Genomic DNA, 119,895 nt, shown 5'->3' with positions numbered 1-119,895 from the left:
AGCTTTACATACCCTCAAAACGGGAATAACACACTGCACCAAAGTTCAAAAAGTGATGAATATCGCAGTATAGTACACTTTGAACTGACTTTCCCAAATACCAGTTATTTTACATAACTGCAACCAAAAGATGTCCATCTTCAAGTATAGAAATCGTGGCAATGCCATAAAAACCTGCAACTAAGCGCCTTAGTTCCATTTATGACTATCTCATTTGTATCAAGATTCAAAATTTGCTATAAATATAACAAAATACGAATGAATTACCAATGTGCAAATCTATTTTTATTCTATTATATAAATCACAACTACAAAATCTTGACACCCTCTACCTGAAGTGTCAGATCCTTTACCCCATCATCCTCAACTACGTGCATAAACGTGCTTTTGTTGCAGCTTGATCAATTTTGTGATGAAATCCGGAGGTGTAAAGTGCTGATAACATCTGTGTTCGCCAAGCTCCAGACATGCAGGTTATGGATGCCTTAAACTCCTTTTATTTTCATAACATCAGTTATAGCAGCTTTAACATCATTTACGGTGCCTGAGTAATGAGTCTTCTCTGAGTTTACACTTTGATTCTGCATCATTCAAGCACGGAAAAACCTCAGACATTTTGAAATGGAAAACGAAATTCACATGATGAACAAAATAGTGGAAAATTAATCCCTTAAACTTCTATTATACGTGTAATTTACCCTCCCATCTATTGATTGTAACAAAGTGACTCAAAAACTTCAGAGAGATGTTGCATATAATGTGTACCTGCTGTTAATACCAAAATGCAAATACAGTACGGCTCAATTGATTTCTAGCAGAAAAAAGAAAATCACAGCAGCGCTAATTGTTTTATGAGCTACAAAAATGATGATGGAAAGAGACTCTAGAGAGGGGGCCCAGGGGGTGAATGCCTAAAAAGGGAAATAATTTCAACAATTCTAGAGAGACATAAATTTGAGTTGTATAAACACCAGCATTTCACAAATCACAACGATATTAAGTTCTTAACATACATGAATATCAATTGTCTAAGAAAATTCGGCATAAACTAAATAGATTGTCACTAATAAAAACTGCATCCCACTGGTATGATAGATGGTCCGAAAACAGATATGATGTTGGTTTCACCAAAGCCAAACCAATTCAATCTCAACATAATTGCAATACACCAAAGAATAACCAATTCCATGTGATATCAGTTCCCTTTCTATTCAAATTACGACCCCGAACACGAAAATGACAACCCCACTTCCAATCTTATATTGGTTCCCTTTCTACCGGAATCACACCAAAGCATAATCAATCCAAACTAAAAAATGTAAACAATTACAAAGAATACGAACCCAAAACCAATAGATTTATACACAAACTAATGCACCACCTAAAATTTAAAATATTGGACTTTTGAAAACTTTGTCATAGAAGCTAATTATTTTGTAATGTGAAAGTGGTGTTAAAAAATAACCCAGAAAGTACATGGACATAGTCACTTACACCGTCAGTTGCCAACACGATGAACTGGTCTTTGGTGGTAATATTCTTCTGTGTCACTTTAGGCACTGATATAAGGCCAAAATCCTTGATGCAGTAATCCCCAAAATCTCTAGACATTGCTAGGCCTGGCACCTCCTAATCAGGTAGCCACACCCTATGCACTCCTGGCTCATCGTCTAAGCAGAATACTCGCCATTACATTGCATTATTCACTCAGCTTCCTCTGTTTGAAACAAACAATAAATAAGTAGTGAAACACCGTCACCATCTAAAAATTACCAAGTGCCTTTCTTATTGAAACTACCAATTGTTACTTGAAAAAACAATCACTCTACTTTTTCTAACTGCAAATGATCTTTCTCCAAGTCCAAATGAAATATCAGAGAAAACTGTAACTCCATAGATAATATGAAAACAAAGACTGATAGTTTTGGCATTGCAGTTGGATGATTACAAAATCACCCTCCACTGAACGGAAAGCTATTTAAATAGTTAAACTTGGCCGGATAACAATTTTGCGGTTTGGTTTGAGGGCTTAACCACATCAAACCGGACCCCGTGAACATCCTAAGATATATTGTTCATCAATAGCAAGCAACGGAAGAACCAGCAACATTACAATTCAAAATTAAATTTTCAAATAAACCCAATTCAATGTAAGTGGAAGATATTACAAAAAAATAACAAAAAAGGTCCGATAACAGAAAATCAAAAACCAATCCCAAGTTCTCTTTTAATCAAAAAATCCAAATCCCCAAAATTTTTGAACACCCATGTTCATAATTTTCAAAAGAAATATCCAGAAGAACTTCAAACCTCATAATTCTTTTGGACAAAATTGAAAGTTCCACCATATCTACATTCAAATCAAACAAATTAACCTCAACTTTTGGCATATTTTGTTTGAATATGTATGAAAATATCAAATTCAAAATTAAAAACTCTAGGAGAGATAAACAAACAATTCCATAAAATAAAACAAAAAAAATCAAAACAAAAATAAAAACCATATGAGAGGGAAAGGTACCTTGAGGAACATCATCGGTGTGCTAAGGAGCTCGATCTTATTCTTGAGGAGCTGATAGTACGTTTCACGAATTTGGCTAATGGATCCGTACTTTCCGAAAATGTCGTACATCTCTTCGCTGGTGATGTTGAAGGGCATATCAGAGGAAACATTAACCAAAATGCGTCAATTGAAATGGACCTAAAACCCTAAAAATAAGTTTAACCAAAGATCTAATAAAAATACCTTTTTGCAGCACCATCAGCGGAAAAAGGACGCTTCGATCTTTTTGCAGCACCAGCAGCGGTCGTTGACGCAGTGGTGAAGGAATTCGCTGCCGCCAATAAAGCTCTGCATTTCCCTGCGATTGACCTCAGAGCCGCCATTGATGAGGGACGACGGCGAGGAAGTGTTACCTAGGAAGTCTAACCCTAGAAACGAAGGTGATAGGAGAGAGGAAAGTGAGAGGGGGAGAGAGGCTCAACTCTCCTCAGACCGAGCACCGAGAAATGAAGGTGAGAGGAGAGAGAAAAGTGAGAGGGGGAGAGAGGCGGGAGGGAGGCAAGTGAGAGGAGAGAGATGGGGTAAATGAAATCTAACCCTAGAAACGAAGAACCAGCAAAGCTCCGATAAACCACAAAATAAGGGTATTTTCGTCTTTTTACTTGGGGACACGAAAAGTTGAGTTACCAAAACGCTCTCAGCTGTTCCTTTGTATAATATATATATATATATATATATATATATATATATATAATATATATATATATATTATATATATATACTCAAATGAGAAGGAGACTTAAAATGAGAAGAATGAGAAGCAATCTCGTGTGTTCAATATAATCATCGTTTCTAAATGAGAAAATATTTTTGCTCATTTTTAAAATTTTAAAGTTCGAGTTTGTTAATATTCAAACTTTTGCTCATTATGTCTAAATGAGCAAATATTTTTAAATCTTAGCTTACTTAACATTCAAAACATTTGCTCATTTTTTATAGTTTACACAAATGAGTAAATATTTTTGCTCACTTTTTATAGTTTACATAAATGAGCAAGTATGTTTGCTCATTTTTTATAGTTTACACAAATGAGCAAATATTTTTGCTCACTTTTTATAGTTTTACACAAATGAGCAAGTATGTTTGCTCATTTTTTATAGTTTACACAAATGAGCAAATATTTTTGCTCACTTCTTAAATATTAAAGTTCGAATTTGTTAATATTCAAAACTTTTGTTCATTTAGTCTAAATGAGCAAATATTTTAAAATCTCATCTTATTTAACATCTAAAAAATTTGCTTTTTTTTTATAATTTACATAAATGAGCAAATATTTTTGCTCATTTTTTATAGTTTACACAAATGAGCGAATATTTTTGCTCATTTTTTAAATTTTAAAGTTTGGATTTGTTAATACAAAGAGTTGCCTATGTAGGTTTCGAACCTACATCATTGTGCAATCGCACATAGTCTACCAATTGAGCTAATAGGCATAACTTGCATGTTGGTACCAACACAATTTCAGCATGAATATAGTTCATTTTCCAAATTAATTAAGTCCAAAATTAAACTTTCCCAGACAACCTTAGTCACACTGTTACTCTGCTACAACAAGTTTTTGAAACTATAAATTGAAAATAGTACCTGTTACTCTTCAATCTTATTGTTCCTTTCTGGGTCTGAACTCTGAAATGTATGTGCTCATGTATTGTTAACTATCATACGAATGACTGATTGTCTTGAATTTGGACATGATGCCAAATTGGAATCACAGTTGGCAAGCAGAGGCATATCTGGTTTTGAAGTCAGCTGAAGAATCTGATTATAACTTTGTTTCAAGTATATGCTCAATCAGAGAGTGTAATAAGAATCCTGGGGTACAATCATTCCAAAATTGCGAGGAGTACAACATAATGACTGGTTTGAGGTGTATTAAACAAAACGTTCTAAGATGATTCTAGCCATTGTGTACTTTCAGGCTGTTGAATTTAAGAGCTATGAAGTTCGCTTAATTGACTGGTTAATGTACTTACCTGCTTGGGTGGAGCAAATTGCAGCAGAGAAATAACAGTCATTGACAAATAACATAATGCCATTTCGAAGCTTGGTCCATATCGTTCCAAATGGGTGTGCCTCTTTGCTACATTGCTGGGGAAAACATACCAATAAAGAAAATAAATAATATCTCAGTATCAAATTCCATAGTATGGTTGCTATACATAGTAAGTGCCTGTATCCTCAGGTTTCCTCTGTATTGTGAGTTTTTAACTTTGAAGCTGAAAATGGTGTCATGAGATATTCTGTTGAAACCAAGAAGCCCATTGACTTCTGAAGGTATATTTTTTGGCTTAGTATGGTATAGTTTGACTTGTGTGCAATGAACGAGCTGCCTTGGTGTCAGTGTGATTAGAAGTCAGATCTAATCTGGATATTCTGGATTTTAGACTTGAAGCTGAGCAAAAATAAAGTTCTAGATTCAAGCAAAAATATTTTCTAGCAGTTTGTCCAATGCTTCATAATATCAAACCTGTAAAGGCCAAATGTGGTTTTTTACTAATTATTGACAGCTTATGGTATGTTTATTCGGTCTCTTCTCATACCTGGTCTTCAGTGCAAATATTGTGAGGGGCACTAAGTTTACTTAAAATAAGAGCCAACCACGTATGATCCTTGTCTTTGACCCACTAACATTGTTATTAAAATTGTTTACTTCTTCCAAAGTCCAATTTTATTGTTTTTAGATAGATGCACTGGAATATGACTGATAACCGTCTAGAGTGTTGCAACAAACATCTAGACTGAGTCTCTATTAACATGTCTTTGTACTGGTTTATTCTAGTGAAGTCAAATAGGAATTTATTCCCCTTTTCTAGTCTATTTCTGAGTCATGGTTTCTGTCTCATTTTTTATCAGTCCTATTCTATAGATTAGGTTTTGTTTAATACACCTCAGACCAGTCATTAGCCATGGATTTTAGACAATGCAGAGCCAGAGATCCCAACTCATTTATCTTGAACATTGAAGGGTAAGATTTCAGCTAATGAATTTTTATGTTTCAGGGAGAAATCGTGTTTCAAAAAGGAATTTCTACGGTAAGACATCTTCCTGGAGTTTCTAGATTTAGAAATAAACAGTCGTGAATAGCATTGCATTGATGCCTAAGATTAATGATTTAAAGGCAAAGTATTTCAGAAACAAATGACACTCTTTTAGTCTTCTTGGATGCTCTACCAGCTTATTTCTTCTATATATTTAAGAAACAAAGTGTACTTTGTTCTTAACACCCAGGCCAATTCTTAAATCTCTCAAATATTTTTGCTCATTTCTTATAGTTTACACAAATGAGCAAATATTTTTGTTCATTTTTTAAATTTTAAAGTTCGATGTTTGTTAAATTCAAAACTTTTGCTCATTGTGTCTAAATGAGCAAATATTTTGAAATCTCAAATTACTTAACATTCAAAAAATTTGCTCATTTTTTATAGTCTACTCAATCGAGCAAATATTTTTGCTCATTTCTTATAGTTCACACAAATGAGCAAATATTTTTGCTCATTTTTAAAATTTTAAAGTTCGAGTTTGTTATATTCTAAACTTTTTCTCATTTGGACTGAATGAGCAAATATTTTAAAATCTCAGATTACTTAACATTCAAAATATTTGCTCATTTTTTATTGTTTATTCAAATGAGCAAATATTTTTGCTCATTTCTTATAGTTCACACAAATGAGCAAATATTTTTGCTCATTTTTAAAATTTTAAAGTTCGAATTTGTTAAATTCAAAACTTTTGCTCATTGTGTATAAATGAGCAAATATATTAAAATCCTCGATTACTTAACATTCAAAAAATTTGCTCATTTTTTTATAGTTAACACAAATTAGCAAATATTTTGCTCATTTTTTATAACTTACACAAATGAGCAAATATTTTGAATGTTAAGTAATCCGAGATTCGAGATACTATTTCATCCAAGACTCAACCAACAAATAAGTAAGAATATCATTCTAGATACAAACTATAAGATTCAAGATGTTATTCTTAAAAGACCAAACATTATACAACTGCCATAATCAACTTCAAAATACAACACCAAGATTATGATTACCAATATCTCGACTATGCAAACTGCAAAACACACATTCAACAGACTGAGAATAAACACACAGGAGCTGAACGCTTCAATTACAGTCTATGACCAAGTTAATCAATTGCATCAGACCTTCCCAATTGCCCACCTAACTACTAGGAAGGGTTTCTACTTTCTATTGGGAGAGCAATATCATATGCATAACCTATTAATCTATTATACCAACATACTCATCTATTCAAAATATGCTCATTAGAAGCAAATGTTTTGTTAGTTTCAGGAAAAAAACATCCATAGCATAGAAAGAGAAATTACCATGATCTATGAAAGCATTATCTAACCTGGTTAGTCGCAGAACAAGTTATGGTGCAAATGCCCTGGTAAATGCCTCAATAATTGACGAGTGATTGCGTCAAATTAGCCAGTGCGGCTCCTTACAGAAGGATTAAGAGAAATTAAAACAATACCCCAAAAATATGCTGAAATCAAACCCTAAAAAAACAAAATTTGGGGGAAAATTCGAATAATTTGTTATCAATATTCAACAAATTGAAATCAACTAACTCGAATAAAATGAACCAAGCTGATTGTAGAAACTAATCAAAAGCAAAACCTAATTCTAATTAGCAACGAAAATTGCAACAACTAAAAGAAAAACAATTAAAATCCCTAATTTAGCAATCGAAATCGTAAAAGAAGACAAAAATCGCAATTGAAAAGCCCTAATTTACAATCAAAATGGAAAATAATTGAATTAAAATCTAATAGAACGAAAACCAGAAATTACCTTTACTAAGAACTTAGGAGGATCAATTGATTTTGAGAGGTTTTTCCGGCTTTTCCACCATGGATGAGAGCTCAGCAAGCAAGGGAGGAAACGCGGGAAGAAGGAGAAAATGTCGTTTAATAATTCTTTCTTTTAATTGGGTTCATTTTTTTTATTTTTCACACTGCTACAAAAATAGGCAAAGAGACCTTTAATAAAAGACCCATTAGTTAACATGACGGGTCTCTTTAATATAAGAGATCCAACGTTATAGATAACAGATCGCTAAAGTGTTAAATGTCCCACCATGTTTCTGCAGAAAATAAAGTGAGAGAATTAAAAGATCCGTTATTAAGTTGACGGATCTCTTATATGTGTTCAATATGTGTTGGGCCCACAAGTATACAAGCGAAACGAAAGGAAGAGACCCCTCATGATAGTTACAGGGTCTCTTCTTTTTCTCCTTCAAACATTTTCATAAATAAAAACATAATACGAGCATTTTTCCTTTTGCCCTCTCTCTCTCTTCCTCCCCACTTTCCATTTGATTTCCTCTAATTTCTTTATGAAGAAATCAATCTCATGTTATTCTTGAAATTATAGAGTTTGCGTTTGTGAATCTATCCTCCTCTATTATCACCGAAACCCTAGCTTCCCCCGTCGGATACTTGACGGAGCCTAGGGTTTTATCGGTTGCAAAAATGCGTCCTCCGACGAGATTCCTTCAGCAACTGGAGCATGGCGGAATTTTAGGTGGTTGAGATTCAGGGAATAAATTCTCAAGGCGTTGTTACTGTAAGATCTCATATTTTTACTGTTTGATTCGGCCCTTTTTTTTTGATTAAGAAATTGAAATGTGGGTGTATTTTTAGGGTTACTGGTCCCGATCTTTACTTTTAGAGTTACTGATGCCGACTTGTTGATAAGTTGACTATTTCCCCATGATTTAGAGAAAAAAAAAGCTTCAATATAAATTGAAATGTCACAGTTATACTCATAAGCAAGGTAACAATCAATTAATGGATCTTTTAATTATGTCTCCTTCGTTCCATATCTTTTTGATTTAGGATTTTGATGGGTTTTATGGGTTATTGCTTATTATGATTTTTGGGTTGCTGGGTAATTAAATTGATGTGCTGTTGTAATTTTTTTTGAGTGTTTCTGATTTTGTTTGAGGATTTGACCGCAAATCTCTTGGTTTTGTTGATATTTATAATAAATGTCTGGATCCATTTTTTGTACTCCGTAATAAGTCTTATTATTTACGTCAATTCATTGGTATTGAGTTTTTCTACTAAGAATATGCTTAACTTGGTTTGCAATTAAGTTTTTAATTTTAGAGTTTAATTTTGAGCTTCAACTTTTGCATATAATCTGAATTTCATCTGCAAATTCTACATCTAACTAGCATTATACAGACTTGAAGTTTTCCTTACTAACTACGCCCTCGGTCCATCTTTGATTGCCCTTGGGGCAATTAAAAAGGGTCGAAGGGAGAAACTTTATTGTTGGAAAATCTTATTTTCTCCAGGCCTCGTGATGTACTCCGTATCATTCTCATGTAAATGTCTCCCGTTGTTACTTTGAGATATTTATTTATGATTTTTTCAATTGGCTTTTCATTATAATACATTGGTTTTCTCCTTGCAAGTAAGTTCTTGAAAATGTGTGAGATGGACCAGAAACATAAAGACTAGGTAGTTAAAAAAACTTGTGTTTCTTCTGAATTAAAACCTTTTTAGTCTTTGATGGTTTTGTTTATCGACAATGGATAAGGACTACTTTGCTAAACCAACTGAGACTAGGAGGCCTTTCCGTGCTCTTCTTCATGATGGCCTTATAAGGACACCTATCATAACCGAGTTTTTGATGCTCTCTAGGTATATTATGGTTTTATTACATTGAGTAGGAATGCGTTGCCTTAATGGTTGGTTTTCTGGAACACTCATTATTGTAATGTAAGTTCAAGTAGTGTTTGACCAGTGACCATTAAATCTCATATCTACAATTCCTAATTAGTTTTCATTATTGGGTCCACTGTATTCATGTCTTGAAAATCACACTAGTTACGGCCTGTGAGCATGGAGGTGTTACGGAGCAAAATTTTAATAGTTTGTCTCAACCAAAGCTGTGATTGATTCTAAATCCGTTAAGTGTATTTCCTGGACACAATTTTGTAATTATTGTGTTTTGATTTGATATAGTATTATACGAAGTATATATTAAGAGTGGTCATGAAAGACTGTAAACTATTAACATTAAATAAGAGCTTAAAAAAAGAGATTAATAATTAGATGATATTTAGTTCTGCCTAGCTATTGAATTTCGTAACTCAAATCGTGACATTCTTGATGTTATGTTCATTCTAAAGCTGGATAAAAAAAAAAGGAAGACTTGAGTGTGTTCGGAGAGTTATAATAAGACAATTGGATTGTTTCTTGTGCTAATTGTTGCTGTTAAGTCTTATGCCATGTTTGATGTTATTTGCTAAGCCTAAATTTTTAGACAACGTCTTGAACTCTGGGACCTCACTCTGTAAAGTATTTTCTTTATATGTCTTTAGACTGAATTGGTGCTTATCTTGTTGAAAAAGGACGAAGTTTATGTGCACTCTCTTGTCATTGCCGACTCCTGCATCTCCACATCCTAGAGGGCGATCAAACCTTGCCACTGAAGGAGCATTTTCCAGTTACGTGTTATGGAAACTGCTTCTAGTTGACTATGGTTATCCAGGGAGAAGTACCATTTAAGCAGGTTAGATATGTGCATGTATACTTGATTTTTTTTCTTTTTACAACAACTTTTTTTTTACTGCAGTAGTATTGAAAGAGACGAAGAAAGGATTAGATACAATTACAAATCAAGTTCAAGATATAACATTCAAGGCGAGCTCTTATTAGATCGTATCAAGGGTAGCCATTCCAAATCATCATTAGATAATGCGAGTTTGTTTAAGAATTATGCCTGATGTTTCATTCCGTATATTATCTTTTCAAGCATGGCACTAAACTCTATTATTCATTCAATCTAATTTTCTTATAAAGAGAGATATGAAATTAATTTGAAAATATTTAAGCCTGTGTTTGAAAACAGGGTTTGGCCTGCTGAATTGGGTGTTGGTCTAAGTCGGGCTGTTGGTGCCTACTCCTCAAAAGAGCAATTATGAACGAGATTAAGTCTATGCTCCTGGATTAGATATTATATGTTGTAGAGCTTATAGATGCGACTACAGAAAATGAAGAACGGTTGTATGAAATAGCTCAATGACATTATAAGTTTTGTGGGAAGTAATTGTATACAGAATAATGTAAAAGTTAATTATAAATGTATATGGGTTTAAAATTATTGGTGTAAACGAAGGTACATAATAAAATTATTATTGAAAATTTATTTTTGATGTCTATTATTATTAACCAGGTCTCTCGCTTTTGGTGTGAGTCAAATTACCAATATTGTTTCTTTTATTTAAATTATTAATGCTGTTTTTTTTTAATAAAAAATAGGTGATAAAGAGACCCGTTATCTGCAAAAGAAGGTCTCTCTCTTTTTGTAATAAAAAAATGTTAAAATTTCAAAGAGATCCCTTTTCTTCAGTAAGGTATCTGAATTTATATAACAAAGAGACCCCATTTCTTTAAGGGTGGGCCTCTTTTATTTAGTAAATTAGAGGCCCCATTTCTCTAACCAAGGGCCTTTTCCTCTATTAAATTATTTTTCGAATACTAGGATAACAGACCCCCTTTCTCTAATAAAGGGTCTCTTCTTTCTTAATAAGAGACCTTCTTTCTTAATAAGAGACCCCCTTTCTCTTTATCAAAGAGACCTCTGAGATGGAGACCTGTTCACAGAAGGTCTCTTAGGCATGTTTGGAAGGGTCTCTTTGCTTATTTTTGTAGTAGTGATCGATCACGCGCCATATTACCGCCTTTGAATTTAGTTTGTTTGGACGGTGAGGATCGCTTCTCATTCTTCTCATTATAACAATCTTCTCATTGAAGGGGGACCCTATATTACAAAAAGAGAGAAGCGGTGGTTTTAGTTTATTTTGCACAAAAGTGCGTTGTCATAAAACTTACTCGGTATTAAATATTTGTAGTGAGATAGAACTAGAGTAGTTAAGAGTAAAGCATATGGTTATGTGATGGAGTAGTTTATAGAAGATGTGAGCGACAATATAAAGGTTTCCAATAGTTGAATTCAAATAAAAAACATGTGCCCTTATTTGACAATACAAACTCTATCTTTGAGTTGTTAAACGAATTGTAAAGCTAGGATCCGCATTTGAAATAGTACAAGTCGGTCGCGGAACGTAATACAAATGAATACTTGAAATTAATTTTGGAGGAAACAAAAACAAAAACAAAAACATGCATTACAAGATAGACTAGTTATATTATTAGTAGTTAGAGTGCTGCTAATTGGCGAACGTTAATGGGGTGTGCATAAGTATTGGGCCTTGAGCTATATGCCTTGTTGGCGAGTATGACATTAGCAACCTCAGTTGGGTGAAAAGAATCCCAAAATAAATACTTGTCACGATTTTCACAAGGAGTTTGCAATGGTAGGCAAGTTATTTGGCCGTTGTTTTTCCCTACTCCACAACATCCTTGGTCTGTTACCTCAAGTCCTACACGTACAGATAGAGTAACAAATATTACAATTTATTTACAAATTAAGTTGAATAATTAAAATTTAAAATTTAAAATTTAAAATAAAAGAATTAGATGGATCCAATGCATACCATAAGCTTTACTATTTTTGTCCAAATCTTTGCTTCCTTGAAAAGAGTCCAAGTATACGAACTTAGCCCCCGGGAATTGACCATTGTTAATGGTATCAACCAATTGTTTTAGGCCTGAATTAAAGAGATTGATAATATTATTCTTCTGCTCGTTGCATGGATTTTGTGCTGTCCCTTTGTACCGAGCTAGCTCATAAGGTATGCACCCAATTGGTCCGATTCCTGGTACTATCACCTTCCTCGCTCCAAGTCGATACAAGTCCTATATATATTATATATATATATATGTTTTCATTTTAGTAAAACACCTACTACTACTACTACTACTATTATAGGTGTACGTAAATACGTACTGCCCTAATTGAAAGATATGATAAAGAAACTGACCGTGAGTTGGCGGGCGTAATCTTGAAGAAGGGTAGTAGCATAGGCTTCTGGGGTGAATTGGGAAGAAGTAGAGTAGTAGTCAGTCATGAAATAATTGTTGAGGTAGTCATTGCTACCCAATCCGGAATAAATGATGCACTTGCTTAAATAATTTTGAACGCCGTTTGGATCTCCCCTAAAAGATCTCGATCTCCTCATTAGTTGTACCACCCTACCAAAGTTGTTCACTTGTTCATTCATTGAAATGTGAGCCCCCTACATATACATATACATATACATATACATATACATATCTTTAATTATCGTGAGTTACGTTATACGTAAGCTTTAAAGATAGATAGATAGATAGATAGATAGATAGATAGAGATGGAAAAGATACGAAATTGATACCAAATTATTGCCGGTCTCGTCCCTAATACCAGAAGCTCCGGATGCAAAATTAACTCCCCGCATAAGAGAAGCGCGCGTAGCACTTGAAAATGGTGGAATATAGTCTGAAAACCCTAGAAGTTGAGCTGCGGCACAATGCATGTATATATATGTCATATTTTAAGAACCAAATTAAATAGTATGAAAATGAAAAGAAAACCACTCCGTAGTTACCCAAGACGTCGACAACAGTTCGACCATTGCAAAAACGGCCGGTAGCACCTTGAGCAAAATCGACACCATAAGGCTGGTAGTTAGCTCTAGCCAACGTAAGAATACCATTGTTGTTACCATTATCAACCAACGAATCCCCAAATATGAAGAAACAAGGAACTTGCACTTGTTTCGTAGCTGATGTTGAATTACGACATGCCGTTGCATTGTAACACAACAACATTGCAATTACAACAGATACAACTATTTTCTCACTAACCTTGACAATTTCCATCTTCAATTCCCTCTTTTTTTTTTCTTCTTCTTAATTTGGATTCAGATTATGTAAAATATATAAAAAACTATATATAGACAAGTAATTATATAGACAAGTAATTAAGTAATGGTGAATAACTTAAAATTTATACTCTACAATCATGGGAAACATGCACTTTTGCGGTTATATTAATTAAATTCATTATTGTTTTCAATTGAAATATTTACGAGACATGCGGTGAAGTGAAATTATTGATGCAGTACATCATGTCATGGGTAGCTAGTTTGTAGTTTGACTTAATTACAAGCTTGAGCGGTGATGACATTCCAGTATCCCGTGAGTTTATGCCGTTGAGCAACCATTTATCAACGTACGTCCGCTCACTCTTCACTACGGAGTACGGAGTAATCAATTACCGCCTCTATTGGAAACTTTTATATCCGTCATATATATATGGGGCAAATTAAAAAGATCCTACTACATGTACACCTAGTGTACAAGACATCTTGTACATCATGTTTTTCTATTGGTTGAAATAATATATTTATTCTCTTTCATTCTCTTTTATTAGTGAATTTAATGATGTGTCAACAAATTAATGGTGGTGTACAAGAGAATTTTGTACACTGGGGGTACATGTAGCATTTTCTAAATTAAAACGAGAGAAGATACTTTGATTTTGATTGCGCTCAATTCGAGTTTCAGTTTGAGGTTCAACATACCTAATTCCAAGTTGATAAAACAACCGTACCGATCGAGTTCTTATGTTACCTTTTCAATCAAATGTTTAAACTTTCTATTATTAGTGTGCTATAAGTTTTGGTCATCTTATGTGATTCATACGTAAGGAAAAAAATTGTAGTTATGTAGGATCTTGTTCGCTTCGTTTCGAACATATATTTTCAAACTATCAATTTTTTTTTATAACTTTTACTTATATATAATTCGAGATAATAATTCGAGATATCTATACTAATATATTAAAAGGCGTTTTGAATAACATATACGTGTCACGTAGATCTCTCCTTATTACGCCACGTCACCACTAATTAGCATCATGACATTTTATTACAACCAAAAAACATCTAACAAGGATCGAACACAAGACCTCTTTGTTAAAAGTTACACTTCTTACCATCTTAACCAACTACAACTTGTGTAATATCTTTATATACAAGCAAATATATTATTTTTACAATAAACAATACATTGAATAAAAGTGAATGCAAAAAAGGGAATGATTATTTAATTTATAAATGTACAATTATTACTTTGAAGAAAAAAATCCGGCTATGTTTAGATTTTTGGTTGTGAGTTTTAGATCTGGGAGGTTGTTGATCGGCCACTAATCTTATGTCACCATCATAATTTGATGTTGACACCATCTCTACGTGCACATAATTAAAAAAAAGACCCGAATAAAAGTCAAAACCCGGGGCAACGCCCGGGCTACACACTAGTTAAAAGTTAAAGCCATGTGTTAGAGAGCGTAAAATTAACCATGGTACACTATTTTCAACTTCTCTATAACCTATTGAAGTTTACGGATTACTGAAAAGTTCTTTAATTCACATGAACTCGATTTTTGTTTCTCTAGAATAAATTTGATTTACAACTTACTTATACATATGATCCACTATAATATATGGTAACAATTTTTTTTTTTTGGTTCTACTGCAAGGAGTTTTCACCGTCTTTGACGAGTGGACTAATCTTCCGATGGAGTTTGCATGGGTATCTCGATGGACAGCATCCCTCTCAATTGAGATTTTTTCAATATCTAAGGCTCGAACCCAATACCTTGGTTAAGGAACAAGATACCCTTAACCACTCATGTCAACCCCAGTTGGTAGGTCTATGGTAAATGTGAGGCAAAGAGGCAAGAGGAGTATCTATCATATTTTTGAAATGGTGGGGGTAAAGGAATTTTGCTATCTGGAAAAAAAAAATCATAAGAATAATTGGCATGAAGTATATTTGAAACCACACTTAGGGAGTATTTGGTTTTGGATCTTCGGGAAAGGGTAAGGGAAACAACATGCTTGATTTCAATTTTTTGTTATTTGGTATGTCATTCAATCATCCCATTTACCCCATGTTCTCCACTTTCATCAACCATCCATGATAAGTCTTATATGCACATGATACATGCGTAGAAAACAATTTTTTTTTTTTAAAAACATGTGTTCATAAAGTGGTTATAAATTACAATTAGATGGCACCTCGGTTGTTGGGACCGTTCTGTTGGTTGGTTCTTGAATTCTGTCTGATCGGGTCATAACCTGAACACTGTTTTATGCCTTAGTGTCAAGATACCAATCGGCGTTCACAATTTCTTGACATTCATCATCCTTAGAGATGTCCCCAATGGGAGGATTGTAGTAGATGTCTTCATTATCACTTGTCCATATCCTGCAAAAATCCCCTTGAGGGAGGCCCATAAGAAATCCTGATGTTGGGTCTTTGTTTGTCACAATGTAATTCATAGGATCATGAGGTGCCTCTGTATTATCAATGTGGTTCATAGGATTGAGGGGAACCTGTAGATTCTCAATACGGCTCCTAAGATCAAAGAGGGCTTCTGGACATGGAAATTTGACTTGGAAATCCGGCATTACGACGCCATGGATTGAACTCTTGAATTTGGCTTTTTTTCCGTGAGGCGTGTTTGGGGTTTTTTGAATCAAACGGAGTGGTACCCCTAAACGATGGCCCTAAATCGACGATTTAAAGCATGATGTTTGATGATACTCCTAAGATGTTTGGTTTTCCTAGTTTGGAGGGTAAGGTTTTGGCAAAACTAGAACTCGGAGGTTAGTCATTCACGCGTGCAAAAACGCCCGCACAAAATTCACATACAAGCACGTTGCCATACTAACATGAATATGAATGCGACATACAAAGTTCTCAACCTAAGGCCGGTCTAAGTTTTGGATCATGCAATGGTCAGTTTAGGGTGTCAAAAGGGTCCTTGACTAGGAGGGATGTAACACCCTAATAATTCCTTGCTTTTTATAAAATATCTTTCAACTTAAAACACAGGAATTACCAAGATATTACCGCCACCGTGATAACGGCTAAGGCTATTTACCAGAATTACGCAGCGGAATTAACTAACTTTCAAAACATATTAAATAAATAGTTAATGGTCATTAAAACAAGTTGGAACCACTGAGGCCCAAATTCAAAGTATTAAACCATTTGAAATCCATTTACTGATAATATGACTTTAAATAAAAATATAGAGTTTATAAAGTACGGAAGAATAAACTCTCAACAGGAATCCCACGATAACTTCTCCCGCAAGTTATCTCTACAAACCTGCTTTATTAAAAATCTATTCTCCAACAACGCAAATGCAATTGATGGATCATCATAGGGTCATTAAGGCAAAGGCCATGACCAGAAGACATGAAGCACGAAGTCAGCAAAAGCTGAGTACGAACAAGTTAGAATAACATTCTATCCTAACATGCTTCACTCGACAAATTAAATAATTCACATGCAAAGGCCATGTAATAAATAATTAAACATGGAGACAAGACTCGACACTTGACACGACTCTTGACTTACAGATTAATAAAAAGTAGCTTCGAATGGGTAAAGTAAAGTATCCTCAAAAGGAAAGAAAAGGGTGATGGGAGCTAACCATACACCAAAATAAGTCGGGCTACTACCGACAGTCGGGCCATACCGACAGGAATTCCAATGCACAACGGCATAAAAGAAGAATGAAACAACGTCTTGTATCATTCTAGGAGTACAAATTTTCCGGCAAGACTCCCCCCATTGTTCATACTCAAGGTATATACGTTCCAAGAGTTTTGAAGCTCTTTGGGTTACACTTTACGTTAATTAGTATATTATGTTCAAGGCGACTCAAGACTCTACTCAAGACACAACATACAAACAATTGATCAATTAAACAATTCAACAATGACTCTTCATTATTTTATTTCTTTAGGACTTGTGATCAAACATAGATTCAAGTGAAATTACTCCCATTGTTCCTTCTCAAAAACACTGTTTGAGATAACCCGACATTGCCTATTAACAAGCGGGGTGTGCCCTTAGCACGAATTTTCCTTAATTCAATTCACATAGACTCTCTAACATAGTCTACCCCTTGGTAGAATATATATTGCTCACTGGCAATATTCGACTGGCTCAATAATTATGCTAGACATCCTGCACTATAGCATAACAATAATAACAACTTGCATGCGCACTACTCATACATGCAAACCAACTTGAACAACATGCTTGACATAATTCAACAATTATAAAAGTCCATACATGATAGTTCAATAGAATCTATAAAGCATAATTCAATTCATAACATGCTCGTTCACATAGATTCAACAATAATAATAACATGCTCGTTCTCAATATCAAACATGAATTCACAATAGCATATTCATTCCCAAACATGAAACATGAATTTCCAACATATAAGTTCACATGATTCGCATTCAATACACTTCACAAAGTCCTCAAGGGATGGGTGGTCACCCTAGTCTTGTACGTACCTGGAATACCTAAGTACGGGGGCCACTGTGCGAATCACGACTCACTAGAAATCAACTCCTATAAACAAAATAAGAGAACTAAATTATTATCCATGTTTACTAAATTTCCAGCAACTATTTAAGGTTCTAAAACTCTTAGTTTAATTAGAAATCAATCATTAATCATTAATTTAATAGTCTCAAATAGTCAACTCAAGTCCTAACATAAAAACATTGACTTTTTAGCTTTAAAACCCCTTAAAAACCAACCTTTTAAAGCTTATAAACAATCTGAAAATTTAATTTGATTCCCATAATTTAAATTGTCAATAAATTATGTGAATCCATCGCTTAATCAACTTGCACTACAAAAAAAAGGTACATATTTACACGGATTAATTACGACGGTTTAATAAAGGGTCGCACAGATATTCAGAGCGAAAATATTACTTTGCAAATTGTGACGCTGTAAAGGGTCGCAACATAGTTCGACGTACTAAAGCGTCGCTATATACAAAAAAAAGTCACGTGAACCCACGTGTTTGTAAGCCCGCAAAATAAAATTCGCTAAAAAATTTAGCCAAATATTTCGCCGTACAGTATCCCGCCTAATTCTCCCACACCCTGCAGTCCTGCTCCACGATTATCTCCCTCAATCAACCCACTCAACCTACACTCCCAAAATCAACTGCTCACTGGAAACATTCCCAAAGAATAGCTCAAACTCTCGAATTCCCCTCAATCTCGTCTTCAATCTGTTACCTAAAGCAAATCCCCTAAAATTCGTGTAAAATCTGTAGCAATCCTCTCATTACTTTCAATATATAAGGATGGGAACCCCAGGTTAATTGGTCTTCATAATCGCAAGCTTCTATAAATTAGTATTTTTCTGGAGAAATTCGCTTTGAGTTGTGGGTTGTAGAGTTACATCTTCTTTGGTTTGTCAGATAGATTCGCCCAATTCACTCAATAAATTCCTGAAGGTTTGTTTGTTTTTTTTTTTTTTAAACTTTTGTTGCTGGAATTAATGTGTTTAAACTTTCTTTTCTACATACTCATAGTAATTTATGGTAATTTAACAGATTTGCACAAGAATTCAACATATTGTTATTATGTTTTAATTAAGGGTTAATATCTAGGTAGTTTCGTGGTTGTATTTTATTTACTTGAGATTTCTATTGGTTTTGTTTTAGTCAGTTATGTTGCATATCGATCTTAGGTGTTTTATGTTTCTGCTTACCATTTTGTTTATAGAGTAACAGAGATGTTGGATGTTGTTGTTTAATGGCTGTTTAAGTTTCAATGCTTGTACAAAATCATCAATAATAATTCATCTGCACAGTTGTAATTTGCGTTGGATGAGTTATTCATAGAATCGGAGCTTAAATTTGCACCTTTATTTATTTATTTATTAATGTATGCAAGTAATTATAGTGGAAATTAGCAAGTTGTCTGAACAATTGAGTGTTGATATCATTTCGTTGGCTGAATTCTCATTATTTTGAAGTCCCTCTTTCGTCCCATAGTACCTTATAATGGCCCTAAAATCGGTACAAGCGATATCCTGAAGTAGGTTTTTGTTTGTTTCCTGTATCGTGTTCATAGATCGATGGCAATACCATAGCATAGGGTGGTGGATTTGGAGGTGGATTCGCAGGGAGCGGATCCTGATTAGAAGTTATGGAAAGTGGACAGTAAATTATTGCCTGTGTACTAGAATATAAGCCATTATGTTGGCTGAGTAATGTCCTTATTTTCATTTTTTCCCCTTCACTTCTATCAGTTTCAACATAGTAGTATGCTCCTGACAAGAATTTGGGAATTGGTGCATTTTGTAAGAAAGCTTTAAGCTTTTATGGGAAATCTTGATGAATCATTTGATCGTTGGTTGTTGATTTAGTTTTGTCCTAATGCGTGGCTTTTAATACAAGTGTATAAGGTTAAAGCTTCTGCTACTATTCCCAATGCGTTTCCTGAAATATACGCAGATACAAGTAAGTCGTTGTGGACGAATATCCTAGTTGCAGTCTTAATTGCAATTCTTTTGCGCCACCTGAAAAATCATGTTGAGTTCTATCCAAAGGTTCCATCAACCAGAAAATTAGCATACCTCTATAATTTGGGGAAGCAACAACTGTCAGTGAATGATCCTCGACTGTCTGCAGTTCCTCTACCACAAAACTGGAGGGGGGAATTTGAATCACCTATTGTAGAGGCTGCAGTTAGGAATTCGCAGATAAAATTATAGAAGACTTTGTTACGGACTTGTGGTATTTTAACATAACACCTGACAAAGAAGCCCCTGATCTGATGCGTACCATAATTTTGGAAGCCCTAGGAGAAGTCACAGGAAGGGTAAAGGAAGTGAACCTTGTTGATTTACTAACAAGGTAAACAATTTATCTTTTAGTTATGCCTGCAGCTTATACAATAGCAGTTGTTTGAGTTCTTGCATCATGACTAACATAATTATGTTTAACGCTTTAGGGATATAGTTGACTTAATATGTGATCATCTGGAATTGTTTAGAAAAACACAAGGTTCTATTGGCGTAGATGTTATGGTTACTCTCTCTTCTGAAGAAAGGGATGAAAGATTAAAACACCATCTTATGGCTTCTAAGGAACTCATTCCAGCATTGATGTCTGCTGAGAATGAGTACATGGTGTGGAAGGAGTTTTATGAAGTTACACTATCTCCAACTTTTCACTCCTATATCTGTTGCTTGTGTATAATTTAATCCTCACAGGTTCTGCAGCGACTGGTGGCTGGATTACTAGGTTTGGTTCTGAGGCCAAAAGAGGTACAATGTCCTCTTGTTCGGTGCATCGCCCGAAAGTTTGTAACTTGCTTAGTACTGCAGCCTATTATGAAACGTGTGTGTCCAGAGTGAGTCCTATATATGTTTTCTTCCCCTCTTTCTAAGTTATTGTTAATGTTCAGAGTTCAGTGCTTCCTATTATATCTATGGAATATCTGATTTGAGTGCCTTTGCATGCTTATTGACATTAGAAGAGTATGGAGTATTTTTTTTTGCTAACATGACATGTCTAGATAGACAAGTTTAGGCTGTCAGGAATTCAGATCATTCTTTAACACATGTCTGGAAAGACAACTTGCAGGGAAGTCATGTTTTATATTTTACAAGAAGCATCAGAATAATTTTACTGCCACTTGTTTAGAGATGCAATAATAATACCAAGCAAATTTTGTTACTGGATTTATGAATTACTTTCACGGTGACAACTCATAAATGACAGGTCGTAGGAGCATTGTTTGAGAAAAGCAAAACGAAGTATATTGCTGTGTATTCTATAGCTGTCACTAATAACAAGTGGTTTGTAATAAGGAGGTGTGTACTATTTACTTTGCTCTTTTTCCTTGATGCCTTTGCTTTGTTCCTAAATACAGGTCTGTCATACACATGATTTGAATTGTAGTTGGCACTGTCTATTAATGTGTTACTTTCAGTCTACTTGAGTTTTCTGTGACATATTTGCTTATATTGTTTGCTAAATCTGTGACTGTTTGACTCGTTTTTTTTTTATATGTTAAGTAACTTTCAGTGATCCTTTATCCTTATTTGATCAGTGAGAGATTTCTTTTGATATTTTTGTAAGCAGATACAGGAACTTTCAGCGATTAAGGATATTCTTAATATAACATACAGGAACTTTGAGCGATTACGTCGTGTGAGGGGGTCGAAAAAGCACGAGGCTAATGCGTGACCTCGTCCCTCGTGGGTGTGACGATTCTTTTTATTCAATCAAGTGTAATTGGTTTCCTGTGAGTTTACACCCAATTGACTAGTAATATAGGAGTCGCCATTCAGTTTTTAACGACAATGAGAAAAACTGACAAAACCCGGTTATCGTGACATAAAGGGAGTGCAATTATGTTTGACCACGACGGCCGTAGGTTCCCTTGTGATCCCTGGTGGTGGGGATCTCTCAACATACACCCCCAGGGTAGAGATTGAGGGTTCGGGGGACTGTAACTACCGAGAGGAGTACTCGCTCGTCGATAACTCCAGAGGCAGGATATCCTTACTAGCTCAGCATAAATAATTGAAGGGACATGCGTTACTACTAAACTAATCTGAGTTGATTTTAGCAATATGCAACATATAATACTAGATCGATCGCGATTATCTGATTTAAATAGCACTAAGGGACCTAGCATGATAATCCAATTTCCAAAAAATATTATATTTGTTAAGCGTGGTAGAACGATCAGATTTAGTTAGTTTAACAGTTCATAAAAAGGGCTAGGAAAGCAATTAAATCATAGAAAAGGGACACATTACGACGCATCCTTGAGAGGTGCGTCACGGTTCTCAGAAAACTAACCACTTTGACTTTGCTATTTCTCCTTTTTATTTAACGAATCTCAAATTATGGGACAGGATACGTTCTGTTCGATTTATGGATCGATTGCGACAGAACGCGTGAACAATTTCGCAGCGTGAGGCTTAGGCTAGGGGTTGGAGTCAATACTCAGAATATGAATTGTGTGTTGTTGTTTCACGTCGAACTTGGGCTATATTTATAGAAAAGAGTTTGTGGAAAGATAGAATTGCAGAGCTCTAATCCACAAAGAATTAGGAAAAAACACGTACCCAGGTAATTCCAGCGCCCAGGCCTGGGCGCCGAAGATTTCGGCGCCCAGAGCCAGGCGTTGAAAATAAGGTCTGGGCTGTTTTCTTAGTCAGATTCGGATTTCTGAAATCCGTAGTGTTTGAGACTTAATCGAGTCTTTTAGTGCGTATCAATTTCATGACGGAATGCGTCTGGGCCCGTTATGAACTCTAGGCTCGTTAGGATTTTAATTAATACGTAACTCTAATTTACGAATCATATTAGGAATAAGATTCTCGCAGTTTTCTATCTCATTTAGGATTTATGTTGGAGTGCAACACCTAATTCTGACAGGTTTCTATCTTTTATGACTTGCAACTTTTAGAAGCTACCCTTTACGGCAGTTACTATTTTTAGCAGGTTTCCATAAATAGCAGGTTTCTATAAATAGCGGGTTTCGGGTGAAATGAAAAGGGGAATTGAGATTCGTTATTTTATAGGAGATGCGTTGTCAAGTGGAGATTTACGTTTTCATCATCGAACCTTTCCCTTTCGGGAATGGGGACAAAAGTAGGTGTCTACAGTTAGCCCCCACTTTGACTGAGTCTTGGAGTAAGACGATGGTCAAAGTATTAGACGGAGTGCGTCGCACAAGCCATGGTGACCTGTTTTTGCGAGGGTCTCACGAGCCCCCGAGTGATAACATTTGACTTAAGGGTCATCACTTGAAGTGTCGACATATCCCTTACGTGTCATTGGGATTTGTCAACTGATAGTATAGAAACTTCCTCACTTTGTCATTGGAAGGATCTAAAGGTGCGTAGAAGCTCCCTCACTTTGTCATTGGGAGTAGCTACAGATGTTTTCGAAATCAAAGCTAAATAGTGTAATTGGGCTGGCCAAGCCCAATCACGAGGTAAAAAATGTTTTTAAAGATTCTTATTTTCAGGGTTAGCTAAACGAGAAAACCCCCTTGTTTTTATGGGACGTAAAACGAAGACCCAGACCCCGCGGTTAGTGACGCAGACCCCGCCGGCTAAAGATGGCGAGCCTGTCCGCTAAGGGTGGACACCCCGTCCGATAGAAGTGGACGAATCTATTTTTGAAATTTTGAAAATAAGGACCTACGCGGCTTGTGACGTAGACTCCGCCGGCTAAAGATGGCGAACCTGTCCGCTAAGGGTGGACACCCCGTCCGATAGAAGTGGACGAATCTGTTTTGAAATTTGTTTTTGTTTTTTTGAAAATAAGGACCTACGTGGTTTGCGTCGTAGCCCCCGCCGGCTGAAGATGGCGAGCCTGTTTCATTTTGAATTTCGAAAATTTTATTTTTGGAAAACTGAGGACCTGCGCGGCTAGTGACGCAGACCCCGCCCGCTGGAGGTGGGCGAACCTTTTCCGCTAAGGGTGGACGCCCCGCCCGCTGGAGGTGAGCGAACCTGAATTCGTCTTTTCGATTTGGGACTCGCGTGGTTCGTAGCGCGATCTTGCCCGATTGAGACGGGCAGGTCCCTATTTCTTTTGTTCATCGTGATTTCTTTTGAGAATTTCTTTTTATTCATTCTTGTAAGAGCGAATTCTTTCGAGGGATGCTCGGATTTAGTTGCAACCTGAATGTGGGTTGACAACGTGCTTAGACGGACCATTGTCTTGTGGTCATCTTCTTTCATGGTTTTGAGCTAGTCTTTATGGCTCAATTTTGCCATTACCTGGGTCCTTGATTAGGGGACTATGTATAAGTATCAACGACGACCTTTGTCTGGAGGTCCTAATCCGGTTTTATTTTTTGAGATTATCCAAACACGGGACTTCGTACAGCGTAGTCTGGGAATATTGTTTTAACTTTGCATACTCTCTTTTGAAATATATATTTTCTTTTGAGCCCCCAAGGACTCGTGCTTGACGGTCATTTCTTGTCAAAGGGGTTCCTTGGGGATACACAATTTGTGATGTCCTTGATCATGTTTGGGATTGTACTCGTAAGTGCGAGCGATCTTTGTAGTGGTGTGCTACTCTTGACAAAGTCGTGAGGTGCAACTTTCAGTAAGAAAATCGGCAATTTTCGAGTCGAATGGATGCGGCAGGGCCCAATAGAAGTTAGGGCCTCTTTTTGAGCCTGGGTTCATTTTCGGCTCCCAGGCCTGGGCGTTGAAATAATTTACGCCCAAGTGGGGCGTTGAAAATGTTGTTTGGGCTGGTCTTTTGATGACACAGTTGGCCTCTTGTTCATTCGTTTATTTCACTTGGAAGTTCTATGTATTCTCTTTTCTTTTGTTTTTTCTTTGTTTTTAGAACGTGATGATTTTCTTGAGAAGCCGTAGCCGATTGGTGGACTACTGTGCTTGTCGCTTTGGGGCGATTATTTTAAGGAACTGTTGCTCTTAAGGCGTACAATTATTGCGATAGTTGGGCGAGTCTATATGGCCCGAGGAACATACCTTGAGGCGTAAGACTTTGACCGCTCTTGTTGTTGTATATTTTTCCTTTTGAACGCGTTCGTGAATGTTCGATACTTAGAATGATGATATGTATGTGCGAACGAGCGTTCATAGAATGGCCGTTGTGTGCGTTCCATTAATCAGTTTGCTTGAATCATTTTTTTTTTTTTGAGCAATGACTGATTTTGAATAGTTTGCTTAGAAGCTTGATAGTGTTCAGGCCCATTCATGAAATGGGCTCAAACATCGTACCCTTTTCGATTGTTCAAACATTTGCTTCGAGATTTTTTTATTTTGCTATGGTTGTTTCGTAGCTTGGAGCCCCCAAGTACGCATGTTGGGATGCTTCCTTTTGGCGTACGATTTTTGTAGGTTCTTTCGAGACAGATGCCCTGGGGTTCCGCTCGTATAGGTGCGAGCTATCCCTTCCGTGGCAGGTAATGTTTTGCTACTTTCAATCCTTAATGTAGAAGTCGTGTGGCTTACATTTTGAATTTGGGCGATAAGTAGTCTTTGCCTCTTTTACACATGTTCTTGGTTGTGCCCGCATTAACGCAATATGCCTTATTCTCTTTTTTTTAGACTTGTACTGTGGGATGTTTAAACTTATGGTGCGACATAGGCTTGTGTGGCCTAACGGCGTGTCTTAGAACATTCTTCCAGGCGTTGGGATATCATTATTTTTTTTTTTTGCATTGGAGTACTTCATCACGCCTCGTTCAGGTTTTTGAACAAGTGTAGCACCTTCCGCGTGGGTTTGCACGGCTTATTACTTCGTTCGATGCGAGGATTCATAGGTGTCTTTTCTTATTTTTATATCTGGGCAAAACTTGGCTAGCAGAAAGATTCAGCGCCCAGGCTGGGGCGTTAAAGATATCGGCGCCCAGCTCTGGGCGTTGAAAATGATTTCTGGGTATATTTTGACAGTTCTTTGAAGGAAATAATGCCCTTGGTCCAAGTATGCATTCTATGTTAAGTCTAATAAATGCGGTTCAGTATTAATTAACAAGTTAATAATTCAGTGAGATCAAGTGAGCTGAATGCCTAGCTAGAGGCCGCTTCAGTTCAAGTGGAATTAATGATATTAATCCACAGCTTACTCTTGACTGAACCCGTAGGGTCACACAAATAGTACGTAAACGGATCAAGTATTTAATGGCATTAAATACTCCATCTATGAATATTCGGAACCGACGGATCTTGGTTTCAGTGGGAGCTAAGATCGTCACAGGCAAGAAATGAATACTCCGGAAACGATGATATTGCCGGAAACGAAATATGGATCGTATCGGAAATATAAATATTATCCAAGTCGTAGATGTTGCCGGAAACGGAAACATGGTACGTATCGGAAAATATTATCGAAAATGGAAATATTGCCAGAATCGGAAATATTGCCGGAAACGGAAATATTGTCAGAATCGGAAATATTACCGGAATCGGAAAATAATTCCGGAAACGGAAATATTAAATATTTGTTCGAAACGGAAATTAATTCCGGAATCGGAAATATTAAATATTGTTCGTATCGGAAATGAATTCCGGAATCGGAAAATTTAATCGGAAGCGCATCGTACGAATAAGCATCGGACGAGGCCTGCCGGACGAGGCCCAGCACGAAGCCAGGCCATCGCCCAGCAAGCCAAGCGCGCCGCACAAACAGCCACGCCAGGCCCAGCGCAAGGCCAGGCCCAGCAGGCTGCGCAGCGCGCACAGCGCGCACAGCACGCGCAGCGCGCAGCGCGCGCGGGCGCTGCGTGGGCTGCTGCTCGCGCGCACGCATGGGGGCCCATCGTGGCTTCCGTGCGTGTGTGTGCAAGTGTTTGTGTTCGTGCACGTTTCCTAAAACATGCAGAGTTCGATTAATGATTAAATTCCTAATTCTATTTGATAAATTAATTAAATTAGAGTTCTTGTAGGATTCTAGGTTTAATTAATTTGTATCTGAATAGGATTTCGATTCCCTTTCCATACCCCTATAAATATGAGGCTAGGGCTCACAATTTATAACAAGTTTTCAAAGTATTCAAAGTGAGTTTTTGAGAGAAAAATTCAGTCACACATTTGCCTATAAAGTGCCGAAAATAATAGTACCTTAAGGGCGATTCTAGTTGGTCAATCTTAAGGCGGATCCGGACGTGCTGTGGACTATCTACGGAGGGACGACACTTGGAGTCCTAAAGACTTGTTCTTGTTCGGTTCGGGCGCAGCTAGGGAAGGCACGCAACAAAGAGTATGCATCTAAACTATGCTAAATGATTATGTGTAAATAATATATTTTCCTGGCTTTATGGTTTTTCCGCATGATTTATGAATTGTCATATGTATCATAACCTAACATTCTTATCCTTGATTTTTTTTCTTTCGCTTTTGCTTTGGAACGAGGTAGACTGTGTAACGGGCGCTTGTAGGGCGAGCGTTATGTGCAGTAGTTTGATCAGAGTTTTGGTGACTCGCGATTTTCAGTTACCCTTGTTAGTGGGGTGACTTTATATGTTCTAAGTAGCGCTTAGAATTTGGGAGGGGTTGTAGCCATTCTAAGGTTCGTTTTACACGATTAAAGCTTAGGATTGTGCCCCTATGATGTATGTATAGCATTAGCGTCGAGAATTTTCGATAAAATCGTCATTTCGAGCATTTTTAGAGTGTTTTTCTTAAGCCCCCAACTGTAGCTACGGGATTGGCTTGGTGCTATAATGCTTGGCATACGTTTTTATGCATTCATGGTGACACGGATCATGAATAGTTTGAACCAGACTCGTTTAGTGCGAGGTATGTTCGAGTAGTGATTTTGCTACTTCTCTTGTAGATGTCGTATTGTGCGACATTGCCTATGGTCAAAGTAGTCACATGTTGAAGTGTGCCTTGACCAAAAGTTAGGTGCCTTTCTTTACCCATAATCATATTTAAAAATCTTTTTGACTCACTTGCAACGTTGAGATAGACGCATACTAAGCTTAAACCAACGACACTTTATTATGTTCGAAGAAGTCTTTAAAAATCATTTGAAAAAATCCGAGTCCTACTGTGTACAATCCGAGGTGTCCTAAGTAGGTTGACTTATAGAAGGGTTCGTACAGGATTACATGAGTGAATCAAAATACTGTTACGATTTTTGGAATGCTGTCTAAGGATTTGCTGGAAGCCAGGGTGCAGGCGTCAAGATATTACTTGTGCCCGTTTGGCATATGCTTTAGGCTTTTAGGGCCATCTTTTCCAGAATTGCGGGAATATAAACCGTTGTCAAATTGACTTAGATTTACTTGGTGTATGTCCGTACAAAAGTTCAAGGTATACTTAGTTCTTTCCCTAGCTCTTTCATTTCAATTTTTAGCCCCCAGTTGCTATTATGTCTTCCCTTTAATGATGCTTTTTAGATTTCGATTTTAGATGCCCGTGCTACATGTCTGAGTAGGGTGAGCCTTGGTTAAGTGCCAAGTCCTATTGACAATGTCTGATTTTTTTTTCAAAGGGGATTTGCAAGCATTTGAATTACTATGAACGGGTGCCCTGAGTTCGAAGGAACGATGGGGCAATGCCGTAGAACAATTCTCTTTATTGCAAGCTTACTGCCTTTACTACTTGTTGGCGATCATGACTGTGTCTAGTGGTGAAAGAAGGTCTTTAAGCGAACGATCATGTCTAGTGGTGAAAGAAAGTCTTTAAGTGAGTTAGTTCGCTTTAGGGAGGGTCAAGTCGAGTAGTTTAGAGGTCATGGACACTTGCGCTAGCCCCCACTTAATTGAGGCAAAGTGATCTTTTGAGTCTTGGCTAGGTGCCTAGGAGTGTGAGTGCTCTTTCTGGCAAGGGTACGTGCCCTTATTATTTTTCGATGTGTGCTCATTAATTTTGGCATTTTGATGACTTGGATTCTTCCTTTGATTTAAATTTTTCTTTCGACTTGGATTGCAAGTAATTAAATTTCAATAAGGGACTCTATTTCTTATTCTTGTTATTCTATAGGCTTTAATATTTTTGCAAATTGGTTGGACCGAATCATGGATTGCCTACGTATCCGCCTTAAATAGATTTAATTTGGAGTCAGGTCTTGCGTAGTTCTTAGCCAGAAAATGGTTTCTTAGAATGCCAATTTTAAACAAGTACGTTCTGAGGTGGAAACATATTATTTGAAACGGTAGAATAAGTGAAGTTTATTATTATTTTAATCTGCTGCTTTGCCGTAAGCCAAAAATTTGTTTTATATATTTTTTGAGTACATGTATTTTCTGGTGGTACGTATGTCTGAATACGTGTTGTACCCCCCAAGTGTTCGTTATTGTTCCGTGTATGTGCGGATAAAATGACGAGCACTTCTGGACAAATTTTAGCAAGCAGAGAGATTCAGCGCCCCGGCTGGGGCGCTAAAGATTTCGGCGCCCAGCTGTGGGCGCTGAAAATGACTTCTGAGCGGATCTTTTTTGGTGCGCTAGATGCTTCTTTTCCTTTTTAAACTAACTTTAGAGGCGCTTTGCAAAGTTTGCTTTTGTATTATTTACATTTTTTGTACTTTTCATTTGTCTTTTTTTTTTATATATTCGTGACTCAAGACGGTTTGAAAGATGGGTTGAATGAGATAGGATAATTTGTATAGGTATTGGTCAAGCATGAGGATTATATTTGCTAGGGCTCACAATTTGCAGCCTCGAACTAGTGTCATGAGTTTACATCAACCAAGGGCAATGAGTAGCATGGGGACGGCTCAAGGGAATATCAACAGGATGCATTCAAACAAGTTATATGGTCATTATGCTAATGGTGGTGTAAGAGCAGGTTTTGAAAATAATGGGTATGACACACGTGTCAATGGCCGTATGTGGTTTGCGGTTGATAACAAGTTCAAAAACAAGAGTTGAGGTAATGTTTTCTTGGGTTATGGCAATGAGAACATGGATGGGTTAAATGAGCTGAACATGGACCTCAGAGCGAAGGCGTCTAAGAGCATAAGGATTGGAAAGGGTAGACATCGTAGAATTTTATGATTTGGATTGGTTGACTCAATTCTTTTCCTTCGTTTGCTTGGGTAAATTCCGCACTTTGGGAGGTACGGGCTAACTCAATTCTTTCCCTTTGTTTACTTGGGTTAATTTCGCACTTTGGGAGGTATGGGCTAAGTACTTCATGGCTCGCTCTTTTCGCTCTCCCCTTTTCTCTTTCTATTTTCTCTTTTTGCTTGGGATTTCTCCCCAACATAAATTTTTTTATTTGGGCTAAAAGGTAGATGGTTGTGGTTTTTGAGTCACGAGGCGAGACTGAGTGAGCCTCGTTTGGTAGGCCTATAGTGGACCTTTAACTTTAGTAGGCCTAGGGTGGCCCTTTAGCTTTAATAGGCCTAGGGTGGACCTTTTAATTGTCTTACTTTGCAAGCGTATTTAGTCGTTTCTTAAAATGTGCAAATAGGGTAGATTCAAAATGTTGTTTTTACCTTATTGAAATTTAACGAAAGAATTACATCGAAAATAATTTTTTTGCTTGTTGTTAGATTCCAGTTTCTGGGATTTAATTGGAAGTTGTGATTTAGACTCGAACTTTCATTAATCTTTCTGATTATAACCCGTGTATGAATACAAGGAGGTGGCCTAGACTCAAAATAATGACGTGGCATAAGCTTATAATACTTGACCAAGCGACTCTCAGACTTAGGCTAATTGGACCATAACTTTTGTTGGTTGACACTTTAGATTTTAACCCTTGGGTGTTCATTTGTCATGCGCCATTTTGCTTAATGTTGGCAAGGTAGTTAATTGGGAAGATCGATTTTTTTATTTTTGCAAGACTAGAATCATTAGTGCGGCTTCTCTCTTAGTGTGTATTTCTTTACCCCAATGGTAGCCTTATGGCATGCAGATTTGGGTATTTTCATGGTTGGTCATGTTGCATTCATGGAAAATCTTTTAGTCCGTACTTAGGAGTATTTAAAGGAGCGAGTGGCTCGAGAAGACTACGATGGTCGTGACCCAATGTGATCATAAGCCTTGAGGCCATTAATAATTTTTTGCCAATGGTATTGATACCTTAGGTTCACTTTGGGGGTTGTGCGACTATGGAGGAATGATTTTCAGAATGTGACTGTTTCCATTTTGCAAATACTATAATATATTCTTTTATTGGTGAGAGAGAGTATTGAGGCCGTGGATTCTTAGCAAGGGATGACAATTACATATGGGTGCTCATTGATTTAAATGTTAGGAAGGTAGACTCAATATGGTTTAACCTTTTAACTTGCAGAACGACACCAAGCATTAGGACCGATTCTATGGATAAGACAACTAAGACTTAGGATTTAGATTGTACTTTGGCATAGCCTAGTCTAGACTCGGATTTTTTTTTTTATTTGAACATTTATTTTTTCTTGAAAACTTTATTCGAACATTATTTTTTTGAATACTTTGCCCATGTGACATTCAAGGTTATTTAATTAGCATGCTCGGTTTTGGTGCCGAACATTGTCGTCACAGGAGGCCTAACAACGACACAAAGAGTTATTTATTTTTTATTTTTTTTAGTCGCTTTTAAAATCGAGTGCCTTTTCATACGCCCTTGCAGCAATTTTTACGAAAAGTTTTTTTTTGCTACGTATTTTCTTCATGCGTGGGCACCGAGGCTGCTGTGCCTGACCAAAAGGCCAGGCAGCAACTTCAGCGCCCAGCGTAGGGCGTGAGAAATATCGGCGCCCAGCCAGGGGCGTTGAAAATGCGTCCCTGGCTGGTTCTCGTTTTCTGCTTTCGTCTACTTTTGTTTTTGCGACTTTAATTTTGCGTGCTTGCCTTATAACGTCCTTTACGCGTTGTGCAGCGTTTGTGGGATTCGTTACAGGCCATCCCGAGCGTCGCTTATTTTTGTGGCGATCGTTCGGGCTTGCGGAACACGTATTTTGGTATAACTCTTTGGCCAATTGGTTCATGAATGTTTGGGCAATTTTTAGGGTCGTTGGTTTTCTAGCATTATTTGTCTAGCATCATTTGTACGCACAATCATAACATAGTCACATAGTTCGCTACATATAACTACATTACAAACATGGATTTGAAAATTAAATATGTCACGTAGTTTATGATAGGCTTCTACGGGTAGTATTTGCGCCTGGCTTGGTACCGCTTCTATCGTAGATCCAACACATGCCCCGGTCGAGGTAGCGTCTTCAGCAGCCGAATTTCGCTCAAGAGGCCAACCCGCAAGTGCAAGCCAAGGGGGCATGCAGGCGAGAGGGACCTAATGAGCGAGCGATTGGGTTCAGGATAGGTGTACTACCTGCACAAGTACCGAGTGGGCAACATGCGCGGCGTATGCACCCCCCTATTGGCGAAAAAAGGTATCCTTAGTCCCAACTCCCGAGGGAGCCGAGATTCGTTATGATGTTCTGCCCGTTCACATTAATATGCTAATTTTCAGGTCGTCCCAACTTGATGGGGAAATAAACGCGGGGTAGGATCGTTTCACCCTTCGGCTATTTTGATTACCTACAAGCACGAGTATTTCCTTCACTATCCCCAGTGGAGTCGCCACTGTGAGGGGGTCGAAAAAGCACGAGGCTAATGCGTGACCTCGTCCCTCGTGGGTGTGACGATTCTTTTTATTCAATCAAGTGTAATTGGATTTCCTGTGAGTTTACACCCAATTGACTAGTAATATAGGAGTCGCCATTCAGTTTTTAACGACAATGAGAAAAACTGACAAAACCCGGTTATCGTGACATAAAGGGAGTGCAATTATGTTTGACCACGACGGCCGTAGGTTCCCTTGTGATCCCTGGTGGTGGGGATCTCTCAACATACACCCGCAGGGTAGAGATTGAGGGTTCGGGGGACTGTAACTACCGAGAGGAGTACTCGCTCGTCGATAACTCCAGAGGCAGGATATCCTTACTAGCTCAGCATAAATAATTGAACGGACATGCGTTACTACTAAACTAATCTGAGTTGATTTTAGCAATATGCAACATATAATACTAGATCGATCGCGATTATCTGATTTAAATAGCACTAAGGGACCTAGCATGATAATCCAATTTCCCAAAAATATTATATTTGTTAAGCGTGGTAGAACGATCAGATTTAGTTAGTTTAACAGTTCATAAAAAGGGCGAGGAAAGCAATTAAATCATAGAAAAGGGACACATTACGACGCACCCTTGAGAGGTGCGTCACGGTTCTCAAAAACCTAACCACTTTGACTTTTCTATTTCTCCTTTTTATTTAACGAATCTCAAATTATGGGACAGGATACATTCTGTTCGATTTATGGATCGATTGCGACAGAACGCGTGAACAATTTCGCAGCGTGAGGCTTAGGCTAGGGGTTGGAGTCAATACTCAGAATATGAATTGTGTGTTGTTGTTTCACGTCGAACTTGGGCTATATTTATAGAAAAGAGTTTGTGGAAAGATAGAATTGCAGAGCTCTAATCCACAAAGAATTAGGAAAAAACACGTACCCAGGTAATTCCAGCGCCCAGGACTGGGCGCCGAAGATTTCGGCGCCCAGAACCAGGCGTTGAAAATAGGGTATGGGCTGTTTTCTTAGTCAGATTCGGATTCCTGAAATCCGTAGTGTTTGAGACTTAATCGAGTCTTTTAATGCGTATCAATTTCATGACGGAATGCGTCTGGGCCCGTTACGAACTCTAGGCTCGTTAGGATTTTAATTAATACGTAACTCTAATTTACGAATCATATTAGGAATAGGATTCTCGCAGTTTTCTATCTCATTTAGGATTTATGTTGGAGTGCAACACCTAATTCTGACAGGTTTCTATCTTTTATGACTTGCCACTTTTAGAAGCTACCCTTTACGACAGTTACTATTTTTAGCAGGTTTCCATAAATAGAAGGTTTCTATAAATAGCGGGTTTCGGGTGAAATGAAAAGGGGAATTGAGATTCGTTATTTTATAGGAGATGCGTTGTCAAGTGGAGATTTACGTTTTCATCATCGAACCTTTCCCTCTCGGGAATGGGGACAAAAGTAGGTGTCTACACGTCGACAGCTTAAGGATATTCTTAATATAACATACATTTGTCTCCAAAAAGGATATTCTCATCCAGCATTGAAGATTATTTTGTGCATCATCGTTGCATCCAACTTGACAAATATCTGCAAGTATGATATTTAATGTTCAACTTTTTGCAATTTGGAATTTTCTTTGGTACCTAAATCCGAAATTGTAATATTCAATTCATATAATCATCCTTTTGATATCTGAAACCTGAATCAGCATGTCTTAGGATCTTTATCCATAGCTAATGTTGCTGAACAACATGAGGTGTGGGACTTTCTTGGTGCTTCCTCAAAGGTGAGCTCGTCCTGTGATGTTTCACTTTATTTCTTAAAAGCGACGATTAAACTTAACTCTTGTATTGTGTTTTTTTAGAGTTACTCATTTGGAATGTCATCACCGGTGATGAAAACACTTGCAGTTATGATGATCTAGTTTTTAACACATCTCTAGTGTTGATGTAGAATCTAATTCAGATTTAGGATTCTCGAATGTTTTTTATGTGATTTTGTGCAACTAGAGTTCTAAGCTCACAATTTATGATGGTTCCAATTATTCCGTCCAGGTCTAGAGAGTAAAAAAGACTGTAAAAATGACTGTACGATGGCAATATTTTTCTGGAAGGAGGAACAATCTTGATAAGTGATATTCTTGGTATACTTATTTGGCTTAGTTTAGCATATTGTTGCAGACATGATATCTCCAGGTGCATAATATATGTTTTTTTTGTTGAAGAATAGCTTCTGTTATGTTCTACCTTCATGAACACTCCCCAAATACTGCTGAGGAAGTGAAAGCAGCTCTTTTCTCTATTCCTGGTATCAAAGCACCAGGTCCAGATGGCTTTGGCTCTTTTTTCTACAAGGATGCTTGGCATGTAGTTGGGAGTGAGGTGATTGAGGCTGTTTTGGATGTGTTGAGGAATGGTAAACTGCTGAAAGAGGTGAATCACACAGTTGTTACTTTGATTCCAAAAACTAAATGTCCTAAGAATGTTAGTGACTTTAGGCCTATCTCTTGCTGCAATACTATCTACAAGTGCATCACTAAAGTTCTTTGTGGTAGGTTGAGGCAAATTCTTCCTGATCTTATTCTGGAGAATCAAGGGGGTTTTGTTCATGGCAGGTACATTGTTCATAACATCATGGTGGTGCAGGACCTTGTGAGACACTATGGAAGGAAAGGTGTGAAACCTAGTTGCTTAATGAAGATTGATTTGCAAAAAGCTTATGACACAGTGGATTGGTCTTTCCTAAAAGAGATGATGGTTGCACTGGACTTTCCTGAGCAATTTGTGAATTTAGTAATGGAGTGTGTCACCACACCAATGTTTTCTCTCATGATCAATGGCTCCATGCATGGGTTTTTCAAATCTCAGATGGGTTTGAGGCAAGGGGGTCCTCTTTCTCCCTTACTTTTTGTTATTTGCATGGAGTATCTGTCAAGAATTTTGCATAAAATGAGTAGTTTGACTCAATTTCAGTATCATCCAAGATGTAAAGATACAAAGCTCACTCATTTGTGTTTTGCTGATGACCTGATTTTGTGCTGTAAAGGTGAATTTCCATCCATCTATCTTATCTTATAAGCCTTCAAATTGTTCTCTGATTCCTCTGGTTTGAAAGCTAATATTCAGAAATCTTCCATCTTCTGTCATGGCATGGTAGAAAGTGAAGTACAAAGAGTGGTAGAGACTTCTGGTTTCACCAGAAGTAGTTTACCCTTTAAATATCTTGGTGTTCCCATTTATTCTAAAAGAATCTCTACTGTTCGGTGTGGGGTGTTGGTTGACAAGATGACCAGCAGAATTAAGCTCTGGAGTTCCAGAAATCTATCCTATACAGCTAGAATGCAGCTGGTCAATTATGTGCTTCTTAGTCTTCACATGTATTGGGCTCAGATTTTTGTTCTTCCTAAGAGTGTGCTGCAGAATATTGTTAAAATTTGCAGAGCATTCCTTTGGAATGGTCAAGCTTTTAGCCATAAGTCTTGCAATATCTCTTGGGATAACATCTGTTGTGATAAGAAAGCTGGTGGATTAGGCTTCAGAGATGTGTTTCTGTGGAATGTTGCCAATTTAGGCAAATATGTTTGGGCTTTGGTTACTAAGCAGGATAATGTTTGGATTAAGTGGGTCACTTCAGTGTATTTAAAGAATGGGGAATGGTGGGATTACCAACCTAGCAGCTCTGCTAGTTGGTATTGGAAGCAGATTTGCAATACAAGGGAGAAATTGAAGTCAGTCTACTCTAAAGCGGAACTGGAAGCAATGCCTCATTATCCAGTGAAACAAGTATATCAAAAGTTAGTTGGAGATAGACCTAAGGTGTATTGGGATAAACTTGTGTGGAATAGGCTTAGTACTCCCAAACACAGATTTATTGCTTGGTTGGCAATTCAATCCAGATTACAAACTACAGCTAAGTTAGCTAGTATTGGCATCAGCACTTCCTCTAGCTGTCTCATTTGTGGCCAAGGTGATGAAACTCGTCATCATCTGTTTTTTGAGTGTTCTTATAGCAGGCAATGCCTGACAGAGTTGAAAATATGGCTGGATATTAGAATTGCAGCAACTGATCTCCATCTTCTATACAGATCCATCAGACATGGCAGAAGCTCTAAGTTTAGAAAGCAGGTATATCTTGCTGCTATTGTAGAAGTGGTTTATCTCATCTGGAAATGAAGGAACTCAGTGTTTTGGGATTGTTGTATCCCTACTGTCAAGAGTACTATAGGTGCTTTGAAGCAAGCAGTGAGAAGTAGAATTCAGGCAGTTATGCCTAAGTATGTGAATAGGAAAGATTGTAATTGGTTTGTGAATTTGTAATCTGTGTAAGCCTAGTTGTTTTGGTTTGCTTCTTGGTTGAGATGGTCCAACCTAGTTGGTTTGTCTCTCTTGAAGTGAACTTAGGTTGTACTTGACTGTTTTGAGCTATAATATTATTCTCACTTGCTTAGCAAAAAAAAATATAGCTTCAAGCTATAGAGCGTCATTGTTAGTGAATAAAACACACGTGTAACCCGGTCAGTTAAGCCCGCTAAACTAAAACTTTTCGCTTATAATTTTAGCCAAATTTTCCCTCTTAACCCCGCTTATTTCTCCCATACCTGCTCCCACAACATAGAAATCCCTCAACCGAGTCAACCCACACTCTCCAAAAACCAACTGCTCATTGGAAAATTTGAATACACTCCCAGAGAATCACTGGTCACATCTCGGAATCCCCTCAATTTCATTTACAACAGGTTAGCACAAACGAATCACCTTAATTTGTTTTGCAATCTACTAGTAATCTTTTCATTCCTCTCAATATATAATGATGGGAAACCTGGATTGATAGTTTTCACAATTCTCCAAACATAACTTTGGCATAAAATTTATGAACTTTTTTTCAACATTGGGATGACCTAGTTGATAAATTAAGCATTTTTAGGAGCACTGAATCGATTAGTAGTATAGTTTAGCTGAGTTGTGCACTTGTAACAAGGAGTGATGCTATGTTGCTGCTTGTTTCTTGATTTTTTTAGAGCCTTTTTTTCCTGGAGTTATCACATTTATTTGGTTGGAATATGTCCTTTATGGCTAGGTTTTATGGGTATTACATCGTCACGTCACATGTGCCTTCTTTGAGACCAAATTCAGCAATCCCGACTGGTCTTGTTTAAGGTACAAAGCGGAAAGACAACACTCATGATTGAGGTACAAGGGTCTTAACTCAAATTCTGTTGTTAGTTCCCGATGAATTGTTTAGATTTTCATACTTGATTGATGATTACAAAGATGTCTCCCTTTGTTTCTCTGTTGCATAACTTATATAGTTAGACATTTTTTAAGTGTCTGGTTAATGTTAGGCATGGATTCTGTTGATTATGGCCAGCTAGACAATTCTTTGCTTACTTTGTATAAACATGTCTCTCTTATCGAATTGTTCTCTTTTTATTGGGTCTCTTTTTTATTTGCAGGGAGAAGATTTGAAGGAGATTGATAGTTTGAAAGGCCAGATAACAAAACTCCAATTGAGACAAATGTATATTTCCTCAAAATTGTCATTGATTCAAGTTTTCTCTTTTATTCTAAACTCTGTCATAGGCAGGGTTAGTAACAACCATTGTCAATTACAGGAGGATGCTGGGTAAAGATTTATCAGGCTTGAGCATGAAAGAATTGCAGCAGCTGGAAAAGCAACTCAGTGAAAGCCTACTGTCTATAAGAGCTAAGAAGGTGGTTGTAGTTTGTAGTGTCGTCCCTTTGGTTATCGTGTCTTTTGTTTGAGGCTATTATTGTACGAGAAGCACCCAAATTAATATCGATTTATGTGAGTGCTTGCTAGTGCAGGACCAACTGCTGATGGAACAACTCGAGCATTCACGCATACAGGTACCTCACAGTATTTATATGACTACATAGTTATGAAACACAACACTTCCCCTTGGAAACTAAAGAACATTAAGCATCATACGATATATTGCTCTTCATAAGATATATTGCTCTTCATAAGATATATTCCCCTTGGAAACTAAGATTTGGCTACCTCTCCTCCAACTCTTTAAAATGGTTGGATTTATTCTCCTATTCTTTCAGTTCAGTGTTTACTTTCGAGCACTGCTTCTCTGTTTCTTCAGCTTCAAGCTTCCTTTCTTCTTCTTCAACCTTAAACCATCAAGCGGGGAGGGGAGTATTTAGTTGCAAAACCAACACTTAGGATTAAAAATAGAGTAAATTTGTGTGGCATTGCAAGTTTGGTAGAAGCATTTCAAAATCAACCATCGGTTGTACCCAATTTATAAAAACTAAAAATATCAAAACAATTGAAGCAATGTAGTTATAATCGCAAAATCTAGGAAATATACATAGTTACTATAATTTGGTCCTCCCCAAGAAATGTTTCCTGGAATCAAGCTTGTAAATGAGATTTGTCTGCATCAATGAAAACTATTGTCAAACTCACAAATAATCTAGAACCTCAAATTCCGTACATACCTTGTATCCATTCAGACTCTTCATGCTACTTTCTGGCAGTGACGACAGGAACCATTTCCCTTTAAGGTCCCCGATAAGTGGTCACATTACTCCCCACGATAAAACATTACCAAGAAGCAATGATAGGTTTACTAGATGGGAACAGATCATACCGGCTCCAATACAGGTCATACTAAAATCTAAGTAAAATCTGCAAAGTCGATTCATATAGTTACAGTGATGATGGATGAATCAATAGTTACAGTTATGTAATACAGGAAGCCAATAGCTAAATAGATAAAATCCTATAAACATCCAAGTACCCACAATAAAAAAAATTACACTTTACAAGAATCCTAAATATCGATCTCAAGTCTCAACAAGGCATATGATAGAATAAAATGGGATGTTATTGACTTATTGATAAAGTCCTTCATGCTTTCAATTTCCCTCATTGCTGGATTAGTTGGATATTGCAGTTTATTTCTATTGTTTCATACTCAATCCTGGTTAATGGTGAACTAGGGAAGTCTTTTAAATGAGCAAAATAAATAAATTAAATGAATAATTGTTTTCTGACATTATTCAAACAATATAAATCTTAAATAAACAATATTTGAAATAATAGAGAAAAAATCAACTAAACCAGTTGTTTGTTAACTAAATACAACATAAGTACAACTAAAACACTAAAATTCTTAACTAAAATGAAATTAAATCATTGATGCACTTGATTCATTCTCCCACCTCAAACTCACCATCGCCCTTATTTTTATCCTCGCCTTCATCCAAATCACTCAAAGGCAGGCTTACTAATGGCTAATGGGTTTAAACATATTTCTCCCGTATTAGGCAAACTGAGTTTTTCTTCTTTATCGGTGGATGCATTTTACCCCAAAAAACAATTTATGTACAGGTACTTCAAAAAAAATATCATTACATTTGCTAACCAATATCATTTTTAGGATGCTCAATATCCATCACATTATTGCAAAATTAAGGAATTGAAATGTATAGATGATTGTCATTAGATCAGTTTGTTTTAGCGAATACACTATGAGCTTGCAGTCTCATGTTCATAAATTCAGTTCTATGACTTGATTTGTAGTTTTGGAAAATTCTGCATTATGCCTGGTAAAGTCTGCCTTTGATCTAGTCAATTTCTTATCTCCTAGTCAATTTCATGATATGACACTAAAAACCTCCTACCTCAAAGTAATCTCTCGTAGTGGATATTCAGAATCTGCTGCTACTGCTGAGTCCTGCTGTTGTAGATGCTGCTATTGCTTAGTCCTTGTGTTGCATAGTTTTGCAGGTTTGCAGTCAGTCAGGCACGTTCTGCTCAGGCTGGCTTGTTGTTGTGCAGTTTCTTTTTCAGCTTGTTGTGCAGTTTCTTTTTCAGCTTGTTGTGCAGTTCTTTGTGCAAGCGTTGTGTTGTTCAGTTTGGTTCTGCTGTGTAGCTTGTTTGGCTGGTGTCTTGTTTTTTTTTGGTTTTCAAATGGGCAAGCCTAAGCAGCAAGTTAAGAATATCAGTTTGGATGGTGTCTTTGTAGAATATCTTAGTGTTTTTTTGTTTTTTCTTGGGTGCGGGCTGTGCTCCCTTAACTTTTGTTCCCCTTGTTGTTTTGTGTTGGTTGTTCATGTCTATATTTCTAATAGTCATGCATTTTCCCCTAGATTTTTCCCTTGATTAATAGTTGGTATTACTTTGAGAAGAACACTGCTCCCTCCGTCCCGGAATACTCGACCCGGTTTGACCGGCACAGAGTTTAAGGGACTTGAATTGACTTATTTAATTTAATAGGTAGTAGTTGATAGTGGGGTATTATTTTAATGTAGTTAGTGGGACGTGGGTTAAGAGGTGGGGTTGGGGGAGAGTAGGGGTTGAATTTTTAATTATTTTTTGTATGGAGTAGGAGGTAGGTGGGTTAATAGGGGTGGAGTGAGAAATAATATAATATTGTTAGAATATTTCCATTTTTAGAAACAGGTCAAGTATTAAGGGATGACCCGATAAGGAAAACAGGTCAAGTATTCCGGGACGGAGGGAGTAGTATTTAGGATCAAGCTGGTTAGGATTACTGTTAATTTTCCCTTGATTTTATGGAATGTTCATCATACTTCATATATATATTTGACATTAAATTTTCTTTGCAGATTATTGATGATTCAAGTGGTAATAGTAAAATGTAGATCAAGAGATGAACAAGTTATCTTGAAGCTAAGCTAGCATAAGGATAGGTTTACTTGGTAATTATTTTGTTCGTAGCCAGGAAGTTGTTTTTATTTAGTTTTGGACTATCTTGTAGAAAAAATGATAATGCTAGTTAGAAAGTTATTCTCGTTTTAAAATATCGCTTTTATTTCAGTCTGACTAGACTCTGCGAATTAATTTAATGTATAGAGGATTTTTTATCACTTTTTCTAAATTAACTACGTTATTGCTAAGTATATATGAATCATAGCATGACGTTATATATATGTTGCTTTAAGATATATAGTGTACGTACGTAGTAAGTTAATACTTGTATTTGATTATGATTAATTATCTATGGTCGATATATATTTTTATAGATAATTCATGATTTTAGATTAATTGATATATATATATATATATATATATATATATGATGCAAGTTGTGACGCTCCAAAGTGTCTAAATTATTATGTATATATGAAAAATAATATGATGCAAATTGTGACGCTCCAAAGAGTCTAAATTATTTTGGAGGGAATGAGGGGAACTCGCACGAAAATAAACATATAGTGACTCTAATAAGAGTCTATATATTTTGGGTGTCTAAAGCGTCTCTATATGGTTTATAGTGGTGGAGAAATGTGTCTATAAGCGTGCAAATAGTGACGCTTTATACAGTCTAAATATTGGGACTCTCTATAGAGTCCCTATATCCCAAATAGCGACGGTAAAATACATCAATATTTTGCATATTGTGACGCTCTAAAGCGTCGGTAAATAGCGGAAATGAATATAGCGACCTTCTCCCAGAGCGCCGCTATGTGAAATAGCGACACTCTATACCATCGCAATTTGTCCCAAAAAGCGTCACAATGTGCCGCGTTTTTTTGTAGTGTTGAAACCAAAACCCTAACAATAGTTTAATCCGAAAACATGTTTTGACTCCAAAAATCAACACTTTATAAACTTATTAAATCTGAAAATTATAAACTCAATCATCAAAACCAATCTCTTTAATTAAAGCACAATACTAACCCAATACGGTGTTCATAACCGTTTTAATTAATTTAAACAACCCAAATATTTAAACTAATCACAATAATTAAATCAATTTAAAACTGAAAATTAATATTTTTGAAAACAAAATCTGATTATCCCAATCAACAACACACACACACAACAATTAATTGTGTTGTGTGTGTGTGCGTCGAACAAACAACGCAACAACAACAACACACGCACCGCAACACGCAAGCAGCGCGACAACGCGCAACAAGGGCGAGAGGGACAGGGCGCTGGCGCGGGGCACTCGACACACGAGCAGCAGCGAGCTCGAGGCTCAGCGCTGCGGGGAGGGGCGAGGGCACGCGACACACAGCATCAACGATGGTTTGGGTTGAATAAATTCGTTGAATCTATTTAATAAAATTCGGTTTTCGTAATAATTAATATTTAAATTAATCAGAAATAAAAAGCATTTAATTCTCATTAAATGAAATTAATTTATAAAAATACTTTATAAGTACGGCGAAATGCTTTATAAATATAATAAAATATATTTATAATTATAGAAAAATACGAGGTATTACAGGGGAATTCGGAACAAGGCGCCTCCACCCAAGGGACACGTATGTTTGCGAACACCCTCCATGCGCACAATGATGGGAGCAAAGATAACAAATGTTAAGGTTTGGTAGGCTCGAAAATGGTCAAACACTTTGGACAAACTTAAAAGTCGTCTCCCAAACCACTTAGTGCAATTGATTATTGGTAATCCGTTACCAGTCATTTTGATGTCCGATGTTCCGGTATGGGGGGCCGAACCCCGCAAGAACCTTCAACGTAAAATCTGCTACTTGGCTTGCACGCGGAATCAACCCGTATCAACCCAAATGGGACAGACGTTGGATCTGGAAAATGGATGTACCCTCAAAACTTCAAATTTTCCTATGGAAAATTCTTCACCACAGTCTTGGTGTTCGCAATATCCTGTTTAAAAGGAAAATTATCCCTATGAAGAACTGTATTTTCTGCAACCAACATATTGAGACAATGGACCACCTTTTCATTACTTGCTCCACATCTAGAGAACTTTGGGACCTACCCTTCACTAAATATTGGTTAGATTCTCCTATGAATTTCACCGCCATAGATCAGGCTTTGGCTCAAACTAGGAAAAATAAAATTGCAATTCCAAAAAATTTCTTTCTAATTTGGAGCATATGGAAGGAACGTAATGGACTATACTTAGAAATAACCCTCATAACTTCTTTAGAATTTTCCATCGCGCCCAATTTTCACACAAAGAGTGGAGTTTTAGAACTCACATCTATTCTCTTCACTGTCTAGGCACTCCTAGTACACGCCCTGCTCCTTCAAACTCTCCCCCACCTCATCACATCCTGGTGGCATAGGAGGCTCCTCCTCCTTACTTCTTTAAACTCAACTTTAACAGTTCCGTTTGTAACACCTCAACGACAACAATGGTCATCATCCACAACTCAGAAAGTCTTCTACTCAGCTCCTGCACTTACAATTTGGGTACTACCTCCTCTTTAATTGCAGAAGCCACTACCTCCACCGTGGTATCATATTAGCAAGGGATAAAGGTATTCTCAACATCCATATCGAAGGAGACAACCTTTAATTTGGTGGTTAACTTCTTCTAGGAATAATTGATCACATCATCATTGATATTCGCATGCTTCTCAACTCATTCACAAACTGGACGATTCGTCACATCTACTTGGAACCAAATAGAGTAGCAAATTAGTCTGCTAATGTTGGTCATCTAGTTAGTTCTAGTTTAAATATTGACCTATATAAAAACTCTAGTTTAGGTCCTATCATTTTCTCTGATGCATTAGGAATTTCCTTCGTGATGAGGATTTCTTAATGTTGTTTCTCTTTTTTTTACCTTATTAAAAAAAGTTACATAGTTATATTCCATTTCAAATATAAAAAAAATAATATTTTCCATCATTTTTGCTTCTTATTCATTCCTTATTATTTGTTGCATAATTCTTTTTTAGAGCAATATAATACTCAATATATGGTCTAATAAGTTTAATTTAGCTTATTTCACTTCAGTTTTGATCCAATATTTTTCTTTGGTTCTTTATCTTCAAATATTGCTCGGAAAAGGGGCCAAAAAAAACCGAATTTCTAAAGAAAAAAAAAGGTTAAAAGTGTTTTTTTTTTTTTTTGCAAACATAAAAAGGGGGCTAATACAATAATCCGTATTTAATTGAAAACACTGTTCTACCCGGCGGAAACAGAGCAGACGGGAGCAAAAGGAGAATGAAGTTCGGCGTAAAAGCGTTGAGCAACGGCAAAGCACGGGTGGGAGTGGTGCAACTTCCCAATTGCGTGGTTCCCATAGAGACACCATCTCTGTTGCTCGCCACTCGAAAGGGTCTTCCACACTTTCTCTCTCCTGACCTTCTCTCCGCTCTTCCTTCGCCGGACTCCCATCTCCTTCAATTCTCCCCTCTTTACTTGTAAGTCCCTTTTTCTCTCTCCTCCTTTTTAGTCTCTATTGTACCTTTCTACTTTTCCATTGCTCACATTATAACGTATGCTTGGCCGTAATATTACTTATTTACTAATTGTGTGAATTATTGCTTTTGAGTTGTTTAATTGTATAAGAGTAAAATTGTATAAGAGCAAAATTGTGTGAATTATTGCTTTTGAGTTGTTTAATTGTATAAGAGTAAAATTGTACAAGAACAAAATTGTGTGAATTATTGCTTTTGAGTTGTTTAATGTGGAGAACTTTTGAAATGTGAATAATTTACATAGTTTTTCATTATTTTGCTTGTAAAAAACAAAAACAATTGGAATTGTATAACTAATATTCTCTTTTAGTTCAAAACCCTTCGATTTTGTTGGGATTTGGAAATATTTATGTAAAACTAAATATTTAGCTCTAAGATTTTGAAAGGGTAAATTTTTACATGTTTCAGATGTTTGTCCTACAGTGTGGGAGGCTTGTCAACACCGACAATGTCTAGTGTAGGAGGATTGCACCAAATGCTTGGTCTGCAAGAGTATGGATTCGGGGCAAACTTGAGAGATTCTATCGTATGCATTCCAGAACCCAATAGTACTAACAAATTTGGAGCCTCTTTTCAAACTCCTAATGGGCGTCTTTTGGTAATCTTCTGGACTAATCATCTCAAGCTGTTGTCATTTTCTACTCTAACATGTCATTGGTTTCTAATTTAGTTTCATAAATATGATTTCAGATTCAGCCTGCGGAATACATGAAAATGATTTCTTCTTTGGACCCAAATTGGTTAGTGAGTATCCCTGATGAAGTCCCTGCTTGGGTTACTGAAAAGCGGAATAAGATTTCAGTAGATAGAACTATTCGCTGGCTTGATGAATGTATCAACTTAAAAAAGGTACATGGCTCTTGAGTTTTGGTTTCCTCTTCATCTAAATTCAATTATGTATGGTTATTGGAACTTCTGCAAAAACTGTTGTTTGGTAAAGTACTTTATTAAAATTGTTATTCATCTACTGGTAAATCTTTCATCAGGATTCTTATTATGCACCTCTTAATTAAGTCTAAATATGCATGTGTTTTTTTCATATACTTAGGCAAGGTCACTTGGGTGCTTAGAATTGTATAGGTTTTGGAACTTAGGATCTCCTTGGGTAGATCACTCATCCCACAGCTTCATGTTAGTCTAACTTTTATGCTTTAGTTAAGCCGAATCACCTTACGACTCAGATAACATAGTTTATTGTCCATTTCCGATGGAGCCAAAGATTCATTTGTTCTTTTGGATGTGGGATGTAATGGACTAAATCAAAATGACTCTTAAAACCTCTTTGCTTCCTTTCCATGAAGTAGAAGATGATCATCCCGTTGTCGTCCCGTTATCACTTTTGGGTCAATTGGAAACAACCTCTCTTCAATTGCAGGGGTAAGGTTGCATACGTTCGACCCCCCTTACCCCGCTTCTTGCGGGAGCCTCTTTGAGGCAATGGGGTAATGATAATGAATGAATGATACATAATACGGAGTAGGTTTTTATGGCGGTATCTACTCTACTTAATAGATATGTATGTTGATAACTACTATTGGTAAGGAGGTGCTATCACCATTCCTTATATTACTGTTAGCTCTGGGGCTCACGGTACATTATCCTTGTGTTGTAGTGAAAGAGCTGGCACAAACTTACTTGCCACATCTGTGCGATCTTCGCTTACAATTTGTTGATAATGACATTATGAACTTCTAGTGACACAAGTTGTGTGAGATTATGGGGATTCATTGGTTTTGCTTGTTGTCTCCCTTAATGTGTTCGCCGGTGAATTACGTTAGTTTGGGGAGATAAGGAGGGGTGAACCTTATTTGGCCATGTGAATGCTAGCCATTATCTAAGTTTTGTGGTTGGAGGAATGACAAAATTTAGGAACAAGTAACTTTTCTTATTGAATCTCTAATAGACTTTTCTATCTTGTTTTACTTCAACGTTTCTCTATGAAAAATTTCTGGAGCCTTTATTTTATGGTGTAAAATGTAATTGGAAAATTTATAATCTTTATCAGCTCTAAGGATATTATCATTCTGCTTTTGTCATTATACCATTTTCTAGTTTCAATAAAATTTCTCTACAAAACCTTACCTGCTCTGAAATCTGTAGTTGTTGGTATTCCTTTTGTTGTGGGCAAAATTACCGTGCCAGCCTGTACCACTAAGATGGTGACACGTGGCACCACAAAGAGGAGACTACATGTCTTCTCTGGTGCCCTACACGTGGACAAATCACTCCCCTATTTTCTGGAGGAAGGGTTGAGGCCAGCCTTTATGACTCATTACTTCACTCCAGGGCCCAAAAAGCCCATATATGTCTCTTATCATTGTGAGCTCCAGAAGAGAGACACTTGTCCTCTTCTCCAAGCTCAGCCAATCATATGAGGAGGATTCTAGGTCATTCCTTCTAAACCTAGTACTCCCTCCATTCCTAAATGATGTATCCATTTGGAAAAGGGTGGTGTTTTTAAGAAAATTGGAATCTTAATTGTATTGGTATAAGTGTAATGATTGGGTGTAAGAAAAATGATTGTATGTAAGAGATTATAATAAAAAAAGAAGAGAGAAAATAATAAAGAAATAAGGTAAGAGAGAGGAGTGATAATGATGGGTGATAAAGGAGGTGAGAGAGTGGGTATATGGGGAAGAGAAAAGAATTAAATAATAGGGGTGAGGAAATTTAGGTGGGGAATCTTTAGGTATTTTGGTAATTAGATAGAAATATAAGGGTATTTTAGGAGAAAATGTATGTCCAAAAATAGAAACGGATACAACAAAAAGAAACGCTTAAGATGGAAACGGATACAACAAAAAGAAATGGAGGGAGTACTATATAAAGCACCAGATCCCAAGGACAAGGACATTCAATTCACAACAACCATAAGTATTATATGCTCTGCCTTCTCTTTACTCTCTCTCTCTAAAAACACATACTTAGGCATCGGAGGGAATATTCCGAGAGGAATATTCTTGTATTGCTGGTCGGAGCTGAGATCGTGCCGTGTTCTACCGGAAACCTCCTAGTCATCAGCGGATCGGAAAAACCCCACAACATTTGGCGCCGTCTGTGGGGAGGTACGGTAATATGGAAGATCAAAGACCTGAAAATGAACCTGGGTGGTTTGTTCGAGAGGAGCGCACTAGAAAGGGAAATGTCGTCTGAGCACCACCAACAGACGCCCATCCAAAGAATCACGAGTGATGCCGCTCGGACTTTTGCTGCAGGACACACTCCTCGTCATGCCACCGAGCTAGAAGTGTCCAGTGAGGAAGACGATCAGGCGAACCACCCGCCCCCTGGAGGACACTTGGACCCTCGGGCTGACACCATAATAGAAGAGAACTCAGATATGCCCGTCTCGGTTGGAACCCTACGAGCCATCTTGGCCGGCTTCCAGGCTGACATAGGTAAGACGGTCAATGCTGAGGTGCAAAGGAATATGCTAATTTATAACATAAGGGCACCTGACAACCGAGAGCGGCCGGCGAAAATCAGACCATCACTTTCCATGCGTCCCCGAATGTCTGGACTAGGCAGGCGGAGGAAGACGCCAGAAGACGGTTGCCATGGAATCAAGCCAATCCGGCTCAAACTCACCCTGCCGCGCAGGTTGCCTCAGCGACTGATTGGAGAAACGTCTCGAGGACGTGGACAATCACAGGCCGAGCTAGTGCCCAATTCTGAATCTGAGCTCTCTGATACGGGTTCCACCCCGGTTATGCAGGACCGGCCTCTTCCTCGTCCGACTTACACGCACTTAAGTCAGACGCGTCCGCGAGCTACCCACCCGAGTCTGCATACCCGGCGGCAGGAACCCTCTCGGCGACATCCATACTCGCAGTACCAAGACCCTGTGTATCACATTCAACAAGGAGTATCCCATCTGGCCATCGGTCATTCCACCCCCTTTGCAGATAACATCATGAGAGCACCTAAAGAGCCCAAGGTTAAGCCGACTAACATTGATGCCTATGACGGGACGACTGATCCGGATATGCATCTTCTAGCTTATAGGCATCACATGTACGTGCAAGAAACAAATGAGTCCACATGGTGCAAGTATTTTCCAAGTACATTGAAGGGTGTAGCGTTTAAGTGGTTCGAGAGACTCCGTGCTGGGACCATTAGTTCGTTCTCCGAGCTTGAGCTATTGTTTTCCACCCTGTTCATGGCTCACAAAGAAGAAAAGAAGACAAGTATGCATCTGAGTCGGATTCAGCGAGGGAAAGATGAGTCGTTGAGGAGTTATGTAAAGAGATTCAACCTTGAAGCGGGGCAAATCCCGGATTTGCCGGATGGGGTTGCATTTGACAATTTTATTCGGGGACTGAAAAATGGCTCTTTCAAGTTTGATCTAGTGAAGAAAAGTGTGCGGACTATGGCTGAAGTGTTGGATGAAGGCCTCAGCTTCATCCACGCAACTGAAATTTGTAGCGTTCCAAAAGATCCTAGGGGAAGTGACACCGCAGAACCAACTGTAAAGAAAGGAAAGTTTGAGAAAAAGAGCCGGCCAAATGGAACATGGGCTATCACAAAAGAGCCGGACAGAGCCTCAGCGGCAGCCGGGCAGAAGAGGCCCAGGACTTATGATCGGGAACGCTTTGAATATAACCCAGATCTGTACACCATCCTCATGGACGTTGGTTCCAAATTTGAGATTGATCGGCCCTTCCCAATGAAATCGCCGCCGGAAAGCAAGGACCCTAAATTATACTGCCACTTTCATGGTGACATTGGACATGATACCAAGGAGTGCAAGAGTTTGAAGAGAGCACTGGACGGCCTTGCCGCCAAGGGTTTCTTAAAGAACTACACTAGCAGAAATACTGGAGGCTCAGGAAAACAGTCCTACTAAAAGAACAAGTCACCTCCTTCAGAGGATGACGGTAACCGAACCGACCCCGAGTATGTGGCCGTCATATCAGGAGCGTTGGTTGCTGGGGGTCCAACCATGAGAGGTAAAAAAGATTATGCCAAGCGGCAAGGGCAAGTAATGTTTGCATGGAAAGGCTACAACAGATCCGTTTCCTAAAGTAGAGATCGGTGAGGCCGATCGGGGAAAAATAGCTACCCCACATGATGACCCACTGGTGATCGAGCTGAAAATTGCTAATCTGAGGGTTAGGCGCATTCTGGTTGACACAGGTAGTTTGTCTGACATTATCAGCCTCGAATGTCTAAATCGGTTGCAACACGACCCCTCCAAGATAGAAAAAATTCACTACCCAATTATCGGCTTTGGGGGTAGCGTCATTCACCCCGTCGGACATCTCCCTTCCACTCCGGATGGGAAATAAAAAGGAATTCCGACAGATGGACGTTCGTTTTCTCATAGTCAAAGACTTGACTGCATACAATGTGATCCTAGGGCGTCCCACTCTGAACAGGGCAAACGCGGTCATAGTTACTCAGTTAATGCTTCTGAAATTCATTTGTGACGATGGCATCGTCAGCACTATACATGGTGATCAGCAGCAGGCCCGGGATTGCTACTTAACTACCTTGAATCCAGATGCCTGGGGATCAGGTGAGGAGAAAGATGTAATAGGTAGCAAAAGACGGTGCGGCGGCACAAATTCTAAATCTGGAAACTTTAACCATATCATCGGCTCACATGGAGGGACGCCGACCAGTGCCTGTTGGGGCTCACTACGATGTTGTGTTGAATTTGGACAAGCCAGACAGGGTAGTGCCCATTGGAATTTCTCTTGACGACCCGTTGCCGACATATGTGATCCATTTGCTGAGAGAATTTGAGGATATTTTTGCATTTACTATCGAGGAAATGGCCGACATTAATCCAACTGTGGCTGTTCATAAGCTAAATGTGGACCCGGATGCTAGATCGGTCTGTCAGAAGAAAGGAAACCATGGAGAGATTCGAAATCAGGCGGCAGCCGCTGAAGTGAAGAAACTTATGGATGCAGGCTTTGTCCGACCAAGCCAGTACCCGGATTGGGTAGCAAACGTAGTCCTCGTCCCAAAACCGAACGACACCTGGAGGATGTGTGTCGATTATACCAATTTGAACAAGGCATGTCCTAAAGATAGCTTCTCATTACCAAAGATCGATCGGCTTGTCGACTCCACGGCGGGGCATGCCATGATGAGTTTTATGGATGCATACTCAGGTTTCCATCAGATCCCTCTTTGGCCGGATGATCAGGAAAAAACGTCATTTGTCACGGAGCAAGGGCTATATTGCTACAAGGTTATGCCGTTTGGATTGAAAAACGCCCCAGCCACATTCCAGCGCCTCATTAACACTGTGTTCAGTAAACAACTTGGCAGAAATATTGAGGCCTATATTGATGACATGATAGTAAAAAGTAAAGAGCGAGCGGCACACCTAGCTGATTTGAGGGAAACATTCCAGACCATTCATGCTTACAACATGAGGCTGAATCCTAAGAAGTGCGTGTTTGGGGTAACTTCCGGGAAATTCCTAGGTTTCCTAATTGACGAAAGGGGAATTGAGGCCAACCCAGATAAATACAGGCGGTAATCGATATGAGTTCGCCGAAGACTGTCAAAGAAGTTCAGCGGCTTATAGGTTGCTTGGCCGCCCTGGGCAGATTTCTTTCCAGGGCCGGGGATAAATGCCACTACTTTTTCAGAGCAATCAGGAAGAAGTCCAAGTTCGAATGGTCAGATGAAGCCGAGGCGGCCTTCTTGAAATTGAAAGACCATTTGCACACTCGACCCCGGCTTGTCAGTCCCTTGCAAGGGGAAGCCTTATATATGTACCTGGCAGTATCCGAACATTCGCTAAGTGCAGTCTTGTTGACGGAAAGGGAAGGGGTACAGATGCTCATATACTTTGTGAGTCACGTACTACAGAATGCCGAGGTGAGATACCCAACAGTGGAAAAGTTTGGCCTAGCCCTGTTCATGGCCAGCAAGAAACTCCGCCCTACTTCCTAGCTCACAGACTAGTGATTTATACACATCAACCGTTGAAACTGCCGTTCATAAAATTAGAGGCATCAGGCCGCATGTTGAACCGGGCCATTGAATTAAATGCGTTTGATATCACTTATGAACCGAGGAAGGCCATCAAAGGGCAGTCATTCGCAGATTTTATTGTGGAAATGACAAGGCCTGTCTTCTCTGGGAATACGAAAGTTGTGTGGACAGTCTCTGTGGACGGATCATCCACACAAAACGGGTGTGGAGCTGGTATAATCTGTCAGTCGGGGATATGTTTGAGTATGCAATGCGCTTTAATTTCCAGGCGTCCAACAATGAGGCCGAGTACGAGCCTCTACCACTAAGATGGTGACACGTGGCACCTCTTATGCCCAGTTAGCAGTCTACAGACCACAAAGAGGAGACTACATGTCTTCTCTGGTGCCCTACACGTGGACAAATCACTCCCCTATTTTCTGTCTCTTATCATTGTGACTGCTCCAGAAGAGGGACACTTGTCCTCTTCTCCAAGCTCAGCCAATCATATGGGGAGAATTCTAGGTCATTCTTTCTTAACCTAGTACTATATAAAGCACCAGATCCCAAGGACAAGGACATTCAATTCACAACAACCATAAGTATTATATGCTCTGCCTTTTCTCTACTTTCTCTTTAAAAACACATACTTACTTAGGCATCGGAGGGAATATTCCGAGAGGAATATTCTTGTATTGCAGGTCGGAGCTGAGATCGTGCCATGTTCTACCGGAAACCTCCTAGTCATCAGCTAATCGGAAAAACCCCACAACACCTTTAATTGTTCTCCTTTTTTTTATTAAGTTTCCGAGTCCATAGAATATCCTAACAAAAGGGCAATACTTTTAATCACAAACTTTCCTTAATAGGTCGTTGTGCTACTCGATTTTCCTCTAGTGGAAACTTCAACATTGAAAGCTTTATGTGGCGGCAGTTCTGCGCTGCCAAGGTACTCAACAGCATAATAAAGTCTTTTAAGGTTATCTCGCCACCCATGTGTCTTACCAGCGAGCCAATGGAGACTAATGCAGGGTAAAAATTGAGGGATCGTGGAGTTGAGAAGGGAAGGGAGCTCCTTCTACATGGCACATTGTTTTAAACATCAGGGTTATTATTTGAAACTCTAAGTAGACTTAATTACATCATGATCAACTTTTAACTTGCACATCTAGTTTGCCATGCTGAACACCTGATTTGATCACTGTTTCCTTGTTACTTTTATTATGTGTAGAGAAAGCCACAAAGGACAACAATGTGAAAGGGGTTCGATTTTGGTTCTTGGGTACTACCTCCCATTCACCAACTAAGCTAATTGACATCTACAGATTTCTTTATTCCTTGATATCTCTTTATATGCAACTCTTTTTGGTAGTATAGTGCTTTAGTATTCTCTTATTGATTGTGCTTTATAGTATATGTATTATTAATTTAATGTACTAATCTCCAATATATAGACAGATGGATCAATTTTTGGGGCCATTGTTGGAGGGTGTAGCATGGAAGAACGCAAACGATGTGCACATGAAATAGTTAAACGGGATGTCTCAGGTCTATCTTCCATTCACTACTTTAGTACTTACAGTTTCCAGCTATCTTTGTGTGTCTGTGGTGGGGGGTGTGGGTGGTGCTATCTAGGGGTTGGTCAACGTTGAGACACAGAGTTCTCATGATGGACATGTTCCCCAGACGAGAAACTTTGGAGATACTGTCAGGGCTGCTGGTTCTGTTGTATCCCAAAAAAGAAAAACGAAATTGAGCTGATGATTCTGTCGTATCCCAAAGAAGAAAAAAGAAAATCGAGCTGCTAATTTGAAATCAACAAAATGTCTGATGCGTAGCATTTTTTGTTTTTAAATTCAATAATGATACTCTGTTTGTCTGGTCAGATGTTTGAACTGAAGGCCTGTAGCTGAATCAAGGAGGACTGGTGTCTAGTTTATTGCTTTTTCTTTTTTGTCTATTGTTTTGGATCAAGTTATTGCTACTGTGAAAAAGGAAAGTAATTAAAAATCTGCTGATGGATCTATTTAATTATAGTAATATTTTGTGTTGTTCTATGTCCCATATGAGGTACGAACCATTAGTGGTTGAGCTGTAGGAAATTTGGTTGTGTTTTGAGGCTTTGGTGAAAAGGTGAAATGCTTTTAAATGACTGATTGATATTAGTTCCTTGACCTTTGAAATCCTTGTTTCTCGTTGGAAATGTTGTATACATGCACCTCTGCCTTTTGATATGGATATCGTAATATTTTTTTGGCAGCATGGTCTTTGTTTATTTTTCTTTCTTTCTCCCCCCCTCCCCTCCCCTCCCTGACCCGGCCACCCCACCCCTCAAAACCTTTTCTCTTGGTGAGCGGGGATAGGGGGTGAGTGTGTTTTCTGCCAAAACATTGTTACAAGGAATAAGGTAAAACCTCTTATACTTGGCTTATAAGTTCTTGCAATAGGTTTGTAGGATGGAATACTGGAAGCTCAGCTTAGCTTAGATTTCTATGTATCTGCCATTAGATGGGGCTTATGTGTAATGTGTGTATTTCGAAAAGGAATTAAAATTCCACTGCCTTCCTAACATCGCTTTGTTTAATTGTTTAATATTATCATGTAGAGGATTTTGGTGACGATTAAAAGGAGAATATTTGGTGGAGTGGTGGATTGTTGCACTACTTGTGGAAATAGGCTACTTATGGGGGATGCGTTAGGTAGTCTGGAAATGGTTGTCTGAATGTACTCCTTCCGGAACTTCTTTTTTTCTATACCCATATACTAGCCTCTTGTTTCTAGAAAAGGTGATTGGCTATAAGAATAAGGTGGATAAATTAAGAGAGATGAAGTAATAGGTTTAGTGTAAGAAAAGGTGTTTAAGTAATAGAGGGTTAGCGAAACGTGTAAATATTGTGGGGTTAGGGGTGTTTGCCAAAAATGGAATTAAGTAGAAGCTGAACAAAAAAAAACCTGGAGGGAGTAGAATTTTTCAGTCTTAATGAACTCCATTTTAATTTTTAATAATGTTTTGAAGGTAGTAATGGTCTTGTTTTCTTTTACTGTTTTTATTTAAAGCTAGTTGGATATATTCACCTTTTATAATTTTGGATAAGTGGATAACTGCTAATATATGAACTAACCTATATTAGAAAATACATAGAATTGGAGCATTATATTAATTATTCCCGTGACTTATAGAAACATAGTTTATTTGTGAAATGTTTCTGGGATATCATGTTTATCACATGCTGCAATTTGAACTTCGATGTATCATTTCTCTTCTTTGCTTTCTTTCCTGATATGGAGTATTTTTTTCATACATAATTTTCTAGGAGTTTGAAAATTTGGAGTTCTTTGAGATACATGTTTCTGCTTTTGGGTTTAGCTACATTTTGTTTTATGTGCAGGTTTTTGGCTTGGTGGTTTTGGGTTTGGAGAAACTGTTGATGCACGTTCTGCTCTTCTGAATGCTGTTACCGTAAGACTCATTTATTAATGTATAATGTGCTTTTATTTTCTCAATTGTTGCATTGCAAAGTGGATTTTCTTGGTGGCTGGATGAGCTTCAAAAGGAATTATTTATTGGCTTTATTTTTATTTTTATTCTTTTATGTTGTATTTAGGATGCTTTGCTACAACAACTTGCCTCATAATGTTATGGACGTCTGAAGGAGGGGAATATTTAGATATCCATATAGGACAATGTACACATTTTTTCTTTGATGAAAAAAAGGTTACTGTATATTTTTATTATGGAATATTAGTAAGAAATGATAAACACAATTTCATTCATCATTATTTCTGATACAAGGTTAGGCTTCAGTAAAAGAAATTATTAAATCATCTCCTCATAAGAAGTTTCTGAACAATCCTTAAATATTTTGTATTGGTGAAGTTCTAAATCAGGAAATGTTTTAGTTCAATCCTTTCAGTTTTGGCTTTTTCATTGAAATTTATTCGCTTTCTGCTTTTAGAATGCCTATTTCATGTTCAGGAGTGGGCATCAAATTCCTATTTCTTTGATTTGATTGGTGCAGTAGCAGTTACATATACGTGCTAAGAAATTTTGGAGATAGTGCGATTCATCACTATTTTTAGGATTTGCAATGTCACATTGCTTTTATCTTCACAACCAGACTGCTTAACTTTTGCAATGCTTATATAGTTATATTGCATGTGCTCTAAGCTGAGATCAGACTGCTGGAATTCTCAAGGAAATTGATGGCGTTGTTTTCTTTCAAACTAGTATGAACCATAAATGGACTTATTAGGATAGATTATGTGCAAACTTGGTTTGACCTTAAGAATACGTTTCCTTGTGATCCTAATCCTGGATTAAGCAATTAACACCTTTAGGCAGGAGTATGATAATTGATTGTGTGATCCTGCCATCAACCTTTCTCACAATGATAATCCCCTAAAACTAGAGCAGTCTTGAATCAGGAATATGTTTTATATTTTACTGTTATAAGACATGGCTTTATGTTCTTTTGTCCTGCTAACAGGATATCTTGCCAGAGGACAAACCTCGTCAAGTTTGTGGACTTGGACTTCCAGGTATCTGCATCATGTATTATTGTAGTAGTTTGCTAGTAAAGTGATTGTTGAATATCGAGGGATGCTTCTGATTTTTAGTGAGGTACATAAACAGTCTGGCAATTAGCAAATTATTTATTTGAACTTCATTACAACTTATGAGCTATTATTGAGGTTCTTTTCTGTTCATTCAAAATGCTTTAGTCGGTACTTCAATCTATTGGCTGAAGCCTCTGCCTATAGTAGGTCTACACTAGTCAACCCGTCATACTTGTGTTTTGTGTTTATCGTTGATTACATACTAGTGATTTTAGTTCAATTGATTAAAAAAATGGTTCTCGTTGCTTTTGCAAACAATTCTATGTTTTTGCCCTGTTTATTTAATTTTTAATTATCTGAATTATTTCATGCAGAGGAAGTCCTTCAGGGTGTAGCTTCGGGAATTGATCTGTTTGAATCCTCGTACGCACCATTTTTGCCAAACTTGATTGCATCGTAGTATTAATTACTTTTTGGATGCAAGTCTAATGGTTTGCTACGTGTAGGTATATATGTCAACTTACCGTTGGAGGGTATGCTCTCACATTTCCAGTTGACAACACGGAAATGCAGATGCCTAATTATCAGCTGAGCAATGTAGGAAGTGACCTTACAAAGATTAATTTGAGAGCCACAGTTTACAGGTAAATACCTCCAAAAAATGATCTTGAAACATATACGCTCTTATGTTATGCACGTCCCCAAAAAATACACAGTACCCACCTACACACATAAACATCTGTTGAGGCATCAGTATTGTTGTCTCTTTACCAGCAGAGGAGCGTATTGATAAATTTTCCATGGAAATGTGTTTCATGCAACATTGTATCATTTGCACCTCATTCTGTAAAGTTGTCATCACAGGAAGGATTCATCGCCAGTTGTAGAGAAATGCTGTTGCTATACTTGTCAGAATCATTCAAGAGCTTACATAAATCACCTGCTCAATGTACATGAAATGCTGGCCCAGATCCTACTAGAAATGTAATTTTCCCGTTGCCTGTTTTTTCTTCTTGGATTCAATCACTCTCTACTAAACTTTACCTTTATTTTCTTTTCTTTCAGACATAACACACACCATTATCTGAAATTTTTCGGCAATATCAGAGATGCTATAAGATGCGGAAAGTTTGAACAGTTCCGTTGCAAGTTCATGGAGACCAGGAGAAATCATCTTGCTACAGATGCTGAGATTTCTCAAAATAGCAATTCCATATGCCTGGCATTGTAGCACCTCATAGGTCATAGCATACATTTTTAGGCAGAGGCATCAGATGTCGTCTTCATCTGATGGGACACTCCTTAGGAATGCATTCATAAACTCTATTCTTGTTGACAATATTTCTTGACTAAATTTTACAAATGAAGTACAGAGTTTCTTCAGTCTTGATTATAGAGTACTGATTATAGAGTACAGGGTCGCCGAATTAATATGTATAAGAAATACGAAGTATGACATTAACATATAGGGATGTAACAACGAGACATTAACATATAGGGATGTAACAACGAGAGATACGAAGTATGACATTAACATATAGAGATGTATAAGAAATACGAAGTATGACATTAACATGAAAGCATATGCAGGGTCCATATACCCCCTGATTATAGTGTCACAGAAAATCAGTTTACATGAAAGCATATGCAGGGTCCAGATACAAAACCAATTACTCCAATTACTAATTAATTATATACTCTCGTTTCATACAAATGTTGTTACTACCAAGTACCAACACCCAAATTCAGGAATCAACCACACAAATACAAACGAATCTTCAACTCCCGCTATGTAAATCATACTGTAGTAGAGATTCAAATGCTCATAAGCAGCATGTCATGAAGCCGGTAGCATCCTCTGTATGATCTAGTTTTCGTGGTGGATGTTCGAGGCACTAGTATAGCTGCAACACCAGTACTGAAATTTCCTGGTTAATTCGGACAGAAGAATTGACCTTCCCTCCACAATCCTTTTAACAGGCCAATTTGGAATTGCACGCCTTCTTAAAAGACAAACTGGAAGCCCCGTCTCTAAACCTCATCGAGGCTTTAACCTTCACAGAAGTGTCAGATTTGTACAACTTCAGATTAGCAGTGGTTGCTCATCTAGTATCTTTAGTCTTGAGCTCACAATTCTGGTGTCTTTAAGGTCAAACCAGAAATGTTTATAATCTTGATTAGCCGGCTCGCCGGAATCATTGATGTATATGCTGTAACAAGATTATACAAAAGTGAAGAGAGCATAAGCCTTTTTCTTTTAAAGGTAAAAAGATAAAGAAAAGCACTAGTAAACCCTCCTTGCGAGGAGAATTAGCCTCCTACTCATTGTGGGTACGGATTAGAAGGAAGCAGATATGAAACGGATACCTGAATATATATATATATATATATATATATATATATATATAGTATACACCCGATCACAAGCCATACCGCCTTAGAACTTTGCTCAAAGTTGGCATTACATTATACGCTTGGTAGGACCTTCTCAGATCTATAATAGAACCCACCTACATTCACAAAAGAAGCTAGAAATTAAAACCTGTGGAAATGTCCAAAAGTATACCCATCTATGGGAAATCGGAGTATTTAAGGCATACTATTGGAGGACTATTTGTACAGAATATGGAAATGTCTAAAAAAAATGCCTACAAAGTACGAAGCTATAAACAATGGCTACAAGATATACCTATGCAAGTCAGCAAGAAACTAGTTCTATCAATAATCATAGGGTAATAATTAGTGGAATTTTAGCTACTACTAATTTCGAAGAAATCAAAGGTTATGGATATTTCGATGTCTGAAACTTGGATAACCTGGATTAAAGTCAGTAATCTACTAAAGAAGATTTTTCACCAAGTTTCTTATGAGTTCACAAAACGACATATTTCTGAAATGGGGAGATAGGATCTTCATGAAATTTCTGTGCAAGAAAGGTGTAGTGTCAACTAGTATTGACCACAAAATGTTTAAACCAAAACAGTGCAACGTGTTCTATGCATGAATTGGACACTGTCATGCCTCCAAGCAACGGAACATCTATGGTTACTTGAAAAGCTTTGGAAGGAAAATTTTGCTTAACAATATGTTTTGATAGGAAGATTGGAGGGTGAGGGGACATTTTTCCTTATTTGGGAAAGTAAAGGAAGTTGGAAGGATCCATTTTCCTTCCCCTTTTAATAAGTCAAATCCTTCCATCCTTGGAAATATTTGGAATGGAAATAGAAGCTCACTCTCCCACCTCCCTTTCCTCTTTTCCCTCCCTTCACTTTCCTTCTGCAAATGCCAACCAAACCAAGTGTAATTGTTTTCATAAGCGTAAGGGATAAATTATTCATCAATCTGGGAAGTGCACACCAAAGTAATTTAAACCAGCTATATGACAGGCTGACAGAGTGACAGCTATATTCAGAACAAGACCAGTATTTGATTTAATCATACACAATGATATTTGTGCTTCTATTTTAACTTACGCATTTTCATTAAAAAAATTTGCAAGATATCCTACTAATACTGCAGGTATAGTTTGCCTAATTTGTTAGTTCTATGCTTGGGATTCAGGAATTGCTGTTTGCTAATATCCAAGTCCATCCATATCCATAAACCTGATGCTAATTATGCAAGCAGACAAAAAGAGTGAAAAGGCAGTCTGTAGATAATGCAGTTCAATAAAAACAGGAGTAGCTTCTCATATAAGACATATATGTAGAAAACACACGATTTTAGCAAGCAAGAAAGTCAACACCACAAATGCCACAAGAAATGAGGAAGGTGGTAAATATCATCAAGGGAGGTTTTATGAGCCCATTAATAAAGAAGCAACATATCATAAGTGGGTGGTTTGAATTTCATAAACTGAAAAGTCCGCCTGCCACCTCAAACAGGTATTTGCAAAGCTGGGTCAAGGCAGACAGAAACACTTTGACGGAGCTCCTTGCTACGGCAGCTAAAAAAAAAATCTGTATCTACTATTCTGCTTCTTGGTTTAAATTTCTAATGCTGTATTTCTTGTGATAGCCTGAATCATCCTGTACCAATTTTGTATTTATTAATCCTGTAGCACATGGAAAGCCAATTGTGTGGTTTTTGTCTTCAGCAAGACTCTCAGGTCTCCAACAAGTACACATCATGATGCTGTTAGGACATTAATGCAATTGTACATCCAAACCTCACAAGCACATCCATCGCAAGCAAAACAAAAGGGTACCAAACTTACAATGATGAGAACTGATGTAAATCCAATAGCATAACTTTCATTGATGCGTCGCAAGTAATGATCAAGTATACTTGAGCCAGTGGCTAAGAAACTCAGCAACATACCACCTATTAGTTCAAGACAGAAAACAAGATATAAGATGATAATACACATGAAGGAAAGAATAATTATACAATTAAACAAGAACAATGAAAAGAGATAAGTAAAAGGGAGATTCATATACAGAAGGGTGAGTCTAATAAAGCTTTGTCAGCTAACTTACCCCAAAAACGTGTTGATGCTTGAATCTTAGTCAAGTATTCCACAGTTGCCTTTCCTGGTTTTATATTTGGAATTCTAGCACCAATCTTGTTCAAGTACTCAGCTATTTCCTTTGGCATGTTGGCCTGGAGGATTTTCAGTAAATAGGTTACAGGTGCAGCTAATTAGACATTTGTGCACCCATTCACACAGACAGCAATTCATAATATGAAGAAAACAACAAAAGACACAAACAGGTCCTTCCATCATAGATATGTATGTTCTAGGTTCACACACACACAGCCTAATGCAATAATAGGTAAATGATGAAGAGATTGTGGAGCAAGAGTAGCTGAGAAAATGTAAATTCAAACATTCGGAACTTTAAAATGGAATTGGTGTATACTTACAATATCAAATATATTGAAAACGAAAACAAAGAACGCATATATTGTGTAATAAACCCAGGGTGCTGCACCAATTGTTGTTTCAGGGTTCAATATCTCTTTAACATGTCCCCAGAATCGTGAACCAAGCAAACTGCAAAGAACAATGATAAAATGCTAACCAGTAAGCAATCAATCATAAGAGAAAGGATGACAAAACGGGGCCACTAAAGCACCAATGCATAAACAATAACTACAATTTTATCTGCTATGTATATGCGTGAGTTCTATGTAGTGTGTGTTTGTGCGTATACATGTGCGTAGATGGTAGGTCAAGTGAAAGGGTGTTTAAAATGAAAATTTTCTTGTCCAACTTTTAACTAAATGCATGTTTAAAAAAATAGATTCTGCATCTTATTTTAATAGAATTTGCATCATGTTAGCAAAGATGACAATTGAAGGATGGTTATTTGAATAAAAACTCTACTTAAGGGTGGTTTTAGACTCTTAGTTATTCTTTAAAAAATTCCTATGAAGTGGCATGGATGGTTGTGATAATATAAGTTAGCGATAGAGGTGGTCGGGGAAGGCCTTTGACCAGAACACAGCCTCAATAAAAACAGCCTAAAATATTGGACCTAGACACATGATCTGGTCGAAATCCTTGCCTGCAGCCCAGAAAAAATTGGACCTGAGCAAATATAATCAGCTCCAGTGCTGGGACTCAGGAATCCCGGGTTTTTGCTTACCAAGAAGTGGTGGTGTAGATGGCGGTGGTGCCTTAGATGAAGGCATTGTTGTAATATACTGCTAAACCAAAACACATGTGTATACTCTCTGTCGTATGCATATACAAATATAAATGTATCTTACATTGATGTATGTGTGTTGCTATATTCTTTCTTTTCTTTTTTTTCTAAAGGTACAAGGAAAGTTTAGGGAAACTTTCTGTCAATAGAGATGCATTAGCATGAGTGTATACACAATTTAGTGCAAGAGATGTATAAAAATAGGACAGAGATTATGACCTTGCAAGTATACTGGGAAATGCCAAAAGATATGCTGTGGTGAGAACAGGCTGCATTCCAGATGGATTTATATTGAATGGAATGTAGGGCTCCACCTCGGTAACAGGAGACTCATCTCTGCACAAGCCAGGGAATTAATATGTAAAGCTCTAAATTACCAGTTTCAAAATAAAAAATGGGCAGATAAACTAAAAGCATGTATTCCATGGAACAGCTGACAATTCTTTACCCAAATTTGAATAATATTCTTTTACAGAGAAACTATGAACTTTTAGTCGAATTGACCCATTTTTCCTAAAAAATACCAGGAGCTCAAATATTTTTACCCTAAAATGACTATTACAATGCATTCGAGTAATGCAACTACAACAATGTCGCATCGGACATGTTCTGAGGAGCACTATCTTAGATCTACAGTAATATTCCCGCTTATTTGCTTGAGCTTTATTATATCAAGGAAAAAAATGCTGTTATAGCCTCTTTTTTTTCCTTTACACTTGCTGGTAAGCCTATTCTAGATGGACTCTTGCCTTTTGAAATGTTAAAAATGGAGAAACCACCAGCCAACACTGTAATAGAAACAGGAGTTACCTGGCTGTAGAAGCAAGTTTGAAACCATAGTACTGCAGCTTGATTTTCCTACAACCTTGAGTCACAACAACAGCCCACATGGTTACAGCCATAAATATGCCTAGTACAGCAAGTGCATAAGGTGACCAACTTAAAGCGCTTCCTGCAAAACAGCACGAAAAGGAGACCTTCAGATTCACCACCTTCATCTCATATATGCCTAGGCCACCAAACTCTTTGCAAATTAGTCACATTAGCAATAGATTCTTAATCAACAGTGTAGGTTAAGCAAATTATGTCAAAGCAGAGAAGGCTTTTACATCAGAAAATACAATATTCTATGCTTTTCCATCTCCATACCTGAAAACTGAGACAGCATCTTGTTTAGTGTACTCGTGTAGCTGGTCAATATTCCAACACAAATAACCAGAGATGACCCTTGGCCTGAAATATATATTTCCCGTTAGTTAAGTCTCCAATAACAGATTTGATTATCGTAAGTCAAACTCATTACTGAATAACTGTTTGGGTAATCTTGAATCAGATCAATCACTAATTCATAATGATGGAAGTACATTGGTGAACAGCTAATGTCTTGCACTCTAAAAAACTAGAGGCAGTAACTAACATACAATAAGCAAATATTTGTAACTAATTACAGAATAATGAAACTGAATATGTTAGATATGCTATCTCTATCCACGTTCAAACTCAGGGTATAGAGTGCGAAGATATTCTTCTAACACAGTGTTATATGTAAATTATACGCAACTAGTCCACTTAACATTTTTCAATTCATTTCTCCTGTTTTCACTAATTATGTTTACCAACGATTGTAAATGTTCAGCACTGCCCATCATTGCTGCAGTGCTGCCAAAGGATGGACGAGAAGCAAAGCTAGCGTGGTGGCCTCTCCATTAGATTTTTTGCTAAGGAAAATGTTTGTCAATGAATGACAATGAGTGTGAAAGAAGAGGAAAAGGCGTTCTCAAAAGTTAATATGTAGAAAACACAAGCCAACCATGCAGTATATCAAATGAAAATGGTCTGAAATTACCAATGAGAGGCTAAGACCTAAAAAGACAAGTCTGTTACGCAAGTAAGACCGTTAGAAGCCCCTACCCTGGATATGTTTAGTTACACAGTAGCTATATCCCTATTTCCTACCAAACCCAACATTACAAATGTCCAGGTGTATCGAAAATAATAGTTCTATCAGGCTTTGGGAGGATATATGCATGTGGGAATGAACCTTTCTAAATTCGTTACCTCCCCTATCCAGCTTACCATAATCATGATTACCTGTGACTGTGTCTGCTTTTTTTGTTCATGAAACGACAAGTAAAGCTGGACAAGTTCTATTCAAAAAGCCCCTTCTTGGGCCCTTCATTTCCAAAGGCCTCTCCGTGATAAGGAGGTAGAGATTCGTACAACGAAGATTTCACTTAAGAAAGCTTTGGGTGGACGCTAACTCCGGGTCAGGTCAACATAAAAGATATGCAGCAGAGAAGAAGGCCAGGATGATTATCTCGCTAAGATATTTGTTTTTTCTGTCATACTAAGAAAAATCTTGTACACGTTTTTTTCTTCAATCTCAGGTGGCTGAAAATTTTCGGAGGAAGGTGTGTGATTTGAGTGGGAATCTGTGGGTTTCCTTTTTTGATGTAGAGTAGTTGAAATTGTTCTGATACGCTGGTTATTTATCAACTTTGTAGTCTATTTGGTTGAAATAGACTATGTGTACCTCTGGAAAATCCTCTCCACCATGTGGCGGACATTGGGATAGAGACATAGAGTAACTTATATAGCCCCCGAATGAGCTAGGGTGGCTGAGACTTAGAGCAATTTAATTCAGAGGTTCAGAAGAGTTTGGGTTCTTTGTAGGTTTTTTCTGTTTAACGAGACCTTGCCCTGCTTAATCCAATTTATCTCTTGATTCTTACACAATCTCTTTTCCTTACATATAAAAGAACAAATTCATGACCTGACAAAACCGCAAAGACCATATGTTTGATGAAACTAATAAGATCACAATGCTAAAGCATCTAGCTTGAAGTCTCAACACTTGTATAACATGCAATACACACAGTGGATGAACGAACTTTATTAGGCACACACATTGAAGTTTATCACAGTAGTATTTTATCAAAAAAATGCTATACAAAAGAAGTCATCACATTTTGATGAACTTCAATTTCCAAACGCAACTAAAGGAAAGGAAAGGTTGTACACTTAGGGAATTGCAAGTGTTATGCACAGATTTATAAGCAAAAGACACTAGAGTATTACCAGTGCCCTTGGGGAACTTTCCCAATTGTTGCAGATATGCAGAAGAAAGAAACTAGAGAGCTTCCCCACCAAAGCACTTTCATTTAGGGTATCTAACACTGGATTTATACTCAAACAACCATTCGAATCTAATAGCTAAGTTCTTAGCCAAAAATTCATAACACTTTTCTAGCAAGACTTATGCACTGGTGCGTAGTTGAAGTCTGCCGGATTAGCACTCTCAGATTTTCAGAACACTTACCATGCATTGATAGGTACTAAATCCTATCAGGCTATAAAATTCCCTCTCAGAAAAAAAGTTGCCTATGGATGAAATTCCAAAATCCAAGAAAAAGAGCAACAAACTCAAAGAACTGGAATATTAAAACATCTAAGATGTATTACAGGCCTACAGTTGATCACTCAAGAGACAAGATATGCAGGATCAAATGACGCCAACTATGAACAATAAGGGTCAGTACAAACTACAGACCTTAGATTCCTGGAAAAGAACCACTGGTGGAGATTGTCAATGATAGCTACACATTTTCAACCTCCAAGTATATCACTTTCCCTAAAGGTTGGGAAATGGTAAATAAGGAATTCAAAGATGGTACAGAAGACACTGATGAATCATATTTGTATAGGGTATTCTAGGCGCATTTAGGTTGCATTTCTAGGCATTCGTGTCAATTTAGTTGCATTTAGGGTCCCATTTGCATAAGTTGTCGTTATTGTACTCTATTACGCTTCGTTTGTGTTCTCCTTAATATTTCAGGTGATTTTATGGTCATCTGGATGCTTTCGAAGTGTGTAGAGGTGATGTGAATGGCTATTGGATGGTTCGTGTTGAAGACGTCGTGTTCAATTGGAAAATGGAGCTTTCGGAAATGATTTGCGGAAGTTCCGGTTCACTTAACTTGATTTATTCGGCCATAGAGGCAATTTGTTATTTTGGATGACACGGGGCTAGTTCCGATGCTCGTTATAAAGTCTTGGTAGTGTGGGAAGCATCGTCATAGCATGAGTACGTATGTTGCATTGTCGCAGTCCATAGCTTCAGTCTCGTAGGCATCATCACCTCATCATCGTCTATATGTAGCGCGTGTGGCCGCATGTCAGTCGTAAGCATCGTCGCAACAACGTACCTGATCGTGCGTTGTGCCCACAACAATGCGCATTGTGCCCACATCTAGCGCGTTGTGGCCGCACCCAGGCCGCAGCACCCCGTCGCCTCGCTAAACAACGTCTGCCATGCTCACAGCGATGTGCTGCGCCCACAACGCACACCTTCATCTTCGATGCGCCCACAGCCCGCGCGGTGTGCCCACAGCAAGATTGTTGCGCCCACATCACACTCACGCCTTGCTAAGCGAACTGCTGGCCTGCTCACAGCACAAGGTTGCGCCCACAGCGCGCCCAAGCCGACGAAGCCATCATCTTGCATACGTCTCTCTCGCTGTCGGTTTTCATTGCCACGTCATCGCTCCATCGACCAATCATTGACGACTTCTATCTTTATTTTCTCATTTATTTTATTTACTCCCTCCGTCCCAGATTAGTTGTTAAACTTACCTTTGCACAAAGTTTTAGGTGATAAGTGGTTGTTTGGTTATCAATTGTTATTTTATTGAAAAAGTAGATGTGATAGGAGTTAGTGGGGTATTATTTTAATTGAATGAGAGAGAGTGTGAGGACAAAAAAAATTTAGTGGGAAGAGAGAGATAATATAATAATTGTGGGGTCATTCCTAATTTAGAAGTGTAACAACTAATCTGGGACGGACGAAAATGGAAAGTGTAACAACTAATCTGGGACGGAGAGAGTATTTTATTTTAGAAAATAGGAAGCCTATAAATATTCAAGGGAATTATTTAATAGGGCTTATGTTATTTTTTCCCCTTAGAATTCTCCATACACGTTAATTTCGTTTTTCCTCTTTTCCATTGAACACTAGTTTTTTCAATATTGCAATCATCAATCTAAGGTAATTTCATAATTTCTTTGCTTCAATTCATTATTATTACTTTCGTTTCTTAGATTAACTTGTCATTCGATTATGAAATTCGTTCTTGTCACTTATTCCATGTTTAACAACTAATCTGGGACGGAGGGAGTAATTCAATTATGAGCGAGTAGTTTTATTCTAGGGCTAAGTAAGGGAAGCCATGTTTATACCATAATTGTTATGCATTTAAGTTTGTATGTTTATAGATTATTGCTTGAGTAATTCCAATTGATTTGGTTTAATTGTTGATTCATGTTATTGGCTAATTTCATGGATTGATTATCTAGCTAATAGGAATTAGAATCGAAAGATCGTATTTTTAGAGGATTAGTGCAATTGGCAATTCTGATTATGTTAGCGATCGTACTGCATATGTTGAATTGAAAGTGTTAAGACCCGACCGTAGGATTAGCATGTACTTTAACTAATCGGCTTAGTTTATTCATTTATGGATTGATTTGTGTTCTTGGATTAGTATAAGCATGGTGAACCGAACAGACGCCCTAGACCTTTAATTCATCAATAAATTCTCAATTACATTATTGCTTTAGCTTTATTAGTTAATAATATTCAAAAATCAACTTTCGTTTACTAAAATAGTTTATTTAATTGGGCAAAAACTAATAGAACTTTTCTCCCTGTGGAATCGACCCGTATTTTATAAGTATCTGCTAACAACAGACATCGTACACTTTCGGTATCACTTTTTAATTCATCAAGTTTTTGGCGCCGTTGCCGGGGAGACGGCTAGATTCTATTAGTTTTAGTTTGCTTATTTGAACTGTTTCCATTGTCTCATTGGAACTTTTAGTTCCAATTGAGGCAATCTCACTGCGTTTTCCTCGTTTGTTGTTTATGCCCAGGTCTGCCAGAACGGGTACCTTGGTTCCTCCCGATCCCGATTTTGGAAAGACCCTTCGACAACTAAAAAAGCAACAAAAGAAGAAGAAGCAGTCAGGGTCCCTAGACTCACAGACTCCACCGTGTCACACGATGTCGAAATCCCTGAAATCATATGGGGTGCCTTCCTCGAATAGTGTTCCGACTGGGCTCACAATGCTAACTATTGAGGCAATAAACTTTGAGATCATGCCCGCTCTAATCTCCAGGGTATCTCAAAATCAATACGGTGGTCATCCATCTGAGGAACCCACTAACCATCTACAAAGGTTCAACCAATTGTGTGGTACTATCAAGCATCAAGGGGTCACTCAAGACCAATTGAAAGTTATGTTATTCGATTTTAGCCTTCGTGATAAGGCTCAAACATGGTTGAACGATGTCAAGGAGACAGAGTGGAGTGCTATTTCACAGGCCTTCTTGGAAGAATTCTTTCCACCCACCAACACTGCCGAAATAAGGCACAAGTTGACCACATTCACGCAAGAACCTGGACAGTCACTTCGAGAAGCCTGGGATAGATTCAAGGCTTTGCAGCGGTTATGTCCGCATCACAACATTGAAAAATGGTTCTTGGTTCAGATTTTCTACCATGGTTTGCAAGATGAAACAAAGAACACAGTTGGGGTGTTTTTCTTGACAAAGAAGTGGATGCAGGTTATGATTTTCTTGCCAATCTAGTTGCCAATCATTATAGCACTACCAGAACCACATCAAAGAGGGGCAAGATGGACGTTGATGCCTACTCTCTATTATCCTCACAAGTGGCAGCCTTGAACTTAAAGATTGATTCTTTGAAGGCTCCTCAGTCTGGTACTCCCCCAATGAGTATCAATGCTATGTCTAGTGTAGCTCTAGTGACATCTTCTTACTGCGAAGTATGCGGCATCCAAGGTCACTTTGGTCATAAGTGCTCTTACAGTTCGCAGGATACTACGCAAATGGATCAAGTGAATGCTTTTCAACAGAGGCAACCCAATGACCCATATTCAAACTCATTTAATCCGGGTTGGAGGAATCCAAATTTCTCATATCGGGGCAGCAATGTTCAGAATCCTCAACCCCAGCAACTATGGTCGCAACCACAGTTCCATCCACCTCAGCCACATGTTGCTAGGCCTCCATTTCAACAAGGAGCCTCACATAATGCTCCCTCGAGGTTTAATACGCCCCCGCACCAAGGCTATCAGCAACAAGCCCCTCAGACCAGTGCTACTCCAGAGCCTAACATGGGTGATCTGTATAAGCTCATTGCAAATATGCAGAAGACCGCAGAGATAGCTCAAAAGAAACATGATGAGAGCATCAAAGAGTTGAAGAATCAAAATAGAATGTTGGAGAATCAAGTTGCTCAAACACTCTATCTCAGAGGCAACCGAGTACACTACCAGGGCAACCTACTCCGCCCCAAGGTCAAAATAGAGAAAGTGTCAATGCTATCACTCTTAGAAGTGGCACTAAATATGATGGACCCCCGATGCCCACTGATGATGCAACTCTTGCTAAGGGGAACACAGATGGACCAGAGAAAGCAATTGATGTAGAGCCTCAAGTCCCGGAAGTTGATAATGCTGATGATGTTGGCGCGAATAAGGGGAAAGAGAAGACTTTTGATTCTCTCCCTATTGTGCCTAAGTTGTCTTTCCCTCACCGGATGCAGAAAACTAAGGTCGATCAAAGACTTGGTAAGTTCTTGGCAATGGTCAAGAATCTTGAGGTAACGGTCCCTTTTACTGATTTAATATCTCAAGTTCTTGTTTATCCAAAATTCTTGAAAGAGATAATCACTAAGAAAAGAGATTATGGTGGTGTGGAGAGAGTCGCTCTAACTGAAGAGTGCAGTGCCATATTGCAAAATAAGTCTCCACCCAAACTTAAGGATCCGCGTAGTTTTTCCATCCCCTGTCATGTAGGTGCATTGTTCATTGATAAGGCATTATGTGATTTAGGTGCAAGTGTGTCTGTCATGTCCCTTTCTGTCTGTAATAGGTTGAATATGGGAAAGCTAAAATGCACACAAATCACTTTGCAAATGGCAGATCGTTCTATAAAATATCCTTTAGGTATTTTGGAGGATGGTCCTGTCCGGGTGGGGATTTTCTACATTCCTGTTGATTTTGTGGTGCTAGATATGGAGGAGGATAGTCAAATCCCCATAATTTTGGGTAGGCCATTTTTATGTACTGCAGGTGTTGTTGTTGATGTCAAGTCTAGGTCTCTTACTTTGAGTGTTGGTGATGATACTATTACTTTTAATCTAACCAATGCTGTGAAGTCTCCTATGCTTGAGAATACTTGTTGCAGGATTGATATTGTAGAAGAGATTTCCCTAGACAACATCCCTAAAATGTTGCATGATGATCTATTGCTGGCGACTCTCACCTTGGAGGCCCAGAAAGGAGAAGGAGATTGTGAGATTGATTCCTTGATCTCGGATATAGATGGAATTGAAGTTGAGAAGGTCGATGGTTTTGAGGTATTAGAAACTGTTTGCTCTATTTCCGAGCCACAGGTAACAAAGGTAGAACTAAAACCATTACCATCACACCTTAAATATGCATTTCTTGATGATAATGAGGATTTTCCTGTGATCGTTAATGCTGCACTCGACGATAGCCAGCTTTCTAAGCTTCTGACCGTGCTCCGTATGCACAAAAAGGCAATCGGGTATAGCATTGACGATCTCAAGGGCATTAGTCCTAACTTTTGTATGCATAGAATTAATTTGGAAGCAGATCACCGCCCTCGCATCCAGCCACAACGTCGTCTGAATCTTAATATGCAAGAAGTGGTGAGAAAAGAGGTAGTGAAACTAGTTGATGCGGGCATCATCTATGCCATTTTAGATTCTAAATGGGTGAGCCCCGTGCAAGTCGTTCCCAAGAAGGGGGGGACAACGGTTGTTAAGACTGATAAGGATGAGCTTATCCCCACTCGTGTTGTTATAGGTTGGCGTATGTGTATAGATTATCGAATGTTGAATACAGCCACCTTGAAGGATAACTTTCCCCTCCCCTTTATTGATCAAATGCTAGAAAGATTAGCAAAACACAACTTTTTCTGTTATTTGGATGGATATTCAGGTTTCTTTCAGATTCCCAATCACCCAGACGACCAGGAGAAGACGACGTTCACTTGTCCTTATTGAACTTTTGCATACCGCAGAATGCCGTTTGGGTTGTGCAACGCCCCTGCTACATTTCAAAGGTGTATGATGGCCATTTTTTCTGACTTCATCGAGGATATCATGGAGGTATTTATGGATGATTTTAGTGTTTATAGTTCTGACGTTGATGTATGTTTGCATAATCTTTCTAAAGTGCTTAAACGTTGTTCTGGAGTGAATTTGGTATTGAATTGGGAAAAGTGCCACTTTATGGTCAATGAAGGAGTGGTACTTGGTCATCTTATTTCTGAGCGTGGCATCCAAGTTGACCGAGCAAAAATTGAAGTGATTGAGAAACTTCCCCCTCCCGTGAATGTCAAGGGAGTGAGGAGTTTTCTCGGTCATGCGGGTTTCTATCGCCGTTTCATAAAAGATTTTTTCTAAAATTGCGAAACCCCTCACTCAATTATTGCTCAAGTATGCCACATTTGAGTTCATTGATGCTTGTTTGGAGTCTTTTGACAGGATTAAGAAAGCATTGATAACTGCTCCAATCATTCAGCCTCCGGATTGGATTTGTCGTTCGAAATTATGTGCGATGCTAGTGATTATACTGTTGGGGCAGTACTTGGCCAAAGAAAGAACAAGGTGTTGCATGCTATCTATTATGCAAGCAAAACCTTGGATGGAGCTCAGATGAATTATGCCACTACTAAGAAGGAGCTCCTTGCGGTTGTTTATGCTCTTGACAAATTTCGGACGTATCTTGTTGGTTCGAAAGTCATTATACACACTGATCATGCCGCCCTCAAGTATTTGTTGGTCAAGAAAGAGGTCAAACCGAGACTTATTCGATGGATTCTTCTTCTCCAGGAGTTTGATTTGGAGATTCGGGATAAGAAGGGTGCTGAGAATGTTGTTGCAGATCATCTCTCTCGGCTGAAATTTCAATCTAGCACAGATGGGCCTATCAATGATTCGTTTCTTGACGATCATCTATTCTCTGTGTCTACTCAATCCCCATGGTATGCAGACTTTGCAAATAATTATGTTGGTGGTTCTCATCCTCCGGAATTGACATACCAACAACGTAAGAGGTTCTACCATGATGCTAAGCGGTATTTCTGGGATGATCCACATTTGTATCGGAAGTGTGCCGATGGTATGTTTCGTAGGTGTGTGGCGGATTGGGATACCCACGGTGTTCTTAAACATTGTCACAGTTTACCTTCTAGCGGTCATCTTGGTGCTATTCCGACCGCCCATCGAACTCTTCAAAGTGGTTTCTATTGGCCTTCTATATTCAAGGATGCCCGTTTCTTTTGCAATACATGCGACGAATGTCAACGGACGAGCAACATTTCAAAAAGGCAAGAGCTACCACAGATTGGAATTCTTGAGGTTGAGCCCTTTGACGTATGGGGCATTGATTTTACGGGACCGTTCACCTTCTTCATGTGGGAACCGGTACATCTTGGTTGCCGTCGATTATGTTACAAAGTGAGTGGAAGCTATTGCATCGCCAACCAACGACTCTAAGGTGTTAAGAAGCTTTTCAAGAAAATCATCTTTCCGCGCTTTGGAGTCCCAAGGGTCGTGATTAGTGATGGGGGTTCCCATTTTCATCAACGGACTTTTAAGGCTATTCTGAAGAAGCAGAGAGTTACTCAAAAGGTTGGCATGGCTTATCACCCTGAAACGAGTGGCCAAGTTGAAGTTTCTAATCGACAGATCAAGAGAATTCTCGAAAAAGTGGTCAACAAGTCTCGAAAAGATTGGTCGTTGAAGTTGGATGACACATTGTGGGTGCTGCGCACGGCCTACAAGACTCCGTTAGGGACAACTCCGTATCGGTTGGTGTATGGAAAAGCTTGTCATTTACCAGTTGAAATGGAATATCTCTCTAATTGGGCCGTCAAGGAGATCAATATGGATTTAGAAGAGGTCGGTGAAGCGAGACTTCTTCAATTGAATGAGCTAGATGAACTTCGATTTGAAGCTTACGAGAATCATAGGCTCTATAAGGAGGAGACGAAGAAATTTCATGATAAGATGATCCAAAAACGAGAGTTCAATGTCGGTGATAAGGTCTTGCTTTACAATTCACGACTACAGCTTTCCCCAGTAAAGCTTAAGTCTAGATGGTACGGGCCTTATACTATCACCAAAGTCAAGGAACATGGAGCCATTGAGGTTGCTAGTGAAAATGGCACCAAGTTCAAAGTGAACGGTCAACGTTTGAAACTATACACTGAAGGAGCGTTTATCGGAAAATTGGAGACGATCTATCTCTCCGATCCACCCATCGACGCTTGATTTTTGAGGTGTGGAGTCAAGCTAATGACTTAAAACGAGCGCTTATCGGGAGGCAACCCGATTTCTAACTCTTCCTCATTTCAATTTTTTCATTTATTTCTATTTTAATTTATTATTTATTTTTCTTTAATTTATTAGAATTTTCATTTGTTCAAGCACGATTATTTTCTTTTAAGTTCACTTGAATTCATATTTTTATTTTATTTTTAGATTAGTTTTTCGTTCATCGTATTTATCTTTTTATTTTGTTTGTTTAATTTTACTAACGAAACTAACATTTGTGTTTAGTGATGTTTGGGTCTATTTTGAAGGATTTGTAGGCACGAGATCAAGTTTTTACTGTTTAATTCATGTAATTCCGGAGTTTCGATGCATCGATGAGCCACACTAGGAGCAAGTAGCAACAAGCATTGCGAGTCGCAACCGAATAAGCCCTCGTTAGCTGCGCCCACAGCGAGCTCGCGGCCTGTGCAGGCCCTTTCTCCCTCGTTGTTGCATTGCTCGCAGCCTCTCGCTGTGACCGCAGCTCACCCCGCGCCCAAGCCCTCTCGTTGCGCCCACAGCTACCCCGCAGCCATCCCACCCCCCCTCCTTTCCCGTGTCTGCCTCGGTCGCAGCAATCTGATGTGGCCGCAGCTCGCCCCACCCCTCGCTGTGGCCGCAGCTAGCCCGCAGCCAGTACTACCCCCTTCGCATATTTATACAAAAAAAAAAAAAAAAAACCGTCCACTCCTTCTCTCCCTCTTCGAACCCGTGCCCACTACCCATCACCCACCTCCTCTCCTCCTCCAACCTCTCAACCACCCAACAACCACCATCACCACGCCCAACAGCCGCCGGCGCCGCCTCTATAGCAGTGGCCGGCCACCGCAAGCGCACCCCCCCTCACAAAAAAAAGAAAAAAATCGACCACCTTTTTCCCATAAATCATAAACCCTAACCTCTCCATCAATTTGGGGGTTTTTGCTATTCTGTTAATTGATGCAATTGAGTGACATTTGGGCATTATTGGAGCATACTACAATTGGTTCACAATCATCTAATTGAATTCATTGCTTGGAATTGGTGTAAGTGAAAACTTTTCTTCAATTAGTTTCACTTTTGCCTCTACTTTGCCATATTTGGGAGATTTTGTTGTCTCTTTATTGGTGTTGGAGATTAATTGATTGATTATTGTGGGTTTATTGTGGCAATTGTTCATTGATAATAGTTGATCGAATACTTGGTTGTTCTTGTCACAATTGTGGACTAGAATTGGTGAATTTTATGTTTGATATTGGTGAACTTGTGTTGTGGTTGTCTCTACATTGTTGTCTTTGGTGAATTGGAGTAAGCATCATGATCCCTACCAAAAGAAATATACCAAAGGGCAAAGGCTAAGGCGAATTCCACCGCCCTTGAGCCTAAGAAATCTATTGATAAAAAGAAGCTCATGTCAAAGCCTAAACCTGCACCCAAATCTAAAGAAAAATCCAAGCATCGTGCATCCACTTCCACTACACCCCCACCATCACCCCCTACAAATGACACTGCCCCTCCTCCATCATTTCATCAATTCACATTCCATTGGCTTAGTGACAGACAACAAGCCTTTTGCATTGATTTGCAAACAAAGCCGCTAAAGCCTACTCTTTTATACTCACCGAAAGATGCAAAATTAATTGGTGTTGATGATTGCCTTCAAGGAATTGCAAGAAAATATGGATGGACCAAGGTGTTGAATATGAAGGATGATACTTATCCGGAACTGACATATGAGTTCCTATCCTCCTTTATTGTTAGTTCGGATGAAGGTGATGTCGTCTTTTATCTAGGTGGAGTGAAAAGAGTTATGTCTTGGAATGAGTTCAACAATGTTTTCGGGTGGCCAAAAGATGGTGATATTGGCCCGGATGAATTTGGCGAGTTTGATGCGGACTGGGAAAATGCCTATTTTGAGAAAGGCTCCTTTTGGGAGGAACTAACCGGTCGAGATGATTGGAAAGTGGGGCATAGTCGAGCATTTTCTATAGTGAATCCTGCTATCCGACTCTTTCACAGGTTTTTACTATAAGTGCTTCACCCGAAAGGTGAGAAAGGTCAACCCACATATCAAGACTTGAAGTTGCTTTGGTGGTTCCTTTATGGGGATGTGAAGACCATAGGCCAATTGAACTTTGGCAAATTCCTAATGCAGGCGTTCCTTACTGAGAGGCTTAAAGCTGGTGGCAACATAACCATGGGTGTTTTTGTGACGGTTCTTGCTAACAAACTGAAAATCAACTTGAAAGGGAAGCGGAAGTCTCCCTCTACTAACCTCATCGATATTGTTGCTATGAAAAGATTTGAATGGCTGAAAGTTCATGACGATAATACATATGCATGGTTTGTGAAGGGACTTGAACCGAAATCGGCGAGGATCCGACATGCCTTTTTGCCAAACCCCCGAGCTCGCTTGGATCAACCCAACTCTTGGTTGTTTGGTCCCGACCCGCACCTCGGGACAAGTGTTGCCCCACGGGTAGCAAGGACTTCTGTTTCAGCTCCCTTGTTCGAGCCGACTCCTCCACTTGTGCCCATCGATCGTTCCATTTCTTTCACACTGGTACATCCTAGGAGTGTTGTGGCTTTGTCCGTTGCCACCGATCCTCAACCATCGAGCTCTACCCCCGTGTCACTTGGGGAGTTTCGTAAGTTTCTCACCACCTTTGATACTTTTGCCTCTGATGTTATTCGTTGTTTTGATACCCTTGGGGAGAGATTCACAGCTCTAGATTCAGGGGTCTCCACTCTTCGCCAACAGGTTGCAGCTTCTAGCACCACCGTTGCAGCTTCTAGCACCACCGCTTCACCTGTTAACACCACTACTGGACCAGCTTCGGTAGATGACGCTCATGCTGAGTGAGCCAATCCTCTCCTTTTCCATTCTTTTTATGTATACACAGTAGGGACACTGTGTTCATTCCAGCTTGGGGGAGGGATTTCTATCTTTAATTGCTTTCGTAGTTTAGATTTTCCTTTTTGTCCTGTAGGTGTTGTACGCTTTGTACCGCTCATTCGGGGTGGGAGTTTACGTGCAACGAAAAAAATGTAGTGTTTTCCTAGTGTTAGTGTTACTGTTAAATTTAGTTGCATTTTCTCTTGCATTCATATGTCTTTATTCCCTGCATTGTGCAACTGACTTTCAAACCGTGTCCGGACTTTACTCGACTCTTTTGAGCTTCCTTTGAACTTAGCTATGATTCCGAAATTCAGTCGGTTGTGCTATACATTGATAACTTCTCGGCATTGTGTGAACCAATAGAATGGTATGCGGTAAGATGTTGGTCTGGCGTCAAGAATAGCTAGCCAATTATCTTGTAGGTCACCTTACTATGTGTTTGTGTGATTAATGTGACTTGTTATCGCATGATTTTGACTTGAGATTCATTAGTAGTTCAGTTGCAACTCACGCATGCCGTGTATGACAAAGGCCATTCTCTTAGGAAGCCTTCAGATGAATTTAGAAACATCAGTTTCTGCCTTTCATACCCATGTTGTAGCCTTGTCCGTTTATTCTTTTAACTCCACAAATTGAGCTCTATTAGCCCCGTTGGTTACTTGTCCCGAGTCTAGCTTGGGGGAGCTTCGGTGTTCGTAATGGTTTCATTGATGTTGATTGATTGGCACACTAAGCCAATAGTTCGTGGTTCGAGGCTATGGTTGGATATGTGGTATGAAGATGGTGTATATAATTGTTGGCACTCAAGCTTGTAATAGTTAACATTATTATTTATTCCTGTACTTTCATTTATGTCATTTTATTTCGTTTCAAAAAAAACAAAAAAAAAACACAAAAAAAAATACAAAAAAAAAATAGAAAAATCAAAAATATGTTTTTCGTTTTTGTATATAGTTTGAAGGCAAGGAAAGAGGATTGAACAAAGATCATTGACATTATATTATGTTCTTCCCCTTGGTTATAACTTGGTTGATTGTTCGGGTTTCATGGTTCGAAGGAGTTGGATCTTCGGCATTATCACGCCGGCACGTATAGTTCACCTTTGCTCCCCAAGTTGGACCTTACTCTCACTTTTTCCCAAATTATATCCTACCTTTTCTTTTCACCTAGCCCCATTACAAGCTTATTATAAAGACCTCTTGATCGACATGTTTGTTTTGTGATTGAGTGAAAATTGTTTCTTGCTATTGTCATCTTACCCCATGTTGCATCATATATTTATATTCTGCAAGGTATGCGGCGACGACTAGCTTGATTGAGAACAGTTTGTGGCTAAGCTTGGTTGTTTCGATTGTGGATCATGCAGTGTATAAAAAGGAAGGCGATTGGAGCCAGCGCCTTTTATTGTCTAGGCGAGGCGATTTCGATGAGGCGCACCTAAGGCGCAGAAAGGCGCACCGAGGCGCACAAAGGCGCACTTTGAGGCGCAAAAAAGGCGCACCTACCAAGGCACACACCATTTTTTCACTTTTTTTTTTACTTTTTATTAGGGCGCCTCACTTCAATGAGGCGCACCGAGGCGCGCCTAAGGCGTTGGGAACCCCAAATCGCCTTGTTGCGCCTTGAGCCTTTTTATACATTGGGATCATGATGCTTTGTGGTTCTATCTGTATCCGAGCTAGATTTCTGTCTCAATAACTCTGTCTGATTGTTTGCTCGAGAGTTGGGTCGGTCTTACCATAGTTTAATGAAAATCATGTCTGTCACTTTTCTCTGTCTTTGGTTTAGTGTTGCTTAGGGACAAGCAACAGTCTAGCTTGGGGGAAATTGATGAATCATATTTGTATAGGGTGCATTTAGGTTGCATTTCTAGGCATTCGTGTCAATTTAGTTGCATTTAGGGTCCCATTTGCATAAGTTGTCGTTATTGTACTCTATTACGCTCCGTTTGTGTTCTCCTTAATATTTTAGGTGATTTTATGGTCATCTGGATGCTTTCGAATTTGTAGAGGTGATGTGAATGGCTATCGGATGGTTCGTGTTGAAGACGTCGTGTTCGATTGGAAAATGGAGCTTTCGGAAATGATTTGCGGAAGTTCCGGTTCACTTAGCTTGATTTATTCGGCCATCGAGGCAATTTGTTATTTTGGATGACACGGGGCTAGTTCCGATGCTCGTTATAAAGTCTTGGTAGTGTTTGAAGCATCGTCATAGCATGAGTACGTATGTTGCATAGTCGCAGTCCATAGCTTCAGCCTCGTAGGCATCATCACCTCATCATCTTCTATATGTAGCGCGTGTGGCCGCGTGTCAGTCGTAAGCATCGACGCAACAACATACCTGATCGTGCGTTGTGCCCACAGCGATGCGCATTGTGCCCACATCTAGCGCGTTGTGGCCGCACCGAGGCCACAGCACCCCGCAACAACGTCTGGCATGCTCACAGCGATGTGTTGCGCCCACAGCGCACACCTTCATCTTCGATGCGCCCACAGCCCACGCGTTGTGCCCACAACAAGATCGTTGCGCCCACATCACACTCACGCCTTGCTAAGTGAAATGCTGGCCTGCTCACAGCACAAGGCTGCGCCCACAGCGTGCCCAAGCCGACGAAGCCATCACCTTGCATACGTCTCTCTCGTCGTCGGTTTTCATTGCCACGTCATCGCTCCATCAACCAATCATTGACGACTTCTATCTTTATTTTCTCATTTATTTATTTATTTTATTTTAGAAAATAGGAAGCCTATAAATATTCAAGGGAATTATTTACTAGGGGTTATGTTATTTTTTCCCCTTAGAAATCTCAATACACGTTAATTTCGTTTTTCCTCTTTTCCATTGAACACTAGTTTTTTCAATATTGCAATCATCAATCTAAGGTAATTTCTTTTGCTCCAATTCATTCTTATTATTTTCGTTTCTTAGACTAACTTGTCATTCGATTATGAAATTCGTTCTTGTCACTTATTCCATGTTTATTAATTCAATTATGAGCGAGTAGTTTTATTCTAGGGCTAAGTAAGGGAAGCCATGTTTATACCATGATTGTTATGCATTTAAGTTTGTAAGTTTATAGATTATTGCTTGAGTAATTCCAATTGATTTGTTTTGATCGTTGATTCATGTTATTGGCCAATTTCATGGATTGATTATCTAGCTAATAGGAATTAGAATCGAAAGATCGTATTTTTAGAGGCTTAGAGCAATTGGCAATTCCAATTATGTTAGCGATCGTACTGCATATGTTGAATTGAAAGGGTTAAGACCCGACCGTAGGATTAGCATGTACTTTAATTACTCAGCTTAGTTTATTCATTTATGGATTGATTTGTGTTCTTGGATTGGTATAAACATGGTGAACCGAACAGACGCCCTAGACCTTTAATTCATCGCTAAATTCTCAATTACATTATTGCTTTAGTGTCATTAGTTAATAATATTCAAAAATCAACTTTCGTTTACTGAAATAGTTTATTAAATTGGGCAAAAACTAATAGAACTTTTCTCCTTGTGGGATTGACCCGTATTTGCTAAGTATCTGCTAACAACAGACACCGTGCAATGCGGTATCACTTTTTAATTCATCAGACACATACGACAAAATCATGCAAAGAAGTAACGCAAAAACGTATGTCAAAATCAAAATAATTTTAATGGATAGATAGATAAGTGAAGAGAAAATCATACCAAAACCAGCTTCTGAAATCTTATCACATATCCATGTCATAGTCATAGCACCACAGACCAGCAAGAGGGACGTTATCATCACATGCTTCACACTGGAAAGATAATCAATAAGAATGCGACTTAACAATGAGACACGTATTGTTATAAGCTTTAAACATATCAGCTAAAACCTGTTTGGCTGTGTCTTTCCTAGTTATGCCTTACCATCCAGCATATGTACAAAGTTCACCAGGTAAAGGGATGATCGAATAAAATAAATCTTTTTAAAAGATAAAAATGAAAGCAAGAGCCACTAAAAATGTAGCCTTTATTTAGATAAAAGAGAAAGCAAGCTTATATCCCCGGATAGTTGAAAAGTTGTTTAACATACAGATTAGTTAAAAAAATTGGAAGAGGGCGATAACATCCAATAAATCTCCCGGGAAGATAAAGAAGTAATTTTATCAAAAATAATTGGACAAAAGGACATTCAGGTATATACACAGACTAGCCCATAACAAATATTTTTCTGTTTAACATACAAAGTACAATTGGTATAATATCTAATGACCTAACTATTCAGATAAGTTAAACGCTTCAATAATTGCTAACAACCAATTCTCTAAAAAAGATTTTGAATTGGAAGTGTAGGGATCTGTATTGACTATTGAGTGTACCTATGACTGGCAGCATAGATGGAATACTGAAGTGAATGACAAGCAACTATCACAGCTTCCAATATGGCAAACCCAAGAGAGATCCACCATCTGAAATTTTATCAGGATAATAATTTTCAGCTCTTAACCATTACTAAGTCTGAACAATAAAATATCAACCAAAGACACTGAAGGACTAGCGGTGCACACACACATATAACCCTTGATCTTTTCATGGCCATCTAAACCTTCTTTTCGCAGCTTAACCAGGGCAGGAACAACATGACAAAGTATCTGCAAACAGTAGGAAAGCCTTAGGTCACTAGGAATATGAAACAAGCAGAAATTAATTAAACTAGATAGACAAACTGACAGGGCTAAGGGCCTGTTTGGCCAAGCGTCTAAAACAGTTTATGTTTCTTAGAAGCATTTTTTCAGAAACTGTTTCTAGAAACGCTTGTGAGAAACAGAAATGTTTCGCCACGAAATTATAGAAGTGTGAAACAAACCCTGTCTTACGTTGTTTGGCCCATTTTTTTTACTAATAAGAAACTTTTGCATTGTGAATGAGAGGATCAGTAATACAGCTTACTATTTAAGAATTAAGATTGTTTTTTTATTTTTCCTAGTCATTTTTATTGATTGATCCAGAGTGAATGTAGCCGGTCAAATATGCTCGTACACATATCAGAATTTGGGTTTCATATCTTTATTGATTTCATATAATAATGTCACTATTGTTCCTCATATCTCTAAAACTGATTATCAGTGGTTGATTCTTTAAGAAAACTCTTTTTTTTTAGTTGTTATTCTGTGCTGCCAAAAAATTACCAACTTTTTTGAGGTTGGGGGGAAAGAAAACAATTCATAAGCCCTATCAAGTATACTGTATTACATAGTTCCACACTAACATTTGATCAAGTACATCAGCAAAATAAATAAAATAAATAAACAAACAAAATACATCAATCTAGCAATAGCAACTATTCTAATCAGAACCTAAAAAATGAAAAAGAAAAAATTTGAGCATCTTCCCAATTGAATCCCAAACTAAAAATGTCATTAGTATAAAAGAATAAATACCCTTCTTCCTTAATGATAACTAGAAGAACAAAACCAAATTAAGGAAGAAGTTTCACCACCAAAACCTCCATCATGAACCAGAAGAAGCACCACCAAAACCTCCATCATTAACCAGAAGAAGCTACCTTCATCAACGAGCTCGGGGCAAAAACCCCTGTTTTTGGAACTGCAAGGTTAGATGTTTCAATGAATCCTTAACCTTTGTCCGGCATAATAACACGGATGTCATTAACGTTGTTGATGTTTGAGTTAAGAAAGATGCAGTTTGGGAAGAGAGAGAGAAAGGAATGGGAAGTCTGTTCTACTTGGAGTTGGAAAAGGGGCCATTTGCTACTTTCACGAGGGTATTTCACAACCAAATTTCATTAAACAATGAAAACAGTTTCCAGAGAAACTATCTGGAGAAGCTACAATTTGGTGTTTCTGTTTCTTCAGCATGTATAGACACAGTTTTGGGCTTCTAGAAAAGCTAATTCTACATTTCTACATCTTTGGCCTGTTTTTTGACTTGATGAACTACTCCAAAAGCTTGGCCAAACACTACCAAAGAATTGCAGCCGACAGATAAAGCAGAAAAGATATGAGCAAAATTTAATGAACAACTCGATCATTCTATTCAAAACATAAATAGTAAAGACTAAAGAGTGAACCAGGGAGTAAAACCATGAGCAAGTGAAAGTCCCTCTTTAATGTTAAAGAAACTGATTTTAACTCTTAAGTTCACTAGTTTTAATTCCTAAATAATTCTCATTCCCCACCATTCAATTTACTCCATTTCAATCCGAACATTTAAGGTCTTAAATCTTGATAGGTAGGGAATTGTAGAGATTTTGCATAGTGATTTAATACTCAAGTTTATTTTAGAGAGAGAGATAGATAGATAGATAGATAGATAGATAGATAGATAGATAGATAGATAGATAGATAGATAGATAGATAGATAGATAGAGTTTTCTTTTAGATAAAAGAGGGAGTTTGATGAATAGACTGCTAAAGAAGAAGGAGAAAAGGAACAGAAACGACAAAAAACAGTAAGCGCAGAAAATTTTTGGTTAGACTAGACAGATTCCGGCGAGAGGTACCTTTTCACAACAAAATCTCTTTAAAGGTAGTTTCTCGCAAAAAGTGTATTTCATAAGTAGTCCGGTGTCATTCTCATAAAAAAAATTAATATATCATGGTTTACATTTTAGCTTTCACCGATGATTAATTATCAGCCCTGTAAGATTTGTTGAACCCCTGTCCCAATATTCCTTCCACTCTTTTTTTGAAACATTTAGAAGATGTGTTACCCTTCTGCTTCTTATTTCTTCTGTATCTACCTTTAACTTGAAGTTAGTAGCATTCATTGCCAAACTACATTTCTAGAATGACAAAAACAGATGATATTTTAAACTTGCAGTACATCATGTATGTCTCACCTGAAATTGAAAAATTAATACAAGCAAGTTGCAGATCTTAAAGCCACAACATTCAAAGGACGCCAGTGCACACAGTTAAAGCAAAACATGGTCACGCTTCATGAATGGCATAAATGGGACATTTGTAGACCAGCCCCTATTCATATAGATACCTTTCCTCAACTAGATCCTATCACTGTAAAACTATCAAATATTGCAAATAATACAGATATGAGTAACATTTATCTCCATGATAAGCTCTTTCCCTAATCTCTAGCTATTCAATCAAGATTTTGCTCTCGAAAACTGTATCAGATATCTGTTGGAATTGAGATCTCATTAAACGAAAAGATATCAAATATCTGGAGTGTTCCTTTGTATATTATCCAAATTAATCGATCCACAAGGACCAAGATTGGATGTTGTTGATAGTGTTTCCATCTAACTATGGAACCTATCAAGAGGTAATTGGATTTGGCTAAACAATGTGTGGTAGGAAAATAAGGATCGGTATTTTAGCAAGGTGTGGAATGTATCATCAACTATTATTATGCTTTAACAGGTTCTAGTTTTGTTCAAGTGACAGGATTTTAGCCGATTGAAAGAATCTTCTGATCAGTGGAGAAGTCGTTCGAACTTTCAGACAGAATACTTAACAAGTGATTAAGGATAACTAGCTAAGAACACATTAGATAAGGGAGGGCACACTGAACCTTCTTAATTGTCCAAACAACAAAGGAAACTTTCAATTATTGTTGTGATTATCTACTCATCTTATTACCTACACCATCCAGATGATGAAATTTCTGCTGGTTTCAGTCACTTCAAAAATCCTAGTATTTTTCCTGTAATTGTGAATGTTGTCACTAGATGAATTTTCATCACATATCACCAGGTAAGCATATTAAAATTGTATGGAAAGGCTGTGAAGAGGAACGTGGAAAGGGGAAAAACACGGGTCCATGCATAGTTCGGGACATCGAGGAAAACTAACCTGCATAAGAATTGATGCTGCTATCTGGGGGCTAATTCCTAACTGGAAAAGAGACATCTTGAGTTCTGGACCATAATCACCGAGTTCATCTGGAATATACACAATAAGGTCACCACAAATTGACTTATTTATATTAAGAATAAAATAGAATGGCTGTCACACAAATGATGTATTTATCTCCAGGCAGCAATCATATAACAGAAATGTTATTTTCATTGCCAGCCTAATAAAATATTTCTCAAACACAAAACCTAAAGTAATGTCAGGTGGAACAGAAAACCATTGACACTAGATCCACATTAAAAGTTTCAAATTTCATCATTCAGACAGCTTTCGGCTTCTGACTAAATTACCTTGTAAATTATGTATCCGCTTTTTTTTCCATACCTTGTAAGCCATAACATAACAGTATTGGAATTACCGGAAAACCAATAATATAAAAAATGGAAGTAATAACTGCAAAAAGAGCAATGCTATCAAACATACCAGCAGCTCCCGAAACAAAGCTCAGGTAAGCTTGAGGTATCAGTCTTCTATCAAATCCAGGCACAGGGATAAAATATCCAACACGGCTAAGAACTAGCAAAGCAGCAGTAACAAACAACCTACGGCGAATCTCACTCTTAAAAAATGATTCAGCTGCCTCATTTATGACTGAGCCAAAGCGGACAAAGTTTAAAAACCTATTCTTAAATGTTTTCTTTCCAGAAGGCAAACCATCCCCAACATTTTCGACAGGATTCCATTCAACTGTGACTTCCTCATTCTCCAACTCTGACAATGATAATTCTTCAGAAAGAGGATTTACAGCCATAGCCTTTACATACTGAAACAGAAACCCACTTTGAGAAGACCGCAACGACAAGTTTCTATTCAGCTTAGAGAAAAGAGGAACACTCGACGAGATAACATGCCCCTGGCTACGCCGTAAACAAACATGAGTAGCAGTAGTAGTGGGACATATTCGGCATAGTCTAAGACTAGGAACAACATATCCACCTGTGCATTAGAGATAGAAATGAGATCATTTACATAATACATTATCAATAATAAAACCAGTGGCCTAAATAATTGCTAAAACTACAAACAAATGATACCGAAAGCAGCAGTAAGTTCTTATACTTCTTAAACTACAAACCCTGGATTTTCCTCCCTAGATATTGACAGAAGGGCGGTCCCCCGGTTAAAATTAGGTCATTTGTGATTTCCAATGAATTAACTAATTCGATTGAATATTCCACAAATTTTACAGAACCATAACCATAAAAATCCCTTTTCTAAATCATTCATATATTTGCATTAATAACAAAAGCAACAGAGAATAACAACTTAAGGTGAACTATTACAAATTCCGACAGTAAATAACCTAATGCACCATATTAAATTTGCAGTTTTCATAATCAATACGACATGAATTGAAAGAATTCATCAGCAATATGACATTATAAGCAAAATTTCTGAGGAAAAATAAACACTACAAATTCGCACAAAAATAAAATAAGAATCCACCTTTGAATTGGGTGAAATTGGTGGGAATTGGAGTGGAGTTGGAAGAGGGATTTGAATTTGAATCGAAACGGCCGCTAATTCGAAGAGGATGAAGCACAGGAAGAAATAGCTTCGACATTTATTCACTCGTTTGAGCTGCAGTGAAGCAGAAGAGTGAGAGCAGAATTGCAGAGGTTGAAGAAGAGGATGGGTGGCAGAGCTCAGAAGCACGAGCGGGAGGGGGGAAGAGCAGAGCTCCCGTGACCCGTGGGTGTAGGAAGGAAATACAACATGGGCGGATTACTCCAAATGGGAGGAGCCGTCAAATCGGGTGTGACGGTCGGGTTTGAATCGCTTGTACAATCGCACGGGTTTGGTCATGTCGAATTTTTTTAGTCATGTAAAATGTCGGGTCTGCAATCGCTAATTGCTATACCCGGGTACAGCCAGCTCTGGCTGTACCCCCGAAAAACGACGCGCTCATATTATTTGTTCATTCTTGTCGACTGTTTGTTCTTTTTTATTGTACTGTTTGTTCATTCTTATTGTGCTGTTTGCTCTTTCTTGTTGTACTGTTTGTTCTTTCATGTTGTTTTTTAAATTCATCATCAAGTTTTTATAATTGTTGTATTTTTTGTTCTTTCTTCTGGAATTTTATGTTCTTTAATTTTTTATATTGTTTGTTCTTTCTTGTTTATTTGTTTGTTTATAATAATCATATGGTTAATGTTCATAATTAAACACTTCATTAATCTTTTATTCTTTCTTTTTGTATTGTTTATTCTTTCTTGTTGTATTGTTTGTTCTTTCTTGTTGTTTTTTAAATTCATTCATCAAACTTATTGTTGTATTGTTTGTTCTTTCATGTTGGCTTTAAAATTCATCATAAAATTGTTCATAATTGTTGTATTGTTTGTTCTTTTTTGGAATTTTATGTTCTTTTTTATATTGTTTGTTCTTTTTTGTTGAATTATTTGTTCTTTCTTGTTTATTTGTTTGTTCACAATAAATATATGGTTAATGTTCATAATGAAATTGTTCACTTCATTGGTCTTTTATGTTTTTACAAGCGCCTATATTGTTTATTTCCAAATAAATAAATAAATGTTCATTTCCAAAATAGTAAATGTTCATTCCAAATAAATAAATAAATGTTCATTTCCGAAATAGTAAATGTTCATTTCCGAAATAGTAAATGTTCATTTGTGTAGTTTATTTCCAAATAAATAAATAAATGTTCATTTCCAAAATAGTAAATGTTCATTCCAAATAAATAAATAAATGTTCATTTCCGAAATAGTAAATGTTCATTTTTGTACCAGTATTTGTTCTTTCTTGTTGTATTGTTTGTTCTTTCATGTTGGTTTTAAAATTCATCATAAAATTGTTCATAATTGTTGTATTGGTTGTTCTTTTTTCTGGAATTTTATGTTATTTTTTTACTCCGTATATTGTTTGTTCTTTTTTGTTGAATTATTTGTTCTTTCTTGTTTATTTGTTTGTTCACAATAAATATATGGTTAATGTTCATAATGAAATTGTTCACTTCATTGGTCTTTTATATTTTTAAAAGCGCCTATATTGTTTATTTCCAAATAAATAAATAAATGTTCATTTCCAAAATAGTAAATGTTCATTCCAAATAAATAAATAAATGTTCATTTCCGGAATAGTAAATTTTCATTTTTGTAGTTTATTTCCAAATAAATAAATAAATATTCATTTCCAAAATAGTAATCCAAATAAATAAATAAATGTTCGTTTCCGAAATAGTAAATGTTCATTTTTGTACCAGTATATTAATGTTCATTTTAAACAACACAAAACGACATCGTTTTGGATGGGGGTACAGCCAGCTCTGGCTGTACCCGGGTATAGCCAAAAATTTGCGGTCGGGTCTGTATTAGATCTGATCAAACGGCGGGCCGGGTAGGGTTCGGGCCGGATCTGTGCATAAAAATCCGTCGTGTATATCGGGCCGGACCAGGCCAAAAAATTGTACCTAACCCGTCATTTTCGGGCCTAAAATACCGGGCTTTCGGGCCAAATTTATAACTAAAAAGTGTATTTTTGTGTTTCACAAACCCGCCCAAAAAAATTAGATTTTCGGGCCGGGCCGGGTCGGGCCGCCGTGAAAATTTCGGCCCGGGCGGGCCGGGCTTGTCATGGTCAGGTCTAGTCTGTATTATTGGGATCATTTTAAATCGGATTGGTTCAACCAAGATTTGGATGACATCAAATTTTTATCACTGGTTGTTGCGGTCATGATGGTTGGCTGTTTCATTTGGTAATTGGTTGTTAGCGGCAATGATGGGTGGATGTTTCATTTAGCTTGTTTGATGATGAATTAAAAAGTGATACCGCAAGTACACGGCGTTCGTTGTTAGCAGATACATAGCAAATACGGGTCGATCCTACTGGGAGACAAGTTCTATTAGTTTTTGCCCAATTATATGAACTATTTCAATAAACGAAAGTTGATTTTGGTTTATAAACTAATGACACTAAAGCAATAATATAAATGTTGAATTTATCAATGAATTAAAGGTCTCGGGCATACGTTCGGTCCACCATGCTTATACCAATCCAAGAACACAAATCAATCCAGAAATGAATAAACTGGGCCGAGTAATTAAAGTACATGTCAATCCTATGGTCGGGTCTTAACACTTTCAATCCAACATATGCAGTACGATCGCTAACATAATCAGAATTGCCAATTGCACCAAGCCTCTAAAAATACGATCTTTCGATTCTAATTTCTATTAGCTAGATAATCAATCCACGATATTGGCCAATTACATGAATCAACAATTAAAACAAATCAATTGGAATTACTCAAGCAATAATCTATTAATTTACAAACTTTAATGCATAACAATAATGGTATAAACATAGGCGTCCCTTACTTAGCCCTAGATAATGACTACTCGCTCATAATTGAATTAATAAACATGGAAGAAATAATGAACATGAATTTCATAATCAAATGACAAATTAATCTAGGGAACGAAAATAATAAGAATGAATTAAAGCAAAAGAAATTATGAAATTACCTCTACATTGATGAATGAAAGAAATAATAAGGAACTATCGTTCAACAATGGAAGAGAGAAAAAATAAAAACTAAGCGAGTATTGGGAATTCTAAGGAAAATAAAAACATGAGGGAAATAAATTCCCTTAAGTATTTATGTTTTATATTTTCTAACATAAAACAAATAAATAAATAAGAAAATAAAAAATAGATGTTGTCAATGGTTGGTTGATGGAACGATGACGTGGAAATGAAACACGTGGACGACCGAACCGCCTAGACCACGCACAAGAGTTGGTGAGGCATGGCAGCGAGGGATCTGTAGGAAGGCGAGGCAGCAAGGGATCTCGCGCACCGTCCCTCGCTGGCCTGGTGAAGTGCATAGAAAAGAAAAGCAGCGAGGCAGCGAGGGATCTCGCACACCATCCCTCGCTGGCCTAGTGAAGTGCATAGCAAAACAAATCAACGAAGCATAGAGGCAGCGAGGGATCTCGCGCACCATCCCTCGTTGGCCTGGTGAAGTGTATAGCAAGACAAAGCAAAACAGCGAGGCAACGAAGGAGCTAGCGAGCCATCCCTCGTTGTCCTAGTGAGGTGCATATCAAGCAACAATGAAGCAACGACGCACAACGAGAGATGCAGCGAGCCAACCAGGGATCTTGCGAGCCAACTAGGGATGCATCGACTCTATGCACAAGCGATACATCGTTCTGGATTGACATAATCGTTCCCGAAAAGATCAATTCTCCGATCAAACACTTCGTCTTTGACTCAAACCATCTAGTGATCATTCGATTCACCACCAAACACTTCAAAAGCATCCAAATGATTGTAAAAGCACCTGAAATATCAAGGAAAACACAAGCGGAGCGTAATAGAGTACAATTATGACTTTAAATGCAACTATTATGAGACAAATGCCTAGAAATGCAACCTAAATGAGCCTAAAATACTCTATACAAATATGATTCATCAAATTCCCCCAAGTTAGATTGTTGCTTGTCCCCAAGAAACACTAAACCGGAGACAGAGAAATGAGACGCACATGACTTTCATTGAACCTGAACAAGACCTACTCAACTCTCGAGCAAACGATCAAATAAAGTTATTGAGACAGAAATCTAGCTCGGATACAAATAGAACCACAGAGCATCATGATCCACAATTGAAACAACCAAGCTTAGCCACAAACTATGAAAGAAATAATGCCCTTGGTCCAAGTATGCATTTAATGTTAAGTCTAATAAATGCGGTTCAGTATTAATTGACAGGTTAATAAATTCAGTGAGATCAAGTGAGCTGAATGCCTAGCTAGAGGCCACTTCAGTTCAAGTGGAATTAATGATATTAATCCACAGCTTACTCTTGACTGAACCCGTAGGGTCACACAAATAGTACGTAAATGGATCAAGTATTTAATAGCATTAAATACTCCATCTATGGATATTCGGAATCGACGGATCTTGGTTACAGTGGGAGCTGAGATCGTCAAAGGCAAGAAATGAATACTCCGGAAACGATGATATTGCCAGAAACGGAAATATGGATCGTATCGGAAATATAAATATTATCCAAGTCGTAGATGTTGCCGGAAACGGAAACATGGTACGTATCGGAAAATATTATCAGAAATGGAAATATTGCCGGAATCGGGAATATTAATGGAAACGGAAATATTGTCAGAATCGGAAATATTATCGGAATCGAAAAATAATTCCGGAAACGGAAATATTAAATATTTGTTCGAAACAGAAATTAATTCCGGAATCGAAAATATTAAATATTTTCGGAAATAAATTCCGGAATCGGGAATTTAATCGGAAGCGCGTCGTACGAATTAGCATCGGACGAGACTTGCTAGACGAAGGCCCAACACGAAGCCAAACCCACGCCCAGCAAGCCAAGCGCCCAAACACACGCTGCCAAACCTCGCCAGGCCCAGCAAGGCATGGCGCGCGCGCGCGCGGGCTGATGCTCGTGGGCTGCGAGCAGCGCCTGCTCGTGTGGGCCGCAAGGCCTGCGCGGGTTTGTGCGATGCTCGTGCTCGTGCAACGTTTGTGTTTCAATACAAATCCTAAAGCTAATGGAATTTGTTCTATGATTAAATCCTAATCCTAATAAAGATAGAATTTGTTTAATAGAGTTTTAATAAGATTCTAATTAAACAAATTGGTATCCTAATAGGATTCCAAGTCCTTTTCCATAACTCTATAAATAGGTACCTAGGGTCACAATTTATTGAGACACAATTTCAAGTATTCAAACAATAAAAAGCTAAGATTTTTAAGTAGAAAAATCAGCCATATTCTTGCCCTATTGGCCGAAAATTCTAAGTACCTTAAGGGCGATTCTAGTTGGTCAAGCTTAAGGCGGATCTGGACGTGCTGTGGACTATCTACGGAGGGACGACACTTGGAGTCCTAAAGACTTGTTCTTGTTCGGTTCGGGCGCAGCTAGGGAGGGCACGCTACAAAGTGTATGCATCTGAATTATGCTAAATGATTATGTGTTAATAATATGTTTCCTAGCTTTATGGTTTTTCAGCATGATTTATGTTTATTCATATGTATCATAACCTAACAGTGGTATCACGAGCCTCTTATTATTTACATAATCTAAATTGCATGACATGGTTAAATTTTACAAATTTGCAAAGAATTAAAAGGGGTGATTAATTTTCGTAATTGTTAATTAATTGCAAATTGCGTTTATTTAATTATATGTACGCAGTTTTTCGGCAGTTTCTTCGTTACTCATCCAAAACGAGTGTGTGTCAATTCCGCATGTAAAAGGCATTCTAAAATTTTGACAATAATATTACTTTTCGGCCGAACCCAGAATTCCCAAATTCGAAGCCTAACTATGACTTTTCGGAAGTTTTAGTTTTTCGAACGCAAAACTTTGTAAATTTAAGATGTTAAATTGAATATTTGCGATTCTTGTTGATAAATCTTGAGTTTTTGATTGACCTATAGTATATGTTTAACAAATTTTAATGCCTAGACTTGTTAATTATACAACCTAATTTGTAATTATGATTCATTTGTTGAAATTCGAATAATTTAGAATTGATTTGTTTTTCATAATTAATTAATAATTTAATTAGGTATCCATGATTAAAATCCACCATAAAAATTGTTAATTTATGTGAAATTTTAAATTTTTATGACCTAGACTTGAATCCATGTTAATCGGAAATTAATTGATTAATAAATTTTCGATTTTTCGCCCTAAAATTATGAAATTAATATGATTTATTAATTTGTCGTTAATTTTAAATTAAAAATTTTAAATTTTATGAAAACGCTCATAAATGTTGCACACACAAAGCAAAGGAAACTACATGTAACCCTTAAGGGGTGTTGTATAGTGCGAGCGCGCGACGACGAGCAAGGGAGCTCGTCGCCCGTGCGGTACAAATGCAGCGAGCAACCAAGGCATGGCACGCGCACGAGGCAAGGGAGCCTGGGCGTGTGTGCTGTGTGCTATGGGCGAAGGGCGATGGGCGTGGCACATGACGAGGCGCGCGCGCGAGGGCGAGAGCTGGGTCGCCCAGCGATCGTTGCTCTACGCACCAACGAGCGCTGCCTCGCCACGAGGGCTTGCTTGCGCCTAGCGAGCGAGCACTCCTTCGGTAGATGCTGCGATGCATGCGGGCGAGCAGGCTGCGCGCAAGCGTGGCTTGGCTTGCTGCGTTTGCCATGGCTGCTGCTGCGATGTGACATGGGCGTGCGATCGGTCGTGCACTCGATGGGGCTTGGGCGCAAGTCCAAGTGCTCGTCGTGTTACGATTGAGTCGTTTTGAATTTTAATTTGAAATTTTCAGTTCGAAATAATTTTATTTAATTTTAAACTTAATAATTTAAATTGTTTTCTTGGATTTTAATTTTGAATATTATAATTATTATAAATTTTAATTTATACTAATTATTTTACTAAAATTAAACCTTGAATTAATTTAAATTCGTTTAAATCAACTGAAAAATAAATTAAACTAAATGGATTCGATTATAATTTTATATGAGCTTTAAATTTTAATTAAACTTGTATGTTTCCGGTTAGACTAGAAATACATTTTTATGTTTAAAATTAGTAGAGCATATAAAGTTATTGGTTTAAGTGGGAGCATTTTTAGTCATAAACTCTTGATTAGGTCTACAAATCCTTTAAGGTTAAACAACTTGATTAGAATTAATAAGGACTGAATAATTGGTAGATTATTGGTGCTCTTGATTAATTGCTGCAAATATTTATGTGATGCATACAATGTGTTTTACTAACCAGCTATGTGGGCCATTCATGATAATGAATGGGTGAATGGTATATATTGTATATGTAATCCCCCGTAAATTTATAAATTTTGTTAATATATTTTAACGTATATTATTTATATTTAAATAGAATTCATGAATTTTAGTAATAAATATATAATTAACGTATATTTATTTTATTTTATTTACGTTTTAAATAAATATTATAACGATTTATGAAATTGAAAATAATTTTAGAATTTTAAGTTAAAACGAATTCGAATTACGAAATTCCGTTCGATTGAAATTAGGAAGCAATCCTAACCATTTTGGATTCAACAACCCAAAGCCTACTCCTAGCCCAATTGGGTAAAGCCCAAACCATTAAAACCCAAAAAGGAACCCAAACCCTTACCCAAAACTGATTTACGTGAAAAACAAAAGCAAGAAAACAAAACCCTCCTCTCCCTCATTCAAATTCACGTGGACTCAAACCCTCCTCCCTCACTGCCGTTTTTCTCTCCTCCCTTCACGACCGTCGCCGTCGCGCCGCCGCCTCACCACCGTCGGACTCTTTTCCGTCGTCCGCAGCCTTACCGCCGGTAATTCCTCTTCTCCTTCTCTCTCTTTCGTTCTCCTAAACTCTTTGATTTCAGTTTCTTGCACACCAATTAATCGGTGTTGCTGTATTTTTGTTTTCGCTCAGCCGCCGCACCACCGCAGCGTCGCCGCCCAGCCTCCATCGCTGCGCCGCCGCGTTCTTCGCCACACCAACACCCTCCTTGTTCTCCTTCCTGCTCGCCGGAACTCCCCTTCGTTCTTCCTATTCCGCAAGCAGAATTCAGTCGCAGCTACCACCGCTGACCCACCAGCCAGCGCGCCCCGCCACCGTCGACTGTGCCCTTCTGCCGCCGTCTCTGACCGCCGGCCAGCCACTCTTCATTCTCTCTTTTGGTTAATTTCTTAAACCCTAAGTTATTTAAATGTTTTAATTAAGTTTATTAATTTGAATTTATGTTTCTTGAATTAAATTATTAATCTTTATAGTTAAATTATAATTTTCAGATTTGGTGTTGATGTTATAAATTAATTATTTTCAGTTTTGGTTGATTAATGTATAAGTTAGGGTTTTAATTAGTTTAGTGATTTAATTCATGTTTATTGAATGTAAATTATAAGTTATTATGATTAAATTATATTTTCAGATTATATATTATGTTTAAATAATAAATCTAATTTTCAGATTATGCGATTGCATCGAAATAATGAATTTTAATTATTAAAGCATGAATTTTTAAGGTTTTAATAGTTTTAAAATCATGGTATGATGTTTATGAATTATTAAGGTTATCGTTTTTATGATTTTAAGCATATTAATTATGGTTTGGCGAAGTTTTAAACTATTTTATATTGCTGGAATTTTAAAAAAGAGATGCTTTATTGGAGTTTAAGATAATTGGTGATCATTAGTGTAGTAATCTATGTTAGGGGGCTTAGTAGCTAAGTGTTGTCACTGGGGAACGTTCTAAATATGTTTAGGATGTTTTTAGAGTACGTTAGTGTTGCTGTAAATTATTAGAAATTGATTGGGGAATTTTATTGGTTGTTTTTAGGCGGAGAATTCTTTGTGGGCGACTTTTGAATTCGTTAAAGTGGCCTATCAGTTTGTTTACACAAGGTACGTACATACCGTGTGCTTGGATGTGTGTTGTATTGAGAATATGATGAATATATTTATGAACTTGTTTATGTTGGAATTTCATGTTCAATGTCGTTGAATTAATGCGTTGAGCATAGAACTTTATTTATAAGAATTGAATCATGTTATCATGGAATATTGATGCAAGCATGTTGGTTTTGTGGAACTTTATATTATTTAATATTGGTTTAGATCTTTATTGATCGTTGTTCCTCTTTAGATTTTCACTACTTTATAAGGGCCGAGGACCTTGGTAGTTGAACCTTATACCTAATAAAGGTTTTTAAATATGGATAAAGGAAGGATTAAAATAGTTGGAATTGGCTCTTGGTTGAATGTTGTGATCACTGGTTTAATTCAAAGATAAAAGAAGTTGTGTTTACTTGTTGAATATAATATTTATGTTTGATGAGTCATAACCAAGTATTAAAAGTTAAGTCATGTAAAGTGAAAATGAGTAGCAATAGCTTTAGATTGTGCACGTCTAAAGTGACGGACAATCAGGAGTTGGGGTCATGGGTAGCCTATGGCTTTTTCTGGGGCCGGATTGATCACCGGTTCTATTTTTATTTAAAAGTCCCTCGATATCGCAGGTCATTGGGGTTTACGGAGTCGCGCCCGTACCTCGTCTTCCTTAGTGAAGAAGAAGAAGTTTCTAGTAGACAACTCAGTCCATTGACTATTTCAATTAAAATAATGTTAATGATACAAAGGTCTAGTTCAGTCAAATATAGTCTTCAAGTCAATATATCTTGATTATCCTTGCTTATGTTTTATTTAGTACCATGTTAGGATTGTTCGTTTAATATAATCATGTTAGGATTATTATTGATTTAGTATGTAGTACTCAGCTTTGCTGATTACGTGCTTTTGCTTGTGCATGTTGATCATGGCTATGCCTTATTGATCCTGTGATGACCCAATCTTTGGTGAGCAGTCTCTAAGGATCAATAAGCATTGTCCATCTGCAGGTTTGAAGATGTTGCATCATTGGGATCGGGAATAGAGAGCTTGTATTTAGTTTTGATTTGCTAAGTTAACTTGGGTTTGTTAATTGGGACTTTAAACTTGTCGTACTATTTATATTTCCTTATTTTCGTTGGATGATTTTTGGGATTAAACCTGTAATCGATTATTTATAAACCTAAAGTTAGTTATATGTTTTCCGCTGCAAAATTCTGAATAAGCCGTTACGTTTTCACACGGGCGATAATGCCTTGATAATTCTCTACGTTTTATATTAAAATGTTGTTTTAGAAAAGAGAGAATTGTCGGGGTGTTATAGTATATGTACTGTTTTGCAGGTTATGAAGTGACTAGTATGGCCCAAATAGGATAGAAAATATGGTCTGCGTACCATTAATTTGAATGTAATTGGTCTAATGCACCAAAGTTTGTTTTTCAATTCAAATACGGTCTGCGTACCATCAAATAGTTGTAATTAGTTTAATTATTGCTGATCCTATTTGAAGAAAATGGCGCCTCCCACGGTGAAATTCAAGACGGAGTTTCCAATCCATTTTCAAGACGGACTTTGAAGTTGAAGCTTCAAGATGAAGTCGGGCCATACTAGATCACATTTATCTTATGCATGCTTTAAGTTATTTATTGCTGTTAAATATGTCTTAATTATGCATGAGATTGTGGCTTGATTATGTTGCATGATTAAGGATTTTAGTTCACTTAAAATCTAACCAACATAGTAAGAGCCTTAAGTTCCAAAGTTTAAAAATTGAGTTAAAAGGTGCCATGCCAAAATAACACTTACTTGGATAACCTTTACATCAATCTAGTAATAGTTTTACGCTCAGCGAGGTGTTACTTATTGATCCTAAAGGGGTAAGGTACACAAATAATTGTGAGTACATGTTAGTTTTGGTGAAACTCAACGATATAAGTAAGGAGTCCTTTTATGTCGTGGAAAATTCGATAGGTTTACCTAATAAGTTCTTAGACGTACCTATCAACCAAGAGTAGTTTCTAGGCTATTAGCAAAAGGCTTTTGCTTACCTGAAATATTTTAGAATTGAGTCAAAATACATAATGTGCTTAATTCTTCAATGATTTAAGGATCTTGGAATCATTTTATTCACACCTGCCGGAACAATAAATTCGAATAAAATGCTAATAACTTGTTTGAATTGCATGATTGCTTTAATTTTCAAGTTATTACTCATGATAAATGTTTAGACTTTGCATGCTTCAATGTATGTTTTAATTATTGTTTATAATTAAATATCTTGCACTGCAGTAAATCCTTTTAGAAAGGTAACAGTAAATTTCCTCGATTGGTAGTGAATCCAAGAACGATTCACGGAAATGAGAGAAAAATGAGCAATTTAAAATGTACGTTTCTTTTAGCGACTTTTATGGTTGTTTTCGAGTATCAAAATCGAATGGCAAACCGATTGGTGCTTGTGAATTCAAAATACAATGTAGTTTTGAGATCATAAAGCATTGAGTTTAAACGCTCAGCTTTACCAATGGTTAATAACCTAATCCATTTAATTCTCGAATGAGTCTAGTCCCTAGACATTCGTATAGATCGATGCTTAGAGAAATTTAGAAGCTTCTGGTAAGATCATCTAGTTGAAGCAAATATTCAACATAAATAAAATGGTAAGAACTTTGTTGGAGTGACATTGGACATGTCTAAACAAAGTATAAAAGTCAACACTAAAGAATTCAATTTTTAAGGCTATTAGAAAGGGTACAAGAAATAGGAAAAACAAGGAACAAGTGAAAGGAACCTACAATTCCGTTTTCTACCTATAAGTTTATGTTTAAAGAGAAGTGACCTAGCAATCAAACTTCCTTGGTATCATATACCGCTTGAGGTTCTTACTTCGGTAATAACTCAAATAATGGAAGTTAGGCTACACTAATGGCCTACAAGTGGGAAATGAAGCATGGCAATGCTACATTAGTTGTAGGGTCATCTAGTTTGTTTTAAGACCTCTCAAGGCTGGAACTTAATGGCTATTTTGTTCCAAAATCAGCATACCTAAATTTCTGTTTTCAAACACAAAAAGACTCACATTCAGAAAGACAAAAACAATGTTTGTCTGTTTATTTGAATGAAATGGTCATTTACGGGTTGAGTCAATATGCTTGATTAAAACAAACAACTCTTTAACAATAAGAACTTTACTAGGTTCAAATCAATCTCTTGATTTGAGTTCCACTAATCTTTGGCATTGTTGCTTAGACCATATCAACAAGTTAACATTCATAAGCTCTATTTCGATGGACTTTTGAAAGTTGATTGATTTCTAGATCAATTCAAGACAAGCTAGTTGAAAGTAACAAATGATATAAACTATTGTTAGAACGCCTAGACAATAGAGTTCAAAGCTAAAGAAAGATTTTATGGCTTTATTATTTCACACAGATTTGAGTGAATATAGGTTTATTTACTCAATGTGATATAAGTTTGAATCTGTTTGGCTAGTTCAAAGATTCAGAAGTATAAATCCCACTTGGCAAGAAATCATAAAGATCTAGGTTAGATCATGTTATTGATTACTTATACCAAGAATGATCATCAATGATTGTGTGTTGTAATTTCACGATCTAGCTCCATAAGATATGGCATATCTAAGTTGGAATTATCGAAGTCAATTAGTACTTGATTCGATCAATGATGAATCATAAAGACTTTTCCTATAATTTCTAAAAATGCTCAACTACCACCAAACTAAACCAAATTCGTCAAAGCTATTGAAAAGTAATTTTAGAATATCTTTTCATAATATATATCTAAGGAGTTGCAAAACTCAGTGGGAGCTTAGTGTTTGTTATTCAACAAACTAAGGCCCAAGAATAGATATATGTTTCATTGTGATTTATTCAAATGAGACACAAGGGTATTGTTTCTACCACGAATTTTTGAGAACATAATCACTACTACAAAACATGCTATATTTGGACGCCATATCCTCGACGCAAGCAGTAGCGCGTCAGGGGCCAAAAAAAAATTCCGTGTTTTTTGGACGCCTGTTGGCGTCGATATTTCCTTGGCTACGTACAACGTCCATAGTACATGTGCACATCGTCCAAAAATCACGTGCCCTGTACATAAGCCCGCTGAAAATTTCAGATCTTCTAATTCCATGTTAACCGCCCAACTCGACCCACTACTACCACTCTCCCAACAGAAACCCTAAACTGATCGATTTAAACTCAGCAAAATTCAATTCAATCTTCTCGTCAATTCACCACCTCTTCGCCAATTCCTTCAGGTTCGTCACCTCCTACGTTTCTGGTTTCTGGTTTCTGGTTTCTTTTGCTTTTGTTTTTTCTTTCTTCTCTTTTGCTCAATCTGATAATTTTATTTTTTTTTATTAAATTCTTTACCTTTCTCATGGTTTCCACGAGTCACAGTTGCGGAGAACACCATTAGAGCTTCTTCAATTCACATTCGATTTCGTGGCTTTGTGTTGGAATTTTCGAGGTACCCCATAAACGACTAATACATGTTATCTTGTCCATTCGTGTTTTCCTTTTTTTCAATTCTCTTTGATATTTTCAGTTTGATTGCTATGTGATTATGTAGAATTTTCGTGTTTGATTGCTATGTGATTGATATTTTCAATTCTCTTTTATATTATGCAATTGTCTAGGCTGGTAGTAGTTGTTCTAGTGTTATGTAGTTCTTGGTGGAGCAGGACTAGGTGAAGGTGGTGGGTCGGGTATATTTTGCGGCTGAGGGATTAGAATTGATGCCATAAAAGCTAGCAACACTGTCAACAGGAAACACACCTTGAGTTATAAAACACGCTTCTGAAGGAGAATTTATTATTTAGGGATAAGACTATGTTTATGTAATACCCCATATTTTTTTAAACTTGATTAATTATGCTAATTATTTTAATTAGCCTTTCTAATTAAGCTTTAATCTTATTAATGAATATTTTATTTTGAAAATTTTAAATGTCTTAATGATAAATATTATTTTTAGATTTTATGATTAATTAAGGAATTATTTTAATTTTTTATTTTTTAATTTTTTATTTAGATATTTGATTTTTCAGCAAAAAGGATAAAAATCTGAAAATTTCCTAATTACCAAAATGCCCTCATGTATTCACAGAATTGGAAAACCAGGTTCTTGAACCCCTTTCTTCTCTTCCTTCCGTGTCACCATTTCAATGAAACTCAAACCCATGACTTTCCATGTGTCTCTACTATAATTAATTCTCTTGCTAATTCATCAAACCTATGTACCTAAAACTAGAGTAGCTAATCTTAATCACCAATTCCATTGCTCAAATTCTTACACTTGTTAATACAATCTTGCTGAGTTGTTGCATCCAGAGAACACCATTGCTCCTATAAATAGCTGTTAATTCATCCCCAAATGCAACACAAATCAGATTAACCATCCATTGAAATTTTCACCATTCAAAATCCATCAAAATTACCCACCTTCCCTGTAATTTCTCACCTTCGAACCACCACCATTACCCACCACTGCCGCCCAATTCCACCGGAAACCACCACCATTGACCACCCAATCACCTCCTGCTCATCTATCACCACCACCGTAGCTCGTACTCGCCTCCCTCCTGCTCCTCCGTTTACCTACGCGCGGCTTCGCTCCTCTGCATCTCTCGCTCCTCCGCGTAAGCTCGACCATCAGCCCCAGCAGCACCTCCTTCCGGTGTGCCATTGTCGCCCAAAAGTCAGCTCCCTCCCTTGCGCTGACCATCACACATCAACTGCTCCCCTCTTCGTTAATTGCTTCTCGGGTTGCAAATAGTAAGACCCCTCCTAAAACTTAGGTATTCTGTATATTTACTTTGGTAAATGGGCTTATGTTTCTTTTAAAATTATAGTGGGCTTTGCTTTTCATTGAAAAATATCTTAGGTTTATTTTACAGTTGACTTTTAAAGTGAACTACTAGAATTAACGTATTAGTAAGATTTAAAAGCTAATCACTATACTCTTATGCCTTTTTCAAAAAGTAAATGTGCTTAAATTATTATTATTATTTTATTATTATTTTATTATTATTATTATTATTATTATTATTATTATTATTATTATTATTATTATTATTATTATTATCACTAAAAGCAAGTAATAACTTGGTTATACCTATTTCCATAAAGATCTCGACCCTCGGAGCTCAGGAAGGACGATAATCAAGGCTACAGAAAAAGGTCTAGCCAATCACAAATAGAGGTAACGGCTATTGCTAGTACCCGCAAGTCCCTTCTAAATGAGTTTATAAAATTACGATGTTACATTCAAAATATTTAGTCATGCTCATCGTGTTTTATGATTTGCGGGAAAGAAGTATGCTTTAAGTAAACTATTTCATATTTATATGATATTTATGAGAACCATGAAACAATTATGTTTTATTGATCACCTGATCTCAAGAGTTATTTTACTTCAACTGAAGTACAGAGATTGAGAATTATAAAATTCATTAAAACATGATAAATAAAAGTGAAAGACCTAGTTTTGTTGGCAGTATCAGTTCACAGGTTACAGTTCACAGTTTACAGTTTCGGTCATGCATGTACCCAGGGGCACATGCCCACAGTTGAGCACAGGCTCTTATGGACACCGGTCCATCGTGGAAGACGTTCCACCAGTTTATACTTGCCAACAACTAGTATGTTAATAAAGAAAAGGTTACGAATAAACTAATATGACGTTTTATTAAATGTTTTATGATATTCTATTCTCCCTGTTTTAGTAACTAAAATGAGTTGAAAGCAGAACTTCACTCGTTGGTTCAACAAAAAGATTTTGATTCGTAAAGAAGGAAAAGTCTTTTCGTAATGGATGACCCTCGAACCCGTAATCTGTTAATATACGGCGTAGATCCGGATGATTGATGGAAGAAACACCAAACATATCCCAAACTTCTCGCTCCCACCGGCCGGCTGATGGAAATAGACTGACTACCGGAGATATTCGTGTTACTTCGTCTGCACTGGTTTGTACGCGAATGCGCGAATTATACCGAGTACTCAGTAAATTATAGACCACTTCAAATCTTCGTTTTCGAGAAGGATAATCAACTCCGCAAAGATCGATCAAAACTTGAAACCGATTTTACGTTACTAGAATAGTACGTTACTGAGTCTTCGGCTCACCGTTTTGTTTTATGTTTTAGGTGCCGACCGGGACGGCGGATGCGAATAGTGGCAAGGATTTCGTCTTATTAGGGTTCACCTAGTTTAAGCTTAATTTGTACTAAGTTCAAGTAAGAATTTTCTACTAAGTTATGTAAGTCACTTTTGAATATTAATATGGAACATAGTTATATTAGTTTTATAAAAGTATTATGAGGATAATAGCCTTGTAATTCCCAAGAGGGAGTTACGGCGGTAATGCCTCGACCGAATTAGGGAAACTCCGCTGCTTAATTACTTGAGTTAGAGGTCGGGGCGTTACAGTTTAGTTCAACTAATATTTAATTTTTGATCCTTCTATATGACTCACTTCTGATCTAATATGATTTTTTAAAACCTGAATTAAGTAATAAAGTGGAACAAAAGGAACTAAGCAACTAGAATAGCCTAAATTGGTAAGTCTACATGTAAAAAAGATAAACACTATCAGAAAATGTACTTAAAACAAACTCATTCTAGATTAATCCTAGTAAACGTATGCATAGAGTTATTTTCTAAGTTTTAGGTCTTGATCAACGAAAATGTTTACAGTTGTTTAATAAAAATAACATTTTAAAGCTGATAAGGGTACCTTTTTGGTTTCGGTAGGGAAGATGCTGCTGCATCCACTTTGCAGGAACGTTCTGCAAAAAAGAATAGTCAAGACATATGCTAGAAACTGAAAACTGAAAAAATGTAGTATTGCCGATAATCATTACCAAAAAAAACCTATTGTAAACACTAGTAGGTTGCATTATTTCAATGAAGCTATTTTCAGTCTGTATCTGATTTGCCCTCTGCACAGCTTGCTCTTTCTCCTGCTCAGTTACTGGCCTTCTATTTGACATGTACTCCTTCGAGAACTTCCTTTCATCTGAAACTATTTCCCAGCAAAATTTATAGTGAAAAAGGAAGAAAACAAAAGTTTGTTAAGCCATTCTGCAGAACATAGCACATGCATAACAGTTCACAGACTTAAGAGTCGTAAATTTTGGTACAATACCCTAGTTTCAACTCAGTAATGAATTAAACTAACAACCCAATTCCAAAATAATCAGTATTATCTTGTGGAAGATCCACCCTTTAGTTTACAGTTAGGTAATAATAAATTTAATCAACTCCCAACTTATCATATTGATTTCAAGCAGCCAAGAAGATTGGTATATAGTACACACATTGGAAACATGAAGTTCATAAGGTCTAGTCTTTGGGAACCCATATAAAATTCTTCCCACACTTAACCATCAAATATTCAAAATAACCCCTTCTTTTATGAATTCCACTACCAATCTACCATATCGTTCACAAAATATATAATGCACGCAAGGTTCTTGGATTCACCACTAGGTTACTAGTATCGTCTATTATACATATGCATAGAGTTATTTTCTAAGTTTTAGGTCCTGATCAACGAAAATGTTTAAAGTTGTTTAATAAAAATAACATTTTAAAGCTGATAAGGTTTGACCACAAAAGTCATATCTAGTTTGGAGCCGTGAATAGTATTACAGATCAATTTCTCCTGGATAAAATGACGTAATCAAATTCATAAGATTTACCGTGCTTTGAAATGGGAAACCAACCAACTCAGATCAACTGTTGGTGCTGTATAATGCGAAACAACCAAAAATAAAACCATTTTATACAAAGACAAAAAATCAGTTTGTTAGGATTAGGAAAAAATCAGTTTGTTATGATTAGGAAAAAATCAGTTTGTTAGGGTTAGGGAAAAATCAGTTTGTTAGGATTAGGAAAAAATCAGTTTGTTAGGGTTAGGAAAAAATCAGTTTGTTAGGATTAGGAAAAAAATCAGTTTGTTAGCTAGGATTAGCCTTTAGTCCGGTTTTTTTTTACTCCGTATAAAGTTATATATACCCATAAAACCGATGATGTTAGCATTAGGAAAAAATATTGTTTGACTAGAAACTATAACTATTTGATTAGAAAATATAACTAATTCGTATTTGATTGTAGATTATAATTAATAGTAGAAATGTGGAATAATGTAACTATTTAATCATGTTGAGTAACCATTTGGTAAGAAATTATACTACTTCGTATATAAGATCTTCATATATAAGTCTTTGGACCAAAACATAGTACGGCTAATTAATAAGGAGTAATATGTTTAGTGCAGAATTAAGTGTTTCTGATTTTTTATAAAAAGATAAAACTGCTTGTATAAATGGAGTACAGTAAAATTAAGTGTTTCTGATTTTTATAAAAAGTAAAAAATTATAAATGCAGTACAGCTGTCATCAACCTTTTCATTAAAAACAAAACTAAAACATAAGTTACAAAGGGCGGGATTCGAACTTGAGCCATCTCAGCATTGCAACCTTAATCATGAATGGAAAAACTACTTAAAAAATGTGGAGATAATAGTTGCAAAATAAAAAAACCATGGTTAATACATTCGGAGATTTATTAAGATAAAGTCCTTGATTGTCATTTGTTACCTCTACTCCTTGGATACAAAAACAAACTTTTGTTTTGTATGTTCTTTATGTGTTATGAGAAAATAAGAGAAGTATTATGTACTGATCACCCAAAAAACTAAACGAGAATGCGATGTTAATTATTTGCAGATTAATTAGTGTGGTTTAATGGTTCTTTGTTTTCTATAAGTGTGTTTATTTATAATTATAGTTTTTTTTTTCTTAGACATGGATACTAGTTGGATTGACTTACGAAAAGGGGATACTCGTTATTATAACGGTTGCATGGAATTTTTAGAGGTTGCAAAGGAGACTCTTCTAAAGGGAAAAACTCGATGCCCGTGTAATAAATGCAAGTTAAATAAATGGTTTGACTTAGGAGAGGTAGGAGGACACATTTTATTTAACGGTTTTTATAAGAATTATAGGCAATGGATTTTCCATCGTAGAGTTGAAGAGAGTAATACCTTAGAGATCCCTAATGATCAAGAAAATGTAGTTGGTCGAGATGATATGAATGGGTTACTAAGAGCAGCTTTTAAGGTTGACAATAGTCCACAACCCACCAATGAACCCCAAGACCCATCATTAATCGAAGCTGATTTTGAAGATGAATATTCGTATGACATGCATGAAGAGTTAAATTTTGATTGTGAGGAAGATGATGAATTTCCATCAACCAACACCAATGAAGAAGAAGCGAAGTATAAACGACTTAGGGAAGCTTCTGATGAGGGCCTATATGAGGGGTGTACAACTTTCTCAAATCTGTCGTTTCTATTGCACTTGTTTCACCTCAAGTGTATGTTCCATTGGTCTGCCGCATCATTTAATAAGTTGGTTGAGCTTCTATTAGACGCATTTCCTAATATTAAGGAGTTTCCATCGTCGTATTATGAAGGCATGAAGATAATGAATGATTTGGGATTGGGTTACGAGAAAATCCATGCATGTCCAAATGATTGCATGTTATACTGGGGTGAATTTGCAGAAAAAACTGAGTGTCATATCTGCCACACATCAAGGTGGAAGAATGTGAAAGAAAAGGAGGGTGATGTAAGAGAGAAAGATAAAGAAGCATGTAAGAAGGGTGTTGCAGCTAAAGTGATGTGGTACTTTCCTCTGATCCCAAGACTAAAGAGGATTTACATGTCATCTAAAACAGCTGAGGATATGAGATGGCATTTTGACCGTAAAGATGGAAATATCATAAGTCACCCGGCGGATGGTGAAGCTTGGAAATTGTTTGATAAAAGATACGAGGAATTCGCCAAAGATCCTCGTAGTGTTAGATTGGGTCTAGCAAGTGATGGCTTTAATCCATATCGTTTGATGAATACTAGTTACAGTACATGGCCGGTGATCCTGATTCCTTATAATTTGCCACCGTGGCTTTGTATGAAGTCGACATCTTTCATTTTGTCTTTGCTTATTCCGGGGAAACAGGGTCCTGGTATGAATATTGATGTGTACTTGCAACCACTAATCCATGAGTTAAAATTGTTGTGGGAAGGTGTAGATGCATTTGATGCTTATAGCGGAAAAAATTTCAAGATGCGAGCAGCCTTACACTCTACTATAAATGACTTTCCAGCATATGCTATGTTGTCGGGTTGGAGTACAAGAGGTTATAAAGCTTGCCCTTCGTGTGCCGATTCTACTTATGCGTATAGCTTTGGTGGTAAAGTTTTCTACCCTGGATGTCGAAAATGGTTACCAATTGACCATCCTTATCATTCTCAAGAAAATTTATTTGATGGGACAGAGGAACATGGTCTTGCTCCGGTTCGTGTAAGCGGGTCAGAAGTTTTGAAGCAACAAGAAAGAGTTAAGTATGTGTTTGGAAAGTCAAAAGTTGTTCCGAAAAAAAGAGGGAGACTAGAAGATGATGAACTTGATGATGATGATAATGATGATAATGACGAGGACGAGTCTAATCCTGTTCTGTGGAAAAAGAAAAGTAAGCTTTTTGAATTATAATATTGGGAACATAATCCTCTTAGACACAACTTGGATGTTATGCACATTGAGAAGAATGTATGTGACAATTTCTTAGGAACTCTTTTAGATATGAGCAAGAGTAGAGATGATAAGAATGCTAGATTGGCCCTTAAAAAACTGAACATAAAACCTCATCTTTGGCCTCAATCTCATCCAAGTCGTGTTAACGACTCTTTGCCTCCAGCTACATACACCATGTCTAAAGAAGAGAAAGAAAGATTTCTTAAAGTCCTACAAAATCTTAAAGTTCCCGATGGGTATGGATCTAATTTGCAAAGGTGTGTGAATTTGAAGCAACGAAAACTTATTAATCTGAAAAGCCACGACAATCATATGCTCATGCAAGATATCCTTCCTGTTGCTTTAAGAGCATCGAATGCTACAAAAGTAATTGATGTGCTCGATGAATTGTCGTACTTTTTCAAGAAGATATGTTCAACATCTATTGAAAGAAGTGAATTAGATACCATTCAGTCGAATCTTGTGTTGACTCTTTGTAAGATGGAGAAAGAGTTTCTTCCAACATTTTTCACAATCATGGTGCATCTACTAATTCATCTAGTGGATGAGGTCAAACTCGGCGGACATGTTCATTATAGGTGGATGTATCCCATTGAGAGGTCAATATCTTAAACTTCAATATTTTTTTAATCATTTTAAAATAAGAATACATCACAATACTTGTCTTATTCTTTCACGTTCACAATCTTGTTCATTATATTTCAAGGTATTTGGCCTTTTTGAAATCTCATGTGAGCAATAAAGCGCAACCAGAAGGATCCATAGCTGAAGGGTACCTTTTATGGGAAACAATTGCATTTTGTTCGAGATATTTAGAAAGTGTCAAGACCGTATTCAACAGACCGAAAAGGAATGAAGATAGTGTTCCAGACATCAACAACTATTTATATGACTCTGCTGGTCGTGTAGTTGGGATGAAAAAAAATGTCCGCGTTGATGACAAAAGTTTAAAGCAAGCACATCGTTATGTTTTGCTTCATTCAGATGAGATGAAACTGGTGCTTGAGTAAGTAGCGTTATGGATTATTTTAGAGCGTATCGGTCATTACTGTTAGTAACTCGATTTTTTATTTCTAAAGGGCTTTCCTACAAGAAAAACGACAAGAAAATCAAGCTGAAGAAAGTCAAGAAAGTCAGGGGATAATCAATGAATTTTCCGATTGGTTGCTAAACAAGGTCATATGCTTTTAAATTTGGAATTTCCTTATTTATTTTGTATATTTACCATTCTAAAACTTATGTTTTTCGAATTATAGGCCTATAACCTAGATGATAGCACAAAAGAAGGAAAATTGAGAAAAGCCTTGGCCTATGGTTTAAGCAATCGCGGCAAAAGGATGAAAAGTGTTATTATCAATGGCTATAAGTTTGACACCGTGGACCGTGAGCGATCTCGGAAGACTCAAAATTCTGGAATTATGGTAGAAGCTGATGGCCAAGAGTATTACGGAAAACTTAAAGAAATATTAGAACTTGATTATTATGGTTCTTTCAAGGTTCTAATGTTTCGATGTGACTGGGTTGATGTACGGAGGGGTGTCAAAACATACTCGAGCGGTAGAATTCGTGTCAATTTCTCAAAGTTGATGCACACTGGTCAAAAGTTGGATGATGATCCATTTATTTTCTCTTCTCAAGCAAAACAAGTTTTTTACATTGAGGATGAGATACAAAAAGGATGGCATCATGTTATTAAGACTAAGCCTAGGGACTTGTTTGATATACCTGATGATGACGATGATGATGAGCTTCTAAATGATAGTGTTTTGGATTTATAGTACTCTTTGTCATAGTTTATAGAGTTCATTATTTTTCTTTTGGATTCGAGTTATGAACTTCTTTTTCACCTTGTAAAATGAGGTTTCATTTAGTTATACTAATTTCAGTCCTTAGATTCATATGTACGCACATATTAATCAAAAAGGCATGCATGGTAGCTTTTGTTTGGTTTGAGGAACATTAAGAACAGAACTAGTATTTTCTGTGGAAGTAAAAGCAACAAATTTACAAGGATTGCTGTAAAGTTTTTATAACAGAATTTTAGATATTTCAATACAATCCATGCTTGACTTGTGCAGTTGTACTGTACTCAAGAACTGCTATTTCCATCAAAGATTTTTCTCCTTGCTTGATTTAGTGCCAACTTGCTGTCTGCGAATCTCTAGAATCAGAGGACTACTTATCTGCCATAGCTACACAAGATGACATTTCATGTTGTTTGGACTTGTGTGATCAGGGTGAACTGGAATCCGCATGTCTCTAGCAATTAAATTGTCATAACATAAGGACTTATCCCTATTACCTTGCTTAGAATCCAACTGTTTATTTTCTACATAATCTTAGGAGTAGAAAATAGGCTTCATGTCTTTCCTCTTCTGTCACTGTTATTGAAATCTTGGGTTGTCTTGCCAGTGGTCATTTTGAGCTGGGAGATTTTTCCATACATGATATGCCTGAGCTACATTGATGGTATCTTGTTGTGTTATAAATTTCCCTGATTTTCTGTGCTTTCTGATATTGTATTCGACTGAAAAGAAAGCCAAACAAAATAGGGTAGCAGATATTTGTATTATCTAGAATTAGGAAATCAGACTAATACAATGGGTATGGAGTTATGGACTATTGAATATATAACTGGATACAGCAAGGTATGAATGTATTTGTTCAGTTCAGTTGTTCTGTTCAGTTTTCATTAGTTCAGTTGTTCTGAGTTCAGTTCAGTTGTTTTCATTAGTTAAGTGACGTTCAGTTGTTCATTTGTTCAGTTCAGTTGTTCATTTGTTCAGTTCAGTTGTTTTCATTAGTTCAGTCCGTTCAGTTGTTCTGATTAGTTTAGTTGTTCTGTTGCCTTGCTTGCTGATATTCTATTTTTTTGTGACTTGTCTTGCAGTTGCTATATAGTAAGGGATGACTCATCGCAAGAGGGTTCGAGCTACAGCTGAAACAGATGCTACTGGATCAGCATCAAAGTCGCTACCTTCATGTACCTCATCTTTGAGTGAAGCCGCATCACAACCAACAAAAAAGCATGCTACTCAATCACAACCATCTCAGGTTCCTAAGTCTGTTATATTTGGACCATTCTCTCCACCGGGTACAACTACATCGATGGTTGCACCTCCATGTTCGAGTACTGCAAAAAGTGCGCAGCAAGCTATATGGAAAACACCACCTACTGGATCAGCATAAAATTCACTCGAGGCATCAACTAAAAATAAAATTCCACCTAAGATTACTTCCAAGATTTCAATTCAACCTAATATCCCACCTTCAAAACCACTGAAATACCCTTCTACTTCCTCCGGTCAGATCCCACCTAATATGCCACCTCATGTGTCGCCTTCTAGTCATACTAAAACATCAGCAAGAGATTCTCAATCACAACAAAAAAGTGTTCAAGAACCAAAGGAGAACCAAAGTGTTCAATCACGGGATCTAAATGTAGTTAATTCCATAACACACATAATTGCATATTCATAATTAATTCATAACACAAATCCCATAACAAAATATATCCAAAATTGGTAAAATTAAGAATTCAGAAAAAAGAGTATACCTTCAAGTGTGCATCGCTTTCCAAAGTAATTCAATCCCACATAGTTTGCTTTGACCGCACTATTATAGCTAGCTCTTCCAAGCATCCCATTAACATTTCATATGCTGCAAATCTGCCAATGATATACTGTGACGGTTTCATATATTAAAATGTGGTTTGTATTTTGTAATGTTATATTCATGTTATTAAAGTACATGTAATATTGCATTGATATGCTAATTGACTTCATATGCTGGATACATTACTACTTTAGAGGGAGTATATGACATGACTCATGGTTATTTGGATAGTTTGCTAGTTCATACGAAATTCATACTCAGTATCTGATAATCTGATGCTTAAATTGCAATGTCTTCTTCTGCTGAGTTGTAAGGCTGATAATTGGAGATCTTTACTAAATTGTAAAATGTTTTTTGTTAAAAGACTTTGATGGAGAGCTAAGATCTTATAGGTACATCAGAGACTCATAGAGAGTATGAAGCTTTCAGTTCTGGACTGGACCAGAACCCACTAACTGATACTAAAATTATCAGTTCTGGACTGGACTAGAAGCTTTCAGTTCTGGACTGTATAATGTTTTTATATGGTTCAGACCTACAATTTTAAAAGAAATAATTGTGCTCTACTAAACTTAGATACTTCGATGATGTTAGCCCGTTAGGTTTCTCGTATTCAGGTGGTTTGTATCATATAATGGTTTGTTGCTTAAATCTAGATATCACTTGTATTGGGATGTCAGATTTATCTGAGTAATATATGTGGTTCTAGATTTTTGTATGGAAAGCCTAGCAATATACAGGACCTTAATGACTGTATCACAAAACAAAAGACAGTAGCCCGAAGCTGAGAATTTGATAGAAAAAGTTGAATGGGAGTTCGGTTGAGGAGAAAGCTGAGTATTCTGTTACCTCTGCTTGCCACTGGGGTTCACTAATTCTGATTTTTTCTATCTACACCACCTACCCCAAGAACGCTGCTGCTCCTCCTTTTCTTGCTTAATAGCAAATCAACATCATCAACTGAGGCGACAGTCTGCATTAGTTGACAACTCTCTTCCATGTTGTATTTAATTTCCTTTGTATTAGTTTTGGTTTCCGACTTATTATGTACTTATTACATTTTGTATTTTTCTTTGAAGGTTGTCCAACGTGATAAGGTGCAAAAGCAAAATGAAGGCCAAGACACTTAAGCTTCATATGAGCTACTGCCATCGATCATCTATATATAGTATATATAGTACATCCTAGGTAGTTAGTTTTTCTAAGTTTTAGTTTTTCTTGGGTTTGATTTATGATGTTGTTTTAGAATATTTGGTTAAGATTTCAGTTAGTGATATAGATGCGTGTATGTTTGGATTCTGGTTTGAAACATACGTGTACGTATTATGAATTTTAACTACGTTACTTAAGTTTTTGTAAGTTAATTTTATTGTTAATTGAAGACCAAGTATTCACAGTTCAGGTTTTATTGATTGATCTTGTGTTGCACTTTAATTTTAAATTTATATATATATATATATATATATATATATATATATATATGTATATATATATATATATATAATTGTGATGAATAATGTTTTATTATATATTTATTAAATATGCGATACAGAAAAAGGTGAAAAAAAGTCTTAATTATACAAATATATAAATCTAGTCGTTTTTAATTGGGGTCGTATTATCGTGCTCATTTAAAATTAAATTCCCGCCAATATAAATTTTTGGACGCTTCTAGGTGTCTAGGACATCAAATAGGAAAATAATGGGCAAAGCGGGAAAAAAACTGGGGGACTCAATAAATCAAATTGTGGACGCCTAAAGGCGTCGAGGCTAAAGAAAATATGGACGCCTGTAGGCGTCGAGCACTTTACATAGGAGAATGGTGGGCAAAGCGGGAAAAAATCGAGTGGACGCATAAATCAGACCTGTAGACACCATAAAGCGTCGAGGCTGTCGACGCTGAAGATAACAGCTAGTCAGCGAAAAGCGTCCAGACTCTCGACGCTTAAAGGCGTCGAGAAATTCTCGACTTTAATTTTCTTGACGCTTTCCAAAAGCGTCGAGGTTTATTTTCTCGACGCCTTTAGGCGTCGAAAAACCTTCAAAAAAGCGTCCATAAAAGGCACGATTTTTAGTAGTGAATGTTTGTTTGCTCGAAATGATGTCCTTTTGGAGATTCGTTTCCAAAATGACAAGTGGGAGAAAATAGACCTTGAAAGTCTTCGAGGCGAACAACAAACATAAACGGAAATTCTGGAGGCTTTTCAAAGTTCTTTAGAAAATCCGAACACGTATTCTTTAAGGACTTTAGAAGTGGGTTTTAAAGAATAGACATCTCTTAGAAGACTTTACAAGTGCTTCAAGGAGAACAGAATATTCAAAGGACTTTCAAGTGGCTATTGATATTCTATTGTTTGATGTTCTATACCCAAGTAGGCATAGAGTTCAAGTCACTGAAACTATGAGATTCTTCTATTAGATAGTGAAGAAACATGGAGTTCAGGTCACTGAAGCTATGCGATTCTTCTATTAGATAGTGAAGAAACCTACAACTTGCAGTCAAACTATTATCATGTAGATTAATGAGTTTGTGACCTGTAAGAAAGCTATGACGAAACCCAGATTCCCTAAAATGGTTAGAAGCCATATATAGACTCAAATGTTTTAAATGGTTAGAGGCTATAAAACATACTCAATGTTTTGATGACAAAATTGAAATTTTGTTGATTTGCAAGAATAGTTTCACACCTATTGGTTGCATGTTTGTTTTAAGGATAAAACCATCAAAACATGAAATTGTGTTCACACACAAAGCTAGATTAGTAGCTAAAGGTTACAAGCAAATTCACGGTGTGGATTGTGTTGAAACCTCATGCAAAATCGTAATGCTTAAGTCTATAATTCAAGCAATGATTGCATATTGGTACATATGGCAATTGGATGACAAAACGTATTCCTCAATCAAATGTTGGAAGAAAACTACGTACATGACATGTCATAGGATTTGTGGATCCAAATAATGCTTGAAATGAATGCTAGCTTATGAAATCTAAGTACAGATTTAAGCAAGCAATTGGGAATTGGAACTATATTTTAGTGAAACTAATAAGTATTTTAGTTTCATAAAATGTACATGATTCTTATAAATATATAAGAAGTTTAGTGGGAGTACGTAAAAACCTAATTGGTCCTATGTGTATCATACACATATCTCTCTAATGTGAAATAACATTCAAATGCTAATGACTTAGATTTGAAATTATTCATCAATAATGGACCATGGCGAAACTTAGTACATACTGGGTATTAAGATCTATTTACAAAGATCTTATAATATTGTTTTAGATTAAGTAATGCCATTTGCTAAATCAAACACGAAAGACTCCATTGGAGACATTCGACCCGTGTGAATAAATCTAAGTAACGAATGTTTGAACTATGTATAAGCATTTACTAAGTTAAACATCAAAGAATCTAATGAGATTCTTCACCTATATTATATGTCAAAGAATTTAGCTGGATTTAGTATCTACTGAAACTATATGAGCTAAAGTTACATGAATAGAATTCAATTGGGAATTATCCTGCAAAAGAATTTATCATGTATAAATATAATATGAGGATCGCCAAAAATGTATCGTATGGCTTTAGGCATGACGGACATATACCAATATCTATTGATCTAAGTGAAGATCAACTAGATTGAGATCAAGAAAAACTTATGGTACTTGAAAAGGTACATAGGAATAGTTCTTGATTCAAGGAAATAAAGATATGCTAAATATTGATGCTACACGCATAAACACTGGCAAAGGATCAAGCAAGATTCCTTTGGAGTTAACCATTGGCAAGGACGGGCTACAAAGCGTCGTGTTTTGAAATGGCAACATGGATTGGAGACCATGAGTTGTTGCATGGGAAATTAAATATTAATTTCTATGTTCTAAGATATAGTTGGAAAGTCTTCCGCAAATCTGTGAACTGCTTAGCTTGGATAAGTAAATCCAAACAAAGCATCACTAGCAACCTAAACAGTTGAAGTAAAAGTACTTATTACCTAAGAAGCAATAAAACAGGGTTATTTATGATAAAGAATTCTTCACTGAACTTGGGTAGATCACATGTCTGCTGACTTGATGGTTCTTCATTGCAAAAATGCGTAGAACCACTAATGTAGCAAGAAAGACTAGATCACAAAATAAACATACTCAAAAGATCTTATCATCCTATCTCAAAGAACATTCGATGAAAAGGATATTAAGATTAGCAAAGCATGATAACTAAACCTATGCAACAAGTGAGAGACAACACTCACATTGTAGCACTGGAAATCAAGCATAGCTTTGAATTCCATGAGCTGTTTTAAAGATGGGTTTGAGGCCCATGGTTGTAAAACATTGGGGTTGAACATTTATCATATATGAAATGTATTTTCATATTCCATTTAATCTTGGTTTAGTATTAAATGATGAGTCCTTTCAATTTGACGAAATATTCAAGATAGACTGTCAGGACCACCTGTGACTAAGAAATGTCTATCAAGTGAACTTGAATGTCAAAAGTTGAAAAAAGTCCCTGGTCGGAGTTTTCTATAAAATTGGACGCATAGAAAACGTTAGATGATTAGAATGCAAGATGACTAGTAATTCTGTTTCTTGATCTATGTGGACATGGCAATGTCATAATCATTTGCATAGATACTTACTTTGGGAAGACTAGTATCGGACAAGACCTATGAAACTTTACTGTAAGAGATGAAAATCTGTCATAAGTAAATTTCATTAAAATTATTAGACACAAATCCTCAATACCTGAGTGATTTGAGATTACTTGTTTGAGAACTGGTTGCTTTGACGTTGACCAACCGTCGCACCGTAAAAGGAGGCTATAAAGGCAACGCTCAGGTAATCACCTATCAAACGAAGTCTAATCTCAAGATCGCAAGATTGGGATTGTCCTCCCATAAATCGGGATGAGATGCTTAAAAGTTGTACAAGGCCACTCGGAGAGCTAGAAACTGTGAAATGCATGGCCGTGCTCGGATGAATCATAGGCTATGATTATCTGTCTATTTGATCAGTTGAACTCTGAAACCGAGGAACACCTCTGGACATAATAAGGATGACAACTCTTACCTTATGTTCAAGAGCAAGCATCGAGCGACAAAGGAATTAGGAAATGCACACTTGTCCCTAAGGACAAGTGGGAGACTGAAGGAAATAATGCCCTTGGTCCAAGTATGCATTTAATGTTAATTCTAATAAATGCGATTCAGTATTAATTGACAAGTTAATAAATTCAGTGAGATCAAGTGAGCTGAATGCCTAGCTAGAGGCCGCTTCAGTTCAAGTGGAATTAATGATATTAATCCACAGCTTACTCTTGACTGAACCCGTAGGGTCACACAAATAGTACGTAAACGGATCAATTATTTAATAGCATTAAATACTCCATCTATGGATATTCGGAATCGACGGATCTTGGTTTCAGTGGGAGCTGAGATCGTCAAAGGCAATAAATGAATACTCCGGAAACGATGATATTGCCGAAAACGGAAATATGGATCGTATCGGAAATATAAATATTATCCAAGTCGTAGATGTTGCCGGAAACGGAAACATGGTACGTATCGGAAAATATTATCGGAAATGGAAATATTGTCGGAATCGGAAATATTACCGGAAACGGAAATATTGTCAGAATCGGAAATATTATCGGAATCGGAAAATAATTCCGGAAACGGAAATATTAAATATTTGTTCGAAACGGAAATTAATTCCGGAATCGGATATATTAAATATTGTTCGTATCGGAAATAAATTCCGGAATCGGGAATTTAATCGGAAGCGCGTCGTACGAATTAGCATCGGACGAGACTTGCTAGACGAAGGCCCAGCACGAAGCCAGGCCCACGCTCAGCAAGCCAAGCGCCCAAACACACGCTGCCAAACCTCGCCAGGCCCAGCGCAAGGCCAGGCCCAGCAAGGCATGGCGCGCGCGCGCGGGGGCTGATGCTCGTGGGCTGCGAGCAGCGCCTGCTCGTGTAGGACGCAAGGCCTGCGCGGGTTTGTGCGATACTCGTGCTCGTGCAACGTTTGTGTTTCAATACAAATCCTAAAGCTAATGGAATTTGTTCTATGATTAAATCCTAATCCTAATAAAGATAGAATTTGTTTAATAGAGTTTTCATAAGATTCTAATTAAACAAGTTGGTATCCTAATAGGATTCCAAGTCCTTTTTCATAACTCTATAAATAGGTGCCTAGGGTCACAATTTATTGAGACACAATTTCAAGTATTCAAACAATAAAAAGCTAAGATTTTTAAGTAGAAAAATCAGCCATATTCTTGCCCTATTAGCCGAAAATTCTAAGTACCTTAAGGGCGATTCTAGTTGGTCAAGCTTAAGGCGGATCCGGACGTGCTGTGGACTATCTACGGAGGGACGACACTTGGAGTCCTAAAGACTTGTTCTTGTTCGGTTCGGGCGCAGCTAGGGAGGGAACGCTACAAAGTGTATGGAACTGAATTATGCTAAATGATTATGTGTTAATAATATGTTTCCTGGCTTTATGGTTTTTCCGCATGATTTATGTTTATTCATATGTATCATAACCTAACAAACTGTTCTCAATCAAGCTAGTCGTCGCCGCATACCTTGTAGAATATAAATATATGATGCAACATGAGGTAAGATGACAATAGCAAGAAAGAATTTTCACTCAATTCACAAAACAAACATGCCGATCAAGAGGTCTTCATAATAAGCTTATAATGGGGATAGGTACAAATAAAGGGTAGGGTATAACTTCGGAAAAAGTGAGAGTAAGATCCAACTTAGGGAGAAAAGGTGAACTATATGTGTCGGCGCGATAATGCTGAAAATCCAACTCCATCGAACCATGAACTCGAACAATCAACCAAGGGGAAGGACATAATAATATAATGCCAATAATCTTTCTTCAATCACCTTTCCTTGCCTTCAAACTATATACAAAATGAATAACATATTTATTTTATTTTTTGAATATATATTTTTTTCTTTTCTTTTTTCTTTTCTCTTTTTTTTGACGTGAATATAAAAATAAAACGACGAAAATGAAAGTACAAGAATAAATAGTAATGCTAACATGTACAAGCTTTGGTGCCAACAATTATGTACACCATTTTCGAACCACTATGGTGCGAACTTAAAACGAAAAAATCTAACTAATTTATTTCCAGAATAATTATTTCAATTCAACACTTAATTACCAATACTATTTCTTATTTAAGATCACTAATTAAATATAAAAAATAGAATTACATTTTTTTAGCATGGAGATGTACTTATACGTTTTAAGTTTCCACCATGGTGTAGACTTCTTCGTTTTAAGCTTCCACCACAGTAGAAGGTCAAACAACAGAAGTCTCCACCATGGTGCGAGCTCAAAACGAAAAAGTCTACCTAATATTTTCCGGAATAATTATTTCAAACTCAACAATAATTAAAATCGAATTAATATGCAGACTTCTTCATTTTAAGCTTCCACCATGGTAGAGACTTTTGCAGTTTGAGCTCGTACCAGTTGCCTCTGTAAGTTTTGCCGGAAAAAAAAAATTACCTCTTGGGATGACGTGGATGTTCCCCCGGATGACTCGTACATGTAAGAATTTCGACGCATTTCTTTGCCGGAGATTTGCGTCGCCGAAAAAAGTGCTTGCCAGAGTGGTGAAAGCGCCGGATTTCGGGTCGCCGAAATTTTGGTAGGAGGTCCGGCCGGAGTGGTGGCTGCCGGAATGTCGGAAGGTTGAAGGTTGGTTGTAAGGTTGAAGGTGAGTTGTAAGGTTGGAGGTAAGATAGTGAGTGAAAGTAAGGTGAAAGGTAAAAATATAAAGAGGTAAATATTAGGAGGGGTAGTTAGTAGGGGTGTTCAAAAATACCCGACCCGCATTACCCGACCCGGCGACCCGCTGACCCGCCTTAAATGAACCGGGTATTTTTCTGTTTTTACTCAAATAATTGGGCCGGGTACCCGACCCGGGAAATTATCCGGGTATCCGGGTCGGGGCATGGGCCGTCTGTTTAGTTAGTCGGGTACCCGAATACCCGTTAACATATTTAAAAAAAAAAAGAAAATTAAAAGAAGAAGGGGGAGTGTGTAGGGTTTAGCTTTTCCCTTCTTTTCGTCTGTAGCCGCACAAAGTCACAAACTTATCTTTCTCTCTCTTCCAACTCTCACACAATTTACAATTCACTCTCACTTTTCAAAATACTCCACATAAACTCATTCGATCACTACTAGACTAGCATATACGGAGTACTCAACATGTCAAAAAATCGCCGCCCAAATACCATACCGCAGCCACCAAGAACTACTTGCACGTCAGATTTAATGGATACAAGCTGCTTGCTACCACCTACCATCAATAAATAGATTTGTTTTCTTTTATTCTAATTTTTGAGAAATGAGAAGTATACTTTGTCAGTTTGTCTAATTCACACATCATCTCTTTTAAATTCTCACTTTTTTTGAAAATTAAAAGAGGAAATGAATTTTTTCTTTCATTTTATTATTGTGAATTTGTTGGCGTTCATGGGTTTCACAAAGGAGTACTTGTAATTTGGTATTTTCGTTATATATAATCTCTAATTTGTAATCTCTTACATACTACTTGGTTATTATAGAATTAAGATAGATCTACTTTTAAGAAATGGTTAAAGAAAAAAAATGATAAAGTTTTGCGGGTACCCTATAAACCGACCCGGATTAATCGGGTACCCGCTAGCCGGGTACCCGATTTTTCGGTCATGGGCCGAGTTTTTAACTACCCGCAAAAGCGGGTACCCGCTTATTCGGGTACCCGAAAAGCCGGGTACCCGGTAATGAACACCCCTAGTAGTTAGGACATTTAATAGGGCGAGTGTGTAATAGTGGGGCGGTATTTAGTCAGCCCCGTTGTTAAGTGTTGTAATTTTAGACAATATTAGGACAAAAAAAGTATTTCACATTCACTTTTGCAAACCTCTAATTGCAAAAAGCTCTTATGTTGAGCTTTTTGAAAATTAGTTTTTCACCCCAAAACTCTCTTTCAAAATTCTATCTCGAACCTCTCCTAACCATACACTCCCAATTAACTTTTTGAAAAAGTTAAACCTCTAATTCACCTCAATTTTTTTTTTCCTCTCAACCTCTTATAACCATTTTTACCTAGTGACACTGCACTAGGTCAATAAATGGGTCCATGACTCCATGCCTTGTGTTTAGATGGGAAACAAAGTTACAAACCCATCCTAAATTCCTAACCTACCCTCTTAGAGTCTTAGCCTTACGTGAGTTACATCCACCAAGAAGAAGAGGAAGAAGAGGGAAGTTGTACTCTTTTTTTTTTTTAGAAGGAACAAGTGGTAATGCACGCACATGCATTACCGGAAACAAAAAGTGATACGCACATTTAAATAAACTCCTACACTTCTTTTCATATACAAGAAACATAACATGTTTTTACTCGGTGCAAATTTATATTACTAATACAACGAAGAGTAATTACTAATTAGCCCTTCTCCGACCTAGATATTAACAAAATTTGGGCAAAGTCATCATCTTTTTTTTAAGCAAAATTTAAACTAAATTCTTTTTCCCAATGCCCACAACGGTCCATGCGCCTTTGCAGTCGAACATTTAAAAAAGCCATAGATTAAGGGACAAACTGGCCCAAGTAACCATGTTGCACAGCATCCTCAGTCCCCACCATCACACTCAGCATTGCAGCAACCACGCAACCAAAAAAGGAGACACCCTAATCTCTTTTCATTTTTCCATAATTGATCCACCAAGATCCACCAATGACCTCCAGTTGAATCCCAGGCCCACGCCACATTCCCGTCTTGACTAAATCTACACCGTCCGATCAAAACTACGATCCGGAGAGATAAACCTGAGACTGGATAATAGTTTTACCAATCTTGAACCCGGGAACTACTGTGAAAGCCACGCATGGTTCGGCTTCCGGTAAGAATGCCTCATCAGAGACGCTTTCCATGTATACCTCTGAAAAACGACACCTTTTCTTGAACTGGAAGATTGAGGCTACGGGGTCGAAAGCGAATGCCAAACAATGAAGGAGCCATACCCTCTTAGCCATTTCTGAAAATGAGATAAAGAAAGCAGTATCTGGGTACTCACCGGAATTCACGAGGTTCCTCTGCGTCAAGTTTCCGAAGAAGGATGACTCCATCTTCGGGTGCACAAGCCTCAAGTATTTGGCTCGGCAGAACTTTCCAAATGTTGACTTGGGCTTCTGGCAAAGATAATCCTTTGCTTTAACAGTCTTTAACTCGGTGAATCTCTCGAAAAACAGCCTTCGCCGCTGTTTGTGTTCTGGTAAAGATTCGTTTGGGAGCGCAAAGTTAGGAATGTGGAAACTATCGAACATTTCTTTGCTTACAAATGACTCAAATGTGAAGC

At 37.4% G+C, this 119,895-nt stretch overlaps 5 protein-coding genes and 2 long non-coding RNA genes across 10 annotated transcripts in view; 4 read left to right on the top strand and 3 right to left on the bottom strand.

Moving 5' to 3' along the window:
- The first annotated feature begins 7,862 nt into the window (after positions 1-7,862).
- On the top strand, positions 7,863-10,749 carry LOC110786235 (uncharacterized). Of its 2 annotated transcripts, XR_002532829.2 has the most exons (3): positions 7,863-8,154; positions 9,953-10,271; positions 10,453-10,749. It is a non-coding gene; the product is annotated as an uncharacterized lncRNA (long non-coding RNA). The 2 variants fall into 2 exon arrangements; XR_002532828.2 differs by having other exon boundaries at positions 7,865-8,154; positions 9,953-10,749.
- Positions 10,750-11,534: 785 nt separating this feature from the next.
- On the bottom strand, positions 11,535-13,462 carry LOC110786218 (GDSL esterase/lipase At1g33811). The gene is made up of 5 exons (XM_021990754.2): positions 13,092-13,462; positions 12,879-13,003; positions 12,488-12,742; positions 12,101-12,362; positions 11,535-11,986 (listed from the first exon to the last, which is right to left on the bottom strand). The coding sequence occupies exons 1-5, from the start codon at positions 13,363-13,365 to the stop codon at positions 11,763-11,765; spliced, it is 1,140 nt and encodes a 379-aa protein (XP_021846446.1). The 5' UTR covers positions 13,366-13,462; the 3' UTR covers positions 11,535-11,762.
- Positions 13,463-44,112: 30,650 nt separating this feature from the next.
- On the top strand, positions 44,113-57,451 carry LOC110786238 (uncharacterized). Of its 2 annotated transcripts, none has more exons than XM_021990769.2 (10): positions 44,113-44,518; positions 44,984-45,173; positions 45,266-45,424; positions 52,966-53,059; positions 54,901-54,971; positions 55,999-56,050; positions 56,443-56,491; positions 56,575-56,712; positions 56,933-57,052; positions 57,134-57,451. In XM_021990769.2, exons 1-10 carry the CDS (start codon positions 44,319-44,321, stop codon positions 57,297-57,299), a joined length of 1,239 nt encoding a protein of 412 aa, XP_021846461.2. In that variant the 5' UTR covers positions 44,113-44,318; the 3' UTR covers positions 57,300-57,451. The 2 variants fall into 2 exon arrangements, with proteins under 2 accessions (XP_021846461.2, XP_021846462.2); XM_021990770.2 differs by having other exon boundaries at positions 44,247-44,518; positions 44,999-45,173.
- A 163-nt stretch (positions 57,452-57,614) lies between these two features.
- Positions 57,615-85,634, bottom strand: LOC110786237 (preprotein translocase subunit SCY2, chloroplastic). Of its 2 annotated transcripts, none has more exons than XM_021990768.2 (14): positions 85,338-85,634; positions 84,315-84,827; positions 83,829-83,917; positions 80,566-80,645; positions 80,373-80,462; positions 79,717-79,808; positions 62,869-62,952; positions 62,530-62,671; positions 61,939-62,055; positions 60,935-61,064; positions 60,547-60,670; positions 60,285-60,391; positions 58,502-58,578; positions 57,615-58,278 (listed from the first exon to the last, which is right to left on the bottom strand). In XM_021990768.2, the coding sequence occupies exons 1-14, from the start codon at positions 85,453-85,455 to the stop codon at positions 58,152-58,154; spliced, it is 1,890 nt and encodes a 629-aa protein (XP_021846460.1). In that variant the 5' UTR covers positions 85,456-85,634; the 3' UTR covers positions 57,615-58,151. The 2 variants fall into 2 exon arrangements, 1 of the variants encoding a protein (XP_021846460.1); XR_008919851.1 differs by having other exon boundaries at positions 58,146-58,278; positions 58,436-58,578.
- Positions 85,635-93,182: 7,548 nt separating this feature from the next.
- On the top strand, positions 93,183-95,449 carry LOC110786219 (uncharacterized). The gene is made up of 4 exons (XR_002532822.2): positions 93,183-93,204; positions 93,309-93,556; positions 94,216-94,280; positions 95,239-95,449. It is a non-coding gene; the product is annotated as an uncharacterized lncRNA (long non-coding RNA).
- Positions 95,450-104,098: 8,649 nt separating this feature from the next.
- LOC110786227 (uncharacterized) lies at positions 104,099-108,359 on the top strand. The gene is made up of 5 exons (XM_021990761.2): positions 104,099-105,830; positions 105,927-106,491; positions 106,599-106,890; positions 107,149-107,669; positions 108,305-108,359. The coding sequence occupies exons 1-5, from the start codon at positions 104,099-104,101 to the stop codon at positions 108,357-108,359; spliced, it is 3,165 nt and encodes a 1,054-aa protein (XP_021846453.2).
- A 10,522-nt stretch (positions 108,360-118,881) lies between these two features.
- LOC110786239 (protein GRAVITROPIC IN THE LIGHT 1) overlaps positions 118,882-119,895 on the bottom strand; it is a 7,525-nt gene continuing 6,511 nt past the window's right edge. The window contains exon 3 of the mRNA XM_021990771.2: positions 118,882-119,895. This exon is cut by the window's right edge and continues 874 nt beyond it. Within this exon, the coding sequence (XP_021846463.1) occupies positions 119,345-119,895 (551 nt within the window). The 3' untranslated portion in view covers positions 118,882-119,344.

This window comes from Spinacia oleracea, chromosome 4, assembly GCF_020520425.1.
Source record: "Spinacia oleracea cultivar Varoflay chromosome 4, BTI_SOV_V1, whole genome shotgun sequence".
NCBI classification, from domain to species: domain Eukaryota; kingdom Viridiplantae; phylum Streptophyta; class Magnoliopsida; order Caryophyllales; family Amaranthaceae; genus Spinacia; species Spinacia oleracea.
The sequence above is the reverse complement of the archived record's forward strand: the minus strand, read 5'-3'. Positions and strand labels throughout refer to the sequence as shown.

Coding starts and splice junctions, on each gene's coding strand:
- LOC110786218 (XM_021990754.2), bottom strand. CDS start 13,365: ATGGAAATTGTCAAGGTTAGTGAGAAAATAGTTGTATCTGTTGTAATT. Junction 12,743..12,878: donor ACGAGACCGGCAATAATTTG/GTATCAATTTCG, acceptor ATGTATATGTAG/GGGGCTCACATTTCAATGAA. Junction 11,987..12,100: donor CAAAAATAGTAAAGCTTATG/GTATGCATTGGA, acceptor CTGTACGTGTAG/GACTTGAGGTAACAGACCAA.
- LOC110786238 (XM_021990769.2), top strand. CDS start 44,319: ATGAAGTTCGGCGTAAAAGCGTTGAGCAACGGCAAAGCACGGGTGGGA. Junction 45,174..45,265: donor CTCCTAATGGGCGTCTTTTG/GTAATCTTCTGG, acceptor ATATGATTTCAG/ATTCAGCCTGCGGAATACAT. Junction 56,492..56,574: donor ATTGATCTGTTTGAATCCTC/GTACGCACCATT, acceptor TGCTACGTGTAG/GTATATATGTCAACTTACCG.
- LOC110786237 (XM_021990768.2), bottom strand. CDS start 85,455: ATGTCGAAGCTATTTCTTCCTGTGCTTCATCCTCTTCGAATTAGCGGC. Junction 62,672..62,868: donor GATGCTGTCTCAGTTTTCAG/GTATGGAGATGG, acceptor GCTGTTTTGCAG/GAAGCGCTTTAAGTTGGTCA. Junction 58,279..58,501: donor TTGAGCAAAGTTCTAAGGCG/GTATGGCTTGTG, acceptor ATCTTGTTACAG/CATATACATCAATGATTCCG.
- LOC110786227 (XM_021990761.2), top strand. CDS start 104,099: ATGGATACTAGTTGGATTGACTTACGAAAAGGGGATACTCGTTATTAT. Junction 106,492..106,598: donor TGGATGTATCCCATTGAGAG/GTCAATATCTTA, acceptor TTATATTTCAAG/GTATTTGGCCTTTTTGAAAT. Junction 106,891..107,148: donor ATTCAGATGAGATGAAACTG/GTGCTTGAGTAA, acceptor TTCGAATTATAG/GCCTATAACCTAGATGATAG.